This window comes from Saccopteryx leptura, chromosome 5 (assembly GCF_036850995.1).
Source record: "Saccopteryx leptura isolate mSacLep1 chromosome 5, mSacLep1_pri_phased_curated, whole genome shotgun sequence".
NCBI classification, from domain to species: domain Eukaryota; kingdom Metazoa; phylum Chordata; class Mammalia; order Chiroptera; family Emballonuridae; genus Saccopteryx; species Saccopteryx leptura.
In genome coordinates, this window is record NC_089507.1 from 28888656 (window position 1) to 29001802 (window position 113147).

General features: G+C 38.9%; 1 protein-coding gene and 1 non-coding gene across 6 annotated transcripts; one reads left to right on the forward strand and one right to left on the reverse strand.

The window, feature by feature from the left end:
* Positions 1 to 626: 626 nt before the first annotated feature.
* On the forward strand, positions 627 to 81370 carry N4BP2 (NEDD4 binding protein 2). 5 transcript variants are annotated; one of them, XM_066386165.1, is made up of 20 exons: positions 627 to 765; positions 7890 to 7942; positions 12815 to 12905; positions 27469 to 27808; positions 31612 to 32746; positions 34129 to 34253; positions 39957 to 40045; positions 43022 to 43098; positions 48006 to 48161; positions 49703 to 52068; positions 52664 to 52749; positions 53572 to 53617; positions 55098 to 55294; positions 58092 to 58210; positions 61768 to 61906; positions 68586 to 68774; positions 70054 to 70222; positions 78169 to 78292; positions 79667 to 79742; positions 80322 to 81370. In XM_066386165.1, the coding sequence occupies exons 4-19, from the start codon at positions 27583 to 27585 to the stop codon at positions 79710 to 79712; spliced, it is 5289 nt and encodes a 1762-aa protein (XP_066242262.1). In that variant the 5' UTR covers positions 627 to 765; positions 7890 to 7942; positions 12815 to 12905; positions 27469 to 27582; the 3' UTR covers positions 79713 to 79742; positions 80322 to 81370. The 5 variants fall into 5 exon arrangements, with proteins under 5 accessions (XP_066242262.1, XP_066242260.1, XP_066242263.1 ...); XM_066386163.1 differs by having other exon boundaries at positions 79667 to 81370; XM_066386166.1 differs by lacking the exon at positions 27469 to 27808 and having other exon boundaries at positions 79667 to 81370.
* LOC136407430 (small Cajal body-specific RNA 20) lies at positions 34758 to 34888 on the reverse strand. The gene has a single exon (XR_010751964.1). It is a non-coding gene; the product is annotated as a small Cajal body-specific RNA 20 (non-coding RNA).
* Positions 81371 to 113147: the final 31777 nt, after the last annotated feature.

The window sequence follows — 113147 nt, forward strand, 5'->3', positions numbered from 1 at the left end:
CACCGGCCACTACGACCTTGTGTTTGTTTTGCTCTCTAGACTTGGGAGAGTGAGGAGGCTAAAAACTGCTGTGGTTGGCCGCCCCGCTGACTTCCACACGACTTCGGCCCCCTTTTTGCCTGGTTCAGCGGCGCAGAACGGCTCTAGCCTTCCCCCGAAACCCAACACAGTGAAAAGGGCTTGTTCTCCGCGGGACACCCCCAGGAGGGGAAGGGGGAGCCCGCCAGGCTCTCGGGCGAGCTTTTCTGGGGGAGAGAGGGGCCGGCCCCACACAGGAGCGCCGCCCGGCCGGGACTCGCTCTCCTGAGGGAGCAGAGGAGGCGGGAGCGGCCGCGGGCCCGGGTCGCCCAGGCCTGCCCCGGGGGGCGGGCCCACGTGCCCCAGGCGGAGCGCGGGGACGAACCAGAGGTCGTGGCGGGGAGCCGGCGGCCGTGAGCGACGGGGAGGGCGGCGATCCACCTGGGCGACGTGGCAGCCAGTCCCCGAGACCCCTCCCCATTCGAACGCCCACCCGCCCCCTCGCGGCTGGCTGCTGCGAGGCTGCTCTTCCCCGGCCGGACGGAGAGCGGCAGTGTCTTCCCGCCGGGCGTTCGTCGAGCGTGCTCCCTCCGCGACCGCTCCTGCTCCTGCTCGCCAGCCCAGCGCCGCGCCTCAAAGCGCAGTGGCGGCGGCGGCGGCGGGAAAGGGCTGCGGCTCCGCGTCGCCGCGCTGCGCGCTCGACGACGCGGCCCCGGCTTCGCCGCCATCTGCCCGCTGCAGGAGCAGGTAAAGGCGGCGGGGGGGAGGTGGGGCGGGGGTCTCGGTGAGGGTCTCGTAGGGAAGGCCTCCCAGGGGGCCGAGCCGCAGCGGAGGGCCGCGGGCAGGGGCGGGCGGCGCTGCGGCCGAAAGCCGAAGTTCCCAGTGCGGAGTCCGGTGCCAGCCGCCTCCAGCCCGGCCCGCGGGCCCGGGCGCTCGGACGGAAGGGAAGTGAGGCGTCGGCGAGAGGCGGGCCCTGGCGCGCCGCCCGAGGTCGGGGGAAGGCGGGGAGCCGCCGCTGCTTCTCCGGCCTCCCTGTTCCTGGCGGGCCTCCAGGCCCCAGGCACACCCCTCCCCCACCGGGCTTGCGGACTTCCCGCGTGGGCTTGACTCGCGCCCCTCCGTGCGCCTCTGGCGTTTCCCGGGCTGAGCGTTCTTGGGACTTCGGGCCACCCTTCCGAGCACGTAGTCGTAGCAAATCCATTTATTTATTCACTTTTTCCACACGTTTTGTTTCTGCATACTGTGGGGAGACATTCGCCGTCCCGGCATCTGACTCTTTGACTCTGGATCTGAATCTTGATCCTCACTGGGACCCTCCTGCCCTTGGACCCTGCTGTTCCCCGGCCCCTCTCCGAGATGTTGGTTTAAAAATCGGTTTTTCATAGAGTGAGTCATCTGAACAGGGGCAGGCAGTTCATTTTTTATTCTCTTTTGGTAAAGCATTTTATTCCCCCTAGAAAGAGAGCTAAAGAAATATAATAAAAAGGAAAAAAAGAAAGTGTTGGTGCGAGATCACGGTCATTGTTGTCTTTAGAGAATCTTTTTTTCCGGCAATAGCCTTTAGAACTAGGATCTGATATTTGTGGCACGGACAGGTTTGTACACATTCTTGCCATGCAGTGGTTGTAATGTCTCCATAGCACAGTTCTGACTTGAAGGCAGGATTGGCTGGTTTTTCTACTCGATATCTTTAAGCCAATCAAGAAGCGCTGCTTGCCTGGAGACTGGTTAACTCAGGGAAGGTGGGGATTGGTTGAGTTCCAGAAAAGAGAATCCAAGAAATCAGCCTGGCATTTCTGATTTGCTCTCTTCTCCCACTTTTTTATTTTAATGCTATCTTTCGTTCTGTTTTATTCCTTGTTTTTCCACTCAAACACCAACCTCCCTTTTTGTAACCTGTTTATAAACCCTCATTAATTTTCAATGAAAGGAGTCTTACCTGCTTGAAATGTAAACATGTGTTTTAATAATCAGTTTTCTTTTTTTACGTTGTCTGTTTTTAAAGGTGAGAAATGAAATCAGTTTTTCTTATGCCAAAGCCGTTATTATTTAAGTTGTTGTGCTAGGATTGGGGATGGGGGGAGGGGACCAGCAGTGGTGGGGATGGTGGGGAGAATAGGGAAGTAATGGCTGATATTTCTCTAAGGAGGCTAAAGTATTCGTGAAAAAATACTAACGTGGGAAAGAATTCACAAAAACTCCACTACAGATCAGCATACAGCACCTATGAATGTTAGATTCGGTACCTGTTGACTTTATTTGCTGGGAGGGGAAGCGTAAAGAGGACAAGAATATTGGACTTAACAGAAAAGATAGATTTAAGTTATGGTAAAGGAATGTTTTTTTCTTTGTTAAAGTAGGAACAGTATCTTGTACAGTACACAGTAGAGGCTAAATAAATATTTCCAGTGTATGTGCATTTTTTTTTAACACAAGATTAAAAGAAAAACCCCTTTCCTTCATGATTATTTATGGTTATGCATGTTTTTTGGTAAACCAACAGTAACCTGCTATACAATCTTTGTTTTCCTTTCTTTCAGCTTTTTTTTTTTTTTTGTATTTTTCTGAAGCTGGAAACGGGGGAGGCAGTCAGACAGACTCCCACATGCGCCCGACCGGGATCCACCCGGCATGCCCACCAGGGGGCGATGCTCTGCCCATCCCAGTCATCGCTCTGCTGCGACCAGAGCCACTCTAGCGCCTGGGGCAACTTTGCTCCAGTGGAGCCTTGGCTGCGGGAGGAGAAGAGAGAGACAGAGAGGAAGGAGAGGGGGAGGGGTGGAGAAGCAGATGGGCGCGTCTCCTGTGTGCCCTGGCTGGGAATCGAACCCCGGACTCCTGCACGCCAGGCCAACGCTCTACCGCTCTACCGCTGAGCCAACCGGCCAGGGCCTCTTTCAGCTTTTTATTTGTAAATTCACATAGCCTTGGGGAAGAATATTAGATCATTGTTAAATGCTTTTAGAATTAGGAATTAAAGAATAGATTGAATTTTTTTACCTTGCTAGGTAGTAAGCTGGACATCATTACATCCTCATCACCCTCATCTTCATAGTAATAAAAATGCTTACCATTTTTTCTAGTATTAAAAAAATTACTCTGTAATCAGAATTTATTTTAGTATAGTGTGATACTACCTTAACTGTTTTACAAATTAACTGTTAAATCATTTTACCACTATTAAAAATTCTCTCACTTTTTTGTTTTAGAAAGCCTGTTTTTACCCATAAATTTTGAGATGTTGTTAGGACTATTTCTAGATTCTTACAATAGTTATTTAATTTATTTCACCTTTTATTGGATTTTTGTAGTTACACTAATTTATCATGTTTCATCATATGCTATAGTATTTAATAGAGTGAATTCCACCCCTACCCCGTAATTTTTTTTAACACTTTTGAACATTCTCTCTATTCATTAAATTTAAGAATTATTTTGAGAGACAGACGTGTATTTTCTGTTCTGAAGAGCATATGTTTTTTTTTTTTTTTTTTTTTTTGGTGACAGAGAGAAAAAGGGACAGAAAAGGATAGACCGGGAGAGAGAGTTGACACTCCCGGTGACACTCTCAATTCTTCGTTGCAACACTTTAGTTGTTCATTGATTGCTTTCTCATATGTGCCTTGAGGGGGGGGGCTACAGCAGACCGAGTGACCCCTTGCTCAAACCAGATGAGCCCGCGCTTAAGCTGGTGACTTCTGGGTTTGGAACCTGGGTCCTACGCACCCTGGTCCCATGCTCTATCCACTGCGCCACAACCTAGTCAGGCTTTGTTTTTTTTTTAATTCTTTTTCCCCTTGAATTTATTGTTTTTTTTTTGTCTTTACTATTCTCTCTGTCTTACTCCACCTAATCTCTCTGCTAACCTACTTCAAGATTTAGGTCCTGGCTGGTTTGATCAGTGGAAGAACACTGGTCCAGTGTGCAGACTATCTCAGTTCGATTCCCATCAGGGCACACATGAGAAGCGACCATCTGCTTTTCTTCCCCCTCTCTCCCTATTCTCTCCCTCTTCCCCTCCTGCAGCCAGTAACTCGACTGGTCTGAACCTGGGCCTCAGATGCTGAGTATAGCTCAGTTGATTTGAACCACCTGGCCCAGATGGGGGTTGCTGGTTGGATCCTGGTTTGGGCTCATGCAAGAGTCTGTCTCACTATCTCTCCTCCTCTCACTTAAAAAAAAAAAATTTAAGTGGTGTCTGTTAGTCTTCCTCTGAACCTATGATGTATTTCCATTATGCACTTACTGCTATTGTGGGGAAAGGGAAGAATTCCTCCTCGCCCCTTCTGAGTCTTCTAACTGATTGAATAATCAAATTGGCAGATTGACAAGAGAAATGAAATGTTTTGCCTCTTATGAACCCCACATACATGAGAGAATCAGAGACAGTAAGGGAAAATGAGGTATATTGTGGCATTTTGAGCTAAGGATGAAATAAGGCACCCTGGAGTTTCTTTTTTTAAAATTTATTTATTGATTGAGTTTAGAGAGAGGAGAGAGAGAAAGACAGAGATCCATTTTTTTTTTCCATTTATTTGTGCATTCATTGGCTGCTTCCCTGCACCTTGGAGTTTCTTGCTTCAGAATGTTGTTTGCAGGATGATTAGAAGAACAAATGGTTAGCAATTAGTAGTTTGCCCTGCCATATAGTTAGGTCAAAAGAGGTTATTTTTGATAATGTCTTACAATGGACAAGACTCCTAATTCAAATTCTTCTAGGTAGTTAAGAGGGCCGGGGCAGAAGTTGCTCTTGAGCCTGCAGAGTCTTTGTTGCATTTAGCTGAAAATAATCTGCATACCACAGACGCACATCTTGGGGTGACTTGTTCTGAACCTTTACACTACATAGATTAAGCTACCTCCTCCCTTTAGAAACAGCTTCACTGGATCTTATTTTTTTTCTTTGCCTACCATGTACCCCAACAGTATAGATATGTAGATATTAAATAAATATTGGTATAAATGAAATATTTTACTTTTAAAAATATTTCTACGTGCGGGGGACCCGGGTTCGATTCCCGGCCAGGGCACATAGGAGAAGCGCCCATTTGCTTCTCCACCCCCCCCCCCTTCCTCTCTGTCTCTCTCTTCCCCTCCCGCAGCCAAGGCTCCACTGGAGCAAAGATGGCCTGGGCGCTGGGGATGGCTCCTTGGCCTCTGCCCCAGGCGCTAGAGTGGCTCTGGTCGTGGCAGAGTGATGCCCCGGAGGGAGGAGCTGGAAATATCAACTCCCATATGTGCCTTGACCAGGCAAGCCAGGGTTTCGAACCGGTGACCTCAGCATTTCCAGGTCGATGCTTTATCCACTGCGCCACCACAGGTCAGGCTCTTTTTCCTTTTATATTCTGATTGTTCACCAAGTCTGTTGGACTGTTTTTCCTTCATATTGCTTGAATTTCTGCCTTTAACCCCAGGGCTACTATGCTGCTCCATGGTTACGTCATCTCTCACCTGGATTGTTGCAGTAGCCTCCTAAGTGGTCACCCACTTCTAGTTGTTTTTTTTTTTTCACTTTTCTGAAGCTGGAAACGGGGAGGCAGTCAGACAGACTCCCGCATGCGCCCGACCGGGATCCACCCGGCATGCCCACCAGGGGGCAATGTTCTGCCCCTCTGGGGCAGCGCTCCGCTGCATCTAGAGCCATTCTAGCGCCTGAGGCAGAGGCCACAGAGCCATCCTCAGTGCCTGGGCCAACTTTGCTCCTGGAGCCTTGGTTGCGGGAGGGGAAGAGAAAGACAGAGAGGAAGCAGAGGGGGAGGGGTGGAGAAGCAGATGGGCGCCTCTCCTGTGTGCCCTGGCCGGGAATCGAACCCGGGACTCCTGCACGCCAGGCCAACGCTCTACCGCTGAGCCAACCGGCCAGGGCCCCACTTCTAGTCTTGATGTCTAATCTACTTTCCCCACTTTAGCCTGAGTAATTTGTCAACACATTCAAGCATTTAATTCCCCTGCTAAAAACCTTTTTTTTTTTTTTTACAGATAGAGTCAGAGAGAGGGATAGATAGGGACAGACAGACAGAAAGGGAGAGAGATGAGATGCATCAATCATTAGTTTTTTGTTGCGCATTGCAACACCTTAGTAGTTCATTGATTGCTTTCTCATATGTGACTTGACCATGGGCCTTCAGCAGACCGAGTGACCCCTTCTCGAGCCAGTGACCTGGGTTCCAAGCTGGTGAGCTTTTGCTCAAACCAGATGAGCCCGCGCTCAATCTGGCGACCTCGGGGTCTCGAACTTGGGTCCTCGGCATCCCAGTCCAATGCTCTATCCACTGTGCCACTGCCTGGTCAGGCCTTTTTTTTCTTTTTGGTAGTTTTTTGTTGCCTTCAGGAAAAGTCTGAATTTCACTTGGCTTTCATGATTTTCATGATCTGGCTTACCTCTTCATTCTTTTTTCAGGTTTTCCCTTTGCCCTTAATGCACTAGTCATATTCAGTTTCTTGGTTTCTCCCTTAAGATGCCAAGTTAGTTAAATCTAGGCCTGAGTACTGAAGCTTCCCTCTGTCTGGAATGTTTTTCCTAGTTCTCTGCTTTCCTCCCTTTGGTTTTGTTAACTCACACTTGTCTTTCAGGTCTCAGTCAAGGTATTCTGTACTGTATGTAACTCTACGAGGAAGCCCTCGTTGGTACCCCAAGGCTGGGTTACTGTGCCTTTAAGTTGTTTCCCTACAGCTCTATATTCTGTTATCATACTATAATTGCTTGCTTATTTGTTATCTTACCATGTACCAGTTAGGATGAAATGAAAAATTAAGTAGTGATTTGGGGGATTACTTAGTAGAGAAAGGAAAGAGACATTATATCTGATAGATGGATATTAAGTCAGGAAAGGCATACTGGGTAGGTCTTTTATAGCTTCACTGAAATATATCTCTTGACATATAATTTCCGTTGATTTAGTTTTTCTATTTATTAGTTAGGACTTGTTGGATTGCAAGTAACAGAGATACAGTTTGAAATAATTTATAGAGGTAAAAATTACTGGTTCAGTAACCATACAGGGTAGAGCAATATAGGTTTACGGTTGTACATAAGGAAAATAATGTAATAATTAATAAATAACATAAGAATAAACTTTTGTGTATTCAACTATAAACCTATTTTTGCCTAGCCCTGTATAGCAAAAAATTGTATGGGTGGAGATGGCCATAAGGTGTTTAGGTGGGAACTTGCACATAAGTAAATCCTTTCTACACTTATAGTCTGTGCATACTGGCATCATTTCTCCTACTGCTGAAACACTTCTTTACATGATGGGACCCTTGTCCTGACAGCACAGGCTTATGTACTTAGAGCCTCATGTCAGTGGTTTCAGATAGATTTGGTCACATGCCTATGCTTTGACCAGTTCTTACAGCTGTGGGCATGAGGTACTATGCTAGTTCAGCCTAGGTCATGGGTCGGGAACCTTTTTTGGCTGAGAGAGCCATGAACGCCACATATTTAAAATTAATTCCATGAGAGCCATACAACGACCCGTGTACGTTATGCATTATCTAATAAAAATTTGATGTTGTCCCGGAGGACAACTGTGATTGGCTCCAGCCACCCGCAACCATGAACATGAGCGGTAGGAAATGAATGGATTGTAATACATGAGAATGTTTTATATTTTTAACGTTATTATTTTTTTTTATTAAAGATTTGTCTGCAAGCCAGATGCAGCCATCAAAAGCGCCACATCTGGCTTGTGAGCCATAGGTTTCTGACCCCTGGCCTAGGTCATGAGATGCGCCCGCTTATATGGCCAGGGGTCTGTTAGAAAATTGATTCCTAGTGGGGTAGGGGAGGAAAAGGAATTCTGGGCAGAAACAGGGAATATTCAGTATTATTCTTAACTAGCCTTCTAATTATAAATTTATTTTCCTAGGTACTTTTTCTGTGTTAAAGAGATGCCCCATACTATGGACCTGAGTATTCTAGGTAAGTCTAATATTTTAAAGAACTGAATTGGTTTTTTGGTTTGTGCTGGCATATAAGAAATATTTCTTGAGCTGTTTGTTACACAAGACACATCAGTGGGATGCTTATACTTATAAGCTAGTAGTTCAAACAAATAAATGCAAAGGTGCTAAGGCAGAGGTATATCTAGGGTGCACTGGGAGCTTTGTCCAAGTCAGACTTCGGAATAATGGAAAACTTTCCTGAAGGGAGGTTAATTGAGCAAAAAAATATGGGTTGCGTGAGATAGGGTAGAAGGACTTTGGGCAGAACATATGTGAGGCATAGAGATGTTCAATGACCTACTTTGTAAGGGAAACAAATAATTAGATACAGGAGAAATAGAGAGTACCTGAGGGAAAGTTGAGGAAGAAGAGGCTAGTGTTAGGTAAGTGACTAGATATATAGAAATCCTTGAATGCGTTACCAAGGAATTGGAACTTGATCTTTTTAGTTTTTATTTTTCGGAAGCTGGAAACGGGGAGGCAGTCAGACAAACTCCTGCATGCACCCCACCGGGATCCACCCGGCATGCCCACCAGGGGGCGATGCTCTGCCCATCTTGGGGCGTCGCTCTGCCGCAATCAGAGCCATTCTAGCACCTGAGGCAGAGGCCACAGAGCCATCCTCAGCACCCAGGCAAACTTTGCTCCAGTGGAGCCTTGGCTGCGGGAGGGGAAGAGAGAGACAGAGAGGAAGGAGAGGGGGAAGGGTGGAGAAGCATATGGGCGCTTCTCCTGTGTGTCCTGGCTGGGAATCGAACCCGGGATTCCTGCACACCAGGCCAACACTACCATTGAGCCAACCAGCCAGGGCGGAACTTGATCTTTTTTTTCTTTTTTTTTTTTGTTGCAGAGACAGAATCAGAGAGAGGGACAGATAGGGACAGACAGACAGGAAGGGAGAGAGATGAGAAACATCTTAGTTGTTCATTCATTGATTTCTCATATGTGCCTTGACTGGGGGGCTACAGCAGACAGAGTGACCCTTTGCTCTAGCCAGTGATCTTGGGCTCAAGCTGGTGAGCCTTGCTCAAACCAGATGAGCCCGCGCTCAAGCTGGCAACCTCAGGGTCTCGAACCTGGATCCTCCACATCCCAGTCTGACGCTCTATCCACTGTGCCACCGCCTAGTCAGGCTGGAACTTGATCTTGAAAGCTATAGAGGCCCTGGCTGGTTGGCTCAGTAATAGAGTGTTGGCCTGGCATGTGGATATCCCAGGTTCAATTCCCAGTCCGGGCACACAGGAGAAGCAACCATCTGCTTCTCCGCCTCTCCCCTCTCTTCCCCTCCTGCAGCCATGGCTAAATGGTTTGAACAGGTTGGTCCTGGGTGCTGGAGATGGCTCTGTGGTCTCTGCCTCAGGCACTAAAAATAGCTCAGTTGCCCAGCAGTGGAGCAATGACCCAGATAGGCAGAGTATCACCCTTAGGGGGCTTTCTGGGTGAACCCTGGTCGGGCTCATGTGGGAGTCTTTCTGCTTCCCCTCCTCTCAGTAATAAAAAAGAAAAAGAAAACGGTGGTGGTGCAGAAAGTTGGGGACAGAACCCAGGGAGCAATGACATTGAAAGAGTAAGCTGAAGAACAGGAGTAAATGAAGGAGACTGAGAAGGGACATCCAGAGAAGAACTGTTGGATGTAAGGTCAAGAAGTCAACCCAAAGTAAAATTGTATAGGGGATACCAGGAGTTTGTTTAGTCTGAGTTAAGAATTCCCCTGATCATTATTAATTCTGGGCACATTGAGAAAATCAAATTACTGAACAGTTTTTCCAGCTTAAGAATTTGAACTATTAGAATTAGAAATTTTAAAGATGAGGATGGAGGCTTTTTGGTGGTTGGAGGTTGGTAGGAAAGAAGTGATTGAGTAGGAGATAGATTTGGTATATGTAAAATAGTCATGTTGTGGGGTACAGATTACCTAGTGGAGTATTTTTCACATAGTTTCTTGAGCTATAAAGATGCAGTAAATCTATTTTACAAGTAAACCAAGAGTTGATAATTGATTGTGTAGTTCTAATTAAATTTATTTCACTTTTCAGGATTTCTTTTCTTTCTGACTCCTCCTTCTTTGAATAAACATAGTTTCCCTGCTAAACTACCTTCTTTTGTTTTTTCTTTGTAGTTAAACACCTTATATTTTTAAAGATTTTTTTATTTATTATTGATTTTAGAGAAAGTGGGGGGGGGGCAGAGGAGCAGAAGCATCAACTTGTAGTAGTTGCTTCTCATATGTGCCTTAATGGGCAAGCCAGGGGTTTCAAACAGGTGACCTTAGCATTTCATGTCAATGCTTTATCCACTGTACCACTGCAGGTCACGTAACCCCTTATAGTTAAAAAAAAAAATTGTAGTAAACTATAACATAAAATTTACCTTTTTTTTGTTTGTTTGTTTTTCAGTGAGAGAAAGAGGCAGACAGACAGACAGGAAGGGAGAGTGATTAGGAGCATCAACTTGTAGTTGTGTCACTTTAGTTGTTCATTGATTGCTTCTCATATGTGCCTTGACCAGGGGATCAAGCTGAGCCAGTGACCCCAGGCTTCAAGCCAGAGACCTTTTGACTGTAGTTTGTGACCGTGGGGTCATTTTCACGACCCCATGCTCAAGCCTGTAACCCCATGCTTAAGCTGGTGAGCCTGTGCTCAGGCCTGTGACCTTGGGGTTTCAAACCTGGGACCTCAGCGCTCTAGGTTGACACTGTCCACTGTGCCATCACCAGTCAGGCCCATCTTAGCCATTTTAAATGAACAGTACTTTAGTGTTAACTGTATGCACATTGTTAATACAACAAATCTCTAGAACTTTTCCATCTTGCAAAATTGAAACTCTAGACCAGTGGAATGCCCACTAGAGGGCGTTCCAGCTTTCATGGTGGACTGTAGTGGAGCAACCAAAGTATAAATAAAAAGATAGATTTAACTATAGTAAGTTGTTTCATAAAGATTTATTCTGCCAAATTTAGTGAAAATCCGACATAAAGTACTTGGTAAGGAATTATTATTATATGCTTTGACTTGCTGTAACTCTGCTTTATAAATTTTATAAAGTAAAGTTACTTCCCTACTTTATAAATCACCATTACTGTGGAACCGGTGGGTGGTTAGAAAATTTTACTACTAACAGTGATACAAAAGGGGGCGGTAGGTACAAAATGGTTGACTACCCCTGCTTTAGACCCATTGAACAGCTCCCCTTTGCTCTTCACTCTAGTCCCTGGCAACCATCATCTGACTTTCTGTTTCTGAGAGCTTGACTACTTTAACTGCTCATATAAGTGGAATCATCCAGTATTTGTCTTTATACAGCTGGCTTATTTTGCTTAGCAAATGTCCTCAACCTTCATCAGTGTTGTAGCATATGAAAGAATTTTCTCTAGCCTGGCTAGGCGGTGGCACAGTGGATAGAGTGTTGGACTGGAATGTGGAGGACCCAGGTTCGAGACCCTGAGGTCGTCAGCTTGAGCATGGGCTCATCTGGCTTAAGGGGGGAGAAAAAAAAAGCTCACCAGCTTGGACCCAAGGTCACTGGCTCCAGCAAGGGGTTACTCGGTCTGCTGAAGGCCCGCCATCAAGGCACATATGAGAGAGCAATCAATGAACAACTAAGGTGTCGCAATGAAAAACTAATGATTGATTCTTCTCATCTCTCTCTGTTCCTGTCTGTCTATCCCTCTCTCTGACTCTCTCTCTGTCCCTGTAAAAAAAAAATTCTTTATTTTTCAAATTGCATAACATATATATATATATTTGTGACAGAGGGACAGATAGGGATAGGCAGAAATGGAGAGAGATGAGAAGCATCAGGTTCTTCATTGTGTCATCTTAGTTGTTCATTGATTGCTCTCATGTGCATTGACCCTGGGGGGGGTGTCTGGGGGGGATACAGCAGAGTGAGTGACCCCCTTTCTAAGCCAGCGACCTTGAGCTCAAGCTTGTGAGCCTTGCTCAAATCAGGCGAACCCGTGCTCAAGCCGGCGTGGGGTTTCGAACGTGGGTCCTCTGCATACCAGTCCGATGCTCTATTCCCTGCGCCACTGCCTGGTCAGGCTCATGTGGCATAATATTTTATTGTGTGTGTATACATACCATATTTTATTCTGTTGAACATTTAAGTTGTATGGGCATTTAGGTTGCTTTCACCTCTTAGTTACTGTGAATAATGTTACAGAGAATATGAATATGCAAATATCTTGAGATTCTATTTTTAATTTTTTTGGATATATGGCCAAAGGTGATATTGCTGGATCATATTCTATCTTTAATTTTTTGAGGAACCTTTCTACTGTTTTGCATAGTAGTTGCACCATTTTGTATTCCCACCATATCCTTCTATTATAAAGTTATGTTTTCCTTTTTTGTATTTAACAAGTAATCTGTGGCATGGTACTTTGGCAATTGGAAAATCTCTTATCAACCTTTCACCTAATGACTGACTCTTTCTCTTATCTAATAAATTTAGATTTTATTGATAACTGTTGATCAGATATTTAGTTATGGGTTATAAAATGGTAATTAGTTATGGATTATGTTGTTTCTTTTACATAGTCTTCTTTAGAGAGGATTCCCTCTTTAATTAGGGCTATTTTGTTACCTTAAAATAATGTTCTACTTAAAAGGCAAAATAGATGCTTAGTTTTTTCCCTTTATATAATCATTTCTTAGAGTGTAATAATCACCTCCAGTGATGGCAAATGAGGTTGGTCTTTTCTCTACTTTTGTGGCTTTCTCTTTGGAATATATATTTATATTATAAATATATATTTTTTGGACTCTGATTTCATTTAAGATTATAGTTTGATATAAATATGCCTTTATTATATAATATTACATATAATATATGTATTTTTTTATAGTAAGAAGACATTATTTTGGATAATAGAAAGAGCTGTAGAGTTTGCAGATACCAGCTGTGGCCTTCATGAGCACATTGATAACATCCAGACAGTGAGTATTATTAAAGTCATTGAGTATGAATATTTTATATATAGGTTGTGGAGCTTTTAACAGATTTTACTAGAATTTCTCAAAGAGCTTGTGATTGCATAAAACAAATTGACCCAAAAAGACTAATGAAGTGTATTGTGGTACTGTTTTTTTCATTTAATCTGTATTTTAAATTCTCTGCTACTAAAATGGCCCTTCTTACTCCTTCATATTTTACACATTGTTAGCCATCCACTTATATTGTTTATGCATCTATTTTTGTGTATGGGACTCAGGCTTAGTGCCAGATTGGAGTATATGTCATAATCTATGTCCTCAAGGAACATGGAAGATTTGGGAAATGTACTCAGATGAAAATTTGTCAGTAAAACCAACAGTGCTAGGCTCTAAAATAACTAAACAAGGCTAAGACTGGTGGCGGGTAATGAAGGGTTATAGAAAATGTTGAAGAATAATAGAGAAATACACCTTCCTGTCATTCTTTGTTCAAAATCTGTACATTGTTTAGCAACTGACTTTTCCCCTTAAGAATATGTCCCAAAGAGCTTTCTGGTTTTTATACACATCTGGTTTCTGCATACCTTAAACTTTTTAATAACTGCATAGTATTCCAGAGGGTGATTTGGCCATAGTTTATTTAATCATGCTTTTATCCATCAATATTTAAGATTTCAATAATGTATTACAATAGTTCTTATGATAGATGGATACATTTAAAAAGATTATTGGTTACCTTAGTTTGGTTACCTTTTCTGTAAGTACTGTCTTTTTCAGTGACATACCCTTTCTGCCTTGATGAGATTTAGTATCTACCTTACACTATCACAGCACACTTAAAATCATTTTTTAGGTAACTTAATTTTCAGTAAAGATTGATTGTGTACCGGTCTGGGTAGTATTTGTTTCTGAGGGACATGCTTTCTGATCTTGCCTGGGATCATGCCATGTTTGTGTCATATAACTTCCCTATGCATTCTTTAAAAAGATACATGTTTTGCTTTTGTTCCTTTTCTAATGGTTTTAAGATCTAAAGTATTATTTTATTTATTTTTAATACTTATTTTAGCAAGAGGGAGAGAGATGAGAAGCATCATTTTGTAGTTGTGGCACTTTTAGTTGTTCATTGATTGCTTCCTATATGTGCCTTGATGGAGTGGGTTCCAGTCGAGCCAGTGACCCCTTGCTTGAGCCAGTGACCTTGTGCTCAAGCCAGCATCTTTGGGCTTTAAGCTATTGACCTTGGGATCATTTCGATGATTCTACGCTCAAGCAGCAACCCATGCTCAAGCCGGTGACCCTGTGATCAAGCTGGTGATCTTGGGATTTCGAACCTGGGTCCTCTGCACCCCAGGTTGACACTCCATCTATTGCACCACCACTGGTCAGGCTATTATATTTTTATTGATAATATTATTTTTCTTAGGCTTATTCTTCCTAGATGGTTGCTATTGAATTTTAAATAGAATCTTGGTTGTTATAAAATATATTACTTTCTAGATTTTTTTTGGTAAAGGCAAGTTATTTAAAATTACTACTCCTTATATACTGTAACAAATTTATTCAAAAATGATGTGGGAATTTTTTTAAATGTTATGTTGATGATAGAAAGATTTTTTTAGAAAGTTTTTTTTTGAAGTGGTATTGTTATATCCACTTTAATGGCTGTACTGACCATTGTCATACTACTGTTAGAGTTTGTGTTTACTACTGTTCATAGATTTATTTTTTTCACCCTGATTACTTTTTTAATGGTTAAAAGAACATATATCCTATCTTTAAAAAAAATAAAGCAGGGTTGATAAGACCTTTGCTTACCATGTTACAATATATATTTTTTCATGTTACAATATTTTGATGATAATCAGTAAGCAAGTTTATATTGGTTAGATTCTCTATCAGGATAAAATTGAATTATAGAGGTGGAAGAGCTTGGGAAACGTGTACATGAAATTTATATGTTCATGGTCTCACTGTTAATAAAAATTCATATTGTTTCATAGGTTATGTTTTTGAGCTAGTCCTTTTACATTTCTTCATAATATATCAAACCTTACCCATCCTCATTTTCCATATCCTTTTATAATACACTTTATTTAGGTCAAGTATAATTTATTTGTTTAAACTAGTGTATTAATACGGCTGTCTTTATGGAAAAAGGAAGATACATAGGATCAGGTGATAAAAGAGTTAAACATGAATATACTTAAATGAATAAATAGGATGGATTAAACTAGATGTATAAAGTAAAACTGGTAATTGGAAGGTAGTATCAGCTGTGTATGTTTTTATACGTAAGAGTTTCTTCAGTATACTAAATAGTGCTTGAAATTCAAACTACTTAATATAGTAGATACAATGAAAAAGTGGGTGGGAGGGATATGTAGTTTGCATGCTGGAGGAAGTATAGAGAAAAGTCCAAGATTCAACTTTAATTGGTTAATAAATATAGATTATTTCAAAAATAACAAAAGTAGTATATAAAACATGGTGTGTTAAGCCTGACTTATGGTGGTGCAGTGGATAGTGTTGACTTGGGACACTGAGGTGTACCAGGTTGGAAATCCCTGAGGTTACTAGCTTGGGTGTGGGGTACTGGCTTGAGTGTGGGATCATAGACATGGTCACTGGCTTGAGCCCCAGGTCACTGGCTTGAGCAAGTGTTCACTGGCTTGGTTTGAGCCCCCTGGTCAAGGTACATATGAGAAGCAATCAATGAACAACTAAAGTGCCACAACTACGAGTTGATGCTTCTCAACTTCCTGTCTGTCTGCCTGCCTGTCTCTGTCTCTGTCTCTCTTTCTCTCTCTGAAAAAATAATAATCCTTGATGGTTATGAATCTAAAGGGATAATGTGGTTCGTTTGAACATCTTTATATAAATATTTATATGAATTTCTAGGTTTTTTTTTTTAATTTTATTTATTTATTTTATTTATTTATGTATTTTTTACAGAGACAGAGAGTGAGTCAGAGAGAGGGATAGACAGGGACAGACAGACAGGAACTGAGAGAGATGAGAAGCATCAATCATTAGTTTTTCATTGCGCGTTGCAACACCTTAGTTGTTCATTGATTGCTTTCTCATATGTGCCTTGACCACGGGCCTTCAGCAGACCGAGTAACCCCTTGTTGGACCCAGCGACCTTGGGTTCAAGCTGGTAGGCTTTTGTTCAAACCAGATGAGCCCGCGCTCAAGCTGGCGACCTCAGGGTCTCGAACCTGGGTCCTCTGCATCCCAGTCCGACGGTCTATCTACTGCGCCACTGCCCCAGGCAATTTTTAGTTTTTTGATGAAATTCTAGAAGTGGAATTTTTAAGTCAAAGAATGTAAGCAATTTAAATTTCTTGATACTTAGCACCTGTTTGCTCCCTGTAAATTTTATACTAATCATAATATATGAGATGCCTGTTTCACTGCTGCCTTGCCAACACTGGCTATTAACTATTTTAAAAGTTATTTTTATTTAACAGGCAATATAATATTCTCTTAATTTCACTTTTTGATAGGGTTAGACTTCTGAATGTTTATTATTTCTTTCTTCTTAGAATTCTGTACCTATTGCTTTCCTGTTCTTGTTGGTTCTTTTTTTTTTATACCTTAATCCTTCAGTCATGCAGCAGAAATATAATGAATGCTTACTGTGGGCTGTACAGTATTTTGACATTGGCATTTAGTTTGGTACTTATTATTTAGTTTAGTGATAGCAATACAAGAGTGAACATAATTGACAGAAACATTTGCCTTCATGGAGCTTACTTTCTAGTGACAGTGTATATAGACATACAGTGATAATTGCTTTGGAGGAAAAAAATAATGAAGGGGAGATGGAGAGAATGTGTACACATGCAATTTTACATCGGGCAATTAGGGAGAGTCTCACTACAAAGGTGCCATGAGTAACGTCCTATGAGGAATGAGTTACGTAGATACCTGCGGGAGGTGCATTTTAGGCTAAAAATCAAGTAAAATGGGCCCTGGCTGGTTGGCTCAGTGGCAGAGCATCGGCCTGGCGTGTGGAAGTCCCAGGTTCGATTCCTGATCAGAGCACACAAGAGAAGCACCCATTTGCTTCTCCACCCTTACCTCTTTCCTCTCTGTCTCTCTCTTCCCCTCCTGCAGCCAAGGCTCCATGGGAGCAAAGTTGGCCCAGGCACTGAGGATGGCTCCATGGCCTCCGTCTCAGGAGCTAGAATGTCTCTAGCCGCAATGGAACAACACCCCAGATGGGCAGAGCATTGCACCCTGGTGGGCATGCTGGGTGGATACTGGTCAGGCGCATGCAGGAGTCTGTCTGACTGCCTCCCTGCTTCTAACTTTGGGGGGAAAAAATCAAGTAAAATGGCAATGAAGTAGGACAATTCTGGGTAAGTTTAAGAAAGAGCAAGAAGGAGAATAGGAAGACATCGTTTGAGAGTTTTCAGTGTTTAGGCCATTTTTAAGAAGTTGAACTTTTTACTCTGCATGAGATCAGCATAACTGGAAGTTATAACAACAAAGGAGTGACCTGATTTGACTTACGTGCTGATTCACTGCAGTCTCATCAACATTCCATTTTGCTTCTTTGCAGAAATTGACAAGCTGATTTTAAATTTCATATGGAAATACAGGGACCTAGAATAGTTAAAACAGTCTTGGAAATGAAGAACAAGTTGGAAAACTCACATTTCCTAATTTTAAAACTTACTACAAAGTTACAATAATCAAGATAATGCGATAATGGCACAAGAATAGATGTATAGATCAATGAAATATAACTGAAAGTCCAACAATAAACCATTTATGGCCAGTGGTTTTTGACAAAGATGCCAAGACAATTCAATGGAGAAAGAATAAGTCTTTTCAAATAATGGTGCTGGGACAATTGGATATCACATGAAAAAGAATTAACTTGGATCTATGTCTCATACCATACACAAAAAATAAGTTTAAGATGGATTAAAGACCAAAATGTAAGAGCTAAACACTGTACAACTTTTAGAAAGAAAACATAGGCATAAATCTTTGTGAGCTGGGTTTAGGCAAAGGTGTATTAGGTAGGACAGCAAAGGTGTAAGTGATGAAAGAAAAAAATAGATAAATTCATCAAGATAAAATACATTTGTGCTTCAAAGCACAACATCAAGAAAGTGTAAAGACAACTCAAAGAATGGGAGAAATCATTTGATAAGGGAGTTGTATCCAGAGTATATAAAGAACTCTTGCAGCTCAGTAATATTGATGTCACCCTTAAATTTGAAAATGGGCAAAGGATCTGAATAGACATTTCTTTAGATGTCAATAAGCACATTTAATGACGGTCAACAACCTTAGTCATTAGGACCGTGATGGGGAACCTTTTTATAAAAACTGCCCACTTTTGCAGTGCTGGTCAACCTGGTCCCTCCTACCCACTAGTGGGCGTTCCAGCTTTCATGGTGGGCCAATCGCGGGCGCCCTTTGGTTGCTCCGCTACCCACCATGAAAGCTGGAACACCCACTTATGACAAAAACAAAACTAAATAAATTGCACAAACTAAAAACAGAAGGGAACTGATAAAAGTATTTACAAAAAAAAACATAACACACTTTGTACTAAATTATGAAATGCTGAAACCTTTCCCTCTGCAGTCGGACATGGATGACTATTATCATCATTTCTAGTCTACATTTCTACACTGCACCAGAAGTCATATTAAGCCTATTTTTAAGACTTGAAAAGATAGAGAGATTGGGGGGGATAAAACAGAACTTTCATTATTCATAGACAATACATCTGAGTCCATATACATCCAAAAGAAACTACAGGTTACCTATTAGCTTACCCTAATAATTTAGCAAGGTTGCTAGACTGCACTTCTCTATACCAACAACAGAAAATAAAATTATATCTAATAGCCAGATCTATCAGCAGCACTGACTCAGCTAACCAATGCCTCCTGAGAAGAATATCCTAAGGCATTATTTTCTGAGAACACTGCTGGCCCTGGCAGGTTGGCTGTATGGATAGTGTCGTCGCGATGTGTTGGCCTGGGTTTAATCCCATCAGGGCACACATGAGAAGCGACCATTTGCTTCTCTTCCCCTCCCTCTCCCCCTTCTCTCTCTCTTCTCCTCTCAGACAGTGGCTCAACTGGTTCCAACATCAGCCCCAAGAGCTGAGGATAGTTTGGTTGATTCAAGCACCGGCCCCAGATGGGGGTGGCTGGGTGGATCAGAGTTAGGGCATATGCAGGAGTCTATCTCCTCTACTCTCACTTTAAAAAACAAAACAAAAAACAGTGCCACTCTCAGGATTTTCACATCAGTTACCTTGGAAACAGTGGAGTGCGCTCTAGGATCTCTTCTTTTTCCCAACTGAACCCACTCCTTTGATGATCTCACCCAGTCTCATGACTGGCTTTCTAAATACTAAAACAAAATGCCAAGAAATTTACATCTCCAACTGCACCTCTTTCCTGACCTCACACCCACATTAAACTACTCACTGAACACCTCCACTTTGTCTGTTTAACAGACATCTCTCACCAGGCGTGTGTGTGTCTCTCTCTCTCTCTCTATATATATACTTATATATTTGTGACAGACAGGAAGGGAGAAAGATGAGAAGCATCAATTCTTCATTGTGGCACCTTAGTTGTTCATTGATTGTTTTCTCATATGTGCCTTGACCAGGGGACTACAGCAGACAGTGACGCCTGGCTCAAACCAGTGACCTTGGGCTCAAGCTGGTGAAACCTGCTCAAACCAGATGAGCCCGTGCTCAAGCTGGCGACCTTGGGGTTTCGAATCTGAGTCCTGTTCTGCATCCCAGTCCGACACTCTATCCACTGCGCCACCGCCTGGTCAGGCTTACCAGACGTATCTATAAGTGGTATAATACTCCACTGCACACCTGCCCTAACTACAGTTCTTTCAACCTCAGTTAATGGCAATTTCCAGATACTAAGCCAAAAGGCTGTCTTTTTTGCCTTTTCTTTCCCTCACACTTTCTGTCTGATCATTGAGCTTGCCAGTTCTAAATTCAAAATACAGTGTCCGTAAAGTCATGGTGCACTTTTGACCAGTCACAGGAAAGCAACAAAAGACCATAGAAATGTGAAATCTGCACCAAATAAAAGGAAAACCCTCCCAGTTTCTGTAGGATGATGTGGCAGCATGTGCGCATGCGCAGATGATGATGTAACATCGTGTATACAGCGGAGCAGCCCACAGCCATGCTAGTCAAGATGTGGATGGTACAGAGGAAAGTTCAGTGTGTTCTGTGGCTTGCTAAATTCGAATCTGTGACCAAAGTGCAACGTGAATATCGGCACGTTTATAACAAAGCGCCACAACATAGGAATAACATTACTCGGTGGGATAAGCAGCTGAAGGAAACCGGCAGTTTGGTGGAGAAACCCCGTTCTGGTAGGCCATCAGTCAGTGACGAGTCTGTAGAGGCTATACAGGATAGCTACCTAAGGAGCCCTAAAAAATCTGTGCGTGAGCCCACATTGAACTTCACTGAATAGGTATGAAACTGGGAGAGTTTTCCTTTTATTTGGTGCAGATTTCACATTCCTGTTTTCTTTTGTTGCTTTCCTGTAACTAGTCAAAAGTGCACCATGACTTTACGGACACACTGTATATTCAGATCATAAAGTAATTAATTTTATATTGACCCTTCTGAGAAACTGCCAGACTGTTTTCCAAAGTGGCTGCACCATTTTCAATTTCCAACCAAGCACATTATTGTTATATTTTATATATCACTCACTTTGATATTTTGTTTAGGAATTTTGCATCTTTTTTCATGGTTGAAAAAGGCCTGTAATTTTTGTTTTTTAAATGTCCTTGCAAGGTTTTGGTTCAGTATTCTGGCTGCATAAAAGGAGGCCGTATTTCCTCTTTTTCTGTTCTCTAAAAAAGTTTGTATAAGATTGGTATCAGAGGTTATTTAGTGGAATTTATGGATGAAGGTATTTAGACCTAAAATTTTCTTTGTGTGAAGGTTTGAAGTTAACAGATTTCGTTTCTTAAATAGATATGGAATGATCAAGCCTTTTTTTTTTTATTATATCTGGTATGACTTGTATTTCAAAAAAATAGTATGTACTTCATTTAAAGTTGAAAATTTATTGGTATCACCTGACCAGGCGGTGGTGTAGTGGATAGAGCATCAGACTGGGATGCGGAGAACCCAGGTTTGAGACCCCGAGGTCGCCAGCTTGAGCGTGGGCTCATCTGGTTTGAGCAAAGCTCACCAGCTTGGACCCAAGGTTGCTGGCTTGAGCAATGGGTTACTCGGTCTGCTGTAGCCCCCCCAGTCAAGGCACATATGAGAAATTAATCAATGAACAACTAAGGTGTCACAACGAAAAACTGATGATTGATGCTTCTCATCTCTCTCTGTTCCTGTCTGTCTGTCCCTATCTATCCCTCTCTCTGAATCTGTCTCTGTTAAAAAAAAAAAAATTTATTGGCATAAAATTGTTTATGATATTTTCTTATCTTTTTTTTTTAATTTTTAATATTATTCATTCACTATAGAGAGGAGAGAGAGAGAGAGAAAGAGAGAGAGAAGGGGGAGGAGCAGGAAGCATCAACTCTCACATGTGCCCCGACCAGGCAAGCCCAGGGTTCCGAACCGGCAACCTCGGTGTTTCCAGGTTGACACTTTATCCACTGTGCCACCACAGGTCAGGCTTCTTATCTTTTTTATAATATATCCTCCCTCCCTCCTTCCCTCCCTCCCTCCCTCCCTCCCTCCCTCCCTCCCTCCCTCCCTCCCTCCCTCCCTTCCTCCCTCCCTCCCTTCCTTCCTTCCTTCCAAGAGGAGGGGAGATAGTGAGACAGACCCCTGCATATGCCCCAGCCGGGATATATCTATCTGGCAGTCCCGTTTGGCTGATACTCAGATCAACCTAGCAATTTTTAGTGCCTGAAGCTGACACACTCAGATCAACTGAGCTATCTTCAGTGCCTGGGTGAACCCTGGAACCAGTTGAGCCACTGCTGTGGGAGGAGAAAGGGGAGAGAAGGGGGAGAAGGTGGGGGGAGAGAAGCAGATGGTGGTTTTTCCTGTGTACCCTGACCAGGAATCGAACCTGGGACTTCCATATGCCAGGCTGATGCTTTATCTGCTGAGCCAACTGGCCAGGGCTCTTCATTTCTGATATTGGTTATTTGCACCTTTCCTTCTCTTTTTTTCTCACTCTTACTAGAGATTTATCATTAATACTAATTTTTTTAAAAAGTTTTTTTTTTTTCTTTTTAAGAAACTCTTGACTGTGTTGATCCCTTTTACTTTGTATCTGTTTTCTATTTTTTGTTTGCTCTTTATTTTTTCTTTCTTTCTAGTCTTTGGGTTTGATTTGCTGTGTTTTTATTTTTTCCTAAAGACTTAGCTAGAATGCTTAGATTATTGATGTTTTAGCCTGTCTTTTCTGATACTGTGCATCTCAAAGTTTAGATATGTAGCATTTTTATTTGGTTCAAAATCTTTTCTAATTAACATAATGCATTCTTTTTTGACTTGTATATGGAAGTGTATTTCTTAATTTTTAAACAATTGAGTTTTCTAGTTCTGTTTTTGCTAGATTTCTGGCAAATTCCATATGGAGTTGAAAATAAAGTATATTCTGTGGTTATTGGGTCCAGTGTTCTTTTTTTTAAAAAGTTATTTTATTTTAAAGAGAAGGAGAGAGAGAGAGAGAGAGGGAAATACCGATTTGTTGTTCCTCCTGTCCAAACACTCATTGGTTGATTCTTGCATGTGCCCTGACCAGGGATCAAACCTACAACCTTGACATATTGGGACGATGCTCTAATCAACTGAGCTACCCAGCCAGAGCGGGTCATAGATTTTTTTTTTTTGTGACAGAGACAGAGAGAAGGACAGATAGGGAGAGACAGACAGAAGGACAGAAGAGAGAGAGATGAGAAGCATCAATTCTTCATTGTGACTCCTTAGTCTCCTTAGTTGTTCATTGATTGCTTTCTTCTGTGTGCCTTGACTGGGGGGGCTACAGCAGAGTGAGTGACCGCTTGCTCAAGCTGGTGATTTTGGGCTTTAAGGCAGCGACCTTTGGGCTTAAGCCAGTGACCATGGGGTCATGTCTATGATCCCACACTCAAGCCAGCGACCCCGCGCTCAAGCCGACAACCTCAGGGTTTTGAACCTGGGTCCTCCGTGTCCCAGTCCGTCGCTCTATCCCCTGTGTAACTGCCTTGTTAGGCTTAAGTGAAGTTATTTATTGCATGGCTTAAATCTTCTGTGTCTTGTTTTTCTTTCTTCCTCCATTCTAATATTTACAGAGAGGCTCCTTGTTTAATATTTACGGAGATGAGTTTTATTTGCTGAATACAAACTTAGAAATATATCTTTCTGGTTAATTGGACCTTTTATCCTTGACTTTAGTAACATGTAGGTTAGTGGAGATTTAGCTAAGAACATTTTTAGTGTAGTGGTAGAAATAGTGAGGCAAGGTCCTGTTAGGAATGGAAGGAGAGGCCCTGGGTGGTTGGCTCAGCGGTAGAGCATCAGCCCGGCGTGTGGAAGTCCCGGGTTCAATTCCCAGCCAGCGCACACAGAAGAAGCACCCACCTACTTCTCCACCCTTCCCCCTCTCCTCCCCCCCCCCCCTTCCCCTCCTGCAGCCAAGGCTCCATTGGAGCAAAGTGGCCTGGGAGCTGAGGATGGCTCCAGGGTCTCTGCCTCAAGTGTTAGAATGACTCCGGCCGTATTGGAGCAACGTCTGGTGGGCATGCTGGGTGAATCCTGGTCAGGTGCATGCGGGTGTCTGTCTGACTGCCTCTTTGTTTCTAACTTTGGAAAAAATACAAAAAAAAAAGAAAAAAAAGAATGGAAGGAGAGCGTGACCCGTGGTGGCGCCGTGGAGAAAGTGTCGACCTGGGACACTGAGGCGCCAGGTTTGAAACCCCAAGGTTGCAGGCTTGAGTGCAGGCTCCTCGGCTTGTGCACAGGCTCACCAGCTTGAGCGCCGGGTCGCCAGTTTGAGTGTGGGATCAACAAGATCCCATGATATCTGGCTTGAGCCCAAGGTCACTGGCTTGAGCAAGGGGTCACTGGCTAAGCTTGAGCCCTTCGTTCAGGGCAGGTATGTGATGGAGTCAGTGAGCAACTAAAGTGACACAACTATGTGTTGGTGCTTCTTGTCTCTTTCCCTTCCTGTCTGCCTCTCTCTCTCTCTAAAAAAATGTTTATTCTGCTATTATTGGGTGGTGTGTTCTATAAGTGTTGATTAGATCCTTTTAATGGTGTTATTGAGTTCTATATCATTGCAGATTTTCTGTCTAGTTGGGTTTTTTTGTTGTTGTTTTTTTTTTTTTGTATTTTTCTGAAGCTGGAAACGGGGAGAGACAGTCAGACTCCCGCATGCACCCGACCGGGATCCACCCGGCACGCCCACCAGGGGCGATGCTCTGCCCACCAGGGGGCGATGCTCTGCCCCTCCGGGGCGTCGCCCTGCTGCGACCAGAGCCACTCTAGCGCCTGGGGCTGAGGCCAGGGAGCCATCCCCAGCGCCCGGGCCATCTTTGCTCCAATGGAGCCTTGGCTGCGGGAGGGGAAGAGAGAGACAGAGAGGAAGGAGGAGGGGTGTGGAGAAGCAAATGGGCGCTTCTCCTATGTGCCCTGGCCGGGAATCGAACCCGGGTCCTCCGCACGCCAGGCCGTCGCTCTACCGCTGAGCCAACCGGCCAGGGCCTCTGTCTATTTATAAATTGTTGAGAGAAGACTATTGGAGTCTCTTCACTATAATTGTGGATTTGTCTGTTTCAATTCTGTCAGTTTTTAAAACAATTTTTTCCCATTTATTTGAGAGAGAGGAAAGGGGAGGGAAAGAGAAGCATCAGCTCATTTTACTTTGTTGTACACTCATTAATTGCTTCAAGTATGTGCTGTGACTGGTAGTTGAGCCCATGACCTCTGGCATGCCAGGTTGACACTTTATCCACAAGCCACCTGGCTAGGGCTCAGTTCTGTTAGTTTTCGTTCTACTTCTTTAGTGGCTTTTGTTTGGTGCCTATACATTTAGGGTTGCTATATCTTTTTGATAGACTGATTCTTTATAATTATATAATATGGCCTGACCAGGCAGTGGCGCAATGGATGGAGCCTCGGACTGGGATGTGGATGACCCAGGTTTGAGACCCCGAGATCGCCAGCTTGAGCACGGGCTCATCTGGTTTGAGCAAAGCCCACCAGCTTGGACCCAAGGTCGCCGGCTCAAGCAAGGGGTTACTTGGTCTGCTCAAGGCCTGCGGTCAAGGCACATATGAGAAAGCAATCAATGAACAACTAAGGTGGCCCAATGAAAAACTGATGATTGATTCTTCTCATCTCTCCTTTCCTGTCTGTCTGTCCCTGTCTCTGACTCTTTCTCTCTCTCTCTCTGTCTCTGTTAAAAAAAATAAATAAATAAATAAAAATTCATTTAAAAAATAATTATATAATATACTTCTCTGGTAATGTTTTTAGCCCAAAATTGTACCGTATCTGGTATTAATATATAAACAATATAATTTAAATTTAAATAGGAACATGTGACTGGTGGTTGCCATAATCACACTGCAGTCTGGAAGATGGAGACATAGGTATGACAATAAATTTAATGAAAAGGTAAAATTTATTGTATGTTAGAAAGAGTTAAGGGCAGTGGGTAGTTAGCAGGAAAAGGAGAGTGGGGAGAAGGAGTGGGAGATGTAATCTTAAATTGGATAATCAAGGAAGAAATGATTGAATATGACACTTGAACAAAGATTTGAAGGAATGTGAAAGCAATGCAGATACCTTGAGGAAGAGATATCAAAGTCCAGCAGGAAGGTGGATGATTGTAAGGACGTTAGTTTTTACTCTGAGTGACATGGGGAACCACTTGAGGATTTATTTTTTATTTATTTTTATTTTTTTACAGAGAAAGAGAGAGAGGGATAGATAGGGACAGACAGACAGGAACAGAGAGATGAGAAGCATCAATCATTATTTTATCGTTGCGACACCTTAGTTGTTCATTGATTGCTCTCTCATATGTGCCTTGACCGCGGGCCTTCAGCAGACCGAGTAACACCTTGCTCAAGCCAGCGACCTTGAGTCCAAGCTGGTGAGCTTTGCTCAAACCAGATGAGCCCACGCTCAAGCTGGCAACCTTAGGGTCTCGAACCTGGGTCCTCTGCATCCCAGTCCAATGCTCTATCTACTGCGCCACTGCCTGGTCAGGCCTACTTGAGGATTTAGAGCAGACCCTGATTCATTCTAGTTACATTGTATGGAGAACATTCTGGTGGTAAGTTGAAAATAAACTGTAGGGGTTAAGGGTTGGAAGGAAGGATACCATTTAGGAGATAGGAATACAGTTGGGGGTACCCAACTAAATGGTTAGAACAGATTTTCGGGATAATATCAAACATTTAATTTGGTATCTGTTAAGTTTGAAATGTTTTTAGACAGAGAAAGTAAATAGACTGCGTGGAGTTCTCCAGATTTATGTGTTCCTGCCATTGTAGAGCTTACACTTGACTGGAATATGGGTAGTAAATACAATGAATAAATAAAACAAAATACTACACTGTGTTAGATGATTAAGTCTTATGGAGAAAATTCAGGTAAGGGAAGGATTAAGTGGTATTTGGGGACTGTTTCCTAAGAAGCTAACATTTGAGTAATGATAGGAAAGCAGAGAGAAGATAACACCTGGTGAAATAGTAATTCAGATAGAGGGAACCAAGATGTAAAGGTTCCCAGGCATGGACATGGCTGATGTGTTTGAAGAAGAGAAGGAGGTGAAGTGTGGCTGGAGTGACATGAGCACTGAAAAAAGGATTGGGGATGACATCTTTGAGGTAACAAGTGTCTGGGTTATAGGCCATCTTAGGGCTCTGACTTTTACCCTGAGTGAGATAGGAAGCTAGTGGAAATGGATAGTTTAGCGGAAAAGAGGCATGATCCGACCTGTGGTGTAAGTCACTGGTTACTGTGTGAGTAGGCGGAAGGGGCAAAGGTGGAAGCAGGACGATTGGTTATGAAAACTTATAGTAATCCAGGCAAGGGGCCATTTAGCACTGGATATGGTGAGCAATGATCATATTCTGGATACATTTTAAGGGTTGTACTGACAAAATTGGCTTACTGATTGGATTCGGGATGAGAGGAGTCAAGAATTATTCCAAGATTTTTGACCTGAGCAGTTGGAAGGGTAGAGTTGCATTGAAATGGGAAAGACAGGGAAGAGCAGGTTTGAAGGCGATGACCAGGAGCTCAGTTTTGGACGTAAGTTTTTGATGCCTGTTAGACACCCAACTGTGGGTGTTCTGTACTGTTTTATGGTTCTTCTTAATAGAAATAATGGTATTAAAACAGTGTACTCACTGCTCTAAAAATATGTTAGATTTGTTAAGATCTTAATTTTTTAATATGTTCTATCCTGGCAAATTTTGAATATTTCGGAGAGGGAGAAACTAACTTTTTTGGCTTTGCTGCCAGAGTTGATGGTACTTTCTTAGAGTTAAATAAAGATCTTATTCCAATTTTAGAAATGGAACTATAACTGTATAGTCTGAGTTTACTACTTGCTTTCTATTTTAGGTCCTATTACTGCTGGATTGTGCAAGATATTTAACCCTGTTTTTTTTGAGGGATGACTTAAATATTAAACATCTTACATAATTAAAGGGAAACATTTTAGTTTTGGAAGTCAGAATGCCAAGGAGAAGGAAAAATCTTGGGGGAAAGCCTTTTCGGAAGACTGCAAACTTTAAGGAAGTTGTCGTATCCAGTGTTGCTAGTAATGAGGAACCAACTACTCTTCCTTCCATGGGTGAAACAAAAGTTGATCAGGAAGAACTCTTCATCAATATCTCACAGATGTTTTCTGATCTGGATCCTGATGTAGTATATTTGATGCTTTCTGAATGTGATTTCAAAGGTGAGAAAAAGTTTAGTTTGAACCCTTTGTTGTATCTTATAAGAAGACTTCATGTATTATGCCATGACCGGTACAGTAATATAGAAAAATGACTGCCTTATTTCTGTTTTGTTTATCACTTACTGAGCATCTGCTGTGGGAAAGATTCTAAGTCTGGTGTTATGAGGGATATGAAGAAGAGTAAAGCATCATTCTTGCTTTCAAGAAATGTACACTTCTTGATGTAAGATATATGTACAGATATCATATTTTATGTTTTATTTATTTTTACCTCCCTGCTAGACTAGATTGACAGTGTCGACATTTTGGACTGGATAATTCTTCCCTCTGAGTGGCTGTCGTGTGCATCGTAGGATATTCATTCAGCATCCCTGGCCTGTTTCCACTAGATGCCAGTAGCACTTCCCTTCATCCCCAGTGTGACAACTAAAAATGCCTCCATATATTTTAGTTGTCCCCTGGGGGTCAAAACCATCCCGAGTTGAGAACCACTGTCCTAGAATGTTAACTCCGTAAAGACAGATTTTAAAGAGTATTGTTTATCGCAGTATCCCTAGCTCCTAAAATAGCAATTGACTCACAGTAGGACTGCAATAAGTATTTATTGAGTGGAAAGGTAATTAGAATTGTGGTAATGAGAGCTGATAAAGATCGAGGCTAACGGAATAGTATGGTTTCAAAACACTGGCTTTGGAGTCAAGAAACCTGGGTTGGATTTCCACCTCTATGAGTCTTAGTTTTCTTAACTGTTAATGAGAAAAATCATAGTATATACCTCTTATTACTTACTTGGTGAGGATCAAAGTTTGTGTGTGTGTGTCGCTGGTAAAGACTTAAATATAGTCAGATATTAATGACTTGTAATAAATAATTTCGAAGTATGTTTGTTTCAGAGGGGGAAGCATCTTAGTTAACTGGATAAGTAAATTAAATCTTAGTATTGCTGTTGGCCATGATAAATATAAGAAAATTATTCTAGATTTGGGAAGTTTTGGTAATGTGATCAACTTCCATTTTTATTCATTACATGGTCTGTGATGTGAGCATATCTATCCTGTTATGATATATATGCTCCTGCATATATATGCAGGGCCAGTTTTCAACAGTCCACATGATGTTCAGAAATGATGGTGTGTAGAATTTTATAAGTGTGACTTCAGTATTTATTTCCTAAGTTTGATGTCTTTAAAATTTATTGGTTGCACATAAACTAATATAGGCATGAGGAATTAGAAGAAAAATGTTACCCTCAATCCAAACAGAAAAACACATTTATCTTTTCCAAGATCATCTCTATACCTTGTTCATAAATATTGATATTTTGAGTAGTTTGAATAGTAGCATTGAATTGTGTATTCTGCTTTTTAAACTTAACCTAAGCATTTTTTCAGTGTTGCTGGAATTTTTAAATTTATTTTTATTAGCTTTCTAAAAATTAATATTTCAGAGAACAGCTTGGTTGAAATAGTTTTTCTTTCTTTTGGCTTTTTTTCTTGGTCCCGAAGTTTTTTTTCTTATGTCATGGGTGAGGACAGTTTTCAGCTACTGGGAACACTGTTAAATTGCCTACCAGGGAGGTGTGCCAATTTATAATACCACAAACACTGTGTAAATATAGTGGTTTCACCACAGCCTTTTCAGAATTGTATAGTAATATTTTAAGATTTTAATAGGAATAAAATTACTTTTTTTAATTTGTGTTTTTTATTTATTTATTTTTAGTGTTTTTTAAATAAATAGGAATGTTGGACATTTTGTACATATATTGTCCATTAATTCTCATGTAAATTATTTGTTTTTCTTTTTTTTTTACTATTTTAGTTTTTGTCAACAATATGTGTAAGGACTTCATTTATGTGATCTATATCTTTTTATTTATTTTAATTTAATACTGCTTTTCCTTTTATACACATTAACATTTTTTGTTCCTCTTTTCCTTTGTGGTATATTTTCTTTCATAGAAATACCTCTTATATTTTCTTTCTATCTCTTTTTTCTTCTTTTTTCTGTGTGTAGGACTTCTAGCTTTTGTAGTAGTATTGCTGTAATCTCCTAACTGGTCTCTCTGTCAGGCTTGTCCCCTCCAATCCATCTTTGTTTTTCTTCTCAAGGGAACATTATTTGGGTGCTTACTAGGTGCCAGTCCTTGTGCACAGCAATTTTTCATGGATTATCTCATTTAATCCTCACAGCAACCCTATGAGGTAGGTGCTTATATTATCCCCATTTCACAAATGAGAAAGGCAAGGTTTAGGAAAGTTAAGCAACGTGTTCAAAGTGTCATAGCCAACAAATAGGGACTTAAAAGCTGGTGTTCTGACTCAAGAAAGAGCTGTTACCCACTGTACTGTGTTGTTTTCATATTTATCTTTCTTAAAAAAGACTATAAGACAAAACAAAAAAACATGAAAAAGCCCCAAATTCCAAATGCTTAACAATTCTAATGCCTCCCTGTTTGTGTTATATTGAAAAGAGCTCTGCATTGGAGTCAGACTTACCAAAAGTCATGAGTTTGTCACTTGGGCCAAGTTAATGTATTTTTTTAACATTGCTTTATCTATTTGCTAGGAATACTGTATCTCATAGTATCTTTTGAAGATTTAGTTAGGTGATACATATAAAACTTGTAACACAAATGCTATGAGAGGTGGTTTCCCTTCATGTTCCCTTAGAAATAAAATTGATCTTTTACCATGACATACAGGACACCTTCAAATTTCCCTTGGTCTCCCTTTCTCTCCTTCTCTTACTTACTATACTACTGTGTGCCCACCAACTTTTCTTAATACTATAAATATGCTGTATGTTTGCAAGACTGGCTTTGCCTTTCTCCTGTTTCTTTCTGACAAGTCCTAGTTCACATATCACCTTATGTGAAGTTTTTCCTTACTCTCCTGCAAGCTGCTGTGGCATTTTTATATTATTAAAAGTGTGTATTATTTAATCTATAATGTAATTGTGTTACAGTATAATATCTTTAATTGCCTTCAGTAGACTGCCAAAAAAAATTTTTTTTTAATTATTTTTCAATTACAGTTGACATGCAGTATTGTATTAGTGTCAGGTGTACAGTATAGTGGTTACACATTTATATAATTTAGGAAGTGATCTCCTGGGTAAGTCTGGTACCCATCTGGCACCATATATAGTTATTATTGTATTATTGACTGTATTCCCTGTGCTGTACTTTACATTCCCATGACTGGCTTTATAACTGGCAATTTGTATTTCTTAATCTGCAAAATTCCTTTAAGTGTAGCAGAACAATGTCTTATTCATCTTTGTACAAAGTATATCTGACATATAGGTACCTTCTCATAAATTTTTTTATTAAGTGAAATTCATATCATGGACTACATAATGAAATTAGATTTACTAGAAGAGTACTTTAAATACTTAATATTTAAAAGGACATGCAGTAGGTAGGTATATGTTGAATAAATCAACTAGTTTTAGGATGTTTAGAAATAACCCTAGCACATAACAATTACAGATCTTTTTTATATTTACTCAGTGAGTTCCTCAGAGAAATCTACTTGATGGCAGTTTATTAGCCTAGTTTGTTACTGTTTGTAAGTAACAACATTACATGTCTTCATTTTTCAGACCTTTCACTAAAACAGACTGGCATATTAATAAAATACTAATTTTGAAAAATGATTAGAATATTTATACATTGCTCTATATTTCATTCAATGCAAAAATCCAATATAATTATATGTATGTTTTGATTAAATTATATTTTACTGTTTTCAATACATAGATGTACATATTTTATTGCTGTTATTCTTATTGTTGTACAGTTGATAATGCCATGGATTGTCTATTAGAATTATCTGCCACGGATACCAAGATAGAAAAGTCGTCTTCAAAAAGCATCACTGCTTCTGAGAACCAAGTAAGTGCATCAGGACCTGAAATAATGGAAAAGTGTCCACCTGAAGAAGAGAGTGTCGATTCAAAACTGGATTCATTCTTGGACATGCAACTAACTGAAGACTTGGATTCTTTAATACAAAATGCTTTTGAGAAATTGAACTCTTCTTCTGATGACCAAGCGTACTCAGTTTTGCCTTTGCAGGATGTTAATAGCTTTAGTGACCCGAGTGCATTTATAAATTCAGATTCAAGTACTATGACTCCCATTCTTTCTACAGAAAATAGGGATTTGAACAGTGAAAATTTAGAGAATTCTGCCTCTACTTTTAGTTCAAACCCCTTAACTTCACAGTCAGTTTCAAATGAGTCAAAAAATTATATAAAGGATAACAAGTTGGAAGATTCTCTTCTAAACAGTTCTTTAAACGTAGCAAATGACACTGTGGTGAGTCTTAGCAATCTCAGTCAAAGAGAGCAAGAGCTTTTAGAATCAGAGTGTGTTGAGACTCAGTTCTCTCAAGCCCCTGTAGATCTGGATGCCAATGAACCTCTGGCTCCTTTAAGCCATACTGTTCAAAACCCAGGGCTTGGTTTACTAGGTACAGGTGGGGATCAGAAATCTACTTCTGTGTCTGATGTGTTTGTACCTTCTGAAGAATTCAATTTCAAGCCACACAAACATAGTGAATTGCCACCAAAGGGGAAGGACGTGAATTACTGCCCAGTACTTACCCCTATTCCTCTGCTGCTGCCTCCTCCACCTCCGCCAATGTGGAATCCAATGATTCCTGCTTTTGACCTCTTTCAAGGAAACCATGGCTTTGTAGCTCCTGTTGTTACCACAGCTGCACACTGGAGACCTGTCAACTATTCATTTCCACCCCCAGTTTTTTCTCACCCTTCCCCAACAAACGTGTGGAGAAATAAAGAGGGAACAAGTGCTTATCAAGTACAAGAAACGCCCGTTTCTCAGGTTGTAAGAAAGAAGACATCTTATATTGGACTAGTTCTTGTTCTTCTCAGAGGGCTTCCGGGATCAGGAAAGTCTTTTTTGGCAAGGTATGAGGCTTAATTGAATTTTAAAAAGTACAGTGCATGCACCTGAACATTTATAATAGAGTATGAATATGTGCTTTTGCCTAATAGAATTGTTTAGTAACCCTTAAAATGTTTTCTTTATGCTGATTTTTTTCTGACTTTGTGGCTAATTGCACTTTGTTTCACCATAAGTTTTTATTGAATATTTCATCTTAGATTATTATTTTAAGAGACAGAAGAAAAAAATTAAAGATACATTCAAGATTGTGAGTTTGTGAAATCAATAGAAGTAGCTTTATGTGAAAAAAAAAAGCTAATTTGAGTGGGAGAAAGATGAGTTTATCTTAGGTTAGAGAAAGAGCCATAGTTGATTGTAAGTTCAAGGAATTCTTAAATATAATAATTCTAGTAATTGGAAATTTGGGATTGTAGGATGTTGTTAAATAACACTTTTAGAAATATGTGATTTGAAGGAAGAGTGCATAGGATGAATCACTCGTAGTCAGAGAATTTGTAAAAATGGTACCCTTATTATTTTGTCTTCTATATTCGTCTGTGTCACTTCTGTAGGAAATCTTTAGAGGATTTCCAATGCAATTTGTTTGAATATCACAATATTCTCACTCTGAAATAATAGTACAGTACTTGTAAAGGATTTTTTTTCCCTTTACCAAGTAGAGGATGGGAGATGGAGAGACAGACTCCCACATGTGCCCTGACCAGGATCCACTTGGCAACCCCCATCTGGGGCCAGTGCCCTGCCCATCTGGGGCCATGCTTGCATCCAAGCTATTTTTTGTGCTTGTACTAAACCAATCAAGCCATGGCTGTGGGAGGAGAAGAGAGAGAGAGAGAGAGAGAGAAGGTGGAAGGGGAGGAGTGGAGAAGCAGATGGTTGCTTCTCCTGTGTGCCCTGACTGGGAGTTGAACTCTGGACATCCACACACGGGGCTGATGCTCTACCACTGAGCCGACCATTCAGGGCTAATAGTTGGATTTTTTAACTTGGGTTATGACCCTATAAAAAAAAGTTAGAGAATTTAAAAGAAAATTTTTTTGTGTGTGTGTGTGGCACAGAGAGAGAGAGAGAGACAGATAGGGACAGACAGGAAGGGAGATGAGAAACATCAATTCTTTGTTGCGGTTCCTTAGTTGTTTATTGATTGATTTCTCATATGTGCCATGACCGGGAGGCTACAGCAGACCGAGTGACCCCTGGCTCTAGCCATGACCTTGGGCTCAAGCTGGTGAACTTTGCTCAAACAAGATGAGCCCGTGCTCAAGCTGGCAACCTCGGGGTCTCGAACCTGGGTCCTCCGCATCCCAGTCCGAATCTGTCCACTGCGTCACCGCCTGGTCAGGCCTAAAAGAAAATTTAAATAAAATCCATTTATCATTTACAGGACTTTGCAAGAGGACAATCCAAGTGGAGTCATTCTTAGTACTGATGATTACTTTTACATAAATGGACAGTACCAGTTTGATGTAAAGTATTTAGGAGAAGCACATGAATGGAACCAGAATCGTGGTAAGAATAGATGTCAGATTCCAGAAAATATTAAGAGTGATATAAAGAAAATATTCTCTTAGTTTTGAGAGACATGTAACTTTAGAAAAGTTATAATTAATTTGATTAATAACTAGATTTATAATATATATAAAATTATAACTATACTCTTACATTGTATAATAAGAGGTAAAAGCTGTACTCTTATCTCAAACTGTTAGGATTAAATGCTTTAATTTTTGTAAAATGCATAGAACATTGCATGTCATGTTTAAGTCTCATTTAGTCAATGAGAATCTTGTCAGAAGTAAATCATTTTCTGCTTGGGTCTCACAACAGCTCAGGATGGTTATAGTTGTCTGGTATGTTCTGGTTCTTATTTCCTAAAATGGAATTTGCGCCTTGAACAACCACTCTTTCCTAGATTGGCTTAGTTTTTATCTTTTTTTTTTAAGAGAGGGACGGAGAGACAGACAGGGCCAGACAGGAAGTGAGAGAGATGATGCTTCTTTTTTTTTTTTTTCCAAATATTTGAGGTAGGAAAACAGGACTGCCCAGCTTATGGCAGCCCCGACAGTGATCCTCAAAGGCTGATCTTGGCCTCCAGCCCTGGCTGAGGAGAAAAGAAACCCCTGCAGCCCCATGGAAGAGAGGCCCTGAGATGATGCTTCTTTAGTTGTTCATTGATTGCTTTCTCATATGTGCTTTGACTGGGAGGGGGGAGTTCCAGCCGAGCCAGAGACCTTGGGCTCAACCCAGTGACTTGGGCTTCAAGCCAGCAACCTTTGGGCTCAAGCCCGATGAGCCCATGCTCCAGGCGGTGACTTCAGTATTTTGAATCTGGAACCTCAGTGTCCCAGGTTGATGCTCTGTTCACCGTGCCATCGATCAGGTCAGTGATTATACTTTTTTTTTTGAGAGACAGAGAGAGGGACAGACAGGCAGGCAGGAAGAGAGATGAGAAGCATCAGTTCTTCATTGCAGCACCTTAGTTGTTCATTGATTGCTTTCTCATATGTACCTTGGTGGGGGCACTACAGTTTGACCGAGTGATCCTTTGCTCAAGCCAGCGACCTTGGGCTCAAGCTGGTGAGCCTTGCTCGAACCAGATGAGCCCGCGCTCAAGCCGGCGACCTCAGAATTTTGAATCTGGGTCCTCCGTGTCCCAGTCCAACGCTCTATCCACTGTGCCACCGCCTGGTCATACCAGAGGTTATTCTTGTATTATTAATTATTATCTTTTCCATATGAATAACTGTAAACCAGCTTTTATCCCACCCTGTGTTCAAGTGAGAACTTAAGAATATAAAAATACTGGCCCTGGCCGGTTGGCTCAGTGGTAGAGCGTCGGCCTGGTGTGCAGAAGTCCCAGGTTCGATTCCCGGCCAGGGCACACAGGAGAAGCGCCCATCTGCTTCTCCACCCCTCCCCCTCTCCTTCCTCTCTGTCTCTCTCTTCCCCTCCCGCAGCAGAGGCTCCATTGGAGCAAAGATGGCCCGGGCGCTGGGGATGGCTCCTTGGCCTCTGCCCCAGGCGCTAGAGTGACTCTGGTCACAACAGAGCGACGCCCCGGAGGGGCAGAGCATTGCCCCCTGGTGGGCGTGCCGGGTGGATCCCGGTCAGGCGCATGCAGGAGTCTGACTGTCTATCCCCGTTTCCAGCTTCAGAAAAATACAAAAAAAAAAAATTTTTTTTTACATTTCTACTAGTAGTTTGTGAGAGTTCCAAGTTCCCCATATCATCACCGACACTTATTATCATTTGTCTTTTTGATTATAGCTATTTTGGTGGCTGTGAGTGGTATCTTATTGTGGTTTTGATTTGCATTTCCCTGTTGGCTAATGATGTGGAAAAACTTTTTCTTGTTGACCACTTATCTGCTTTGAAGAGCTGTCCCAAGTCTTTTTGCCATATTAAAATTAGACTGTTTTTTATTATTGAGTTGCAGGAATATAAAGAACTTTTAAAACTTCCTATTAATTTCCTTGTAAGGCTTATATATTATTAATTTCTTTTTTTGTATTTTTTTGAAGTGAGAAGCAGGGAGGCAGAGAGACAGACTCCCGCATTCACCTGACCGGGATCCACCCGGCATGCCCACCAGGGGGCGATGCTCTGCCTATCTGGGGCATTGCTCTGCTGCGGCTGGAGCCATTCTAGCAGATGGGGTGGAGGCCATGGAGCCATCCTTAGTGCCTGGGCCAATTTTGCTCCAGTGGAGTCTTGGCTGTTGGAGGGGAAGAAAGAGCTAGAGAGAAAAGAGAGCGGGAAGGGTGGAGAAGCAGATGGACGCTTCTTCTGTGTGCCCTGGCCGGGAATTGAACCTGGAACTTCCCACACATCGGGCTGTCGCTCTACCACTGAGCTAGCTGGCCAGGGTCATTATGAATTTCTTGAATGGTGTAATTTCTTGGGAAAAAGGTAATTTTATAAGAAAAGCTTTTACACAACAGGATGTAATGTTTATTTTCAAAGCATTACATCTTAGGTATTTTTGGTGTTTGTTTATATTTTTTTGTTTTGGAATAATTTTAGATTTATGGTGGGGTTGTAAAGGCAATGTAGAATTCCTATATAGCACTCACCTGCTTCTCCCTAATATTAACATCTTATATAACCGTGGTACGTTTGTCAAGAAAGTAACAGTGGTACTGAAAAGAGTTCCTGGACCTAGTTCTAATGCGTGTGTGTGTGCGTGTGTGTGTGTGTGTGTGTGTGTGTGTGTGTGTGTGTGTGTGTGTACGTACGTGTGTACTTCCCCACATCAATAAGCAATTCTTGGACACACCAGGGAGTCTGAGAATTCACCTCAATTCTGACATTATTTGCCTGGAGATAGAATTAGGTTTCACACGTGAAGGCCTCAGTCCTACAAGACCTCCCTTCACTTGAAATGCCAGTCACATGCCCAGGTTATTACCTGTGCTTCTAACCTATGGGCTTCAAATTGGAGGTTCCAATGACCCCCTCCTTGGGCTTGATTGATTTGTTCGAGTGTCTCACAAAACTCAGGAAAACCTGTTCTCTCACAACATTACTAATTCATTGTGAAAGAATATTACTCAAGAGTAGCCAGATGGAAGAGATTGACGGGGCAAGGTATGGGGAAAAGGCATGGTGTGTCTGTGCCCTTGGATCCAGGCTCACCGCTGTCCCAGCACCATCATGTGCTCACCAACCTGGAAGTTCTGCGAACTCAGCCCTCTTGGGTTTTTATGGAGGCTTCATCATAGAGGCGTGATTGACTAAATCATTGGCCACAGTTGGTTGAACTCAATCTTTATCCCCTCTCTCCAACACCAAGGTCTTGGAGTGAGACTAGAAGTTTCAACTTTCTAATTAACAGGTTCACTCCACTGAAATCCAGCCCCATCCTAAGTGCATTCCAAACATCAGTTTATTAGTGTAACATAAGAAACATTTGAGCTTTCATCACCTGTGAAATTCTGAGGGTTTTAGGAGCTCTGTGACAGAAATAGGATGAAGACTAAATACCTACTTTTTATTATATATACATCATATCATAGGTACATTACTATTAAATAATATCCAGACTTTATTTGGATTTTAGTTTTTCTATAGAAGCGCTTTTCTGTTGGAGAATCTTATCTAGGATACCATGCTGTTTTCAGCATGATATTTATTTATTTTTTTTTTATCTTTTTTTTTTCTTTTTTTTTTTTTTTTTAATAATTTTATTTTTTTAATGGGGTGACATCAATAAATCAGGATACATATATTCAAAGATAACAAGTCCAGGTTATCTTGTCGTTCAATTATGTTGCATACCCACCACCCAAAGTCAGATTGTCCTCTGTCACCTTCTATCTTGTTTTCTTTGTGCCCCTCCCCACCCCCTTTCCCTCTCCCATTCCCCCCTCCCCCCCCAACCACCACACTCTTATCAATGTCTCTTAGTTTCACTATTATGTCCCACCTACGTATGGAATAATACAGTTCCTGTTTTTTTCTGATTTACTTATTTCGCTTTGTATCATGTTATCAAGATCCCACCATTTTGCTGTAAATGTTCCGATGTCATCATTTCTTATGGCTGAGTAGTATTCCATAGTGTATATGTGCCACATCTTCTTTATCCAGTCATCTATTGACGGGCTTTTTGGTTGTTTCCATGTCCTGGCCACTGTGAACAATGCTGCAATAAACATGGGGCTGCATGTGTCTTTACGTATCAATGTTTCTGAGTTTTTGGGATATATACCCAGTAGAGGGATTGCTGGGTCATAAGGTAGTTCTATTTTCAGTTTTTTGAGGAACCACCATACTTTCTTCCATAATGGTTGTACTACTTTACATTCCCACCAACAGTGTATGAGGGTTCCTTTTTCTCCACAGCCTCTCCAACATTTGCTATTACCTGTCTTGTTAATAATAGCTAATCTAACAGGTGTGAGGTGGTATCTCATTGCTGTTTTGATTTGCATTTCTCTAATAGCTAAAGAAGATGAGCATCTTTTCATATATCTGTTGGCCATTTGTATTTCTTCCTGGGAGAAGTGTCTATTCATATCCTCTTCCCATTTTTTTATTGAATTGTTTGTTTGTTTGTTGTTGAGTTTTATGAGTTCTTTGTATATTTTGGATATTAGGCCCTTATCTGAGCTGTTGTTTGAAAATATCATTTCCCATTTAGTTGGCTTTCTGTTTATTTTGTTATCAGTTTCTCTTGCTGAGCAAAAACTTCTTAGTCTGATGTAGTCCCATTCATTAATTTTTGCCTTCACTTCTCTTGCCTGTGGAGTCAAATTCATAAAATGCTCTTTAAAACCCAGGTCCATGAGTTGAGTACCTATGTCTTCTTCTATGTACTTAATTGTTTCAGGTCTTATGTTTAGATCTTTGATCCATTTTGAGTTAATTTTTGTACAGGGAGAGAGACTGTAGTCCAGTTTCATTCTTTTGCATGTGGCTTTCCAGTTTTCCCAGCACCATTTATTGAAGAGGCTTTCTTTTCTCCATTGTGTGTTGTTGGCCCCTTTATCAAAAATTATTTGACTATATATGTGGTTTTATTTCTGGACTTTCTATTCTGTTCCATTGGTCTGAGTGTCTATTTTTCTGCCAATACCATGCTGTTTTGATTGTCGTGGCCCTATAATAGAGTTTGAATTCAGGTATTGTAATGTCCCCAGCTTCATTCTTTTTCTTTAGGTTTGTTTGGCTATTCGGGGTTTTTTATAGTTCCATATAAATCTGATGATTTTTTGCTCTATTTCTTTAAAAAACGTCATTGGAAGTTTGATGGGAATTGCATTAAATTTGTATATTGCTTTGGGTAATATAGCCATCTTGATTATATTTATTCTTCCTAGCCAAGAACAAGGTATATTCTTCCATCTCATTATATCTTTTTCAATTTCCCTTAACAATGGTTTATAGTTTTCATAGCATGATATTTTTAATGATAGCTTTTCTTTCCTCTATGCTGTTAATACATATAACACACACTTAAAATTTAGATCATATAGTTTTTATTTAATAATTTTCTCTGATTATAACTTGTGTTTATTATTCAACATTATTATTCAGTGTTTACCTGTACTTTTTTGTATATTCAGAAATGATATTTAGAAGTAGGGTTCTGAGTAAAATTAGTATATATCTATGATTTGCAAATTATGAAAACAAGATCAGGTTTTTAAAATATCAAAGTTATACTTAATATTGTTATTAAAAATGATTTTCTGTGTATTTGTTTTTCAGCAAAAGAAGCGTTTGAAAAGAAGGTATCTCCTATAATAATAGATAATACAAACCTACAGGCATGGGAAATGAAGCCATATGTTGCTTTGGTTTGTACCATATATTATCATGTATATAATAGTGGGTTTGAAAATTTGGGGGGTGTTAATTACATAACTGAATCTCAGTCCTTGGACTGCAACTGAACTTTCTCTGGTCTTAAGCAAAATGAGAAAAGCAGGAGTAGTTTTTTTAATTCTCAAGTTTATGATTCAATTGTTAAATTCTAAGATTGTCTATTTTTATTTTTTTTGATGTCTTTTGAAAAAATAGTGATATTACAAATTTATGTTTCTGTATGATTGTCTGTGTGTGCTGTTATTTGGCAAAACCAAAATTTGGTAGTCCTTTGTTATTTCCCAGCTTGCTTTTGAAAGTTTGCTTTTCTGAGAAATTTAGAATTCTGTAAATTCCACTATTTTCAGTTCTCCAGATTTGCCAGATTCCTTTTTTGCCCAGCTTTCATATCACTTTTTTCAGGAAGTTATTCATTCACTTACTACAAAGCTGAGTTGGTAGTCTTTCTGCTTTCATGGCACCATGGGTTACTTCTGTCCTAGAATTAAGTAAACTGTTTTTTATCAATAAGCTATGGGTTGGCTAAAGTTTTTTCTGCAAAATGCCAGGCAGTAGATATTTTAGGTTTTGTAGGCCACATAGTAATCTCTGTTGTGCATGTATATGTGTGTGTGTGTGTGTGGGGTTTTGTTTTTTTAGGTGAGGGGAGTGAAGATAGGCTGACAGCCACATGCGCCCCAAACTGGGATACGCCTGGCAACCCCATCTAGAGATGATGTTCGGGTATTGAGCTATTTTTAGTGACTGAGGATGGTGTGCTCCAACAGAGCTATGCTCAGCGTCTGGGCCCATACTCAAACCAGTTGAGCCACTGGTTGTGGGAGGAGAAGAGGGAGAAAATGGGGAGAGGGAGAGGGAGAGGGAGAGGGTAAGAAGCAGATGGTTGCTTCTCAAGTGTGCCCTGCCTGACTGGGAATCAAATCTGGGACATCCATATACCAGGCAGATGCTCTATTCACTGAGCCGCTGGCCAGGGCCATACTTCTTCTTCTTTTTTTTTGTGTGTGATAGAGACAGAGAGAAATGGGGACAGATAGGGAAAGACAAGGAGAGAGATAAGAAGCATCAGTTATTTGTTGCGGCACCTTAGTTCTTCATTGATTGCTTTCTCATATATGCCTTGATGGGGGGAACTGTAACAGAGTGAGTGACCCCTTGCTTTTTTACTTTGAATGACATGGAAGATGTATTAGACTGCCCAAGTGCCATAACAAAATACCACTGACTGGGTGGTTTAAACAACATAAATTTATTTATTTTTTATTATTACAATTAAAAAATACTTATTGATTTTAGAGAGAGAGGGAAAAAAAATATCAATTTGTTGTTCCAACAAATTATTTAATTATCTCCCTAAAGGCCCTACCTCCTAAAACAGTCACATGCTGAGATATGGGTTTCTACCTATGAGTTTTGAGGGGAGCAGGGCAGTGTGAGGTAGCTGGCAGGGGAAGTGTGGTTAAGAGTTAGATGTGAGCCTGACCAGGTGATGGCGCAGTGGATAGAGCATCGGACTGGGATGCGGAAGGACCCAGGTTCGAGACCCCGAGGTCACCAGCTTGAGCATGGGCTCATCTGGCTTGAGCGGAAAAAAAAAGCTCACCAGCTTGGACCCAAGGTCGCTGGCCCCAGCAAGGGGTTACTCTGTCTGCTGAAGGCCTGCGGTCAAGGCACATATGGGAAGGCAGTCAATGAACAACTAAGAAGTCGCAACGCGCAACGAAAAACTAAAGATTGATGCTTCTCATCTCTCTCTCCATTCCTATCTGTCTGTCCCTGTCTATCTCTGCCTATGTAAAAAAAAAAAAAAAAAGTTAGATGTGAGAAATAACTGCGATGGGATTGACTCAAGAAGAAAATGATGCTTCAGAAAGAGGAGATTAATTTAATTAGTGCACAACTGTAGAGCTTGATATTTTGGATTATAGCCATATCAGAGTTTTGAAAAACAGGATGAGATACTATTTTATTTTATTTTATTTTTTTGTATTTTTCCAAAGCTGGAAACGGGAAGGCAGTCAGACAGACTCCCGCATGCACCTGACTGGGATCCACCCGGCACACCCACCAGGGGGTGATGCTCTGCCCATCTGGGGCGTTGCTCTGTTGCAACCAGAGCCATTCTAGCGCCTGAGGCCTAGGCCATGGAACCATCCTCAGTGCCCGGGCCAACTTTTGCTCCAGTGGAGCCTTGGCTGCGGAAGGGGAAGAGAGAGACAGAGAGGAAGGAGAGGGGGAGAGGTGGAGAAGCAGATGGGCGCTTCTGTGTGCCCTGGCCGGGAATTGAACCCGGGACTCCTGCACGCCAGGCCGAAGCTCTACCGCTGAGCCTACCGGCCAGGGCCGAGATACTATTTTAAATAGTTTTCAAATTGTAGAAGTCATGCATGTATATGATAAATATTTAAAACATGCTTAAAATCTTACTCCTTTGAGGTAAATGATTTTAATAGTATAGTATTTTTGAGAATCTTTCCAGAAGTTTACTATACACGTACAAATGTGTGAATAAACCTCTTTTATCCAACTGCAAATTCTGTATCTTACTTTCTTAACATTTAGGTAAGGACCTTTTCTTATTAATACGTATGGAATTTTAAAAAAATTACTGTATGGTATTTTCATTGTCTGGTTGTATATTTATTTATATATTTAACTAGTTCCATAAGCTTCTGATGTGTTTGCTCTTTTTTGCTGTTACAGATAATAGTGAACTGGATATCCTGGTGTATATCTATTTTTGCACTCTTACATAAATCAGTAGCATAAATTGCTGGACGTTAATTGCTGGGCCAAAGAGATTGTGCATTTTACCAATTTAACACATTCATCTAGATTAGATAATCATTTAGGTTCTTTCAGCTTTAATATGCTATGAATTTGAATACATTGAATTTGATTTTATAGAAGTAATTATTTTTAAATGATTTTATCTCTTTTGTTTGTAGTCTCAAAAACATAAATATAAAGTTCTTTTTCGGGAACCGGACACATGGTGGAAGTTCAAACCAAAGGAACTTGCAAGGTAAAACTTGGAGACTGACATTTTCAATTTCATGACAGTGATAGAAAATCTATCTAGATTTTTTCCCCCCCCGTATAAATAATGAGTGAAACAAAATGGATTAGACTGAAGTTTTGCCATTTAAAAACTGATAAATTTTGTATTGCATATAGGCTTTTTCTTTAGTTTATGAAGAGTTTGTATCTTTTTGTTTCTAAAGTTATTTAACAGAAAAATTCCAGTTGTCTTTATATAGTCAATACTTTATTACTTACTAATAATAGAATGTCAGTACCTGAAACTAGAACAGACTCTGGGATTTGGCGTACTTGAACCATGTGCTACTGGTAGGAACAAATTATTATAGCTGCCTACTGACTTAGAATACTGGAAGGAAGTGAGAAGACATAGATGGCACAGGTAGCAAATGTCCAGCTGTTCAGTTGTCCAGATATGTCACCCTCTCCCTTCTTTATTTGATTGTTTGACCTGAATAAAAATGTTACTCAGGACGTGAACATACGATGTTTTTTTCTTTGTGTTCTTTACTTTCTTAGATAGCCATAACTTAATTTTGGTCAGGCTATTTTCTTCTTGATAATTTTAAATTAATTTCGATAGTAACTAAAGGACAGCCAAATTTTTGTGTATTCACAGTGTTGTGCAACTATTACTTCAAAAAGAAACCCCATATGTGCTCAGTCACTCCCAGTTTCCCCCTACCCTTGGCGACCACTAATCTGCTTCTTTCTCTGTGGATGTGCCTGTTCTGGACTTTGCATATAAATGGATCATATAATCGGTGGCCTTTTGCATCTGGCATCTTTCCCTTAGCATAATGTTTCAAGGTTCATCCAGTAGCATGTATCAGCACTTTATTCCTTTTTATTCTTTTGATACATTAGCTGTATAAGTGAATGAGATTGGCCTCCAGTTTTTTCTTCCTTGGCTTTGGTATCATGGTTTTAGGTTCATAAAATTAGTTGTGAAGTATTTCTTCTTTTTCTCTTATGAGTTTATGTAAATTGAGTGTTTGATAGAATTTACTTAGAAACTGGATCTGATGTTTTCTTCCTGGTAAGGTTCAGTTGAAATTTTTTCATTACACCAAAGTTTTTCAAATTTATTGACTTTATTAAAACAGTTATAGTGTTCTCTTATCATTTGTATCTCTGCTGCATCTATACTTAAGTTTCCCTTTTCATCCTAATATGTTTATGTGTATCTTTAATCTTTTTTCTTGATTATTCTCACCAGAGATCAGATTTTTTTATTAGCATTTTCAAATAACTCTGCTTGCTTGCTTGATCTTTCTAACTTTGTTTTATATTTAATTCATTTTTGACTTTTATTCTACTTTCTTTACTTTAAAAAATATCTATTTTTCTTTATGTATTCTTTATTTTAAAAAATCTTTATCTGAAAGTTTAGGTCATTTTTTTTTTTTTTCTATTTTTCCGAAGCCAGAAATGGGGAGGCAGTCAGACAGACTCCCGCATGTGCCCGACCGGGATCCACCCGGCTTGCCCACCAGGGGGTGATGCTCTGCCACAATCAGAGCCATTCTAGCGCCTGAGGCAGAGGCCGCAGAGCCATCCTCAGCGCCCGGGCAAACTTTGCTCCAATGGAACCTTGGCTGCGGGAGGGGAAGAAAGAGACAGAGAGGAAGGAGAGGGGGAGGGGTAGAGAAGCAGATGGGGCGCTTCTCCTGTGTGCCCTGGCCGGGATTTGAACCCGGGACTCCTGCATGCCAGGCCGACGCTCTACCACTGAGCCAAATGGCCAGGGCTAGGTCATTTTTTAATATAATTTGATGATATAAATTTCACAGGTTGCTAATGTTAGCTGCTTCCAGAATTTTGATATATAATACTTTTTATTATTTATTTTCTAATTCACATTATGATTAATTTTATTCTTTAACCCTTGGGTTATTTAGCATTATGTCTTTAAATTCCTGAACAATTGGTTTTTTAAAATTTATCTTATGAAAATACGGTTTTCAACTTAACTGCAGTAGGTAACATTATGCAGTTTGTTACCTGATATTTTTAAAGATGTGTTTTATGGGCTAGTTTATTGTCAGTTTTTTAATACATGTTTCATGTTTGCTTGATAAGTATGTGTACTGGTTATAGTGTGCTAATAATATCTTATTAAATCCTGCTTATTCTGTTGTTCACATGTTCTATAGCTTTATTTAGAAAAAAAAATTTGCCTGATGTATTAATGTTTAAGAGAGGGGTGAGGAAATCTACTGTGAGAGGTGTGTTGAAATCTCCATGTATTGTGTCAAATATGTCCATTTCTCCTTATAATTCTATTTTCATTTTGTATATTCTGAAGATATATTTTGAAGTGCATAGAAACTTAAGATTTTTATATCACTGTAATTAATTGAACATTTTATTCTTGATTAGCGATTGTCTCTTATTCTTAATATTAATTTTTGTTACCAAGTCTAATTTGTCTAGTACTAATAGAACTATACTAGCCTTCTTTTAGTTAGTGTTTGTTCTTTTTCCATACTTTTATTTTCCACCTTTTCGTACCTTTATGTTTAGGTGTATTTTTTGTAACCGGTTTGGCTGGATTTTAATAAATCCACTTTATTCATCTTTAGCTTTTAATTGATTAAGCTTAGTTCTTTTATGGGTTTTTTGGTCATTCATATATGTAATTGGTTTTTTTATTGTCTCACTCTGTGCTTTCTATTTATATCATCTTTTTTGTGATTGATTTTTCTCCTGTTAAAAAGGAAATTATATATTTAAATTTTTTCTCCTGTCATGCTTGAGTTTGGATTGTTTTGATTGAATGCAAAATTTCTTACTCATTTTTCCTTCTGTGCTAATTTGGAAATTATATGTATTATTTTTATTTTTCTGGTGGTTACATTAAAAATTTTATTTTAATTTTATTTTAAACTTTAAAATTAAAATTAAACCATTTTCTTAGCCTTACTCCTCACAAACACAAAGGACTGTTAAAACATTTTAACTCTGACAGTTAACAGTGTTCTAGCTTACATGCTTTGATTGTTCAGAATGTACAGATACTGTTTGTTTTCACTCATATAGTTATCACATCACTTTGTTGTCTACATTTGCTTTCATTATCGATCTTTCATCTGGAAATTTCCTTCTGTCTGACATTTATCTTTTAGGATTTTCTTTACAGTGTAGACCTGCTTCATGTCAAACTTTTTTTTTTTTAATATGAAAATCTTTTTATTATCCTCATTCTTTTAAAATACTTTTTCTGGGTGTATATATTCTAGATTTACAGTTTCTGTTATTGAGGATAATAACACTTAACGCTCTTCTGACTTCCATTTTTGTTGTGAAGTCAGCTGTAAATTCTAATAGTGGGTTTCTTTGTAGATGGCTTTTATTGTTTGTTTTTTAATTTCTGGTCACTTTTAATATCATCTCTTTATCTTTGATGAATGACAATTTCAGTACTGTGTTTCTGGTTGTGAATTTCTTATTATTTATCTTGTTTGGGATTTATTGGGCTTCTGAGATCACGGACTTGATTTCTTTCATCAGTTCTGCAAAATTCTCAGCCATTTTTCTTTAAATCAGTTCTGTCCCATGCACTCTTTTTTCTCTTCCTGGGACTTGGATTAGACATATAGTAGACCTTTTTGTTCTGTCCTCTGTGTCTATGTCTCTTAACCTTTCTTTCATATTTTCTGTCTCTTTGCTTCTCTGTGATCTGAAACCAGACAAGATCGAGGTAGGTAAATATGAAAGCCAGATTGCCCACGTAGCAAATGCTAATATTAGCCTTGGGATCCAGACATTCAACCTTAGATAAGAGAGTCGCAACTGAGATGTTTTCTTTAAGTCATATAGGACCCTTGAGGGACTAAAGCATACTGTCCTAGAAGATACAAATTCAGATGCTGTGTAAATGAAAGCAACCCCAGTTTAAGGCCCCCAAAATTCCCATGTTAGGTTCCACTAAATAATAAGCTCATAAACAAAAACACATAGAAATAGCCCTCATGAGTTAAATCACAACTATATATTTGGACAGACATTATATTTGGACATCCAGAGACTTTAAGTATTAGAATTGTTTTTTCTTTGTTTGAAATAAAAAATGTATTTAAAGGTATATCTGCTTTAATTTCAGTTTTATTGCAATAGGAGGGTCCTTTGGGACATCTAGCCTAGGATTTTTTTCTTATTTACTATTTCACTATTGAGTGCTATTAAAGCTTTGAAATGATGGTAATTTTTTTGGGGGGGGGGAGAGGGAGAAAGGGGAAGGGAGAGAGATGAGAAGCGTCAACACGTAGTTGTATATATGTCACTTTAGCTTTTCATTGATTATTTCTCAGACATGCCTTGACCAGGGGCTCCAGCTGAACCAGTGACCATTCATTTGCTCAAGCCAGCGACTTTTGGGATCAAGCCAGTGACAATGGGATCATGTTTATGATCCCATGCTTAAGCTGGCAACCCCATGCTGAAGTTGGTGAATCTGTGCTCAAGCTGTATGAGCCCGCACTCAAGCCAGCAACCTTGGGGTTTAGAACCTGGGACTTATGCATCCCAAGTGGACCCACTGTCTACTACACCACACTGGCCAGGCTGATGGTCATATTCTTATGAGATATTTTTAAGCAGAGCTTGAGAATAACTTCTTGTAAAGTTATTAGGATCTGCTTATTTTTCCAAGTTGATTAAGGAAGTTTGGAAAAGATTATATGGGTTGATAAAGAAAAAAATAATTTAAGACATCCTGAATAAAATGAAAATTAGGTTAAAATAGTATATATTGTTAGAATAAATCAGCTTTGTTATTTTTATGTATTATTTATATATTATTGTTTTTCATGACATTATATGCTCTGATTTTTAAAAAAGTTCCATTACTAATATTCCTTCTACCCTTTTTTCCCCTGGAATTTTTAGGCGTAATATTCATGGGGTAAGCAAAGAAAAAATAGCAAGAATGTTGGAACACTATCAACGTTTTGTTTCAGTGCCAATAATCATGAGTTCTTCAGTGCCAGAAAAAATTGAACGTATTGAGTTATGTGCATATTCTTTTGAGGACCGAAATTCTAGGTAGGTTAAAGTCCCTATGTTCATATTTTCAATTTAAAACATAAGTTTTTTTTTTTTTTAAATATAAGTTTTAAAAGTATAATTTTGGAGCTTGTGAAATCACTGCCAGATAAATTGTAGGGCTTATTTATAGTCCTACCTGAAGCAGGATATATATGATTAACAGGAAATGTAAAAGTTTATTTGAGTCATGACATGAATTTTTTCACTATTGTCAGGGTTTGTGGGCCCATGTTTACAGTGTGAATATTCCTGTCTTCATTATGTAACTTCCTGCAATTCTAGTCTTTATTTATTACCTTGTCATCTTATTGTAAATTGTATATAATTACATCACTTAATTTCCTTGGATATTATTAAAAATAGTCTTTCAAGTTAGTATCATGAAAATTAATTTTAGATGGCATAATTTACATAGCCTTTTTAAAGTTTGTAATCCAGGATAGTACTGATTCTGTTAAACTTTTAGGATATGTACATGATAGAGTAATAAATGAGTAAAGAAGAACCTTAAACATATATAGAGGTCTCGTTATGATGGTAAGGGATGAAGAGGTTTACGAAAAAGGTTTGGGAGTTGGGAAGAGCAATTCATAAATTCCCTTTCGTTGAAGAATGGTGTTGTATAGTGGTGAAGAACATGGATTCTTGAGCCTTATTTCCTGGCTTCAAATCCCAAAATTTTATATGTACCTATAAAATCTCTCTGTTTCAACTCTTCATTTCTAAAATGGCAAAAACAGCACTTAGCTCATAGGGTCTCATAAGGATTATGAACTAACACTTGAGAAAGACTTAGAATAGCATCTGGCGTATGGAAAACTCAATGCTAGTTGTCATTACAGTAAGAAGACTTTATGGGAAAGGTGGGACTTAGAGAGCTCCTGGAATAAAGAAAGGATGGAAGGAAGATGAGTTGACACATTGAATAAGGAAAAAGCACTGAATTTGAAGTAATGATTAGGCAAATGTGCTCTGAGTTTGAAATTAACATTAAGGATTATTGTAAAAAATTTAACAAGAAATATTTTAAATGTGAGCTCTTCTCTCTCTCATTTCTTTTAATTGTGCAAGTCAAGTTAGTTGAATGTAACTTTGTAGATGAAGCTTAAACTCTTCTGTAGCAAAATAGGTGATGGAGAGGTAGACCTAGATTTACAGGTTAAGTTTAAATCGGGTGGAAAGAATCTATGGTGATGGTGTCCTCTTCTGGGAAAAATTTCAGAAACTTAACTTTAATATTTATTCATAAACACCTTAACTGAAAATCACATGTTTATTATTTAATTTTAAAGAAGTTTTAGTGCTTCATGCATGCCAAGCATTTTGCTAGGTTTTGGTGTTAAAACAAAGAAATGTGTGTTCACAATGTATTATAGAAAGACCAAAATTAACTTTTGTAATTTTAATGTAGTGTATTTCTAGAATTTTTACAGTAAATAAATGTTAAGTGTCCTGTCTTTCAGTTAAATGCTTAATTTAAATCAATATTAATGGTAATATTAAGAGACTTTCTATAATACTTTAAAAAAATCTTACAGCCCGAGAGACAATGAAGATAATACCTCTGAAAAAGAAGAAAATGTTTTGTCCTCATCTTTGAAGCACATAGAGTTAATTGAAGAGAAGAAACTTGAAGTGACCAAAGAAACCATGTTACCTGAGAATGTTACATGTCTCCCTAATGCAGATATAAACAAAGGAAGAAAAGAAATAAGTAGTATGAATCTTAACAATCAGAGTGCTTTCACTCAGGCAGACATGTATTTTTCTGATTCTGAAAGCAAAGTACAAGTAACAGACAAAAGTGAAAAAGAAGAGCAAGCAGAAGTGGCATCTGAAAAAGAATATAGTAAAACCAGTGCAGATAGTTTTATAGAGAGAGTGTCACCAAATATTCGCTATGGTGAAAATAATCAAGACTGTGATTTTTCAAATACTGTATCGCTTCAGAATGAAAGCCCTTCACCTGGTGAAATACTGGAAGAAGGAGCAACAGTAAAGAAAAAAGCCTTTGGAAAACAAAAAAGCAGATCAGCGTTGGAAAAGTCCCCGAAACATGAACTATCAAATTTTGTTGGTGATTGGCCAGTTGAAAAACCTATTGGTCAGAGGCCAAAAAGGAACCGAAGAATTGAAAAAGCTTCATCTATACAAAGTGACAAAAAGTATAATCGCCCTCCATCACACAAAGTATTAGATAATAGTTTTTCTGCAAATATAGATCATACCCAGCAACCAGAATCTCCACATGAAAGTGTAGAGGATGACAAGAAGTCACAGTATGATGATGCTTCAGAAGCTTTCAGTAGCTCTAACAATGACACTTACAAAAATACTGAAAAAAACTCATTCAGCAGTGGGGGTGACTGGCCTTCATCTGATTCTTTAGCTCAGAGAGAGCACAGGTCACGAATGCCAAAGGCTGGTTTAAATAAACCCAACCTAGAATTTGGAACTAATGATATTATGAATGAAATATCCTTATACACAGCACATGAGGCCCGTTGGGGCACAAGCCCTGAAGAACTAAAAACATTGGGTAGCTCTATTCTAAGAAGTTCTGAAGTGCTATCCAGTGAAATGACCTGTGAGCGTAAGACTTGTCCAAGTAAAAAGATTCATGGGCAACGCACATTGTCTCTTCCTTTTACCAGTACTGCTCCATCTATTCCTGGAGCAGTAGGACTGAAAACTTCAGTTGAATTTCCTAAAGAAGTCCCTGAAGTAGAAGTAGGCTTATGTACCCAGACTGAACCACAGGATTTTGCTCTTTTATGGAAAATAGAAAAGAATAAAATTAGTGTTTCAGATTCTGTGAGAGTATTAACAGGAAGATTAGATGGATTTAAACCAAAAGCTTTCCATATTAACACAAACTTAGATGTTCAAGAAACAATACCATATCGGGTAATGTATGATAAAAGCACGTTCGTTGAAGAAAGTGAGCTTACCAGTGCTGATGAATCTGAAAATCTTAATATTCTTTGTAAACTATTTGGATCCTTTTCCTTAGAAGCCCTAAAAGACTTATATGAGAGGTGTAACAAAGATATTATTTGGGCCACAAGCCTTTTGTTGGATTCTGAAACTAAATTATGTGAGGATACTGAATTTGAGAACATCCAAAATTCTTCATATGATGAAGCAGAAATTGGGCCATTTTCTCTGGGATTTAATTTGAAGGAAATTATTAGCCAAAGAGGAGCCTTAGTGGATTCTAATTCTTCTCTGCCAAAATTTAGCCATGGCATTGGTATCACTGCTGCTAATGTACAGTCTACCTGTGATTCAGAAAAGGGAAACCTAGAGCAGTCCGAAGTAAGAACTGTAACTGCTGAAAAACCCAGATTAATAAGTATGTTTCCTACTGCCACTATAGATCTGAAGAATACTAATGAAGTTATTCCTGATAGTCAGGCAGAACGCTCAGGTCTATATAACATTAGTCAGTCTTTTTCAGGTACTTTAAAGGCTACCCCTACTCAAGATGTAAGTGAAATGGGGAAGAATCTAGAAGTCACTGAAATGGGAGACAGTATGCATTCTTCTTTGAATTTGTCTGATATTTTAAACTCTGTATCGAACACTTCAAATCTTGAATTAAATGAAGAAATTTATTTTACTGACTCTTGTGAAATAAAGAAACATGACAATCTTCCAAAGAATTATGTGAAATTTCCAAGCACTGAAGAATTTGTGAACGAAGATGAACAGGAAATGGAAAGAATTCTAATACCAGGGAGAGCCTTGCCAGCTGGATTTAGTGAAGAAGATAAAACCGAGATGTTGAATCCCACACAAGTGATGGCCAAATCTCTTACTATAGACTGTCTGGAATTGGCATTACCCCCTGAACTGGCTTTTCAGCTTAGTGAATTATTTGGACCTGTTGGTATTGATTCAGGTAAGTAAAAAGTAAATTAGCTTATTTGTGTGTCTTTATGTGAATAGAATATAGATAGAGAACAGTTCTATTTCAATTTAAAAGTTATATGTTATCTGAAATGTAAAAAGTAATGTGTTGTTTGCCTTATTTTTGACAGTGTGTTTGTAAAGAATTTAAATAATGTAATTTAAAGAAATAGTATTTATATGGAGTTTGTATTCATCCCATGCATATACTGAAAGTTTTCTCTGGTATTTACTGCGTATTTATTTATACAAATGAACCTCTTGGAGTCCTTTGTTGCTACTCAGATATATTTAAAGCAAGATTAATTTCTTAGAACACACTGAAAAGTGTTGACTAAAGGAAATGAATAAATTTATTTAGACTAATGGACATAAATAATTTAAATATATGAAGCATTGCATAATTGCAGCAGCCAAAGAGTATAAAAACAGTGACATTGCACAAACAAAAATATTCCAAGATAATTAGAAACATAGGTTAGTAATTACTAGTACAAATTATTATTATGATGCATAAAGTAGTTGAGTATATTTACTGCAAATTTATGATAATGATTGCAGTTTCTTTTCTTTTTTCCCCTTACAAGGGTCTTTAACAGTTGAGGATTGTGTGGTTCATATAGATCTGAATCTGGCTAAAGTGATTCATGAGAAATGGAAAGAATCTGTAATGGTTGGTAGACTTCTTTTTATTCATTCATTCATTCATTCATTCATTCATGAGAGAGAGAGAGAGATGAAAAGCATCAGCTCATAGTTGCAGCACCTTAGTTGTTCATTGATCCCTTTCTCATATGTGCCTTGACTGGGGTGAGGGGCTAAAGCTCAAGCCAGTGACCATGGGGGTCATGTTTATGATCCCATGCTCAAGCTGGCGAGCCTGAACTCAAGCAGAATGAGCCCCGCTCAACCGGTGACCTTGTGGTTTTGAACCTGGGTCTTAGCATTCCAGGCCGAATCTCTATTCACTGCGTCGCTGCCTGGTCAGGTGGTAGGCTTCTTTTTATAAAAGCTCCTTTTGTACCCATTTTGTAACCTTTGCTCTTCAATAAAATTTGTTACATGAAAGAATTCTGTTGAATTTTGACTTTGAGAAAGAATGAACTTTTACAGCAAATTACTGATTTTAACCTATTTCCAGTATTTTAGTTTATTTCTAGACTGGCTAAATGATATATTAATGATAAGCTCAATATGTTGATTATTACTCAAGGGACAAACTCATAGTTTTTACTCCCTAAATTAAAGACTTGCAGTACTGACTGGTTAAATTTTAAAAACATTAATAAAATATAGCATAAGAACTCAATAAGTGGAAAAAATATATAGTAGTCATACATTATAATTTTATTTCCCTAATTTTATAGTTCTACTTAGATTTTAGCAAGAACGATTGATAATTTTACAAGGAGAGATGATTTCTAGAGAAAAATAGTATAACCTTATTATCTAAGTACTCTCCTTTGCCAATCCCCTATTCTGTATTTGTGTTTAGGAGCGACAGAGACAAGAAGAGGTGTCCTGTGGCAAGCTTCTGCGAGGTAGAGCACTTATTTTTTACTTCTAATGGCCCTGTCTTGACATTGAAATGTGTGTGTATATGAATTTTAACTCATTTGAAGCATACTTCCACAACATATGTCACCAAAGAACTTGATTTGCACACAAATGTTTTTTTTTTAGTGTGAGAGAGACAGAGGCAGAGAGAGGGACAGACATGAACAGACAGGAAGAGATAGAGAGATGAGAAGCATCAATTCTTTGCAGCACTTTAGTTCATTGATTGCTTTCTCAGGTCTGCCTTGACTGAAGGGCTACAACTGAGCCAGTGACCTTTTGCTCAAACCAGTGACGTTGGGGTTTCGAACCTGGGTCTTCTGCATTCCAGCCCTACACTATATCCACCATGCCACCTCCTGGTTAGGCAGATTTGCATATAAAAGTTTTTTAAAAATTGTTTTATTTTATAATGAAGAAAAAAAGACCCTGTAATATACTATATAACTTTCATGAGTCCTGTGGAACACGTAAGATGTGGTTGTTTTTCCTGTTAGGATTTTGCTGTGAATGAAAGAAAACTGGTCTGGTTTGAGAGCAATAATAAAAGTATTTGATTGAGAGTATCATTGACATATTACGTGGTTATTTCAAATTTTGCTTTATGTTCTATTAGAGCACAAAATGCTAAATTGAAATGATTTGATTCCAGAAAACTTCTCCTTGATAGCATTGTCCTCAGTGATTAGTGCTGGGTAGCAGCCCTGATAGTAAGGGTCTTCCTTTTGGTATGAGTTCCTCTGTGTACTTTTGTCCCCTTCACATTGGAACTGCAGGTTGAAGATTTTTAGGATGTGGTCTAGTTCAGACCTGTGCTCATGTTGTAGCTTCAAGAGCTAAAGCTGTTTGAGGGCTTGAAGTGCACCAAGGGTACCAAGCATTGTGTGAATAACAGTATTTCCTGTTTTTCACCTGCTCGGAGAGCAAAGGAATGTATCAGGCTGTGTTGATACTCCTTAGAAATGCTGCCATTTGAGACATTGTTGTGAACTTCTTAGAATGTTCAGTTCCTTCCTTGAATATTGTTTGCTCAATATTTATTGGGTGCCTCCAGTGGGTTGGTTACAGATTTGCTAAAATATTGATCTTTTCAATACTTGGAGTGGCTGGATAAAGCTGACCAGAGCTGCTCTCGGTGGTCACTTTGAGTTGTCTGCTACTTCCTGTGTTTATCATTGTATGTGTCACTATTTTCTTTATGTCGATGTGATATGAAAAAGAGTGCAAAGCATTAAGTTGATTTGCAGTGATACCCAGACATGGCTTATTTGAAACATCCCCGAATTACTGTCATTTCTTGCTTGTACTTTTATGAATATGTATTTAGAAACTTCAGAGTTGCATTGTATTCATAAGCTAGAAGTAAAAAAAGCCATGGTTGCTAGTTCTCTCTGAGGTAGATATAACAGTGCTTAATTTGTACGTTTTTTGTTGAGGGTCTGACACTATATACTGCTTTTGTAGATCCTTCCCTGGTTGGGCATATTGGTCTTGATAATACTGGACAAAAATCAACTCAGAAAACAGGCAAAAAATTACTGAAGAGTTTAGCAGCATCTGAAATGCAACCCCTACTGGATCATTGGAATACTCAAACTAAAAAAGTATCACTCAGAGAAATAATGTCAGAAGAAATTGCCATACAGCAAAAACTTGATTTGGTATGAGTTAGTATAAATATTAAGCCTTTGTTTCTGACTCTTAAGTTGATTATATATGTTTACTTTGTAATTTTCATTTAATTATATATTTCCTAGCCTGGAATCGCTGTTTAACTTGATTGAAGTTACTGTTAAATTGAAAAATGTTTTAAACATAGTTTAAAACTGGAGGATATGCCTTTTGGAAATTACTATATTGATATTCTATAACAATGAACCAATCCATGTTAAATCTGTTTTAGATTTAATTTTTCAGGTTAATGAACTGCATATTTCTTAACTTTTAAAAATATTTATGTAATTTTTAAATTATAGAAACATGAAAAATATTTCATTTTAATATGATTTCATTCCTAAATCAGCAATAAGGAATGTCTGTCTTGCTATTAAAGAAGTGTCTGTATTAAAACAAAGTTTTTTCAAGTTTTAGAAACTTAACAGTTTGAATTAAAAATTAAATACCCTTATCTAACTTTTCAATTAAACAAGTTCAAAAAGAAACTCATTTCACTTTGAACTTTATATGTACTTGTTTTTGTTCCGTATTCAGTATATCTAATTATGTGAAGCCATAAGTGAATTTGCTTTCTTTTTGCATTTGTTCTTTTTGCCTTTTTTGGAATTCTGAAAATTGGTATTCGAGGATTTAAAAATCTTGAGAGAAATGACGTTAGGTTTATTTTGTCCATTTCTCAAGGAAAAGAAAATAACTCTTAGTGGTGATCTTAAAAACCTTTTTACTTTCTTTCTTACTCATTTGGCTGCTAAAGGGGCACCTTTATTTTTGGTTGGAATACATAGAATTAGGATATAAGAATGATGGGATTTTTCTATTTGTTTATTTTTCTCTAGTTATCTTGTGAAATATGCTAGCATTCCCATCTTTGCATGTTTATACAATCCAAGAAACAATCTCTTCAGTTGGATCTTAAAATTCAGTGTTGTTTCAAATATCCTCTTCAATTTATATATAAAACAAATTAGACAAATGGATTTTCTTAAAAAATAGGGAAAGCCTAGAACTTATACCCAAATGGCATTACATTTATTTTTTTGTTGACATGCTATTTTCTACTATTGAAACTTATATTTATGGTTCTAACCTGTCTTCTAATCTCTCAGTATAATAGTGAACAAATGAACATCTTTGACTTCCCAACTTAATAGTGCACTTTATTTTTCCTGTCAGTAATTTTTGCTTGTCTTAGAGGGACTGGGCAACAGAAGCGATATTCCTTTGGTCCCAGAACTTCCCCGAGATAGAATCCCAGTAAGAGAATTCCGTGATGCGTTCTCACGTTTTTTTTACCCAAAGGAGAAATACACTTTGTATTTTTTTAAGCAAAGAATATAAAATAAACTTTAGGCATAATGTATGAATAATTAATTGTAAGATGATTAAGGTCATGAGTTTTCAGTTCTTTGAATGTGAAGCTTTGACACTGTGGCCTGGTAGATTGGTCATAAATCTGATCACTGAATATTTTAGTGAATTCAAATTATAATGCATATTTTAACTAAAAGATGAAATATTTTTAATTCTTGGGGTGGCTATTTCTATCACTCTTGTTATTATGATGTGGTCAGTTTTATCAGTCTTCTTTTACTGGTCAGATGGCCACCTACTGTGGTTCTTCTTTTATTGTTATTTGTTATAAATGGCCTATGTATATGGTTAGACTTTAAAACTGGTAACTATTCTAGGGTTGTCCTAGACTTAACATAATTTTTATATTTAGGAATTTTCAAACTCATTTTTAGAAATTTGATAGGAAGTTATTTTTCAGACATTAGGACCTTTGTAGCAAACAAAAATATTGAGTTTTACATTGCAGTGTCAACAAATTGTTTTAGAGTTAGAAATCACCTTAAGAATGTTTACGGTAATCCTAGGTTAGGATTAAAATAGCACATTTTGTAAAAGTTCTTTTGGTTTGGCAATTTGAACAGGCCCAGATACAATGTGAAAAAATAACAATTAGTAACAATTCTCATATAGTTATTTTTAAGTAAATATGTTTGTGAAACTTTTAAAAATTGTGAATTTTAAGATTTTTCTGTCAACCTGAATTTGCAACTTATTTGTACATTGTAGTTTCTGCCCATTGAGGAGAATATGTTTTTGAGGACGTTGTTCACAGCATCACACAGTGTCCCTTTTATGAGGACCCATGGGAGACATTTCTCTCAGGTCTCAGTACCAGAAAAAGCTGTACTTCTCCTGAGCAACTGGTTTGTTTTTATTTTATGGACACTGAGAATCTTTGTTTCCCCCTTTGCTTTGGCCACTGAGAAGCTTAGAAATGAATTTGTGGCCTACTTTCAGCAATTGTACAGGATTTTGTGGCATGCATTTATATACTAATTTTACTTGCTAGCTTTATTCTGTATTCTTACCTGTATTTTCTCTACTCTTTGACTTCTTCCTTTATTTATATCCTGTTTATGTATATAAAGATTTTCATCCTGTTTTATATAATATGATTAAATGTGTTGGTTGTATATATGAGAATGTATGTATATATTTATATACACATGCACATGCGTATGTGTGATTGTGTGTGTATATACATATATATGAGCAGCTTCAAGTATTTTATAAAAATGGGATATAAATAAATAGTGCAAAAATACTTATATTACTAATTTCAGCCTTTAATCAGTGAAGAAAGTCTGTAATTGCTTTTAAAGTATTAGTTTTTTGCCACAAAATAACGGCGCTTTTGGATCAGGATAATTAGTATTATAAATTCCATTTGAAGACTTTTTTTTTGTTCTTTTTTTTTGTTTGTTTTAGAAAAGGGAGCCACTCATGTTTGAAACAGATTGTGCCACTAAACTAAAGGAGAAGCAGCTCTTTAAGATATTTCCAGCCATAAACCAAAATTTTCTGGTGGACATTTTCAAGGACCACAAGTGAGTGCTAGAAGGATTATCTTTAATTTCTACTGTGATTTCATTGAAAGCATATGTTACACATTTTAATCTGGTATTTTTCTGATAACAAAAATATATATATTAGAAACCACTTAATACAATGTACATCATATAGAAAGTGAGCAATTTCTGGCAATTGGTTTATATGCCTCCTCAATTTTTTTCTTGTATAGCAATTATACATAGTAATGTGTGTACATACATGCGTCTATATACAAATATATACTTCACCAAAAAAGAGGTTGTGTTTTGTATACTGTTTTGTAGTACTTTTGCCGTTATTTATTTTTCCTGATCATATTTAGTGATCTGCTTTTTTCTTTGTAAAGTCTACAAAGTATTCTATACTATTCTTTTTTTTTTTTTTTTGTATTTTTCTGAAGCTGGAAACGGGGAGAGACAGTTAGACAGACTCCTGCATGCACCGACCGGGATCCACCCGGCACGCCCACCAGGGGTGACGCTCTGCCCACCAGAGGGCGATGCTCTGCCCCTCTGGGTTGTCGCTCTGCGGCGACCAGAGCCACTCTAGCGCCTGGGGCAGAGGCCAAGGAGCCATCCCCAGCGCCCGGGCCATCTTTGCTCCAATGGAGCCTTGGCTGCCGGAGGGGAAGAGAGAGACAGAGAGGAAGGAGGGGGGGGAGGTGGAGAAGCAAATGGGCGCTTCTCCTATGTGCCCTGGTCGGGAATCGAACCCGGGTCTCCTGAACGCCATGCCGACGCTCTACCGCTGAGCCAACTGGCCAGGGCTCTATACTATTCTTAAAGTGATTTACTAAATTAATTTATTTAAACGTGCTCTTATTTATGAACTTTTTGACTATAAGCAAAACTGGAAATCATGTTGCACTGAGCATCCTTGAACAACATAAATGGGTGAATGTTCTTGCAGACTAGTTCCTAAAAGTGAAATTACTGGTTTAGGGTGTGCGCATTTAAAATTTTTATAGCCAATGCCAAATTTCCTTTGATAAAGACTTTCTGTATTTGTTATGTGTACTGATAGTGTAGCCCACCCTGGATAATACGAATCTTGATTAATTTTGCCAATATAATGGGAAAAATATTTCATTCTTGTTTTGATTTTTTCCCCTGATTATTAGTAAGGTTGAGTAATTTTAATTTTATTCATTTCTTTTTTTTTGTATTAATTGCTTGCTTGCTTTTTTGTCTTTTTCTTTGGTTGGTTGTATTTCTTTGTAGATTTTCAAGAGCTTGCTATATACAGGGAGGGTGGGGCAAAAGTCAGTATGCGAAACATTTTATTCTCATTATTTATTAATTAAAAAAATTTTTGAGAGCTAGAAAGAGAGAGGAAGGGAGAGAGATGGGAAGCATCAACTCATAGTTGCATCACTTTAGTTGTTCATTGATTGCTTTTTCATATGTGCCTTGACTGGGAAGCTCAAGATGAGCCAGTGACCCTTTGCTCAAGCCACGACCTTACGCTCAAGCTAGCAAACTTTGGGCTTAAGCCTGCAACCACGATTTCATACTCAAGCCAGTGACCCCATGCTTAAAAGCTTGTGAGTCTGCGCTCAAGCCAGTGACCTAGGGGTTTTGAAACTGGGATCTCAGCATCCCAGGTTGATGCTCTATCTACTGTACCACCACTGCTCAGCAAATCATTGCATTATTTTTTAGATGAATAACTGTAAACCTACTTTTGCTCTACTCTTTATTATGTATAGTAATTTTTGTCTGCTAGAGATAATTATTTTTTCCTGTTATGATACCTGTTAATTCAGTATAGTCACTTTGGTTATACACATGTTTTAATTCTAATGTTTTATCAGAAAATCCTTCTCTCGCCCTGGCCGGTTGGCTCAGCGGTAGAGCATCGGCCTAGCGTGCAGAGGACCCGGGTTCGATTCCCGGCCAGGGCACACAGGAGAAGCGCCCATTTGCTTCTCCACCCCTCCGCCGCGCCTTCCTCTCTGTCTCTCTCTTCCCCTCCCGCAGCCAAGGCTCCATTGGAGCAAAGATGGCCCGGGCGCTGGGGATGGCTCTGTGGCCTCTGCCTCAGGCGCTAGAGTGGCTCTGGTCGCAACATGGCGACGCCCAGGATGGGCAGAGCATCGCCCCCTGGTGGGCAGAGCATCGCCCAATGCCGGGTGGATCCCGGTCGGGCGCATGCGGGAGTCTGTCTGACTGTCTCTCCCTGTTTCCAGCTTCAGAAAAATGCAAAAAAAAAAAAAAAAGAAAATCCTTCTCTTTATTGTTTCTGAGTTTTATATCTTTTTTTAATTTATTTTTTTATTTTTTTATTTTATTTTTTACAGAGAGAGTGAGTCAGATAGAGGGATAGACAGGGACAGACAGATAGGAACGGAGAGAGATGAGAAGCATCAATCATTAGTTTTTCATTGCGCGTTGCAACACCTTAGTTGTTCATTGATTGCTTTCTCATGTGCCTTGACCGTGGGCCTTCAGCAGACTGAGTAGCTCCTTGCTGGAGCCAGCAACCTTGGGTTCAAGCTGGTGGGCTTTTGCTCAAACCATATGAGCTCTCGCTCAAGCTGGCAACCTCGGGGTCTCGAACCTGGGTCTTCTGCATCCCAGTCCGACACTCTGTCCACTGCACCACCACCTGGTCAGGCAGTTTTATGTCTTTTTTTAGGAAGTCTGTTCTACACCAGTATTATAAAAATATTTTCTTCAATATTTTTAAATCTTAAAAATTCTTAATTTATTTAACATTTTAATGTGTATGGTATGAAGTAGAGATTTATCTTGTTTTTTCAAATGATTAACTGGATGAGTAGATCATCTTTACCCACTGATATTAAATATAGCACTAGTATTTACTACATTTCCAAATATACATTTTTTTTTTTTGGTCAACATTTGCTGTTTACTTTAAAATTAAAAAAATCTTTTAAATATTTTTATTGGTTTTAGCAAGAGAGGAAGAGGGGGGAGAGAGAGAGAGAGAGAGATAGAGATATTTTGGTTTTAGGGTTTTATTTGGTATTATGCTAAATAAAATAACTGATAAGACTGTTGTTCTTTATGCCCTGGAAAGTTTAAATAATTTAATTTCAGTGTTTAATACTTAAAGGGAAGCCATTTTTTTTAAGCGAGAGGGAGACAGGAACAGAGAGATGAGAAGCATCAACACTCATAGTGGCACTTCAGTTGCTCATTGATTGCTTTCTTATGTGTGACATTATGGGGGCGGGGCTATAGCTGAGCCTGTGACCCTGTTGCTCAAGCCAATGACCTTGGGCTCAGGCCAGTGACCATGGGTCATACTTAAGATCTCATGCTCAAGCCAGTCATGTTTAAGCCCTGCACTCAAACTGGTAAGACCATGCTCAAGCCAGATAAGCCCACGCTCAAGCTGGTGACCTCAGGGTTTTGAACCTGGGTCCTTGGTGTCCCAGGTCAATACTCTTATCTACTGTGCCACTGCCTGGTCAGGCAGGAATCCAATTTTTTATCTTCTCCTGAAATGTTTGAATAACTGCTTATGTTAATGTTGCCACATAACTTTTCATTTATTGACATTATATTTGTACTTAAACTCTCGACAGCTATTCACTGGAACACACAGTGCAATTTTTAAACTGTGTTCTTGAAGGAGACCCTGTAAAAACAGTTGTAGCACAAGAGTTTGTTCACCAAAACGAGAATGCCACTTCTTATACTGCACAGAAGTCTAAAGAGAAAAAGGTATAGAATTACTTACATTTTAATGTAATGGCAAATAATTGTATATGAAAATATAATTGGTTTATTGAGATATTTTAACGATTATTTCTCACTATTCTGACTAGATTGGAAGTTTAACCACCAAGAGCATGTTTGGTTTAGAATGTGTGCTTAATACTCTGGTTTCTCTTCAGATCGCAAAAATCTTTCGCCTTTTTTAGAATGTCTGCTTACTCAAAATAATGAGTAGCTCATTATGTTTTTCCTTCAATGTCATTGTAATTGTGTACCACAAGCACTTTAATTTCTGTAACTTTTTCTACATAGATTCTATACGCAGTAGAGTCTGAGACTTAATTGAATAGCAGTGGGGTCATAATATGATCGGTCTTTGGCAGAAATATTTAATCATTTGGGGAACTGCCACACTTTTCTCCAGAGTGGCTGCACTATTTTACATTCCTACCAGCAGTGTCTAAGGGTTACACTTTTTCTGCATCCTCTCTGACACTTGTGATTAGCAGTCTTTTTTATTATAGGCATCCTAGAGGGTGTGAGGTTGTTTTAAGGGCACTTGGGATTTGTTTTAATTAGGTATATATAGTAAGACACTAAGACATGGAGATGCCACGAAGAAGTTTATTATACGCACAGATCTCTAGTAACTGGAGGGATGGCCTGCCACCCAGGGCCACATAGGGAAGAATCAAGAGTTGGTTAGGAGCCAGAGAGAGTAGTAGAGAAATGTGGGCGAGAGACTTTTCTGTGGTTTCTGTGGGAAGGAATGGGTGAGGCAGGGTAAGCAAACCTAGGATCAGCTAGTTTGAATAATTTCAGTAGCCTTGGGGCATAGGAACCGTTCCTAGTTTTCTGGTACGTAGCCTGGGTGATTAGGGTATGTTGATGGTGGCCCAGAGGTTGAGAACCCCAAAAGGAGTGGTGGGGGTATGGGCTCCAGATTTTTTGGCACATGTAAGATGTACTAGGGGGTGAGTTGTTTGTTATCTCTAGGAATTCATTAACCTCAGGATGGGGGTGGGGGGCTGTTTCTCCAGGGTTTAGCAAGGCCCCAGATGTCAAGGATTCAGAATTCAGGAAGTAAAAGGTACGGTTAATACAGAAGTGATAACTTGTGCTTTTGATTTCCCTGGTAACTGGTGATGGCAAATATCTTTTCATGTGCTTATTGGCCATTTGTGTATCTTCTTTGAAGAAAAGTCTATTTGTAGCCTTTGTCCACTAAAAAAAATTTTTGAGTTCTTTATACTAGATTCAAGTTCTTTATCAGATATGTAATTTGCAAAACTTCTCTCATTCTCAAGGGTTTTACCCCCACTTTTTTGATGGTGTCCTTGGAAGCACAAAAGTTTTAAATTTTAATGATGTGCAGCTCTCTTTTTTTGTTGCTTGTACTTTTGGTGTTATATTTAAGAAACCATTGCCCAATCCAAGGTCATATGAAAATTTATACTTATTTTTTTAAAGAGTTTTATAATTTTAGTGCTTACATTTAGATTTTTAATCTATTTTGAGTTAAATTTTGTATATGGTGTGAGATAGTGGTCCAGATTCTTTCTTTTGCATGTGTCTGTCTAGTTGTCATAGCACCATTTGTTGCAAAGACTATTCTTTTCCCAGTGAATTGCAAAGACCACTCTTTTCCCAGTGAATTTTCTTGCTACCTTTGTTGAAAATGAATTTGGCCAGGTTTATTGCTAGACTCTCAGTTTTATTCCATTGATCTGTATGTCTTCATTATGCCCATACCACACTGCCTTGATTACTGTAGCGTTGTAGTAAGTTCTGAAATTGGGAAGGATAAGTTTCCAACTCTCTTCTTCTTTTTCAAGTTTTGTTTAGCTGTTCTGATCCACTTGCATTTCCATGTGAATTTTAAGATTGGTTTGTCAATTTCTGCAAAGAAGCCAGCTGGGATTTTCATGGGGATTGTGATAAGTGTACAGATCAGTTGAGGTATATTGCCATCCTAGCAATATTGTCTTCCAGTCTGTGAACGTGGAGTATCTTTCAGTTTTTTTAGTTTTTTAAAATTTCATTCAACAGGGTATTGTAGGTTTGAGTATTAAGTTTTGCATGCCTTTTGTTAAAATTTATTTGATGCTATTATATATGGAATTGTTTTCTTAATTTTATTTTTGGGTTAAGTGCATACAAATATAATTAATTTTATATATTTATCTTGTATTAGCTTCAGTTTTTAAAAATAAAACATCTTTATTATTCTATTTCTAATTATTATTATAAGACCACTCAGGGATAACTTGCGTGCTCCATATTTTCTTTAAATATTTTACCTTCACTTAGTTGATATATATAGGGCGTAGATCATTTTGATATGCATGTGACCTGTTAGTGCTGTACGTGAGACATGAGCCAAGTGATACCATTGATGTCTGTGTTCATCATGGCTAGATAGATGCAGTATATTATAAGACACAGAGTGTACATGATGATAAAGAGGCCTTCAAGGCCAAACTGGGAACGGAAATTACTTCTTTTCTGTCCTGAGCATGGCACTGTGGTTCATTATGGTGATAGAGGAGGTGATGTAGAGAAGGTGTACTTGCTTAATCAAATTTGAAGATGGTTGAAGATACTAAAATCAGTAAAGGATGCTTTGTGAGTTAGATCAAATACGTATTGGCCACAATATAAACTAAGTTATTCTGAAGATTATTTTTAGCCTTTCTCACAAAATGTAGGCAGGTGTCACAACACTGATGAAAATCGTTTAGGATTTGTGAGCAGAATAGTCTTGTCTTTGATACCGCAGGACCCTAAGGGACGACAGATATACTAAAGGGGAGTATCATGGTATCAGTAATGTTTTGGCTTATCTGTTTTCAAGAAATTAACATTTAAAGCTATGTTTTATTAATAGTACTGCTTTTTTCCTTCAGACTTTAATAAAATTTAAGAGTTTGTTACCATAGGAACTGTTTTTGGTATTATAGTACATCATGCTTTCAACGGGATAAGTAGCACTAATTAGGTGAATACTTAGGAAGCATATACTGAATTTTACTTGGCCCTTGTTAATGAAGTTATAGTAGACCACATCACTATGAAATGGATATAAAAATAAATCTTAGTTTTATTTTAAAAGGGAGTAGCTATTTGAGAAAGCATCTCTCATTATATACTGTTTTCTCTTTTTAAAAATAAATGAAGCATCTCTTCCCAGAGAAAGAAATGTGATTTGTATATTTTTAATATGAGCACCAATAGAGACTAATGCTGTGAAATATTTATGTTGATATTGTTAGTCACTGGGCTTTTTAGAAGTCATAGAAAGCGTTTTTATTATCCCTTCCCTGCAAAATCTTTGATTTTATCAGGGATCCAAGCCCATACACTTATAAAATATTAAACATTAATATGAAACAGGCTTGTAATTAAGTATTGGCGAGAGTGACATTAAGGATGTAGATTTTATGAATATTCTATGTCAGCCTGACCAGGGGTGACACAGTGGATAAAGTGTCAGCCCAGAACACTGAAGTCGCTGGCTCTGAGCGCAGGCTTGTCATCATGGGGTCGCTGGCTTGAGTGGGGGAATTGTCTACACGATCCCAAAGCTTGCCCCCTTGAGCCCCAAAATTGCTGGCATGAAAAGCCCAGTGTTGCTGGCTTGAGCAAGGGGACCCTGGCTCACCCTGGTCAAGGCGTGTATGAGAAGCAGTCAGTGCACAAGTAAAGTGAAGGCAGTTCTAGTTGCTGCTTCTCATCCTCTCTTTCCCTTCTTTCTTTCAAAAAAAATTTTCTATGTCAGAGAGAGCCTTGTGTTCTTTCATAAAATAAGCTGGATAGTTGTTACAAAAATAAATTGACTATATATAGATTTTGACTCTGGCACTGAGTTAGTTGTATGGTGATGTCTTTATTTTATTCTTCTCTCTCTTTTTAAATTTTCTGTACCTCTGGTAAGCCTCTAGAATTCTAGGGGCCAAATAAGGAAACTGTAATGAGTGAAAATTTATGCAACTAGCTACTGTTATATATTAAATATGCTTTTTCTCAAGTTTTCTTGGCTTCTGAACTCCATCACAAGTGCAGGAAATTTGAAAAAAAATTTTTTTCATCAATATGTCTAATATATATAATGTTTTATAATATTTAATACATACTAAGTTATATTACAAAAAGTTTAAATGGGCATTTTATTAAAGGTTGTATAATAGGGTACATTATAATTATAATCCCTGGTAATATTTCTAATTTAATGACAATTTTCAGCTTTTAGAAATTTAGCAAGTAGCATAAACTATTTAATTTTTTTCCAGCTAATTATATCATAAAAGCATGATTTGTTAAGAAATTGAAAATTATATTTTGGGGGGGATTTTGAGTTTGAATGTTCATTAAAAATGTACATTAGCCCTGGCCGGTTGGCTCAGCGGTAGAGCGTCGGCCTGGCGTGCGGGGGACCCGGGTTCGATTCCCAGCCAGGGCACATAGGAGAAGCGCCCATTTGCTTCTCCACCCCCCCTCCTTCCTCTCTGTCTCTCCCCCTCCCGCAGCCAAGGCTCCATTGGAGCAAAGATGGCCCGGGCGCTGGGGATGGCTCCTTAGCCTCTGCCCCAGGTGCTAGAGTGGCTCTGGTCGCGGCAGAACGACGCCCCAGAGGGGCAGAGCATCGCCCCTGGTGGGCGTGCCGGGTGGATCCCAGTCGGGCGCATGCGGGAGTCTGTCTGACTGTCTCTCCCCGTTTCCAGCTTCAGAAAAATACAAAAAAAAAAAATGTACATTGAATTACATGGTATGGCACTTGATACTTGAAATTCTTTTAAGCTTTTAAGAAAATAAACTCAAATCATAGTGATTAATTAACCTCTGTTCACCACCACCACAAATGACATGCTAGGAAATATCAGATTGCTGCTTGCAAATTACATTTTGGAGAGCGGGGTATAAAAGCCAAATTGGATATAGAAGTCAGTATATTTTGCTGTTTTTTTTAATACTGACTTGATATTTCAAAGGCATCTGGGTGTACTATATAAGAATTTTCAGGAAAATGGAATTTTCCATTTGGTGGAGAGTATTGAGGCAGATTTGCATAATTGTTATTTCCATTACCTTGTTTTTTAGACTTACTTTTGCTTCTTTAATATAAGTGTCTATTCTGGATAACAGTTACTTGAGGGATACTTTCTAAAAACTCAGAAAGTCTAGACTACTATAATAGCTAGTTGGTGGTCAGCTGTTTGAAAATTGATCCTGTAAACCCACTTATGATTTTTATTGCCTACCAGGCATGGTCATTACCCCACATGCCCTTCTGTTTTAAAAAGATTATTATCCAATTACTGTATCAATTATTTTTAAATTTATTGAGTGACATTAGCTACTAAAATTTTCTAGGTTTCAAGTTACAGTTCTATAATATATCATATGTATTTGTGTTACCACCCAAAGTCAAATCTCCTTCTGTCACCATATACTGTATTTGACCCCTTTACCCTTTACTACCTACCCCATCCCCTTTCCCCTCTGACAGCCACCATGCTGTTGTCTATGTGTAGGAGTTCCTGTTTGTTCATTTGCCACATGAGTGAAATCATACGGTTCTTAACTTTTTCTGACTGACTTATTTCACTTAGCAAGATATTTCCATCTGTGTTGTTGCAAATGGCAGTATTTCATCTTTCTTATGGCTGCGTAGTGTTCCATTGTATATATGTGCAGCATCTCTATCCAGTCATCAAGCAAAGGGCACTTTGGTTGTTTCCATGTCTTAGGCACCATGAATAATACAGTGAATATAGGGGTACATATAGCTTTACAAATAGATGTTTTCAATTTCAGGTAGATACCCAAAAGAGGGGCTGCTGGATCATATGGTAACTGTTTACTTAATTTTTTGAGGTGCCTGTATACTATTCTATAGTGGCTGTACCAACTTATATTTCCACCAGCAGTGAATGAGGGTTCCTTTTTCCCCACAACCTCCAGCATTTGTTACTACTTGTCTTGTTGATAAAAGCCATTCTAATAGGTATGAGATGATGCCTCATTTTGGTTTTGATTTGCATTTCCCTAATAGCTAGTAACATTGAGCATCTTTTCATATATCTGTTGGCCATTTGTATGTTCATTTTAGGTCCTCTGTCCTTTTTAAAAAACTTTTTTTCCATTGATTTGAGGGGGGTGGAAGAAGACAGAGAAAGAGAGGGAATGGGGAAGGGAGAGGAAAAACAGAAGCATTAACTTTTTGTTTCACTTAGTTGTTCCATTTAGTTGTGTACTCATTGCTTGCTTCTTGTAAGTGTCCTACTGGGGGTTGAGTCTGTGACCTCTGGCACACTGGGTAAATGCTTTCTTTACTGAGTAACCCACCCAGGGCCCTCTACCCATTTTTAAAGTGGGTTATTTTGTCCTTATTGTTGAGTTGTAGAAATTGAAATATGCTGTCACTAAAAAAAGGAAAAAAAGGAAGAAAAAATATGCCATTATTACTTTCAGTTACTGAACCTTTGAATGGGTTTACAAACTAAAATTTGAAAAATTTGCATTAGTATCCAAGTACATGACTTACTGGATAAACACTGGGGACATTCTTTTTTCTGAGAAGAAAAATAAAAAGCAGTAGAGCCTAGTTTTTGTATATATTTTTCTGAAGGTAAAGCCTATATTTTCTATTTCCTTTGTATTGTACTTACTGGGTAACATTTTATAGGCAAAGAAATCCAAAGAGACTGAAGATCCCCCAGGTGAGTCATCCTTCCAGGACTTTGAGTACCCCGAGTACGATGACTACAGGGCAGAGGCTTTCCTGCACCAGCAGAAGAGGATGGAATGCTACTGCAAGGCAAAAGAAGCTTATCGAATGGGGAAGAAAAATGTTGCCACATTTTATGCCCAGCAGGTAAAGAGGAAAGCTGATCATTGTTTTTTCTTTGTCACTTATGTCTGAATAATCTTGATGCAGATAGTTCTTTTAATGTGACCCGATTAAGTTATTCTTCAGAATGTAGATTATATAAATGACATAAGGTATCTTTTTAAAAAAATTATTTTTAAGTGAGAGGAGGGGAGACAGAGAAACAGACTCCTGCATGTGTCCGAACTGGGATCCACCCGGCAACCCCCATCTGGGGTCGATGCTCGAATCAACCAAGCTATCCTTAGTGCACACGACTGACGCTTGAACCAGTCGAGCCACTGGCTGCGGAAGGGGGAGAGGGGAGGGGTAGAGAAGCAGATGGTCACTTCTCATGTGTGCCCTGACTGGGCATCAAACCCAGGACATCCACCCACTGGGCCGAGGCACTATCCATTGAGCAAACTGGCCAGGGCCTAAGGTATCTTGTATGTAAGAAATGTATGGTTCTGAGAGTTTTATCTCCTTGGAAATGAACTGCTCAATTTCTGTGGTTGCTTTTGCATTTACAGCTTACAGATGATGAATTATATCATTCTGACAGCTGTTTAATTCTTTTAGGTTGGGCTCTCTCATTCAGTACCACTTCTAAAACCGATATAAGGCTTCTGGAGGAAAGACGGCAGAATGTTAATATTGGCCATCTCTGGGTGGGATTACAGGGGCCTTGTGGTATCATGTTTGAGTTTTTAGTAATGTATCACTTTTATAGTCAGAAAAAGAAAGTTACATTCATCTTTTTTAGGGAAGTAAAATTTCTACTGGAGCTCATTTGGAATAGTATTACAAGAAACCTGCCTGATTTATTTTTTATTTTTTGGGTCATTATGGCTTTCTTTTTTTGTCATTGAGCAGAGAAAGGTATCAAGCTGGTATAATTCTGAGCCCTACCTAATAGCAAACCACGAGGTTTGGCTTCAGGGGTAACTAAGGTATGAAAGGGATGAGACTGAGGCTTTTCAAAGGATAAACCAGAGGATTCCTTCTTGAGATGGGTGGTGTTCATTTAAATTTGTTTTCTTTGATTTTTGGATTAGAAAACATGTTTAAAATGATTTAATAGTTTGAGAACTGTGTTATTAATCCACTGAAATTTACCTAAATTTTGATGCATACTTTCATATTAACTCATTACATTTAAAATTTTTTAGGTTAGTTCCCTTTTTTGTTCTGCCTTTTTTAGGGCCACTATTTGTTTCCTTATGCCTACATAGCAAGTAGCAAATATCTCGAGTGTTTACTGGTGGTGTGTTTATAATTAAAGGGCAGCCTCCATGAGCAGAAGATGAAAGAAGCGAATCACCTTGCTGCCATGGAGATCTTTGAGAAAGTCAATGCCTCCTTGCTGCCACAGAATGTTTTAGACCTCCATGGACTGCATGTGGATGAAGCGATAGAACATTTAATGGCAGTTTTACAGCAGAAAACTGAAGGTAGGACTGTGAAAATGACAGATTTTTAATATACAGTGTCTAATGATTGATATAAATTACAAGTTCAGGGGAGTCTGAATGTGTGGGCTGAGAATATCTGTGCCCCATTTATAGATGTTGTGTTAGGCTCATTCTTCAAGAGAACCTTGGGAAAGAATTATCATTCGCATGGCCATTAACGGTTTTTTGTTTTTTTTCTTTTTATTTAGAAAATTAAATTTAGTGGGGTGACATTGATAAATAAGAGTACATAGGTTTCAGGTTAACATCTCTATAGCACTTAACCATCACCCAAAGTCAAATCACTTTCCATCACTGCATACAGGTCCTTTACTCCCCTCCCCCTTTGAAAAAATGTCCTGATCTTAGTTATGTTTGTGTTCCTTTGATGTGTTTGTGTAAAGGAAGGTGTGTAATATGGGAATCCTGAGATTTATAAATGGGTCCTTCCAACAATATTATATATCTTTTGTTCAATAGACATTTTTTTTTAATTTTTATTTTTAGAAATCTACTTTTTTTGTTTTGTTTTTTACAGAGACAGAGAGAGGGATAGATAGGGACAGACAGGAACGGAGAGAGATGAGAAGCATCAATCATCAGTTTTTCATTGCAACACCTTAGTTGTTCATTGATTGCTTTCTCATATGTGCCTTGACCGTGGGCCTTCAGCAGACCAAGTAACCCCTTGCTCGAGCCAGCGACCTTGGTCCAAGCTGGTGACCTTTGCTCAAACCAGATGAGCCTGTGCTCAAGCTGGCGAACTTGGGGTTTCAAACCTGGGTCCTCCGCATTCCAGTCCGACGCTCTATCCACTGCGCCACTGCCTGGTCAGGCTCAATAAACATTTATTAAAGCTAATAGATATTTATTAGCTGTCAGTTGTTTAATAGATGTTAAATAAAATACAGAAGTAAATAAGGTGATAGCTTTTTTACAGAACCATCATAAAAAGGCAGACTTTCTGTGTGTTTGCATTATGGCGGTGCCCCATCTCCCCCTCTGCTTGTACTTGCATGCCAATAGGAAAGGCCACTTCCTGCCTCTTATCTAAACTCGACCTCTTCCCAGGGCTTTGGGTGAGGATTTTTTTCATGTTTCCCTGCAATATCATGTAGGTCACATACATTAAGGTACCTTGTTGGTTTTTTGTTTCCTTTTTTGTGATCAGATTGTAGCTCTTAGAAAATACAATCTGTTTTAGTTACCACAGACTCTTAACACTAGGTGTCATCTCTTTTCATCACTAGTATAGTATTTTTTTTTTACTTTCATAAACCTTTATTTTTATGTATATGAAACTGTTAGCCTGTGCTCTAGAGATGCATACTAAGCAACATGATACACCCCAAAGACCCTCTGCGGATTGTAGCTATCCCTTTGAAAACTAGCCAAGAATTATCCTCTTAGTCTCAGAGCGATGTTAACCTTGGTTACATTGATCAAAGCCTTCTTTCTTTCTTTAAAAGAATTTTTTTTAAATTTAAGTTTAATTTATTGTGTTAACATGGATTCAAGTGTTCCACTCAGTATAATGTCCTCACACCCCAATTATGTGCCTCCCATAACACCCTCTTGTTCCCCCTCTTCTAACTCCCTCTCCCACTTCCATTTGGGATTGCTGTCCCGTTATATAGTGTTTTTGAAAAATCACCATGGATTTTTCTTTATCTTCCTTTTTATTGTGGAGTCATAGAGTCCCATGTCTCAGCTATTAGCTTATAGTTCCATAGCCCTGCCTCATCATTGATAGCTCTATTGTTCTGGTTAATTGATTTAAGATAGTTTTTAGAAAGCTTTACACTATACTTTATACAGGTTTATCAATTCAATGCATATCACTTGTAATTAATTACTTGATTAAATATGATTGATGTAAAAGGTTAAAAATTCAAATTTTTTCATAAGAACCATGTTGTAAAGGTTATAAAGTAATATAATAAACACCTTTGTATCCAAGTAATAACTGATAACTACATGCTTCATGTTTTTTTATCTTTCCCTTTGTATTCTTCCCAATTTGTTTCTCTTTCTTCCCTCCCTTTCTAGCGGAAATCAACACCCTTTTGTTCAATCTACATCTAATACCTTTACTATATGTCTGTTCCCATAACCAGTCTATAATATTTCTTCTGTCAGTTTTTAAAAATGTACATGCAAGGAGTCACACTGTATCATCAGCCAAGCCACTTATTTTATTTGTACCCAGTACAGTTTTCTGATCTGTTTTTTTATTGTAATTGCTGTGTAATATTCTGTGAATGCATTGTAATGTATATATTATTCCTCTTTTGTTGGATGTTCAGTTATATAACTTTATTTTGCATATCAACATATACACCTTTATCACTGTCTTTTTCTTAGGTTTTTATATTGAAAAATTAAAAACCCACAAAGAAATTGAAAGAATTGTACAGTAAACACTCACATATTCTTTACCTAGGTTGACTGTTGTAACATTCGCTTACTCTCTCTGAAACTGCTTTTTACTGAACCATTTGAAAGAAGTTGTTAGACATTGTAGAGCTTTATCTCTAAGTACCTCAGCATGTTTATCTCTTGAGAAAAAATTTATTCTTATACATAATCACAATAGCATTATCACTTTTAAGACATTTAACATTTAACATGACTTTTTCTGGGCTAGAATTGAGTTAGAGATGATTATTGAATCATCATTTGTATATAGAGCCTTTCCAGCATAAAAAAAAAAACCTTTTGAATAACTGACTGAATAAAGGGTAGGTATTTCTGTCATTTTGTAGGTGAGGAAACTTGACTTTAAAAGTTTAATAAAGTGAAAAATAATAAGTGTTGGTAGGGATGTGGAGAATTGCAACCCTCATGTATTGCTAGTGGGAATGTTAAATGGTACAACCACTATGGAAAAGGTTGGCATTCCTCGAAAACTTAAACATGGAGTTACCATATGACCCAACAATTTTGCTCTTAGAGAAATGAAACCAGTCTGTTCACACAGAAACTTTGTGTGGATGTTCATAATAACCAGAAAGTAAAAACAACCCAAATGTCCATCAACTAATGGGTGGACAAACAAGTGTGGTATATCCATACAATGGAGTATTATTCAGCCATGAAAAGGAATGAAGTACTGATCATACTACAACATGGCTGGACCTTGTAAACATGCCACGTGAGAAAAGCCAGATACAAAAGGTCACATGTTATATGATTTCCATTTATATGAAATGTCCAGACTAGGCAAGTCTACAGAAACAGAAAGTCCGAGTGTATTAGTGATTGCTGGAAAGGAGGGAAAAGGCTGGAAAGGGGAGAATGGGGAGTGACTGCTAACAGACACAGAATTTCTTTTTGAGAAGATGAAATATATTCTGGAATCAGAGAGTGTTGATGGTTATATGACATTCTTATATACTAAAAAATCACTGAATTGTACATTTTAAAATTGTGAATTTTTTATCAATGCAAAAATTATAAGAAGAAAGGATTTAAGCCCCAGACAAGGAAAAGCTAAAGGAGTTCATCACCACCAAACTAGTACTACATGAAATGTTAAAGGGTCTTCTTAAAGAAGGGAAAAAGAGATAAAGAATATAAACAATAATATGGCAATACATTCAAATTTATCAATAGTTTAATCTAAAAAACAAAAAATGAACCAAGCAGAACAGAAACAGATTCATAGATGTAGAGAACATTTTGATGGTTCCAGATGGAAGGGGGCTGGGGAGATGGGTGGAAAAGGGGAAGGGACTAAGAAGTACAGATTAGTTGTTACAGAATAGTCACGGAATGTAAAGTACAGCACAGGGAAAATAGGCAGTAATGTTGCAATGACTGTGTAGGGCAGGGGCCCCCAAACTTTTTACACAGGGGCCAGTTCTCTGTCGCTCAGACCGTTAGAGGGCCGGATTATAAAAAAACTATGAACAAATCCCTATGCACACTGCATATATCTTATTTTAAAGTAAAAAAACAAAACGGGAACAAATACAATATTTAAAATAAAGAACAAGTAAATTTAAATCAACAAACTGACAGTATTTCAATGGGAACCATGCTCTTCTCACTGACCACCAATGAAAGAGGTGCCCCTTCCGGAAGTGCGGTGGGGGCCGGATAAATGGCCTTAGGGGGCCGTAGTGGGGCCGTAGTTTGGGGACCCCTGGTGTAGGGTGTCAGATGGGTATGCGACTTACCAGGATGATCACTTAGTGAGATATATAATCACTGGGTTGTACACCTGAAACCAGTATTATATTGTATATCAACTATAATGGAAAAATAAGTGATTAAAAAGAAAAAAGTTAAATAACTTGTGTAAGATGATAGATACTTGGTCAGACCCAAGATCTAAAACCATTTCTGGAAGCCAAGGCCCATTTTGCTGCCACTTATGGTAACCTGTAGTTACTGTCAGTCACCATGAGGTGGCAGTATTGTTGAATAGAGATAACATGCGGGGGGAAAATCTGTGGCTCTCCTCTGAATTGCTTTGTCATAAAAGATGATTATCAAAATTGAGGATGAATAAAAAAAGAAAGAAGATATCTGACCCTCTGTGCTTTATGATTAAAATACACACCACCACCACCATCTATGAAGTATTTTTGCCCCAAAATAAATCAGAAGCAGACAAAGCCTTTATATCTCATGACTATTTTTTAGGGATTGACAGGGAACAGAGGCACACGTTAAATGACACAGTGGGGATACAATCAGTGAAACCCTGATCATGGACATCTAGGATAAACAGTCCAGTTTTTCCTCAACAAATTGTAAAGATAAACACGGGGAGGAGAATCTGTGGATTAACACTTAATTAACAAATATATTAACCAAATGCAATGTGTGGACTTCTTTTAACCATGATTCAAACAAATGACTGTAAAAACACTTTTGAAACTATTTGGGGAATTTTTTAGTCATTTTTAGAAAAATGATATTAAGGAACTATTTTTTACCTTTTTTTTTATTTTTTTTATTACAGGGACAGAGAGAGAGTCAAAGAGAGGGATAGACAGATAGGAATGGAGAGAGATGAGAAGCATCAATTATCAGGTTTTTTTGCAACACCTTAGTTGTTCATTGATTGCTTTCTCATATGTGCCTTGACCGGGGGCCTCAGCAGCCCGAGTAACTCCTTGCTGGAGCCAGCAACCTTGGGTCCAAGCTAGTGAGCTTTTTGCTCAAGCCAGATGAGCCCGCGCTCAAGCTGGTGACCTCGGGGTCTCGAACCTGGGTCCTTCCTCATCCCAGTCCAACGCTCTATCCACTGCGCCACCGCCTGGTCAGGCTAAGGAACTATATTTAATTTCACAGGATATGGTGACATTGTGGTTATTCTTTTTAAGAGTCCTATCTTTTTGAAATACATACTAAAATATTTACAGTTGAAATGATAAATTTAGGGTATTGCTAACAATGAGTTAGTTTTTAAAAGGTGGTAAACAGCAGGAATAACCTGAAATTTGTGAACTGAAACATATACATTAATTTGTTCAGCAAACATTCTTTGAAAACCTACTTTATTTGAGGCATATGATTCAACTAGATACTGTTTCCAGAACAGTAAGTGGCCTATTGAAAGGTGAGATGGTATAAATGACTGATCTAACTGATGAGGAAGCAGTACTGAAGGAGTGATGAGAGTGAGTTATAGTTAGTAAAGAGATTTAAGTTTCTGTTTTTTTTTGTTTTGTTTTGTTTTTTTTTTTTTGTATTTTTCTGAAGCTGGAAACGGGGAGAGACAGTCAGACAGACTCCCGTATGCGCCCAACCGGGATCCACCTGGCACGCCCACCAGGGGGCTACGCTCTGCCCACCAGGGGGCGATGCTCTGCCCCTCCGGGGCATCGCTCTGTTGCGACCAGAGCCACTCTAGTGCCTGGGGCAGAGGCCAAGGAGCCATCCCCAGCGCCCGGGCCATCTTTGCTCCAATGGAGCCTCGCTGCGGGAGGGGAAGAGAGAGACAGAGAGGAAGGAGAGGGGGAGGGGTGGAGAAGCAGATGGGCGCTTCTCCTGTGTGCCCTGGCCGGGAATCGAACCCAGGACTTCTGCACACCAGGCCGACGCTCTACCACTGAGCCAACCGGCCAGGGCCTAAGTTTCTGTTTTTAACTGAACTTTTATTTGTAATATCACAGGGACAGACAGGAAGGGAGAGAGATGAGAAGCATCAGTTCTTTGGCACCTTAGTTGTTCACTGACTGCTTTCTCATATGTGCCTTGACCAGGGGACTATAGCAGACCGAGTGACTCGATAAATAAAAATAAACAAATAATTGTGTAGTGTAAAACCTTTTTACAAAGTGATTGAATATTCTTGTGTAGCTAGCACCCAACAGAGTTGAATTTTGAACAAAATATTGCTTGAAGTATTTAGCTTAGAGTAGAAATGGAGATCTTAAGCAAAGAAGAAATTAAAAGTGCAAGAGCAACATATCATCTTTAAAATGCAGGCTAAATATTGCCCCGGAGATATGAGACTTGAAAAACCATCTGTTTGGGTTCTGTTGGAGTCTTAGGGCAACTTAGTGAGCAGAATATGGAATGGTCTTATTATATGTAGATATATGTTATGCTCAAGGTCAGAACTTGGGCTGTTTATAACTGAGGAACAAGTATTCATTTAATTCATTACATTTTATTGCAGCTGTTACTGACTTCAAGTATTCATTTAATTCATTACATTTTATTGCAGCTGTTACTGACTTTCCATATTTATGTAGTATTTGGTGACAGAGAGAGAAGAGAGAGAGATGGTCAGATAGGGACAGACAGGAAGGGAGAGAGATGAGAAGCATCAGTTCTTTGTTGGGGCACCTTAGTTGTTCACTGACTGCTTTCTCATATGTGCCTTGACCAGGGGGCTACAGCAGACCAAGTGACTCCTTGCTCAAACCAGCAACCTTGGGCTCAAGCCAGCAACCATAGGGTCATGTCTATGTTCCCATGCTCAAGCAAGTGAACTCGCGTTCAAGCTGGTAAGCCTGCGCTCAAACTGGCGACCTCGGGGTTCCAAACCTGGGTCCTCTACATCCCAGTCTATGCTCTATCCACTGCTGCACTGCCTGGTCAGGCAATATTTGATTATCTTTAACAATAAAACTGCAGTCTTTGCTATAACAAGTAGGTCTGCTGTAGCCATTCCTGAGGGTATTATTCTATAAAGTAGTTGTTTTATATCGCATTTTACTGATTAGAAAACAGGCACAGATAGGCTAAGTAACTAGTCTATGATCAGAACACAGTCATTTAGTGGCAGCTCTGCTAATTAGACCAAAGCTGCTGGCTTCAGAGTATTTAATAGGGTTGTAAAGATTCTTGATAATAAATATAAGTCACTTAAAGCAATGCCTGATTCTATGTATCAGTGTTATTGTAATTATCATTATTTCAGAGAGAACTTCTGGTAGCACAAGGAAACCTCCTTCCCCACAGGGGAAGTTCTACTTAAATCTTTAGGCATGTGAATTGCTGTGTGTATTCCATATTTACATAGTATAGATGAGCCTGAGAAGGCGGTGGTGCAATGGATAAATCATCAGCCTGGGACACTGAGGACTCAGGTTCAAATCCCCAAGATAACTGGCTTGAGCCCAAGGTTGCTGGCTTGAGCAAGGGGTCACTGACTCAGCTGGAGCCTTCCAGTCAAGGCACATATGAGAAAACAATCAATGAACAATTAAGGTGCCACAATTATGAGTTGATGCTTCTCGTCGGTCTCCCTTCCTGTCTGTCTCTGTTTGTCCCCTCTCTCTCTCAAAAAACAAAACAAAAAAACAACAGTATACATGAAACATACATTTAAAAATCTCAGTTTGGGGGCTTTAAAAAGTAACAATAAATCTATAAGTCCATGTGAAAATTATTTTCAAATATGTTTTGAGTAGTTCAGGTTTGTTTTCTATTGAGAATATAATTTAAATAAATTTTAACTGTTCCAATTCCTGTTGTAACAGAATATAAGCAGAATGGTGGCAAGCCCTATCTCTCTGTGATCACAGGGAGAGGAAACCACAGCCAGGGAGGAGTAGCTCGCATCAAACCAGCTGTCATTAAATACCTCACAAGCCATAGCTTCAGGTGAGGATGGATTTCTGTTTTTCTGTTACTGATAATGGCAATTGACCATATATAGATAATAAACACCAAGGGTGTGCTCAAAACTGTTTGTTTAAGTAGTTAACTAAATTTAACTATCTGACTTTAGCCTTTAGCCACAAAGTCATACTTAAATTATGATTCCCTGCTGGATTTATTATGTCCAATAAAACAAATGAAGGAAAAAATGTGTTTGTTGTTGAAGTAATCATCTGACAAAACTATTTCTATCATAAACTTAAAGTCTAAAAGAAAGTATAGATTATACATATCACAGTTTAAGGTTGCTGTTTATTCCTTTAAAACAGCGGTTCTCAACCTGTGGGTCGTGACCCCGGCGGAGGTCGAATGACCAAAATACAGGGGTCACCTAAATATGTATTTTCCGATGGCTTTAGGCGACCCCTGTGTTTTGGTCGTTCGACCCCTGCCAGGGTCACGACCCACAGGTTGAGAACCGCTGCTTTAAAAGGAAATATATATCTGGATTTTAGAAGGAATTGGTAGCTTCTGCTGAAATATGGTTATAATATGGATGTGTTTAAACTTTAGCAGAAACACTGTGGTCACTGTGAATATATTCATTTTCACAAGTTAAATGTCATTAATGATTAAATGATTATTATTTAATAACAAAACAACAAGAAAAGTCCAAGAATAAAGATCTGTTGGTGGGTAGATTCCCTGAGTATGTATATCACTAAGTACCCTTCTCCCTCTACTACTAGTTTCAATTACTGTAGCATATTTTGTTTCTGTCATGTAATAAAATGTTGTTTGGCTGCATTTAATTAAAATGGTATTTTAATTGTGAGTATGAAAACAGGTGACATTTCAGTTACTTTTAGAAAAGTAAATTATTACCAGAACATTAATTATCATGTGGGATTAATGATCTATTTTAGAGACTATTTTTAAAAATCTCACACTGAGGGAGTTGAAACCATTTCACTATTTCATGGCCTGATGAATCAGACTTACCTATTATATTAGAGATTTCTTCTTGGAATTCACCATAATATGTAAAAATAATGTAATATGGACATCTTATCCTTGAAACTGCCTGCTCTTCTTCATGAAGGTCAAATTCAGTCCTGAGAGTTCTAATAAATTTTAAATTGTAATAACCATTAAGTTAGGAATAAGCCCCAGCTATAGGATTGCATTTTTTTTTTTTTTGACAATAGATGAAAAGGAACATAGCATAGCTTTTTGTCCTGGATATTGACTTAATAGTGTGGAATACTTTGATAGTAAGTATATTTAGCATAGGCATTTGGAATTGATTATGAGATCTATTTCTTAACCAGTTACAATTTTTTTATCTTTAAAAGGACTCTTTTCTCATTTCTACAGGTTCTCTGAAATAAAACCAGGGTGCTTGAAAGTCATGCTCAAGTAAAATAAACATCCTTGACTTAGAAGTATGAAGGTTTGTAGGTTAAAATTAGTTTTATCTGCAGTAATTTAGTCAATTTTATTGTCAACATTTGTTTTATTAGAATTAATGTCCAGTTATAAAACAAAAATGTTTTTTTTAATTTAAGTTTAATTTTTTATTAAATCAAATGCCAAATATGTTGTCTGTTAAAATTATTAAAGATAATCTTTATTGATGACAAAATGTGTGGAAAAATTATCAGGTCCAGTTTTAAAGTTTGAAAGTGCTCAAATTCTTTCTGAAAGAGAAAATATCTTTCTATTATATGTTGTTCGACATTTAGTGAAGTCGAAGGGTATCGATGAGAGGTGTTTAAAGTGCTTTGAGCCCCAGTTCATGCCTTTCAAAGGCTGGCATTAAAAAAGCAGTCGTAGTAATGAAAAAAAGGAGCGCTAACAAAACACTTGAGTGCTTTTTTATTTCAAAATTGAGTGCAGAAAATGACCATTTTATTTTGCCCAATCCTGTAGGAAGGAAAATGGCTGGCTGTGCTTTTTTCTGCTTTGTATTTGTATGTGATCTTCATCTCTTAACCTTTTATTCTCTTCTTTTTGTGTGTGCATTTTCTAGGAGGATATTGCAGTTTTATATCTTCCATAGGCAGAAAAGTTTTCAAAGAAGGAAAATGATTATTATCTACCAAATGTTGCCATCTTATAGGACTGCTTCTAGAACTGTCTGTGTAAGTGGTATTTAAGATAGTGCTAACTGAGGCACGTAATTGCTAAACTCCAGTAAGGTAAAAATTCTATAACTTAAAACAAATAGAGAAAACATTTTTGATATAATTATAAAAAGAATCCTTACAAATTAAAAGTTTCTTTATTTTTAAAAAGAGCCAACTTTCTGAATGAGAACCTTTATTGACTTCTGTTTCTTGGTCACCTAAAAGTCCTGATACTGTGTCAGTTGAAATTTTCTTGACACAAGTATAATTTTCCAGTATGAGACAATGGTTAAGTAAATTTGACTTTGGATATGGAGGTTACTTTCCTCCATAAATTATACATATATAATTTTAACAAACAATTGTGTTGCCTTTTGATAAGCTTAAAAAATCATTTGGATCAGGAGTTACAGGATTGAACCTGTTACTGAAAGAATCCTGAATTACAGAATGATTTCCTGAAATAAGAGACATTTTAATGAAAATAAAACTCAAAAACACCTTTTTATATATCGTGAAAGCATGCTTTTAAAAAAAAGAGCTGTATTGAATTTATTTCCACAAAAATAAAAATATGTTTATTATTTAGAAATGGTTAGTGACTGGGATTACAGTATTATTTATACTCTGTTTGTAATAATTTGTTAAAAAGAGAAAAAATGCTAACACATTAGCATCAATTTTTGCAGTGTCTAGAAGAGTTGTATATGTTAAAAATAAAACAATTTTCTTTCAACAACTTATAATACTTAACAATTGTTAGTTAATATAAAATATTTTTGTGTATAAAGTAATGCCATGTAAGAAATGTGACTGTAAATACTAAAACAGAGTTACTTGAACGTGCAGCTGCATAGTCATTGTCTGTGTTTTCATATTTCCTCACCCACTTTAGAAATGGCTTTTGAGCACTTCCGCTAGACTTATTTCAATATTATAATTATGGTTAATGTGGGAGGAGTCAAAAAGAAGAAATGGGGTATTTTGTGACAGAAACCAAATGAAAGAAGCTATGTTTTATATTATATAAACTTTTAATTTTATGCTTTATTTTGGTAAATATAGGGCATTTCTCCAGTCATCATTCATAAATACATAGGCACATTATCATATTTTTCACTTTGCCCATTTCTAAATCTTATGTGTCAAAAGTAAAGATAGTATGGGGATTTTAAAAGTTTTTATGTATTGGTTTATTTGTGCTAGTACATGATTCATTAGAATGGCTCTTTACAGAAGCATTAATATTTTAAAAGTGCAACACTTCTGTAGTTTGGAAGGTTTTAGTAACAATTGTATCTTTCAGTAGTCTCTTACCAGTATCTGGGTAGGTGGGGTTAAGAGAACTAATGTGGAAACCACAGGGGGCATGTGGACTGAGGACACCATTAACAGTATTTTAAATCCATCCATTTCCTTACTTGAGCCTGAGAAATGGAAGTGTGTGGTCTTATATTTATTAGTTGTTCATATATTTCTATATTATTTTCAAACAGATTTTTTTCAATTTATTAGTGTATCCATATTGTTTACAATTCTAAGGCCTTTAAATATAGGACATATTATATAGTGGAAATCCTGATTTATATTTTAAAATGTCTTGTGTATTATAACACATTTTGAGAAGAAAAGCTAAATTCTTTTGGATTGTTTCCAATTTTTTATTTTTTTTATTTTATTTTTTTTAATTCAAGTGTTTTGTATGCTTAGAAAAAGGGCGTGTATAATAATAGTAAGATTGGTCTGAGCTGGAAATTGGAAAGTTTGAAACTCAGGAAATTGCTTTGACAATGTCTTAACTGCTCAATTTAAGAAAATGACACAATGTATAAAAATTATACAAAAATGTTTGCTGGTTTTTTTCCCCAAGTACTTTTCCATTGTGCAATGAGGTGAAGTTTCATAATTTTTCTGTGTAGTGGTTAAATATTGTTTATTTTTATTTACATGTTAAAGAAACAAATTTAAATGTTTGTGTGGCCAAAAAAAGTAAAGTTTATGTAGAATGTTTGTTAATGGTGCTTATTTTTAAAATGTAATTCAAGTTTACAGTATTACTTAATGTCTCTTTAGAGAATTTAATAGAGAAACAAGGCTAAAATATATCTACATCCTGAAGAGCCTTTTAGAAGTTCATATTATGTGATGAGAAATTTTATTATTTTCTGTAAAGTTGAGCAGTTGTCTTTTATGTTCCAAATGATGAACCTGTTAACAAATGACTGAATTAACCGTGAGCCTTCTCATTCAAGTACAACATTGCAGCTATCAGTTGGAGAATATATAAAATTTTCAGACAGTATATCAGAAACGAAATGTTTTTATGTGTACTATAAGGAAAATGTAATTTTGCTGTTAACTCTACTTTTTTATTGAAAATGTTTTATAACTTTGCTTTAAAAATTTCATATGAAACCATTTGTAAATCACATACTTAATTTAATAAAATACTTAAGCCACAGTCCAGTTGAGGAAATCTTTTATTTCATGTAGTAGGGTTAGTGGTTTAAATATTTAAAGCCCTGGCCAGATGGCTCAGTTGGCTGGATCACTGACCCAGAGTGCAGAGGTTGCTGGTTTTAGACTCCCCGGTCAGGGCACACACAAGAGCGGTCGATGTTCCCATCTCTCTCTCTCCCCCTGCCTCTTCTCCACCTCCACCCCCTCAAAAAAAGTAAATATTTAAAAAGAATTTTGTCTATACTTTTGTAATCTCAAGGGAAAAGTCTTATAACAATTTCATTTTTGTACCACAATTTTTATTCTAGTTTAAATTATTTTGCTCTTTAATATAAAATTCCAGAGGTATAAAGGCTAGAACTGATGAGTGTGCTCTTTTACAGATCCTTTTAGCTCACCACTGTGCCATACTCATATGGCTCTCCTTTTTCTAAACCTGGGGGTTGGCTAGAGCTCCAGCCATCACACATCTACATTCTGTTGGGGGAAGGACAAAGAAGATGGGAGCAATGAGCAAATGCCCGCTATCTGCTATCTTTTATAGAAGATTCTTGAAGCTGCCATAGGACACTAATACATCTTACGTATTAGTCACATGGTCATAATTAGCTGCAACAGCATCCCAGGCTGATGCTCTATCCACTGTGCCACCTCTCTCATTTCTAACTTTATTTATTTGGGTCCTCTTTTATTTTCCTGATAACTCTGGTAAAAGGTTCATCAATCTTATTTTATCTTTTCAAAGAACCAGCTGTTAATTTCATTGACCTTTTGTATTTTATTTTAGTCTCTATGCTATTTATTTCATCTCTGAACTTTATTATTTCCTTCCTTCGACTTTGTTTGTTGTTTTCTAGGTCTTCTGGGTATAAGGTTACATTTTTAAAAAGATTTTTATGTATTCATATTTAGAGAAGAGAGAGAGAGAAGGAGGGGGTGGAGCAGGAAGCATCAATTTCCATATGTGCCTTGGCTAGGGAAGCTTGAGGTTTCAAGCCTGCAACCTTAGTATTCCAGATTGATGCTTTATCTACTTTGCCACCACAGGTCAGGCCAGGTTATTTTGTTTTTTGGTTTTCATTCAGTGAGAGGTGGGAGGCAGAGATGGACTCTCGCATGTGCCCTGGATCCACCCAGCAAGCCCACTAGGGGGTGATGCTCTGCCCGTTTGGGGCCTTGCTCCTTTGCCTAGTATCCGAGCTCTTCTTAGTACCTGAGGTAGAGGCCATGGAGCCATCCCCAGTGCCCAGGGTCAACTCGCTCCATCTGATCCATGGCTGCAGGAGGGGCAAGGGAGGCAGAGAGAATTGAGAGGGGCGGGTGGGGGGTGGAGAAACAGATGGGCACTTATGTGTGCCCTAGTCGGGAATCGAACCCAGGACATCCACACACCAGGCTGACGCTCTACCACAGAGCCAACTGGCCAGGGCCTAAATTGTTTATTAGAGATTTCTCTTCTTGAGGTAGTCCTGTAATGCTATGAACTTTTCTCTCAGGACTGCTTTCACTGTGTCCCATGGATTTGGGATTGTTGTATGTTCATGGTGATTTGTTTCACAGAAATTTTTGATTTGTCCCTTGATCTCATTGTTAACCCATTTGCTATTTAATAACATGTTCTTTAGCCTCCTTGTGCTTGAATGTTTTTCAGTATTTTGTTGTAGTTGATTTCTAGTTTCATACCATTGTGATCAAAGAAGATGCTTGATATGATTTCAATCTTCTTAAATTTATTCAGACTTGTTTTGTGTCCTAACGTGGTCTTTCTTAGAAAGTAATGTGTATATATTCTGCTACTTTGAGGTGATATGCTCTGAAGGTACCAATTAAATACAGCTGATCTAGTGTGTCATTTAAGGCCTCCATTTCCTTGTTGATTCTGTCTGGAGAACCTACCCATTGATGTCCATGCGTTGTTAAAATCCCCTACTATGACTGTATTGCTGTCTATCTCCCCCTATATGTCCATCAAGATCTACTTTATATATTTAGGTGATCCTACTTTGGGTGCATAAATGTTTACAGTGGTTATATCCTCTTGGATTGTTCCCTTTTTCATTATGTAGTGTCCTTTGTCCCTTACTATAGCCTTTGTTTTAAAGACTATTTTGTCAGGTATCAGCATTGCTACTCCAGTTTTTTTTTGTTGTTTTTTTTTCCCCCCCTTTTTTGTATTTTTTTGAAGCTGGAAACGGGGAGGCAGTCAGACAGACTCCCGTATGCACCCGACCGGGATCCACTGGCATGCCCACCAGGGAGCGATGCTCTGCCTATCTGGGGCGTCGTTCTGTCATGACCAGAGCCACTCTAGCGCCTGAGGCAGAGGTCAACGAGCCATCCCCAGCGCCTGGGCCACTTTTTGCTCCATTGGAGCCTCAGCTGCGGGAGGGGAAGAGAGAGACAGAGAGGAAGGAGAGGGGAAGGGGTGGAGAAGCAGATGGGCGCCTCTCCTGTGTGCCCTGGCCAGGAATCGAACCTGGGACTTCTGCACGCCAGGCCGACGCTCTACCACTGAGCCAACCGGCCAGGGCGCTACTCCAGTTTTTTTGTTTGCATTTGCCTTGAACATTTTTTCCATCCCTTTTAGTCTATGTATATCTTTTGTTCTGAGGTGGGTCTCTGTCGACAGCATATGTATGAGTCATGCTTTCTTATTCCTTCAGCTACCCTATGTCTTTTGATTGGTATGTACTTATTTATTGCCATTTTATTCTTTAAACCTGTAAATCCTCTCTCAATTTCATTTTTCCTCTTCAAACAGATGATTTAACATTTTTTGCAATCTGGTGATAATGGACTCCATTTAACCTTTTCTTTGTCTGGGAACCCATTTCTTCTTTGATTTTAAATGATAGGTTTGCTGCATAAAGTGGTCTTAGTTGTAGGTCTTTGCTTTTCATCACTTTAAATATTTCTTGCCACTCCTTTCTGGCCTGAAGTGTTTCTGTTGAGAAGTCAGTTGACACCCTTATGGGGTCTCCTTTGTAGGTAATTAATTGCTTTTCTTTTGTAAGTTTTAAGATGATCTCTTTCTTCAATCCTTTGCATTTTAATTATGATGTGTCTTGGTGTGGGTCTCTTTGGGTTCATCTTTTTTATTTTATTTATTTATTATATCTTTAGGTGAGAGGAAGGGAGACAGTGAGGCATACTCCTACATGTGCTCGACTGGGATCTACCTGGCAACCCCATCTTGGGCTGATGCTCGAGTACGGAGCTATTTTTAGCACCCTGAGGCTGATGCTCTCCAGTGGAGCTATCTTCAGTGCACAGGGCCATACCTGAACCAATCTAGCCACTGGCCATGGGAGGGTAAAAAGAGGAGGAGGGGGAGAAGGATGATAGTAGAAGCAGGTAGTCACTTCACCTGTGTGCCCTGACTGGAAATTGAACCCAGGATGTCCATATGCCAGGCCAACGCTCTATCTACTGAGCTACCAGCCAGAGCCCCTTTTGGTTCATCTTGATTGGGGCTCTCTTGCTTTCTGAAGTTGTGTAACTTTTTTTTCACCAGGTTAGGTAAGTTTTTAACTATTATTTCTTCAAACAGATTCTCTATCCCTTGTTTGCTCTCTTCTTCAGGTACCTCTATAATGAAGATGTTGTTTTGCTTGGTGGTGTCCCAGAGGTCTCTGCGTTTCCTTGGCTTTCTTTTTTTTGGGGGGGGGTTTTTTTTTTTTTTGCATTTTTCTGAAGCTGGAAACAGGGAGAGACAGAGACAGTCAGACAGACTCCCGCATGCGCCCGACCGGGATCCACCCAGCACGCCCAACATGGGGCGAGGCTCTGCCCACCAGGGGGCGATGCTCTGCCCATCCTGGGCGTCGCCATGTTGCGACCAGAGCCACTCTAGAGCCTGAGGCAGAGGCCACAGAGCCATCCCCAGCGCTTGGGCCATCTTTGCTCCAATGGAGCCTTGGCTGCGGGAGGGGAAGAGAGAGACAGAGAGGAAGGCGCGGCGGAGGGGTGGAGAAGCAAATGGGCGCTTCTCCTGTGTGCCCTGGCCAGGAATCGAACCCAGGTCCTCCGCACGCTAGGCTGACGCTCTACCTCCTTGGCTTTCTTAATTCTGTTTTTTTCCCCCTGCTATGCTTAGGTGCTTACTGTTACCTTGTCCTCTAAATCAGTGGTCCTCAACCTTTTTTGGGCCACAGACCAGTTTAATGTCAGAAAATATTTTTACGGACTGGCCTTTAGGGTGGGACAGATAAATGTATCACGTGACCGAGACAAGCGTCAAGAGTGAGTCTTAGACGGATGTAACAGAGGGAATCTGGTCATTTTTTTAAAATAAAACATCATTCAGACTTAAATATAAATGAAACGGAAATAATGTAAGTTATTTATTCTTTCTCTGCAGACCGGTACCAAATGGCCCACAGACCATACCGGTCCATGGCCCGGGGGTTGGGGACCACTGCTCTAAATCGCTGATTTGATTCTCTGCTTCATCTAGTCTGCTATTGATTCATTCCCGTATACTCTTTATTTCAGATATTGTATTTGTCATTTGTGACTTGTACTTTGTTATGGTTTCTGTGTCCTTTTTAATGCTTACTATCTCACTGAGACCACACTTACCCTAAGATCCTTGTTTTAAACTCTGCATCTGGGCCCTGGCCAGTTGTCTTAGTGGTAGAGCGGTGGTCCGGCGTGTGGATGTCCCAGATGTGATTCCTGGTCAGGGCACACAAGAGAGGCAACCAGCTGCTTCCCTCCTCCTCCTCCTCCTCCTCCTCCTCCTCCTCCTCCTCCTCCTCCTCCTCCTCCTCCTCCTCCTCTATGTCTCTCTCTCTCTCTCTCTCTCTCTCCCCCCCCTCCCTCCTTCCCTCTCTCTCTCCCTCTCTTCCTATCTCTCTTCCCTTCCCACAAGCCATGGCTCAATTGGTTCGAGTGCATTGGCCCCGGACACTGAGGATGGCTCTGTGGAGCCTCCACCTCAGGTGCTAAAAAATAGCTCGGTTGCAAGCATGGCCCCCAGATGGACAGAGCATTGGCCCCAGACGAGGGTTGCCAGATGGATCCTCATTGGGGTGCATGTGTGAGTCTGTCTCTATCTCCCCTCCTCTCACTTGGAAAAGAAGAAAAAAGTAAACTCTGCATCTGGTAGTTTGGTTGCTGCCATTTCATTTAAGTTTTTTTCTTGTTTTATTTGGGGCATATTTCTTTGCCCATTTGGTCCATAAATTAGTTAGTTCTGCTCTAACTCCTCTGGCTCCTAAATAGGGGTGAAAGGCAAATATTTGAATAGGAGATGCTACTAGTGTTCCTATCACTTAAAAATTACAGGAGTTTCAGGACCTCTGTGCTAGGAACTGGGGGGTGGAAATGAATATACAAGGTGGGGTAAAAGTCATATGGAAAATAATAACAATAATACAAGAATGGACTTTTGCATACTCACACTGTAAACCTACTTGCCCTCCCCCACTGTGTATTTTCTATGATCTCACAGTGGTTTATATTTATATATATATAATGGTTTTTTAAAAAACTTGATTGTACAGAGAGAGGAGGAGGGGCAGTGAGAAGGATCAACTCATAGTTGCTTCACTGTAGTTGTCCATTGGTTGCTTGTCAATATGTGCCTTGACCTAGTAAGCCCAGGGTTTCGAACCTGTGACCTCAGTGTTCCAGGTTGATGCTCTATCCATTGTGCCACCATAGGCCAGGCAGTGGTTATATTTTTTAAAGGGTCTTTACATTTTGAAAAAGATACATCCTGAAATGTTAACATGAAAATGATATGGTTCCTGAGATTTACTTAAAAATAAGTGTCAAAAATACAAACGTTTGATGATCTACCCTCTAGCTCCACTTTCTTCTAATCAGCTTTTTGTCCTGTAGAGGCTGGAATATAAAATACTTTCTACCAGTTATATGCACTCCTATGAGATTTGGGAGGCAGATGTAAGTTGGAGGCCATCCATGTACTGCTATGCTCATTCTGCTAAAAAAGTCAAGTTGTGGAGATGTCAGGTTTCTCTGCGACACTGTTCTGGTATCTCGCCACCTCTGGGTATGCTGAGGGCACACTGGCAAGCTGGCCTCCAGTTTCCCCTTTTAATCACGGCAGAGATCGCAGCTACTGGGGCAAGTTAATTCTGTCGTGTTTTGGAAATCATTCCCACAGCCAAGTCTAGAGTTCACTACTCCAGGTGGTCTAACAACGTTTAAATATTTTTTTGTTACAGTTTTAAATATATATATTCAAAAGTAAAAACTATAGCATGAACCCCAGCTTCAACATTTACTAACTAAAGGTGATTCTTGGTGGGCCCCTGGATGGTGGCTGGGCACCAGAAAGACCAAGCCGTGATGAGAACCTGGGAATTTTCAGCCCTACCCCGCATCCTCCAGAGAGGGGAGGGGCCGGAAATGAAGTTAATTATTGATCACACCTTCGTGAGAAAGCCTCCAAACAAATTCCAGTAGTATGGGATTTTAGTGTGCTATCAAACTCCTGGAAGAAAACCGAAGAGGTTAAGGTCCTTGGCACTGGTCAGAGCACAAGCAACAAAAACAAAAATCAGCAAGTGGGATTGCATCACACTAAAAGAATTCTGCATGGCAAAGAAATCCACTGACAAAATGAAAAGGCAGCTTATGAAAGAGGAGAAAATATTTGTAAATTATATATATCTGGTAAGGGATATAAAAATATATAGGGAACTCATACAACTTGAGCAAAGAAGAAAAAAAATGAGTAAAGGACTTGAATAGAAATTTTTCAAAAAAAAAAAAAAAAACCATACAAGTGGCCAACAAGGGCCCCCTTTAGTACCAATATCTCTATTAGTTTCTCTCTTGCTGTGTAAAAAATTAACTTCAAATTTTAAGGGCTTAAAACACCATTAAATATTTTTATTATCCTCAGAGACTCTTAAGGATTCTGGGAGTGGCCTCACTGGGACTTAGGGGTTGGAGTTTTTTATGAGGTTGCAGCCCAGATGTTACCTGGACTATCAGTCATTTGAAGGCTTGACTGGGGCTGGGGCAACTTCCAAGGTGGTGATGCACTCACCTGGCTTGTAAGCTGGTGCAGGGTATTGATGGGAATCCTCAACTTCTCCCTATGTGGGCCTTTCCGCACGCTGTTTGTCCCTACAAGATGGCAGCTTTTCTGAGTGGACAGTCTGTGACAGCAGCACAGAAGCTGCAGTGCCTTTGCTGACCTAGGATGAGAAGTCTCACACCATTTTTTCCACCAAATTCTATTAGAAACAAGTCACTAAGTTCAGTCCACATACAAGGATAAGGGAGATCTACCTTTTAAAATAAAGGAAAGAGGGTCAAAGAATTTGTAGACATATTTAAAAGCCACCATGTCTACCATGTGCCAGGTACCACTAGGTAGTTTGCAAATATACCTAATAATCTCTATGACCCATATAGGTTGTTGGCCTACCCAACAGGTATTCTTACTATACAGCAGGGGTCGCCAAACTTTTTACACAGAGGGTCAGTTCACTGTCTCTCAGATCGTTGGAGGGCCGGACAATAAAAAAAAAAAAAACTATGAACAAATCCCTATGCACACTGCACATATCTTATTTTAAAGTAAAAAAACAAAACGAACAAATACAATATTTAAAATAAAGAACAAGTAAATTTAAATCAACAAACTGACCAGTATTTCAATGGGAACTATGCTCCTCTCACTGACCACCAATGAAAGAGGGGCCTTCTAGAAGTGCGGCGGGGGCCGGATAAATGGCCTCAGGGGGCCGCATGTGGCCCGCAGGCCGTAGTTTGGGGACCCCTGCTATACAGCTTCCAAAAATTAGGGGATATTTTATCATTTCATAATCATTTGAAATATCCCCTAATTTTTGTGAGCAGTATACTTCAACTTTTTTTGTTCAGGTATCTGGTGACAATGTGCTCAAGAAAGATGGACCCTTTCTAGCCCCAGGGTGAATTGTGATTGGTCAAAATGTCAAACTGGCAGTCTTACTTACCCTTGCCAATGATTGGTTAAAGGATGGATATATGATCAAGCCAAATAGACTTTAGGAGACTTCTACGAAGGTTCTAGGAAAAGTTTCCCTAAGGTAGAGAGGCACTTGGGAGGAAGTGCACTCTTTCCCCCCAAGACTTTGAGTCTAATTCCTGGAAGTGCAGTTGCCAGCGTTGTAACTAGGAAAAGTTAAACCTAAGACCCAGGCCAATTTGCTAAGGATAATGGAGCCTAAAAAGGGAAAGAACCTTTGTCCTTGATGATGCTGTTGAGCCCCTGAGTTCACTCTGGAACTGATCTTTAGCCGCCTTGTTATGGGAGACAATAAGCTGCTTTTGGTCGAATTTTCTCTTATAGCTGAAAGTATGCTAATAGATATACCCTCTTTTATAGATTAGGGAACAGATACTCGGAGAGATTATGTCACTTGGCCAAACTTTCCCAGCTAATAGCAGAACTGCATTTCACACTGAGCTCTGTATATCCTAAACACCTGGTACTTTATTGTATCAAGTGACTTTTCTCCAGCAATTCTCAGGAGTCAGAGAAGAGAAACAGAGACATCAGTTGGATTAAGCAGGGTGAGAGATTGGCAAACAGGTATAGTAGAGGGTCAATGTAGGGAGGAATTGAAAAGGAATTTACGGTGCCGTGTATATATAAAGTTGAAACGTTTTATACACACAGCACCTTAGGGAGTCAAGTAGAATCCAGAGGGGGCTGAAAGAAATGAAGGTAGTTAAGCAGATTCAGAAAGTATGAGGGAAAGGGGAAGTGGAAGGAGGTTGTAGGGGGAGAGAGAACTTCAGAGTTCAAGATATTAGGGATGCAGCTATTCCCAACAGAGTTTGATTTGTGACTGAGCATGGAGATGATGGTTATCTGAGTGGAGAAGGTCACAGAACTCATACCACATTTCTGGATCATCCATTTATGTACATATTGCCCAAAATGTTTGATAGGCAACAGAGTGGAGAGGAAGATTGAAAGACAGTCTGCTGAAAGCATTGTTGTGTTAAAAAATGTTTCTTTTTAAAATTTGTGTGGGCCTCATCCTTCACAGCGATAGGATCTGACTCACACAGCCCCACTTTGAGGAAAGGTTTATAAGGATTATTCTGCTTTATTCAACTGTTTTGTATCCAGTGGAGATGAGAATGAGATGGATGGAGTCATCAGGGGGAGCAGAGAGGATTGTGGGAAATGGAAAGTTTTTCAGCTCTCTCTGAAACAATTCCTTGCAGTGGTGCTTCACTGTTTTATGTGATGTTGCTTCTTTCCTGTTCATTTATCCATCTGAATATAAGAAAAACCTATGAAATGTACTTTAAAAACTACCCACTCTTTTGAACTATCTCACTTTCCCTGTTTGTATAAACATTAAGCATGGATGGCACTCGCCTGAATCTGGTGGCTCTGATGTGGATGGAGCTGTATAGTAAGAAGTGCTCATTGCCTTTTTTTAAGCTCTGGACTTTTAATTTTCATTGTTCTGTCTTTTCTCAGGTGAAATTAATTTCTTCCCTCCAAAAATAATGCCTGGCATTTGGTTACTTAGGTCTATTTTTAAAACACCTTATTAATTTTTTATTAGACTCATGAAATGAATTATTAGCTAGAATTTCTGAATATCATTCCTTCTTTGGGCTGTTACATCTTTGGGTTCCTGTCTGTGGAGTCAGGTTAATAATTTTAGGTCCTGTGCCTATGATTTCATTGTAAACTAACACAAATCTTTTTAGTAACTTGGCAAGCTATAAATCAGTATGTTTAAGGGGGAAAGAAGCAAGGTACATAAGGGTACTTATCGTATGATCCCATTTGTATTTTTTAAAAAGCATGTATGTAGATAAATGCACTTATATACTATACATTTCTTTCTATGTACACAAACACATGAATGCAAACCCACACACAGAGTGAAAAGAATAGCTCATGGGCCCCCGTGTCTTAGCCTCAGAGCGTATCATGTTCTTAAGACAGTAAAAGTAATTCTAATCTTTAGTTGTATTGCTCAAAGGACTTATACAAAACACTTGTATTTTATAAAACAATTTGTATGAACCCTCTCTAAGCCTGCATTCCCACACAGTGTTTTCTACGTGCATGTCCTGCAGACACCCCGATGTCTCTGTCTCCGTACTTCTTTCTCTCACCCACCAGCACCCTCCCTGCTACTCTGTGGGTGCTCGGCCTCTCTGTCACCCCTCCCTGCTTCTTTCCATTTCTTGTTTTCCTCTCTGTAGTGAACAGGCCTGGGCCTTTTGGATATAAATCTATCTCAACTTTGCTTTTTCACTTGTAAGCTCCCCCCACTCCCAGTTTGTCTTATCTGCAAAAATAAGGCAGTGGGAGGTAGAAATGTAGGAGGTGGGAAGGGGTCAGCGTGTAAATGTCAGAATTTTTTTTGTTTGTAGGTAGGAAGATGTAAAGAGGCTATAATACTGCCACAATAATAATTTATGTCCCTGTTACACATGAAGAATTTCTGAACAGTTCTGTAAGAAACTGAAGAGCAGGTCACCTTTGGGGCGGGCCTGGGGAATCAGAGGTAAGAGAAGGAAATTTTACTCTCATTGGGCAGATTAAAAAAACAACTGTAGGCCCTGGCCGGCTGGCTCAGCGGTACAGCGTCGGCCTGGCGTGCGGGGGACCCAGGTTCGATTCCCGGCCAGGGCACATAGGAGAAGCGCCCATTTGCTTCTCCACCCCTCCCTCCTTCCTCTCTGTCTCTCTTCCCCTCCCGCAGCCAAGGCTCCATTGGAGCAAAGATGGCCCGGGCGCTGGGGATGGCTCCTTAGCCTCTGCCCCAGGCGCTAGAGTGGCTCTGGTCATGGCAGAGCCACGCCCCGGATGGGCAGAGCATCGCCCCCTGATGGGCAGAACGTTGCCTCTGGTGGGCGTGCCGGGTGGATCCCGGTCCGTCGCATGCGGGAGTCTGTCTGACTGTCTCTCCCCATTTCCAGCTTCAGAAAAATACAAAAAAAAAAAAAAATTTCCTGAGCTAAATGAAGGCCTGTATTTGCTGTTACAAGTGCTCACTAAGTTTTTGGCAGGATTGATGAGAAAAGGCACACACTAAACCTGTTCAGGAATTACAGAATTCCTGAATCCCAAGGTTGAATAGAAAAATTTTACATTTCTATACAGAAGAAATGATTTACAAAAGGAAATAATCAAGACGCATATCAGACATTGGAATGACAGCTATACCTAGTGAGAGAAAAGGAGTGTAATCCAAGAGGTCTGTTGCCAGCCAAGCATCACTTACCTGCCAGGGCGAAAGGGATGTGGACGTGTAAGGGTTCCAAGAATGTATCACTGATAGACCCAATCCGAGGAAACTAAGAAAAGAGGATTCTAATGAAACAACAAATCAACGGGAACAGGGGTCTCAAGAAAGGAGAAGGTGGCCCTGGCCGGTTGGCTCAGCGGTAGAGCGTCGGCCTGGCGTGCGGGGGACCCAGGTTTGATTCCCAGCCAGGGCACATAGGAGAAGCGCCCATTTGCTTCTCCACCCCCACCCCTTCCTTCCTCTCTGTCTCTCTCTTCCCCTCCCGCAGCCAAGGCTCCATTGGAGCAAAGATGGCCCGGGCGCTGGGGATGACTCCTTGGCCTCTGCCCCAGGCGCTAGAGTGGCTCTGGTCCCGGCAGAGCGACCCCCCGGAGGGGCAGAACATCGCCCCTGGTGGGCGTGCCGGGTGGATCCCGGTCGGGCGCATGCGGGAATCTGTCTGACTGTCTCTCCCCATTTCCAGCTTCAGAAAAATACAAAAAAAAAAAAAAAAAAAAAAAAAAAATGAAAGGAGAAGGTGAAGTAGAAAGGAGAATGTGGTCAGTGAACAAGAGCCTTATAATATACATGGATAATGATGGAGTGACCAGGACTGTGCCACACGTGTTAAAATAAGCCTCTTATGATAAATGAGATTTACCTAATAAAAGCCTGGAAGTCAAAGTTGTAAAATTTCTCAGCAAAACCCAAGAGGTGGAGTTGGGGGGAGGGGTGTGGAAAGTAAAAGCATTCTGTAAGTATTGAAGTGGAGGGAAAGTATCAGAAAATAGACAATGTGGGAAAATAGTATCTTCTCATAGAATAGTAATAAAATGTGTTTGATGATTCATGTTAAAAAGCAAAATAACCACTAATGAAATGGAAAAACATTTTGAAATTAGTAAAGGGAAAGGGAATAAATTATAACAATGCATGCAAAATAAAATGGAAAGAAAAAATAAGTGTCAAAAGGTTAAAAGAAAAAATAACAATGCTAGTAAATATAAATTAAAGGTGAAAAGGAAATTAGTGAAGTAACTTCAATAGTAATTATAAGCAAGAGGATAAATCTAGAATATCAATGATTATAGTAAATGTAAATTAGCTCAATTTTCCTACCAAAAGACAGACTATCACATTAGGTTAAATGCAAAATCAGCTAGCAATATGTTGTAATCACACTTAACATAATAAAGTATTTTAAAATAAAAGAGATTGGAAAAGCAAAATCACATAAACGCAAATAAACAAAACTATGAGAGGCAATATTGATATCAGACAAGGTAGAACTATTGATAAACAATAAGAACATTGCCAATAAAAGACATAACATAAAGATGTGCTTCAAACATCATAAAATAGTGAAGTATATTTAAGCCAAAAGATTTTTGGCAATGTAAATTAACTTTTTAAACATGAAATTAGAGTAGATTTTATTACACCTGTTTCAGAACTAGATCTAATAGAAAAAATAAGGGAAATCATACAAAGACTTATATAATCAACATATTACCTTTAATAAATATGTAAAGAATCTTACAATCTTTCAGAATACATATTTCCAAATGGCCATTGACTTTATAAAAACTGATCATTAACTTTGCCATAAAAAACAAAATTTTAAGTAGAGATTTCTACAGGTCACATTATCCAATAAAAAATTAATGAAATTAGTGATAAAAATGTTAAAGATAAAAATGATATGACCATTTAATTTAATTATTTGAAACTTGAGACCACCTTCCTAAATAATCCTTGGATCAAATTAGAAACTGAAATCAAAATTGTAAACTTTCTAAAGCAAAAAAGAAAAACCTAACATGACCAAACTAACAAGACTCAACAAACCTGTACATAAAAATGAGAAATACAGTGTGTCCGTAAAGTCATGGTGCACTTTTGACCGGTCACAGGAAAGCAACAAAAGACGATAGAAATGTGAAATCTCCACCAAATAAAAGAAAAACCCTCCCAGTTTCTGTAGGATGATGTGGCAGCATGTGCGCAATGTGCAGGTGATGATGTAACACTGTGTATACAGCAGAGCAGCCCACGGCCATGCCAGTCGAGATGTGGACGGTACAGAGAAAAGTTCAGTGTGTTCTGTGGCTCGCTAAATTCTAATCCGTGACCAAAGTACAACGTGAATGTCGGCGCGTTTATAACAAAGCGCCACCACATAGGAATAACATTACTCGGTGGGATAAGCAGTTGAAGGAAACCGGCAGTTTGGTGGAGAAACCCCGTTCTGGTAGGCCATCAGTCAGTGACGAGTCTGTAGAGGCTATATGGGATAGCTACCTAAGGAGCCCTAAAAAATCTGTGCATGAGCCCACATTGAACTGCACTGAATAGATATGAAACTGGGAGAGTTTTATTTGGTGCAGATTTCATATTTCTATCGTCTTTTGTTGCTTTCCTGTGACCGGTCAAAAGTGCACCATGGGCCCTGGCCGGTTGGCTCAGTGGTAGAGCGTTGGCCTGGTGTGCAGAAGTCCTGGGTTCGATTCCCGGCCAGGGCACACAGGAGAGGCGCCCATCTGCTTCTCCATCCCTCCCCCTCTCCCTTCCTCTCTGTCTCTCTCTTCTCCTCCCACAGCCGAGGCTCCATTAGAGCAAAGATGGCCCGGGCGCTGGGGATGGCTCCTTGGCCTCTGCCCCAGGCGCTGGAGTGGCTCTGGTCGCAACAGAGTGATGCCCCAGAGGGGCAGAGCATGGCCCCCTGGTGGGCAGAGCGTCGCCCCCTGGTGGGCGTGCCGGGTGGATCCCGGTCGGGCGCATGCGGGAGTCTGTCTGACTGTCTCTCCCTGTTTCTAGCTTCAGAAAAAAAAAAAAAAAGAAAAAAAAAAGTGCACCATGACTTCATGGACACACTGTATAAGAACTCAATGCTCATCTTAAAAAATATGATTATATTTCACTTAGGCTGCTTTCTAGTACCAGTTGTTAAAATCAGATAATTTGCTGACAAATTAAAAAATTAGAAAAAATGAAAGAAGAGGAAATTAATTTTGATAGGCTTATATTAATGAAATTGTAGAAAAATATAGAAAAGATTAATCAAAAACCTCTTCCTGAAGATAGACTCATGAATCAGAAGGTTAAAAAAATTAGTAAAAATTAAAGTACATATTTAACCCAGCAATTCTACCTATAACTCTCATAGGAATAGACGTAGTCAATGATATTTATTATAGTAATGTTTGTAGTGGCAAAAACTAGAAGCAAAGTGAATGCCCTTGTAAAGGAAATGATTAAACAAGGTATGTCATAGCCATCCTGTGAAACACTGTGTAACCATTAGAAAGGATGAATCAATCCTTTTCCAGTTATCTACTGCTGTGTAATAAAGTTCCCCCAAACTTACTAACAGAACAGTTTTACTAGGCTCGTGAATTCTGTGGCTGAGGATTTGGACAGAGCACAGCAGAGACTACAAGCACAATGGACATGGTTTGTTATTTTCCATAGTGTCTGAGACCTTTCCTTAGGAAGAAAGGAAAGCTGAAGGGAGACTCTATGGAAGGAATCTGCAATTATCTGATTCATTCATTCATTCACTCACTACGTGTCTGGCAGTTTGGCTGTTAACTGGGACCTTTGCTAGAGCGTCTGCCAGAACTTCTACACATGGGCTTCCAGGGTAGCCTGGACTCCCTCACAACATGGTAGCTATGGTAGGGGAGAGAGAATGAGAAGTAAACTTCACATTTGTATAGCAGAGTGGCAAGGTTCTGGAAGACAGCAGGTAGTTAACTTTGGTTGGGGGGCTAGGTGGAGAGCAGAGGTAAACAAGATAAAAGTACATGCATCCCTACCTACATGCATGCAGTGTAAGACAGTGTTAGTAATGAAGATAAAACATGGAAAATGGGTGTGGTAGTGTTGCTTGTGTATATGAGTTTGAAAGGACAAAATTTAGAACAATGAAGAAGGCTGTGATATGGACTAGTGGTGAGCTTCACAAGCAACATTCTCTCTGTGCAGTGCTTGTGATCAAGACTGGGGGATTTCGTATTTCATTGCCTATGTTAACAGAAATGGGTGTGAGTCAAAACAATGATTCTGTTGTCATTAAGGAAGATAGTTTTGTTTCTCTTGAAAAGGATACTTCTTCCCAAATTTTTTATTTGTTCTGTTATTTTTAAAAGAATATTATGTTGGCAATCCTTCTCTTTAATGGTATAATCTCTGACCTGTGTGACCAATATCTGGATGGTATATCTACTTTCTGGTTTCAAAAATTTAAGTTCAACTAATTATAAATGGTAGTAGAAGGGTTACTTTCAGATGTCTAAACATCACATTCCTTTTGTTATATCAGTATTGCTATTTGTTTTTGGAAACATTTTTATTATGTATGATAAAATGATATAGAATCGCTTGTTAGCACTTTTATGGTTACCAGTTATCCACACTTTTTTTCTCCTCTCTTTGCTTGCTTGTGTTTGGGTTTTCTCCTAATCACTGAAGAGGTTGGGAGGGGAAATGTCTGAATAAAACCCAAAGGATTATTGCTTTGTCTGGAGATCTTGGATAAGGCTTGCTTGCATGAGGGTTGGAATCAGATGTAAGTGGGATTCAAAGAATTTGCTAATGTCCCAGAACTACCCAGGGTCAAAGAGACCAATGCCCTCTGAAATTGTGGGTGACTGTCTTCCTTTTAGACCAGGGGTCAGGAACCCTTTTGGCTGAGAGAGCCATGAATGCCACATATTTTAAAATGTAATTCCGTGAGAGCCATACAACGACCCGTGTACATTACGCATTATCCAATAAAAATTTGGTGTTGACCCGGAGGAGGACAGCTGTGATTGGCTCCAGCCACCTGCAACCATGAACATGAGCAGTAGGAAATGAATGGATTGTAATACATGAGAATGTTTTATATTTTTAAATGTCATTATATTTTTTTTATTAAAGATTTGTCTGCGAGCCAGATGCAGCCATCAAAAGAGCCACATCTGGCTAACGAGCCATAGGTTCCCGACCCCTGTTTTAGACCTTTAGAGATTTGAGGGCCTTATTACAACTTTGCCACTAGAGGTCAGAAATTAGCCCATGCACCCTGCACAACATCTAGCGAGTAGATAATACTTGATGAATTTTTCATTTAGTTCACACTTATAATGAGGTTCAGAATACTAACCAGATACATCTGAGATGTAAAGGGAACCCCTGTATCTTTTTTACATCAAAGTTTGGCAGTTGGATTACTTGGAGTCTTTACTCTAATCCACCCTCAATCGTTAACCTCAAACATTTTTTTGCCCACTTACTCACTAGACACGTTTATACACACTCACCATCACAACATTAAGTGCTCATTTGTGGTAATATAGTTAAAGATTACAAAAACAACAACAAAAAACCAAACAAACAAAATGAACTAGGTAGACTTACACTAAGGATACACACATGAGCTTGGCACACTCCATCCATTTTTGTGCATTAATTAAAAATGGTTGACTATGTATTTTTTTAGCTGTATCTTTTTGGCCAGGTGCTACCAAATTAGATCATTTCCTCTTCAATAGGCTATATCAAGTTAAGCATTAACTTAAATATTGAGTTAATGTGTCATGGGGCATCTAAGACAGTGCAACTGTGTTTCAAATATCTGCATTTTCTTCAATGATGTCTTTTTTTTTTTTTTCTGAAGCTGGAAATGGGGAAAGACAGTCCTACAGACTCCTGCATGCTCCCGACGGGGATCCACCCGGCACGCCCACCAGGGGCGATGCTCTGTCCCTCCGGGGCGTCGCTCTGCCGCGACCAGAGCCACTCTAGTGCCTGAGGCAGAGGCCAAGGAGCCATCCCCAGCACCCGGGCCATCTTTGCTCTAATGGAGCCTTGGCTGCGGGAGGGGAAGAGAGAGACAGAGAGGAAGGAGGGGGGGTGGAGAAGCAAATGGGCGCTGCTCCTATGTGCCCTGGCCAGGAATCAAACCTGGGTCCCACCGCACGCCAGGCCAACGCTCTACCGCTGAGCCAACCGGCCAGGGCCAATGATGTCTTTTCTACTTTAGTTCTTCCTTGGTGTGTTGGAAAGGGATTGAAACTAGGGAATAAGTGATACGATATATAGTTTTTTACAATGGAGAGATTTAATTATTTTTTGGAACTTGTTTGAGAATTCAGTTTTAATATTTCAGTGAAAGTAGCCTGGCATATTTTTTGTTAGTGGTGTTCAGTTTGATGATTTTTTTCAGTTATGTTGGGGTTTGTAGATAGATATGTGTAGCCTGTCTTGGCAGGTTGCATGTTTCCTCAGTTTCCACTTTTCTTGGCCCTTGGCAAGGCCTGGCAAAGCAGAACATACTATCACCGTCGTTGTTTGCGATGGGCCTATCCCTGCTTCAGGGAACTAGACAGGAAAATAGGAGCTGAGCTCCAGGACAAGCATTCTTGGCAGGATAAGAGTGGCATCTTGTACCTTACCTGTTGCTGCCATGATTGGTGTCCCCGCTATCTTTGCTCCCAGGGGCAATACAGGGTGGCTGTCCTCATGCAACATGGCCAGAGAAGCAGGTCATGTCTGTCTGATGATGCTGAGGTTTTGTTTTGGATTATTCCCCTAAGATTTGGGTGGACATTCTGGGTTGAATTGTGCCCTCCCAAAATCAATAATCCCAAGTACCTCGGAGGGTGATCTTAATTGGTGGTATGGTCTTTATAGAGATAATCAAGTTAAAATGGGGTTATTTGGGTGGGCCCTAATCCAGATACACTGGTGTCCTTCTGAAAAAGAGAAATTTTTGCACAGAGACATGCATAGAAGGCAGATAATGTGAAGAGACACAGGAGAAGACGAACATCTACAAACCAAAGAGAAAGTCCTGGAGCAGACCTTTTCCTTACAGCCCTCAGAAGGAACTAAGCTTGGTGACAGTTTTCTCTAGGTCTTCTAGCCTTCAGAACTACGAGAGGATACATATCTGTTGTTTAAGTTACCCAGTCTATGGTGCTTTGTTATGGCAGCCCTGGAAACTAATACAGTGGGTTTGGGTTAATTCAAGCTAGCTGTGAGTGTTGACATCAGAGCATGACTGTTTCACTGCAACCTTCCCAAGAATGCGTATTATCATGTATCACCATCCCCCAATATCCAGCGCGCATGGCCTGACCATGGTAGCATTAATGCTTGTTGACTAAATGAATGAATGATTATACGGAATCTATGATGTTCCAAATCTAAGAACTCTTTTTGCAAAAGCACCACCCAGTATATCCTGTAGATGTCTCTGAGAGTATGCCCAGTGGACACCTCCCTGATGTTGCCTTTTTTCTGCCCCTATCCCCACCCCAGAACAAAGGAGAGTCTCCCTTGTAACCAGGGCAACTCTCCCTTGAGCCTTTATTTCCTCAGAGAGGCTGGGTTAGGAAACCTGATTATTCTTCTGCCTCAGTAGATTGCTCAGATCCTGGATGTGAGAAAATCTGCAACCCAAAGGCCAATGGCAATTGGCTGCCCTAACCCCACAGACTTTCTGGGGGTACCTCATTTTGATGAAGAGTTCTTTCTTTTTTATATAGTGGAGTGAAGACTCAGATGGGATTTCTACCATGGTAGGTACGGTACTGTGGAAATACAGTCCCTGCCCTCAAGGATTTATTGAATAGCAGGAAAGACAATAAGACACATAATTGCTATCTGATGAGCCAGCAGTTATCACAAATATTACATTAGAGCAGGGGTCTCAAACTCAACTCAGCATGTGGGCCGCAGAGCAAGATCACAGCCGTTCGGCGGGCCGCACTAGGTCTACAAAAGGCAACTGTTACGCAACACTTTTCTCACTGCAGTTGAAAACAAAAAAAAAATCAGTACAACAAGCACAATCGTACATGCAGTTTACTCAGTGTCACAAAACGACCAGAAACTGTAGTTCGCATCACAACTGCTGTTAACTAAGCTAATATCTAGCTAGGATGCTAGAGAAATGAAAAATACAAGTAGGCCCCTAGGCTTACTTAATTTTATCCAAAATATTTTGAACTTCATGGATTAGTCTGCGGGCTGCACAAAATTGTTCGGCGGGCCGCGAGTTTAAGACCCCTGCATTAGAGGAACATGATAAAGACAATAGAGAAACAGAGAAAGAATTTTGTTTTGACTGGGACGGCCAGGAAAAGTCTTTGAGAAGATGAAGAATGTAAGCAGGGTTTTTAGCAGCTGGAGATGAAGGGAAATGTGCCCTGTGCAAGGAGACCGATGACTTCAAGAGTGAAAGCAACCGTCAGGATCTTCCCAGCAGCACCTTCCTTTGTATAGAGTAAGCCTGAAAACAGGCTGAGAGTCAGTGGGAACACACCAATGTGAGTGGACCAGTTAGTACAGTCAGACTGTGTTCTCATTAAATGTTTTGAACATCACACTTAACTGGTAAACCAACAATATTTCCGTTTCTCTGAGTTACAACTTTCCCTCCCCTCCCCTGCTCTCCTCCTCCTTTCCTTCTGCTCCTCTTCTCCATCTTCCTTATGTTTTTTCTTTCTCCAGAACCTGAAGTTTTTTTACCCATAAACGTTTCTTGTCTTATTTATGAATTTAAAAGCGATAATGTTTGTGAGAAAAACACTGAAAATACCAAAAAAAGGTATGAAAAAAAAAGAATTAGAAAACTCTCCATCAATCCCGTTCAAAACAAGAATCTGTTAACATTTTTGTGATGTTCCTGTCCAACCTTTTTTGCTACGTATATAAATTAAACAAATACTTGAGATAATATTTTTTTGTAGTCTGAATTTTGCAAGGAAAGTTAAACCATGCATCTTTTCTTATGTTATTAAAACTAATGATAATAGTTACACTCTATAATATGAATTATTGTAACATTAATTTATTTCCCTGTTGTTGGATATTCATGCCGATCAGTTTTCATCATAGGTCACGTGGTGAACCTCTGCCTCCATTTCTAATCACTTTCATAACTAGATTCCTAGATTCCTTTTTATCTTTTGTTGTCTCCCCTCTTCTTTGATTAGATCCCTGTTCATTTCTCAAGGAGTAGAGTGTATCACTTCAACAAAAAAACTCCCAAGGTGGTTGTCACAGGCATGCCCCACCCATCCCCCCAGCTCCAGTTAAGAACTGCAGGATTAAGACAATGCAATCACTCTGTGGTGACTGGGAGAAAATATGAGAGTAGGAACCATAATAAAGTCCCAAATAATTCTGACATATATTGTTTCACTGAGTTAACTTTAATTACTCAAGCTCCAGATGCTTGCATCTAGAATTCACAGCCAAAGCAGATGTCACCAACAGCTGGCCTTGTTCTTTTCCATTCCAGAATCCCCTCCAATTTCCAATCTGCAGGAGGAGGAGGCCCCGGGGTGGTGTGAGTTGAGGCTGAACTTTGCAAACAGAATTCACACACGATTTAGAATTTGGGTTGACTATGAAAGGTTAACTAGGTTCTCTGTGGGATACTGGTTGATCTGGTATCATGCGAAGGGAAGGATGGGAGGGAAGGAGGTAGTTCTTCGTTGCTTTGCTTTTTTTTTTTTTTTTAAATTTATTTTTATTTTATTTTATTTATTCATTTTAGAGAGGAGAGAGAAAGGGAGAAAGAGAGGGAGAGAGGGAGAGAGAGAGGAGAGAGAGAGTGGGGAGGAGCTAGAAGCATCAACTCCCATATGTGCCTTGACCAGGCAAGCCCAGGGTTTTGAACCGGTGACCTCAGCATTTCCAGGTCGACACTTTATCCACTGCGCCACCACAGGTCAGGCTGCTTTGCTTTTTAAGACTTCTCGCTCAACTAGAGCACAGACTCAGTGAGAGGACGTTGCACTTTTTAATATCAGACAAATGATCTCATATCTATCTGTCATCAGATCTCTCATCTATAGAGTGTAGGACTTTGGATCTCCTTAACAGTGCTCTCATTTTTACGCCCTAGCATTTTCTCCACAGTCATCTGGTACACAGTCCCGCCTTGAGAGATCAACTCTACTTTTATAAATCATATGTAGCCTAGATCTTTGCTGGGGTCACCCTGTCCTTTGAAATTCAAATATAATTGCCAAATCTAAATGCTTTTATTATGAAATGATAGTAACCAAAAAGAAAATGACTGAGCATTTAACTTAAAGCAACCAGAAAAACAACAAAATAAATCAAAGAAAGTAACAGGGATAAATTGTTTGCTCAGAAATGAGTACTGTATTGTCTTTATCTGTCTGACACCTGTCAGTGTCAATGCAAATGAAAGATAAAGTCAGAGATGAATGAATTAGAAAATAAAAATAGAACAAAAATTGGTAAGTAAAATAAAAAACTATTCCTCAAGCTATATAAATGTTATAAAGAAAACTCTTGCAAGACTCACCAAGAAAAGAAAAACACATTTAGCTCTAGGCACAAAAAATATACTCACAGATATGGAAGAGATCAAAGAACTCTAAGAAGAACTAGGGAAACTCAGGGCAGCGTGTGCCTTTTGGGTAGATTTCAGTGGTTATTAATAAAACACGGGCATGGGCACCCTTTAGCATTGTGAACAACGCACAGTCTTGGTCTTCCCGTGGCAGTGCTTAAGGATAATGATCAAGCTCTCTGGATAACAACATGAAGTTGCGTAGGACCAAAGTGTTTGAAAGGATTGAATACAAGGTTGTCCAGGGAGACTTGCTAAATGTATTGGCTAAAATGTATAGGAAATGAGCTGTTTTTGACTGTGAATATCCCATTTGCCTCAGATGGGATAAGACAGGTGTGTGCAGCTGCTGCTTGAGGGCCCTGTCAGAACAAGACTCACAGTTGAAGCACTTCATTTCTTCATTCCTGTCTTATGCTCTTCTGTGTGCTTATAACTTGTTGAGTTTCTGCAGCTGGTATTTCTATTTGATTTGCTGTGTGGCATCCTGCCCTTCTCATTTTGCAGTCTTCAGTTTTCTGTCTGTCTGCAGTTGCTGAGTTTCATTTTTACTGAGATGAGCAGGTGGCATAAGATTAAGACCATTTATAAGGATTAGATGCATTTCTGGAGTGTTTATTTATGGGTCATATCAGATATGGAAACATTTTGGGAAACTACTGTTATTAAGACACAGCAGACTATCAGTAACTGATGTTTATTGAAACTCTGTGTTGTAAGGAGTGTTCAAAGCACCTGGTATGTACTAACTCATTTAATCCTTACAACAGCCCTATGAGGTGTAGATGCTATTATTATCCCCATTTAACAGTTGAGAAAATCAGTGCACATAGAAGCTAAATAACTTTCCTGAGGTTACACAGCGTAGTCAAGATTTGAACTCAGGCAGGTTGCTGCTAGGGGACTGTACTCCTAACTATTCCATTATTGCCATGTAATATTGAAAGAATGATTGATTATAAAATATAGAAAAATATTGTTTACATTTTGGAGTGGTTAAGTCTTTCTAAGCAATCTCTAAAATTAAAATCTTGGGGATGGCAAAAGATACCATAAACACAATTAAATGACAAATGGCAGACCTAGAGATATTTTTAAAAATATACATAGATAAATTAGTGATATCCTTAATATATATATATATATACATATTATCTAAATCAATATGAAAACAATTCAATAGAAAAATATATAAATATGCATTTCAGAGAAGAAATAAAACTGACCATTAAATATGTGAAAAGATGTTGAATCTCACTAACCATTCGCAAGATACCACTTTTCAGCTGACAAAAACTAAAAAGATTTATGACATCTAGTATGGTAAGAGTAGAGGCCAAGAGACACCCTCACACATCATGGCTGGACTTCCCTGAAAAGTAATTTGATAATACTGTTACAATAAAAAAGATATCTACTCTGATACCCTTCAAATCCTCTTCCTGTCATTCACTCCACAGGAATACTTAAATAGTTCATCCATAATTGCATTTAAATGTTACACTATTTTGTATAAATATGACACTGTTTGCAATAGCAAAAGAGTGAATTGTCATCATTATGGACTAAATTAGTTACGGTACTAACATGGTAGAATACTATGCCATTATTAAAGGATGAGTTTAATCTATTTGGAAAAATATCCATGGCATATCGATTGGTTAAAAGAAAACAAAAATAAATTGAAAAACAATAGCTCTAGAATGACTCTATTTCTGGTATAAAGGGAAAAAATGATATGCAAATATATGTAAATATATATTAAACATACTAATCTATCTTTTTGGGGGCTCTAAGAATCACTCTATATTAAATAGGAAATACAGCATTTTTATCTATACTCCTGAGGATTTGGGGAAGCTGCTGCTTGTTTAAAAGCTCTGATTTCCAGCTTCCAGCTTTGAATGTACAGCGTTTTGGTGTTTCATGTTCGCTGTTGTTTTACTCTGCCTGACCCCTTTTCCTTGATTTTTCAAAACACCTGCTCACTCCAGGCTATTGTGTAGGTTAGATTTTTACTGAGAATTTTATGGTAACATTAGGGAATTAAAATGTAGCAGAATGAAATAGGTGACTTAATATTTGATATCTGTCATCTTTATTCCTAAAACTTTCACGGTCAAATCTTTGCCCCATCCCTCCCCCAAATAGTCATTGGTGGCCCGGCTTCTCACCATATTGCCAGCCCCCTCTGTCTTCTTCAACCTTTTGTTTTCCTTTGCACGCCGGCCCCAAACTCCCAAATTTCTGCTCATTTCTTCTAAATATCAATTCTCCTAAAAGCATTTTGTGACTACTTTATCTTTTAAATTAATATATCAGTTAGAATTAGGTTAGATTGTGTGTGACAGAAAACCCAAAGACAATAGGTGGGATGTGCGAGCTAGGAGTCTGTTTCTCTCTCCTGTGCAGCTGAAATGCAGAGGTGGTGCTCCAGGGCTGGGCGGCAGCCACTGATCAGAGACCCAGCCCTTCCTGCTCTCTGGTTCCTGCAAGCTCAACTCATGGCTTCTACTTCATGGTCCAAGTTGGCTGTTCAAACATAAGCATCTATGAAGGAAAGGACAAAGAAGAGAGCCTCTCTTTCTATCAAGGACATTCCTGGAGCTTACCCACACTTCTGTACCCAGAACAACGTCACATGACTACACCCAGCTGAAAGACTGGACACACAGTTTTTAACCCTTTGAGTAGTGAATTTTTTTCATACTCACAGACCTCTAGGAGTGAGTTTTTTTTTCAAAAAATGAAATTAGTTCCAGTTCCAGTTTTATTAACTTAAAATCATGTTTGTTTGATAACCAATTTATGGAAACAAGAAGAACATACATTTGCCTTTTTTTTTAATGTTGCCTTACACATTTTTAAAATAAATTGATTTTACTCTGGATGGTCAGGAGCATGAGGACGTACATGAACGTTTGTACTACTCAGAGGGTTAATATGGGTTGCCATGTGTCAGTTGGAAATTGTTTTCTATTACTGAGCAAAGGGATTTGGAGGAATAAACAGCAGTCTCTGCCATAACCAGTGATGTTAACTTGCACACAAGGGAAGTTAATAACACACATACAGGCACAAAAGGGTGTTCACCGTGGCGGGAACAGGACGTGTGGTGGGAGATCAGTCTAGAAGGGTAGGCAGGGCCCATGTTGACTTTCAAGAGCTTTGAAAATTAAACGGGGAAGTTTGATTTTGGCAGTAGGAAAGCCAAATGTATTCTTTTATATTTGATATAAATTCTTCCAGTAATTTATATTGCTTGTTTATATGTTATTTTATTTTATATTTTTAATGTAAAAATTGTAACCTATGAGGCCAATATTTAGAAAAGAGAAGAATGGATTAAAAACAGTCTATTGTAATCCTATCCCCCTAGGACAAATTCTGTTAGTGGTTTGGGTTTGTTTCCTCACAGTCTTTGAAAACATTGCTATAATCACAGTGCAGACGCAATCCCAAGTTCTTTTTTTCTTTTTTTCTTTTTCTTTACACAGACAGAGAGAGAGTTAGAGAGAGGGATAGATAGGGACAGACAGGCAGGAATGCAGAGAGATGAGAAGCATCAATCAGTTTTTCGGTGCGACACCTTAGTTGTTCATCGATTGCTTTCTCATATGTGCCTTAACCGTGGGCCTTCAGCAGACCGAGTAACCCCTTGCCCAAGCCAGCGACCTTGGGTCCAAGCTGGTGAGCTTTGCTCAAACCAGATGAGCCCGCGCTCAAGCTGGTGACCTCGGGTTCTCGAACCTGAGTCCTCCGCATCCCAGTCTGATGCTCTATCCCAGGGGTCGGGAACCTATGGCTCGCAAGCCAGACGTGGTTCTTTTGATGGTGGCATCTGGCTTGCAGACAAATCTTTAATAAAAAAAATAACGTTAAAAATATAAAACATTATCATGTATTACAATCCATTCATTTCCTACCACTCATGTTCATGGTTGCGGGTGTCTGGAGCCAATCACACCTGTCCTCCGGGACAACACCAAATTTTTATTGGATAATGCATAATGTACACGGGTCATTTGTATGGCTCTCATGGAATTACATTTTAAAATATGTGGCGTTCATGGCTCTCTCAGCTAAAAAGTTTTCCGACCCTTGCTCTATCTACTGCGCCATCGCCTGGTCAGGCCTTTTTTTCTTTTTTTTCCACATAATCTTACAACATGAACATGTCATGTGGCTACATGTTCTTCCTAAATATTATTTTTAAATGACTGTGTGATATCCCAGAAAAAATAATCTCCCCAAGCATTTCTTTATATTTTCTAGCTTTATTGAGATATATTTGACATACAATATTATGTATACTTTACATTCTACACTGTTGCTATTTAGGTTGGGTATCAGCTAAGTTTTGTGTTACATTTTGTAAGATGTTGATAGTTTCATCATCAGACTTTTGTCATTTTTTTTTTTTTTTTTAGTAAACTGTTAGAAGGTGCTCAGTTTCAAGTATTAGAATAACTGTGACTTAGATAATAGTCTTTTTTTTTTTTTTTTTTTACAGAGGCAGAGATAGACAGGGACAGACAGACAGGAACGGAGAGAGATGAGAAGCATCAATCATCAGTTTCTCATTGCGCGTTGCGACTTCTTAGTTGTTCATTGCTTGCTTTCTCACATGTGCCTTGACCGCAGGCCTTCAGCAGACCGAGTAACCCCCTGCTGGAGCCAGGGACCTTGGGTCCAAGCTGGTGAGCTCTTTGCTCAAGCCAGATGAGCCCGCGCTCAAGCTGGCGACCTCGGGGTCTCGAACCTGGGTCCTTCCGCATCCCAGTCCGACGCTCTATCCACTGCGCCACCACCTGGTCAGGCGATAATACAGTCTTTTAATGATATCACATAATAAAAATTAAGAGGTGATGAGTGGGTCAACAATGTCAGGCTTCTGCCTGACCAGACGGTGATGCAGTGGATAGAGTGTTGGACTGGGACACAGAGGACCCTGGTTCGAGACCCCAAGGTTGCCAGCTTGAGTGCAGGCTAATCTGGTTTGAGCAAAGCTCACCAGCTTGGACCCAAGGTTGCTGGCTTGAGCAAGGGGTCACTTGATCTGCTGTAGCCCCATGGTCAAGGCACACATGAGAAAGCAATCAATGAACAACTAAGGTGTCACAGCAAAAGACTAATGATTGATGCTTCTCATCTCTCTCCGTTCCTGTCTGTCTAACCCTCTCTCTGACTCTCACTCTGTCTCTGTAAAAAAAAAAAAAAAAAAAAACCAATGTCAGGCTTCTGTCTGCGTCTCTGTGGCTTTCTCACTTGTCCTAAGATGGTGGGTATAGTTCCCAGAGCATCACTGTCTCATATGATAACACCCAAAGCATGAAAGGAAGGCAGGAGATTTCTGATCACATCTCCCTGATCTAACTGGGACATTCATGCACATTTCTTTGATTAGAATTGGGTCACATGGATACCCCTAGCTGCAAGGGAAGCTGGGAAGCCAGGAACCAGAAGATTCTCTTTCACTGTCATAGATGATACATTATATTTATCCCTAATTTGAGACATTTTAACCATCTCAGAATAGAGGTTCGTTTAACAAGGAAAAAGAAATGACTATTGGGCAGGTAGTCATCTAAATTAACAGTTAACACTGTGGCTTATTGAGGAGGCAAAGGAAACCATAGAAATGGCTTTTCAAGTTAAGGTCTCAAAACCTGCCCTACATTGCTACATGGACTAGAATAGAGAACCAAGCCCTCAAAATATAGTGCTGTGATTTCACATTACTTTTTTTTTTACATTGACACCACACCTGCCTTTTTTAAAATAAAAAATTCCCAGCAAACAAAAAACTAAGGCAAAACACAGTGCATTAGAGAATCACTGAAGAAAATAAACTGTATGTTTATAACACTTTATTAAAATAACTTGTAATGCTTATTTTTCTGATTTTAGAGTTAACACTTACTGATTGTTAAAAATTCTCACCGTGGAAAAATATTAAAGAAAAATAACTGAAAAAATTATTTCTAATTTCACCATTTAGTGATGATTACTATCATTTGATACAATTATTTTTAGTCTTTCAAATGTATTTATAATTTCTTTATATGAAATTAGATTTTTTTGTACAGATACTTTAGTTTTATATTCCACTCTATATTAATAAGTCCATGATCCTTTTAAAAATAACAGATTTTCTCAATTTTTTGCATGTCTTCAATTTACTGTGTATTTCTTATCATGTTTTTTTATTGGTTTTAATTTATTGTGTTTACAGAGATTCTTTTCTTATCATGTTTAAGGAATCACTTGAGAAAAGTTATTTGTTTTTTGGTAGGGAAATGCTGTAGAAGTAAATTGATCTAGAGAGTTCTCTCATTCACTGGGTATGTGGCCTTAAATAAATCGCTTAACCTTTTTGAGTTTTCACTTTCTCATTTACAAAATGAGATTGCTGAGATGATACTCTTGGTTTTCACTATTTTGCAGTGATCTTGTGTGGATCAAATATGATAATATATATATAATTACTTTGTAAATTGATTTTAAAAAGCAAAAATTCAAAGTTAAAGAAAACTTAGTAATTTAATATAATCCTTCCAAAGCATTAAAAAAAAACACCCCCATCTCACTTTCATTTAAAAGACAGACATTACAGAGAGCAAAAAAAACATTACATTTAGAATAATAAGTACCATAGAGATAGGTTTGCTCAAAATTCTAAAAAGCATTTTGTTTTTGATAAAAATTTGAGAACTTAAAATTTTATTTGGAAAAAATCTTTTAATAGTTTGCTTTTTAAAAGGTTTATGACATTAAAAAGATATAAAGAATAGTTATTTGTTTATGACTAATCCTGAAATTTTATGTATAATTTTTAATGTCATTTAAACATAAAGAACCTATTAAGGAAAATTTACAAAATACTCCTTTTTCTCCTAAATGATTAAGAAATATATGGCTATAATAATTTATGTAATAATAACAAGAAAACAGCAGGGTTAGTTTGAAACCAAATCTTGCAATCGTTGACTGCACTTGTCACAAACATGTTTTCCTCTAATAAGTAGCAAGCATTTCCCACTACCTCTTTCTTTCTGAGCTCAGTCACTGAATAATAAGTTTCCCGGAAACCTCATTCTTTTATTTCTGAGTACCCCTCTATCTTTCCCATGAGAAGAAAGCTAATAGATAGCCTAGGATCTATCTTCCAGCTGTGATTTCCATCCCAGGGGTAATTTAAGACGGGACTTAAGGAGGTTTAATACATAAACCTCTGGAATTCCTTGATTTGGAGTCTGTATAGAAGTGGAATTTGCATCTGGATGAAATCAACTAAATATGACCCTGTAGAGAGGAAGATGATTTTGCAAGGTTCAGCTGTGGTTCAGTGATTCTCCTCAGAATCAACTGCTATAAAATTGCTGGTTATTACGTAAAACATTGCAACTGAAGCAGTGACAAGGGTTTATGGAGAAAATTTAGGTAAACTTGCTCAATGCAGTTAAAAAATTAACACTTTTCCCATCTGGCTTAAATAATAATAGGCGCTTATTATAGGAAACTTGGTTTCTTTTGGCAGTACAAAAGCTTTTCAGTTGGATGTAGTCCCATTTGTTTATTTTTGCTATTGTTTCCCTTGCCTTTGGAGTCAAATTCACAAAACATCCAAGACCAATGTCCAGAAGCTTAGTGCCTATGTTTTCTTCTATGTATTGTATTTTGTTGTTTCAAGTCTTACATTTAAGTCTTAATTCATGTTGAGTTAATTTTTGTGTGATATGTCAGATAGTAGGTTAGTTTTATTCTTTTGCATGTGGCTATCTTGTTTTCACTTTTTAAAAAAAAATTTTTTTTTTTTAGTGAGAGGAGGGGAGGCAGAGAGTCAGACTCCTGCATGTGCCTTGACCAGGATCCACCGGGGAAGCCCACTAGGGGGCGATGCTCTGCCCATCTGGGGCCGTTGCTCCATTGCAACCAAAACCATTTTTTAGAGCCTGAGGCGAAAGCCATGGAGTCATCCTCAGCACCCGAGGCCAACTTGCTCGAGCCAATCGAGCCATGGCTGCAGGAGAAGAAGAGAGAGAGAGAGAGAAAGGGGAGGGAAAGAGGTAGGGAAGCAGATGGTCACTTCTCCTGTGTATCCTGACCAGGAATTGAACCCTGGCCCCTCCACATGCTTGGCCAATGCTCTATCACTGAACCAACTGACCAGGGTCTAGTTTTCTCAACACCATTTATTGAAGAATCTTTTTTTTCTTCTTCATTGAATGTTTTTGGCTCCTTTGTTGTAAACTAGTTGCCCATGTATGTGTGGATTCAGTTCTAGCTTTCAATTGTCTAGCTTTCACTGGTCTCTGTGTCTGTTTTACCAACAATACCATACTGTTTTGATACTATATCTTTGTAGTATAATTTAAAATTAAGGAGTGTGATACCTCTAGCTTTGTTCTTTTTCCTCAGGATTGCTTTTGCTATTATAGGTCTTTGGTGGTACCCTACAAATTTGAGAATTTTTTGTTCAACTTCTATGAAAAAATATGCCTTTGGAATTTGATAAGGATTATATTGAATCTGTAGGTTGCTTTAGGTTATATGGACATTTTAACAATGCTAATTCTTCCAACACATGAACATAGGATATTTTTTTATTTCTTCTTCAATTTCTTTCAACAATGTCTTATAATTTTTAGTGT

Coding starts and splice junctions, on each gene's coding strand:
- N4BP2 (XM_066386163.1), top strand. CDS start 27,583: ATGCCAAGGAGAAGGAAAAATCTTGGGGGAAAGCCTTTTCGGAAGACT. Junction 43,099..48,005: donor AAACCAAAGGAACTTGCAAG/GTAAAACTTGGA, acceptor TGGAATTTTTAG/GCGTAATATTCATGGGGTAA. Junction 70,223..78,168: donor TTTACAGCAGAAAACTGAAG/GTAGGACTGTGA, acceptor CTGTTGTAACAG/AATATAAGCAGAATGGTGGC.